General features: G+C 43.7%; 6 protein-coding genes across 9 annotated transcripts; 3 read left to right on the top strand and 3 right to left on the bottom strand.

Moving 5' to 3' along the window:
• Positions 1-68422: 68422 nt before the first annotated feature.
• Positions 68423-78605, bottom strand: LOC106564991 (uncharacterized). 2 transcript variants are annotated; one of them, XM_014131543.3, is made up of 9 exons: positions 78381-78605; positions 78215-78251; positions 76761-77873; positions 76542-76583; positions 76320-76420; positions 70248-70309; positions 69887-70053; positions 69392-69619; positions 68423-68884 (listed from the first exon to the last, which is right to left on the bottom strand). In XM_014131543.3, exons 1-9 carry the CDS (start codon positions 78465-78467, stop codon positions 68475-68477), a joined length of 2247 nt encoding a protein of 748 aa, XP_013987018.3. In that variant the 5' UTR covers positions 78468-78605; the 3' UTR covers positions 68423-68474. The 2 variants fall into 2 exon arrangements, with proteins under 2 accessions (XP_013987018.3, XP_013987019.3); XM_014131544.3 differs by having other exon boundaries at positions 68426-68884; positions 76803-77873; positions 78381-78604.
• Positions 78606-79028: 423 nt separating this feature from the next.
• On the bottom strand, positions 79029-95038 carry LOC106564859 (N-acetyllactosaminide beta-1,3-N-acetylglucosaminyltransferase 2). Of its 3 annotated transcripts, none has more exons than XM_014131326.3 (3): positions 94697-95038; positions 82213-82352; positions 79029-81348 (listed from the first exon to the last, which is right to left on the bottom strand). In XM_014131326.3, the coding sequence occupies exon 3, from the start codon at positions 81322-81324 to the stop codon at positions 80119-80121; it is 1206 nt and encodes a 401-aa protein (XP_013986801.1). In that variant the 5' UTR covers positions 81325-81348; positions 82213-82352; positions 94697-95038; the 3' UTR covers positions 79029-80118. The 3 variants fall into 3 exon arrangements, with proteins under 3 accessions (XP_013986801.1, XP_013986802.1, XP_013986803.1); XM_014131327.3 differs by lacking the exon at positions 94697-95038 and adding an exon at positions 82894-89253; XM_014131328.3 differs by lacking the exon at positions 94697-95038 and adding an exon at positions 82553-82882.
• A 3193-nt stretch (positions 95039-98231) lies between these two features.
• commd1 (copper metabolism (Murr1) domain containing 1) lies at positions 98232-118482 on the bottom strand. The gene is made up of 3 exons (NM_001140257.1): positions 118305-118482; positions 117464-117751; positions 98232-99715 (listed from the first exon to the last, which is right to left on the bottom strand). The coding sequence occupies exons 1-3, from the start codon at positions 118476-118478 to the stop codon at positions 99608-99610; spliced, it is 570 nt and encodes a 189-aa protein (NP_001133729.1). The 5' UTR covers positions 118479-118482; the 3' UTR covers positions 98232-99607.
• Positions 118483-118659: 177 nt separating this feature from the next.
• Positions 118660-121910, top strand: LOC106564862 (uncharacterized). Its single transcript, XM_014131330.3, has 2 exons — positions 118660-118870; positions 121108-121910. Exon 2 carries the CDS (start codon positions 121116-121118, stop codon positions 121908-121910), a length of 795 nt encoding a protein of 264 aa, XP_013986805.2. The 5' UTR covers positions 118660-118870; positions 121108-121115.
• A 3-nt stretch (positions 121911-121913) lies between these two features.
• tsep (TsetseEP) lies at positions 121914-123259 on the top strand. Its single transcript, NM_001141380.2, is given in 2 exon segments — positions 121914-122714; positions 122745-123259. Coding segments are annotated over 2 exon segments (621 nt in total). The 5' UTR covers positions 121914-122215; the 3' UTR covers positions 122867-123259.
• Positions 123260-126537: 3278 nt separating this feature from the next.
• Positions 126538-141992, top strand: LOC106564863 (protocadherin Fat 4). Its single transcript, XM_014131331.3, has 30 exons — positions 126538-126742; positions 128479-128544; positions 128849-129012; positions 129284-129328; positions 129461-129550; positions 129687-129776; positions 130266-130373; positions 130470-130583; positions 130692-130785; positions 131953-132065; positions 132276-132449; positions 132669-132797; positions 133063-133218; positions 133379-133559; positions 133853-133986; positions 134077-135024; positions 137157-137282; positions 137713-137958; positions 138234-138332; positions 138514-138686; positions 138888-139039; positions 139182-139489; positions 139639-139749; positions 139872-140063; positions 140161-140255; positions 140409-140570; positions 140901-141089; positions 141284-141361; positions 141536-141575; positions 141661-141992. The coding sequence occupies exons 1-30, from the start codon at positions 126664-126666 to the stop codon at positions 141736-141738; spliced, it is 4734 nt and encodes a 1577-aa protein (XP_013986806.1). The 5' UTR covers positions 126538-126663; the 3' UTR covers positions 141739-141992.
• The last annotated feature ends 2187 nt before the right edge of the window (positions 141993-144179 follow it).

The following is a 144179-nucleotide window of genomic DNA, read 5'->3' as shown; positions in this document are numbered from 1 at the left end:
ATGCAATAGCTCCACAAGTGCTTAGAGATCACATGACCAACAGGGTGAGTGAGTGTGATGTGTTGTGAGACTCTGCTGCTTGATACTGTGCCGTAATGTAAACACGTGGGATAGGGATGTACTGTACTGTTTCATACAGAGCTAGTTTCCCAGTCTGAAATATCACCTGGTGTTCTCCTCACAATGGAGGCACGAGCATCATGTAGTCCTAGGCACGCCAGCCTTCAACAGGGCACTGGGAGGTCAGATGGGTTGACAGGTAGCTAGCCTACTCACTGTCCATGCAAATAACTGCTAGCCTACAACCAAAGGTAATAGTAGCCTAGTATATGCATTCCAAAATGGTGATCATTTGGCTTCAAACTGACAAGTAAAAGAATAATCCCATGAAAATAATTGGTGAGATGTAGAGGTTTGTAAGGCAGTTGCTGTACAGTTTTCCCATACTGTATGGTTGATTAAAAAAAGGAACGGTTCTCCTGTAATGTAATCTGAATAACACAGCCAGAAGGATAGCAATTTTGAGGACCATGCACTTATCACACAAGGCCTGTCTACTGTCCTGGCACTCAGTTTCTCTTTGTCCCACACTGGCACTTAATGGGGGAGTCAAGGGTAGTCACTTAGCCAGGGTGCCCAGCACTTTCTGCATTCAACAACACTGTATCATTACCTAGCCTAACCGAAAGGAGAATGACCAAAACTCAACAGCCTGGGACTCAGCTGCCATAGACTAAAACACGAGACAGAGGCTCCATGCACCTAATCTTTTTTAAGAGATGGACAAATTTGATATTTTTGAGTGAAATGAATAATTTCTTAATTTTTGTCTGTACACAAATGGATAAATGGGCATGATGTCCCTGACATGAGACACAGGACTTACATTTAAATGTAAGTCTTGAAGACACCATTACTAAAGTTGGTGTTGGTGAAACCGTTAGTGCTTCAATAAAGAATTTGACAAGACCCAAGTATTGAGAGTGCAACGTGTCATACCTATTTTTAACATCTCTTAAAATGGACTTCATATATTGAACATCAAAGCATTACGCAATTTATCATCTTAAAAAATTGACATTCACTTTACTTTCATAGGCCCTCTTTGTGGTATTGGCATGAAGTCAATTTCCGAATTGACTGTCAAGTGAGTGCAAATATTAGGCTACATTGCAACTTACATTTTTTGACAGCTCACATGACTAAACAGGAACAAGAAAGGAAGTCATAATGTGTCATGAACAGAGCAGTGAAAAACAGACATACATGTACAATGAGAGAGGCAGAGGCAGAAAAGGAAGAGTGAAAGAGAGAGAGGGGGGAGCAGAGAGGGAGAGAGAGCAAAGAAAGATAGCAGAGATACAGAGAGAGAGAGAGAGAGAGAGAGAGAGAGAGAGAGAGAGAGAGAACAGAGCTAGCGAGAGGTAGAGAGCAGAGAGAGGGAGAGAGCAGAGGGGAGCATGTAGCTGTCTGTCACAGGATCGGGCCTCCCCGCCCCTCTCATTAGGAAGGTAAACAATGAGGAGAAATGATGAGAGACATGGCAGAACAAATGAGGAGCAGGAGGGAGAAATCAGACACCGGCTTAAAGATCCCACAGCCCACAGTCACCCAACCAACTCAAACCACCATACATACACCCCCATCGCAATTCCCCAAAAAACAGAGTGAGTGAGGGGGTGAGGGGGAGGGACCCTGAGCAAAGAGTAGGGCAACTTTCAATCCTTTTAGGATTAGTCTCTCTCTCTCTCTCTCCCTCTCTCTTTCCCCCCCTCCCTCCCTCTCTTTCTCTCCCTCACTCTGTTCCTCCTCTCTTTCACTCTACTGCCCCCGGGCAATCACGTTAAAACTTGCATGGCCAGTGCTCATTCAGATATCCCTAACAATGCGCACCAGTGGTAACCATGTGAGCGTTGGCAAGCCATACAAGAATGCACAGGTTCAGTTCCCCGTGACCCTCCCTATGCACAGAAAAAAAGAGGAGGAAAATATACTGAAGGCGACACTGCATTTCTCAGCAGCTTGAGGGAAGAGAGACTTAGGGTGCTTATTTACCAAACCTAAAATGACTAATTTTAAGCCAATCACAATGGTTTTTGGAATCAAACTTGTAATTCAGTGCTTTTACTTTTTGCCGGAGATAGCCTAAATAATTGGGGAAGCAAGATAATCAACTTATGACGCCACACTGGCAAGGGAGGAGTTTCCCATGGTAACAAATTACCTGTAGAATTCTATTATACCTTACCAGCCCAATCTATTTATATTATTTTCTGGTCAGTCAAATGCCATTAGGATGGCCTACTTTTTAGATGAGGTGGATTTGCCTCATCGATGTACAATGAGTTGCTGAAAAAGGATTCACTTTTAACCACAGGGTTACCTGGTTAACAAAGGACTGGCAAGATCAGAGAGAGAGAGAGAAAAAGTAATTGATTTTAGAAAATGTAAAGATGTTAATCAAAATTAATTTTAAAACCCAATTGAAAAATGGAATGTCAGTGTAACCTAGAGTTAAAGGCAGTTGTTATATTAGCATTTGACATTTGTGTATATTTGTGAGGGTTAAAGTGCCTTCACATTAGGCAAAGCAGAGATGAGCTATGCAACACAAGATTACTTCCAAATATTGAATATAGCTACAAAAGTGCAATTGGAGCACAGAAGCAACTTCCTACAACATATACTAACACAATTTTTTTCTCTACACAGAGTGCAGCAGGAGGGAAGGGAATTGCCATCCAGCCTTATCTCCAGTTCCAGTCAACTAGAGGCCCTGAAAGAGTTTGCACCATCATCAGAGCTGGCCATTTGATAGGATTCTGGCAGTGCACCTAATCAATCTATGGCATAGAGCTGCCAGAAGACCTGTAACAAAGCTCAAAGAGCCTCACAAATGGCCTAGTGCACGGGATAAGCCCCTGCACAGGATTACATATTGATTTTGAATGTATAAAAAATCAAACTTATCATATAAAACCCGAGACGCAATACAAAAGTAGGCAGTAGTCTGTGCATGAATCCCCCCTTTAAGAGCAGGAGCGTCAACTTTCAAATACGGAGACCCCGAGCATGAACCAAAACCTTTAAAAAATGGCGAGTGAAATCAAAGGCCAGGGGTGAGGTGTGGTAGCAGCGCATTGTTGAAGGGAATCCCGACAACTCCACCTTGCATTAAATCAAATAAAATACAATACAATTGTATTTGTCATATGCGCTGAATACAACAGGTGTAGACCTTACAGTGAAATGTTTACTTACAAGCCCTTAACCAACAATACAGTTTTAAGAAAATCCCCCCCCAAAAAGTAAGCGATAAGAAAACAAATGATTAAAGAGCAGCAGTAAATAATAGCTGGGCTATATACAGGGGGTCCTGGTACAGAGTCAATGTGCGGGGGCACCGGTGTCGAGGTAATTGAGGTAATATGTACAATATGTAGGTAGAGTTATTAAAGTGACTATGCATAGATAATAACAGAGAGTAGCAGCAGCATATAGGGGGGGGGGGGGGGGGGGGGGGCAATGCAAAAAGTCTGGGTAGCCATTTGATTAGCTGTTCAGGAGTCTTCTGGATTGGGGGTAGAAGCTGTTTAGAAGCTTCTTGGACCTAGACTTGGTGCTCCGGGACCGCTTGCCGTGCGGTAGCAGAGAACAGTCTTATGACTAGGGTGGCTGGAGTCTTTGACAATTTTTAGGGCCTTCCTCTGACACTGCCTGGTATAGAGGTCTTGGATGGCAGGAAGCTTGGCCCCAGTGATGTACTGGGCCGTACGCACTACCCTCTGTAGTGACTTGCGGTCGGAGGCTAAGCAGTTGCCATCCAAGGCAGTGATGCAACCCGTCAGGATGCTCTCAATGTTGCAGCTGTAGGTTTTGTTGTGCCATCTTCACGACTGTCTCGGTGTGCTTGGACCATGTTAGTTTGTTGGTGATGTGGACGCCAAGGAACTTGAAGCTCTCAATCTGCTCCACTACAGCCCCGTCGATGAGAATGGGGGCGTGCTCGGTCCTCCTTTTCCTGTAGTCCACAATCATCTCCTTTGTCTTGATCACGTTGAGGGAGAGGTTGTTGTCCTTGCACCACACTGTCAGGTCTCTGACCTCCTTCCTATCGGCTGTCTCATCGTTGTCGGTGATCAGGCCTACCACTGTTGTGTCATCAGCAAACGTAATGATGGTGTTGGAGTCATGCCAGGCTGTGCAGTCATGAGTGAACAGGGAGTACAGGAGGGGACTGAAAACGCACCCCTGAAGGACCCCAGTGTTGAGGATCAGCATGGCGGATGTGTTGTTACCTACCCTTACCACCTGGGGGTGGCCCGTCAGGAAGTCCAGGATCCAGTTGCAGAGGGAGGTGTTTAGTCCCAGGTCCTTAGCTTTGTGATGAGCTTTGAGGGAACTATGGTGTTGAATGCTGAGCTGTAGTCAATGAATAGCATTCTCACATAGGTGTTCCTTTTGTCCAGGTGGGAAAGGACAGAGCGGAGTGCAATAGAGATTGTATCATCTGTGAATCTGTTGGTGCGGTATGCAAATTGGAGTGGGTCTAGAGTTTCTGGGATAATGGTGTTGATGTGAGCCATGACCAGCCTTTCAAAGCATTTCATGGCTACAGATGTGAGTGCTACGGGTCGGTAGTCATTCAGGCAGGTTACCTTAGTGTTCTTGGGCACAAGGACTATGGTGGTCTGCTTGAAACATGTTGGTATTAAAGACTCAGACAGGAAGAAGTTGAAAATGTCAGTGAAGACACTTGCCAGTTAGTCAGCGCATGGTCCGAGTACACGTCCTGGTAATCCGTCTGGCCCAGCGGCCTTGTGAATGTAGACCTGTTTAAAGGTCTTACTCACATCGGCTGCGGCTCACACAGTCATCCGGAACAGCTGATGCTCTCATGCATGTTTCTGTGTTGCTTGCCTCAAAGCGAGCAGAGAAGTTATTTAGCTCATCTGGAAGGCTTGTGTCACTGGGCAGCTCTAGGCTGTGCTTCCCTTTGTAGTCTGTAATAGTTTGCAAGCCCTGCCACATCCGACGAGCGTCGGAGCAGGTGTAGTACAATTCGATCTTAGTCCTGTATTGATGCTTTGCCTGTTTGATGGTTTGTCAGAGGGCATAGCGGGATTTCTTATAAGCTTCCAGGTTAGAGTCCCGCTCCTTGAAAGCGGCAGCTCTACCCTTTAGCTCAGTGCGAATGTTACCTGTTGTCACATGTCAATTGTGTGGAGGTGAGGATGGAGTCAGGCGCAGGACACTGAACTGAGTAAAAATAACGTAATTTACTCTGAAAAATGAATATTCCAAAAATCCATGCAGGGATAACAACACTAACACAACCAACTAACACAAAACATGAAACAATCATGCACAAGACATAATGAGAACCAGAGGGTTAAATAGGGAAATAATCATAACATAATGGGAACCAGGTGTGAACAATCAAGACATAACAAATGGAAAAAGAAACGTGGATCGGTGGCAGCTAGAAAGCCGGTGACGACGACCGCCGAACGCCGCCCGAACAAGGAGAGGCACCAACTTCGGCAAAAGTCGTGACAGTACCCCCCCCCCAACGCGCGGCTCCAGCAGCGCGACGACACTGGCATCGGGGACAACCCGGAGGACGAGGCGCAGGGCGATCTGGGTGGAGATGGTGAAATTCCTGTAACAAGGAAGGGTCCAGTATGTCCTCCACCGGCACCCAGCATCTCTCTACCGGACCATACCCCTCCCACTCCACGAGGTACTGAAGGCCCCTCGCCCGACACCTTGAGTTCATGATGGCTCGCACAGTATACGCCGGGGCCCCCTCGATGTCCAGAGGGGGCGGAGGAACCTCCCGCACCTCAGATTGCTGGAGTGGACCAGCCACCACCGGCCTGAGGAGAGACACATGGAACGAGGGGTTAATACGATAATCAGGGAGAAGCTGTAACCTATAACATACCTCGTTCAGTCTCCTCAGGACTTTAAATGGCCCCACAAACTGCGGACCCAGCTTCCGACAGGGCAGGCGAAGGGGCGGGTCTCCCGGTGCATATACCGGGGCCTCACTACAGTGTCGGTCGGCGGTCGCCTTCTGTCGCCTGATGGCCCGTTGCAGGCGTACATGGGCAGCGTCCCAGGTTTCCTCCGAGCGCCGAAACCATTCCTCCACCGCAGGTGCCTCGATCTGGCTCTGATGCCACGGTGCCAGAACCGGCTGATAACCTAGTACACACTGAAACGGGGTCAGGTTAGTGGAGGAGTGGCTGAGGGAATTTTGGGCCATCTCTGCCCAGGGGATGAAAGCCGACCACTCCCCCGGCCGGTCCTGGCAATCAGACCGCAGAAACCTACCCACATCCTGGTTAACTCTTTCCACCTGCCCATTACTTTCGGGGTGAAACCTGACCGAGACCCCCAGATGTTCCATGAACGCCCTCCGGACCCTTGATGTGAACTGGGGACCCCGATCAGACACTATATCCTCAGGCACCCCGTAGTGCCGGAAGATGTGTGTAAACAGGGCCTCCACAGTCTGTAGGGCCGTAGGGAGACCGGGCAAAGGAATGAGACGGCAGGACTTAGAAAACCGATCCACAACAACCAGAATCGTGGTGTTTCCTTGTGAAGGAGGAAGATCCGTCACGAAATCCACGATAGATGTGACCACGGCCGTTGTGGAACGGTTAGGGGTTGTAATTTCCCTCTGGGCATGTGTCTAGGTGCCTTGCACTGGGCGCACACCGAGCAGGAGGAAACATACACCCTCACGTCCTTAGCTAAAGTGGACCACCAGTACTTCTCACTAAGACAGCGCACTGTCTGACCGATACCAGGATGACCAGAGGAAGGTGACGTATGAGCACAACAGATCAATCGATCACGAACATCAGACGGAACATACTTACGTCCAACTGGACACTGGGTGGAAGTAGGCTCCACACGTAACGCCCGCTCGATGTCCGCGTCAACCTCCCATACCACTGGTGCCACCAGGCAAGAAGCCGGAATTATGGGAGTGGGATCCGTGGACCGCTCCTCTGTGTCATACATTCGAGACAGTGCGTCTGCCTTAGCGTTCTGGGAACCTGGTCTGTAGGATAAAGTGAACACAAAACGAGTGAAAAACATGGCCCACCTTGCCTGGCGAGGATTCATTCTCCTAGCCACCCGGATGTACTTCAGATTGCGGTGGTTAGTCCAAATGAGAAAAGGGTGTTTAGCCCCCTCAAGCCAATGCCTCCACGCTTTCAGAGCCCCGACAACAGCCAACAACTCCCGGTCCCCCACATCATAGTTTCGCTCCGCCGGGTTGAGCTTCTTCGAAAAGAACGCACAGGGGCGGAGTTTAGGTGGCGTACCCGAGCGCTGAGACAGCACAGCGCCTATCCCAGCCTCGGACGCGTCCACCTCTACTATGAACGCCAAGGAGGGATCAGGATGAGCCTACACAGGAGCCGAGGTAAACAGCCTTCAGGTGATCAAAAGCCCTGTCCACCCCAGCTGACCACTGCACTCGCACCGGTCCCCCCTTCAGCAGTGAGGTAATGGGAGCCGCCACCTGACCAAGGCCCCGGATAAACCTCTGGTAGTAGTTGGCAAACCCTAAGGACCGCTGCACCTCCTTAACCGTGGTTGGAGTCGGCCAATTACGCACGGCTAAAATGCGGTCATTCTCCATCTCCACCCCTGACTCGGACAGGCGATACCCTAGGAAGGAGACGGACTGTTGGAAGAACAGACATTTCTCAGCCTTAACGTATAGGCTTTTTTTAAATAAAGAGCTGTGCCATGCATTGTTTTGCTGGCTTATAGTACTTTTTCAGCAGACCTTTTCATACGAATATATAAACAAAGGTTTATTATTTATTATAAATTATATGTTCTTTTTTTCTCTTACTATGGACATTTTGACATCGACATCTATAACAGTCGACCATGCACCTTGCGCACCAGAGACATGCTCGGCGCGTGTAGCGGAGTATATTAGAATGTCATCTATATACACCACTACACCCTGCCCGTGCAGGTCCCTGAAAATCTCATCTACAAAGGATTGGAAGACGGATGGAGCATTTATCAACCCGTACGGCATGACGAGGTACTCATAGTGCCCAGAGGTGGTACTAAATGCCGTCTTCCATTCATCCCCCTCCCAGATACGCACCAAGTTGTAAGCACTCCTGAGATCCAATTTGGTGAAGAAGCGCGCCCCATGCAATGACTCGGTCACACTGGCTATGAGAGGCAGAAGGTAACTATACTTCACTGTGATCTGATTTAAACCTCTATAGTCAATGCACGGGCGTAAACCTCCATCCTTCTTCTTCACAAAAAAGAAACTCGAGGAGGCAGGTGAAGTGGAAGGCCGAATGTATCCCTGTCCCAGAGATTCGGTGACATATGTTTCCATAGCCGCCGTCTCCTCCTGTGACAGAGGATACACGTGACTCCTGGGAAGTGCTGCGTCTACCAAGAGATTTATCGCACAATCCCCCCGTCGATGGGGTGGTAGTTGAGTCACCTTCTTTTTAAAGAAGGCGAGAGCCAAATCGGCATATTCAGAGAGGATGTGCATGGTGGAGACCTGGTTTGGACTCTCCACCGTAGTTGCACCTATGGAAACACCTATACACCTCCCTGAACTTCCCCATTCCACGTTGGCCCACTCAAGCGCCTTCCCAGACAGACAGGAGATGAGGGCGGACACGCTCTCGTATCACGAGGGAGCCGGGTGAACAGTTGCCAGGTAGAGCGCCATCTGCAGCAGGAACCCCTGGCACCCGGCAGCCATCCCATTGTCGTGTCTTTGGCTATGCCGGATTAAGTGATATGACATGTTAACCTATAAAATCCTTTCTCTGTAATTAATATTACCTGATTAAGCTAATCATGTAAATGTAATTAACTAGAAAGTCGGGGCACCCGGAAGAACGTTTATAGAGCCGTTATCTTCCGAATAAACTCTTAAAATACTTAGTAATATTTTACATCGATAGCAGTCAATATTAACCCTTATCTTATTTTCAGTCTCATAATGAAAGTTGGAAATTCTTGGCTATCTTCACGAACCCTGGCTAACAAGTTGAATCAGCAATACAAAATTGGGTTTAATTATTTATTTACTAAATACCTAAACTAATCACACAGAATTACAAATACACCGAATACAAATGATGTCATACATGATGGCTGGTTACACAAAGGAAAGGGGGTTGGGCTTGAATGAAAGAGCGGGAAGACTTAGGAATAAAGAAACAGCAGCTATGCTATCGTAAATACATTATCTAATGCATTCTAAATTACCACCCATTTGGAAAAGGAAAATGCAATACATATTTACTCTGAGCTGCGCTTCGGTAGATTGGTCGTAGATGCTGGCCGGGTTGGCCAACAGATCTTCCTGTCCTCGGACGAATGTCTCTGGTGGTAAATTGGATACGTGGTGGTATCTTCGTCTGTCTGTTAGACTGGATCCGTCGCCCGTCCTTTCCTAGCCCCCGTCTACAACGGCCGCTGCTAACTCAACGGCTAGGAAGTATCACTTCTGTAGTGAATAAGCTCAAAGTTCACGCCGAGGTTGGCTTAGTTCTGTACTTGACATGTGTGTCCTTCTAACGTAGAGGCTGCAGACCTCACGTACTGGAACAACGTGGTTATCTTTTCGTCAAAGGCTTATATAGTGGAGAGGGGGAAGGATGTGTTTCATCGTTTATAACCCCTGTCTCTTCACAGGGGTGGGCCACTGATCAAGCAGGGCACTTTCCTTATGAAAACCTAATTCTCTCATTTGGAAGCTAAAATTACATTTAATCTCCTAACAAACAATTTCAATATCAAACATTTCAATTGCATAACAATTCCATGTTACTCTGATAACTAGAGGGTGTATACTTTCTCAGGTACAGTTTATGTCGTCCTGTCATCAGTCATAATGTCTCAGATGACAACCGAACTGACATCCATTCTCATTACGTTCCCAAGCATTTTTCCAACTGGTTTTATTACCAAAATATGGTTCCTTTTCCCCATTTGTTTGATGTTCCCAGACTCTCTATATTTAACACAGGCTATTCAAGTCCTTCAGTAGGGTCAGAAAGAGAGGGGAAGGGAGAAAGGTATTTATGGGGGGGTCATAAACCTTACCCACAGGCCAACGTCATGACACCATCATAAGCCCTCGGGAGCGAGAGCCGAATCCCACTGGGTCCAGGTGATGGAGGGGTGGACAGCGGTGTGGGTTGTAGTGTTGGTTGGAGTGAGGTTGATGGAGTTTTGGGAAAACCCCCCTTTTCCCATCGCTCCATAGTGACCAGCACGCGATCCATGGCTGTGCCAAGATGTTGAAGCATCGTCGCGTGCTGCTGGACGCGTTCCTCCACTGGTACCGGAGGACTGGGTGCACCTGCTGACTCCATAAAAAATTGGTGCGTAATTCTGTCACATGTCAGTTGTGTGGAGGTGAGGATGGAGTCAGGCGCAGGACACTGAACTGAGTAAAAATAACGTAATTTACTCTGAAAAATGAATATTCCAAAAATCCACACAGGGATAACAACACTAACACAACCGACTAACACAAAACACGAAACAATCACGCACAAGACATAATGAGAACCAGAGGGTTAAATAGGGAAATAATCATAACATAATGGGAACCAGGTGTGAACAATCAAGACATAACAAATGGAAAAAGAAACGTGGATCGGTGGCAGCTAGAAAGCCGGTGACGACGACCGCCGAACACCGCCTGAACAAGGAGAGGCACCAACTTCGGCGGAAGTCGTGACACCTGTAATCCATGGCTTCTAGTTCGGGTATGTACGTACAGTCACTGTGGGGACGACGTCCTCGATGCACTTACTGATAAAACCAGTGACTGATGTGGTGTATTCCTCAACGCCATCGGAATAATTACTGAACATATTCCAGTCTCTGTTAGCAAAACAGCCCTGTAGTTTAGCATCTGCTTCATCTGACCACTTTTTTATAGACCGAGTCACTGATGCTTCCTGCTATAATTTTAGCTTGTAAGCAGGAATCAGGAGGATAGAGTTATGGTCAGATTTGCCAAATGGAGGGCGAGGGAGAGCTTTGTACGCATCTCTGCTTGTAGAGTAAAGGTGGTCTAGATTTTTTTTTACTCTCGTTGCACATTTAACATGCTGATAGAAATTAGGTAAAACTGATATAAGTTTCCCTGCATTAAAGTTCACGGCCACTAGGAGCACCGCCTCTGGATACACGTTTTCCTGTTTGCTTATGGCGGAATAAAGCTCATTGAGTGTGGTTTTAGTGCCAGCCTTGGTCTGTGGTGGTATGTAGACAGCTACAAAAATATAGATGAAAACTCTCTTGGTAGATAGTGTGGTCTACAGCTTATCATGAGATACTCTACCTCAGGCGATCAAAACCGTGCACCAGTTATTGTTTACAAATATGCATAGGACCCCGCCCCGTGTCTTACCAGAGGCTGCTGTTCTGTCTTGCCGATAGAGTGTATAACCCGCTAGTTGTATGTTCTTAATGTCGTCGTTCAGCCACGACTCGGTGAAACATAAGACATTACAGTTTTTCATGTCCTGTTGGTAGGATATACGTTCTTTCAGTTAGTCACATTTATTTGCCAGCGATTGAACATTAGCTAGCAGGATGGAAGGCAAGGGCAGATTAGCCACTCATCGCCTGATCCTCACAGGCACCCTGATCTCCTTCCGCGAAACCTCTGTTTCCTTTCCAGCGAATCACGGGGATCTGGGCCTGGTCGAGTGTCTGTAGTAGTATATCCCTCCCATCTGACTCATTGAAGAAGAACTCTTCATCCAATTTGAGGTGAATAATCCCAGTTCTGATGTCCAGAAGCTCTTTTCGGTCATAAGAGATGGTAGCAGCAACATTATGTACAAAACAAGTTACGAACGACGGCAAAAAACAAATAAAATAGCATGGTTGGTTAAGAGCCGATAAAACGGCAGCCCTCCCCTCCGGCGCCATTTTGAGGTCAATATGGTGGTTACACATATTACTCAAATGAAAACTTGCATACTTGCTACGTCTCAGCCGCTACATCCGAAGGTAGTGTACGACCCTTGACAGACAGTTGCCTACTTTGAAGCAAGGCAGTGTAAAACAGTATAGTCTTGTTGAGCATACAGTATGAATGGTATTAGCAGAGCAATGTTTTTGAAACGGCTGAAATGTGTAGACATTTTCATAATATTTTATACTTGTTTTGAGTTTTTACCTGAAATTGCAGTAATAGCCTATTACATTCTGAAATTGTTGCAGTAGCTGCTGTCGGCTGCACTGAGCCACTTAAAACTATGGAACCCCATCCTCACCACCAAAAACATGTAAAATGTACAAATAGGATTTGTTTTTTTTTCTTAATTTGTAACATTGTGAGATGATTTCAGAGGTGGCACCACAGGTCCCAGAGTGTTTGAGGGTGTTGGGGGGAAATGTTTTCCTGGGGTTCAGAGTTTTTCCAAATCTGGTAGTAGGCTAACCTAACCAACTCCGGACCCTAGCTGTAGCGTATGACATTGTAATAAATCAGCAGAAAAAATACAAATGTTTATTGGCTTTATATGGGCTATGGTGGGATCAGATAACTTTTCTAATCATATAGTTTAAAAAGAAAATTGTGGAAAACTCCTGGCCCTAGGAAGGATGAAAACATTAAAACCCTTCACACAGACAAAGAGAACAACTGCGAATAGGCCTTTGGATCTGTAATTAAAAAGATACTCATACATTATGTCATCACTATTGTGTTGATTGATAAATTCCAGTCAATCATTTTGGATTAAAAAGGCCAAGGCAGCCTAGCCACCTGAAGTGTGAATATAATATAAACCAAATTTGATCACATTCACATTTTCTCAGAACACAAATAAATGGGCCTATTTGAGGATCTAAGTACATAGCTTAAGCTATTAAAAACATGACGCTATGTTCCCCCTGGACCAGATAGGATCAGAGCGCACAGGCTTCTCTTGGCTACCTGCAGCTGTGGTTGTTATCAGTAGGCTACAGTTGATCAGACTGAAGCACAGACTAATTGTGCACGTTGACAAATCATAAGAGAAATTGTATTACATTTTTTGGGTGGCGGTTATGGGCTTTCATATAAAACAGCTTGTTGGGGTGAATTCACATATACCCGCGTTTTCAGTCACAATTTGCTTTCATCACATGTAATGATTTGCATGATATTGATAAAAATGAAGTCTGGTCTTTTATAACGTTTATATTTGTATTTGATAGTTCATCGTAAATTATTGTTATGCTAACGTTACTTGATGAAGACATGCTGCTATAGGAATTCTGTGCTTTAGTCTTGAAGCTAAAATGCAATGAGTGTAGCCTACAGACGTAGAAAATAAACCCTTTAATTGTTTGCACATACATGCTAGTGAATTGTTGCATTATTCAATAGTGTAATGTTTTAGAATAAAAGTTTCCGTCATTTTTGAATAGTTTGTGCTTACTGCCTAGTGGCTACTGTGATGTTTATGATCAATTTGAGCTGCGGACCAAGAATGTCGCTTTGCCAGCCACAACGAAAGGTAAGGATGTAATGTGAATTGAAGTCGAATACTCTTTTGCCACTCAGACTCTCCTTCATATCTCGTAGTGAGAATAGTAGCCTAAGTAGTATGTGAATGACTTTATTTGACAAACTTTCGACACCTCAGTGTTTGTTTGCTGTCACCTTGCCGAGTCAGTCTCACCTTCGCCTCCCTTCGACTACGCTAACGTTTGTCAGACTGACAGCTAGCCACCCGTCTCAACAGTCTCTCTCACACACACACACACACACACACACACACACACACACACACACACACACACACACACACACACACACACACACACACACACACACACACACACACACACACACACACACACACACACACACACACAATGTGGCTCTGACAGGAGCAGCACTGAGTAACCAAGCAAAGCTATTCAGAGGATAGATAGATCTAGAACCTTACGTCCTTGATAGGAGCGCAGAACAAAATACAGCTGTTCCCCCTTCCATCAATAATCCTCACTTAATAATCAGGGGATTAACTGATATCAGGTGTGCAGATGACTGTCGGCGGAATAATAAACAAGCACGCCGAAAGACTGCAGAAAGAGAAAAAAAGAGGAGAGCGCAGAGTCCCCTAAACCAAGCCCCCCCCCCCCCTTCCCTAAACTAATTACAATTGATTTCTTATGGATCGGGTACCTTATCAAGTGCGAGAGGGAATTACCATGGCGAGCCAAAGGGTTGTGGCGGGTCGCCGTCGAATGGCAAAATCAATCTGCGTTGAGTGACTGACTGTACCCGTCTCCCTATTGCAGGGAGGGAGGGCAGACACTGTCGCTGGTGTAAAATGTACACAAGAGACGTTGATTCAACATAACAGGGATATAACAAAAATCGCAGATGTTATAAAAAGATGGAGAAAAGCCTAAATTACTTTCTTACAAATAGATAAATATGTAGTCTAAGAGCTACACATTATCAACAAAGACTGGAGTCTAACCCAGATGCTATTGTTGTAATTATCATTAACTAAATTTACCACTGTATGATGTCATGATACAAAGTCATCAATAATGATATTACAGGCACAGCATTATTTAAGAAATCCCCCAGAAACATTGACTCTCCACCTCAGTGTTGAAACTGGCTTCAGTTCAGCATCTCCACTACAAGCTCTTTTCTCCCTGGGCAACATGGGAAAAGTTCATCAATATGTTAATTACTTAATCTTTAAACACTTAAAGAAACCATTAATAAACATTGATTTGAACACTTGCCACCACTGACTCACATTAATCCACTGCAAATAGCTGATACACAAACTGCAATGGAGGGCAATTTGGGTAGGGATTACCAATAGTAATAGACGAGAGGAGAAATTGATCACACTTTCTCTTAACAGGGAAGAGAACACAGCTAGTTTAACCACTTTGCGTGATGACTCTGCCTTTTTTGTTGTGGAACTGGAATGGACTTTGATTGATTTTGTGCCTTCAGAAAATATTCATGCTTCCTGACTTATTCCACATTTTGTTGTGTTAGAGCCTGAATTCAAAATTGATTGAATATATTTTCTTCCTCACCCATCTACACACAATAACCTATAATGACAAAGTGAAAACATGTTTTACATTTTTTTGCAAATTTATTGAAAATGAAATGCATAAATATCTAATTTACATAAGTATTCACACCCCTGGTCCCGTGTGGCTCAGTTGGTAGAGCATGGCGTTTGCAATGCCAGGGTTGTGGGTTCGATTCCCACGGGGGACCAGTATGGAGAAAGAAATGTATGCATTCACTACTGTAAGTCGCTCTGGATAAGAGCGTCTGCTAAATGACTAAAATGTAAATACTTTGCAGAAGCACATTTGGCGGTGATTACAGCTTTGAGTCGTCTGTATCAGCTTTGCACATCTGAATTTGGGGATTTTCTCCCATGCTTCCTTACAGATTTTCTCAAGCTCTGTTGCGTTAGATGGGGAGTGGCGGTGAACAAGAATCTTCAAGTTTTTCCATGGATTTTCAATGGGATTCAAGTCTGGGCTTTAGCTGGGCCACTCAATGACTTTCACATTCTTGTTCTGAAGTCATTCCAGCGTTTCTTTGGATGTATGCTTGGGGTCATTGTCCTGTTGGTAAGTAAATATTTTCCCCAGTCTAAGGTCATTTGCACTTTGAAGCAGGTTCACATCAAGGATTAGCCTGTATTTATCCCCATTCATTGTTCCCTCTATCCCTACCAGTCTCCCAGTCCCGGCTGCTGAAAAGCATCCCCATAGCATGATGCTGCCACCACCATGCTTCACGGTAGGGATGGTGTTAAATGGCTGATGTGCCTTGTTTTCTCCAGACATAGTGCTTTGCATTCTGGCTAAAGAGTTACATTTTTGTCTCATCAGACCACAAACTCTTTTGCCTTATGATCTCAGTCATTCACATGCCTTTTTGCAAACTCCATGCGTGCCGTCATGTTCTTTTTCCTCAGGAGTGGCTTCTGTCTGGCCACTCTCCCATAATGCCCAGATTGGTCAAGTGCTGTAGAGATGGTTATCCTTCTGGCAGCTTTTTCCTTCTCAGCCAAAGAACTCTGTAGTTATGTCAGAGTGGTCATTGGGTTCTTGATCACCTCTCTGATCAAGATCCTTGCCCTGTTGCTCAGTTTGGTTGGATGGCTAGCTTTAGGATGAGTCTGGGTAATTCCGTATCTTTTCAATTTCCCAATGGTGAAGACTGCCAGGTTCTTGGAAAATTTCAACACTCTAGACATTTTTTTAAACCCTTCCCCAGATATATGTCTCATGAAAATATCTAGGAGATCTAGGGACAGCTCCATGGACTTCATGGTATAGTTTCTGCACTGTCAACTGTGGGACCTTATATAGACAGGTGTCTTACTTTCATAATCATCCAAATAATTGAATTGGCCACAGGTGGACTCCAATCAAGTTGTAGTGACATCTCAAGGATGATTAAAGGAAATTAGTTGCACCTGTGCTCAATTTGGAGTGTCATAGCATGAATACTTTCTGAAAGCACTGTAGTTAATTACTCCAACTAGAGACAACACAGTATACGTTGGCAACAATCATAGTTGATAATTACAATATACAGTGCCTTCAGAAAGTATTCATACCCCTTGAAGTATTCCACATGTTGTGTTACAGCCTGAATTCAAAATTGATGAAATAATTTTTTTCTTACCCATTTACACACAACACCCCATATTGACAAAGTGAAAACATGTTTTTAGAAATGTTTGCAAATTTATTGAAAATGAAATACAGAAATATAACACCCAAGTCAATACTTTGTAGAAGCACCTTTGGCAGCTTTGAGTCTTTCTGGGTAAGCCTTTAAGAGTTTTTCACACCTGGATTGTGCAACATTTGCCCATTATTCTTTAAAAAATTCTAATTGGTTCTTCATCAATGCTAGACAACCCTTTTTAGGTCTTAAGTCAAAACTGTAACTCGGCCACTCGGTAACATTCACGGTCTTGCTAAGCAACTCCAGTGTAGATTTGGCCTTGTGTTTTAGGTCATTGTCCTGCTGAAAGATGAATTAATCTCCCAGTGTCTGGTGGAAAGCAGACTGAACCAGGATTTTCTCTAGGATTTGCCTGTGCTTAGCTCCATTCCGTTTCTTTTTTATCCTGAAAAACTCCCCAGTTCTTAACGATTACAATCATACCCATAACATGAAGCAGCCACCACTATGCTTGAAAATATGGAGAGTGGTACTCAGTAACGTGTTGTATTGGATTTGCCCCAAACATAATACTTTATATTCAGGACAAAAAGTGAAATTGCTTTGCCAATTTTTTTACAGTATTTTTTTAGTGCCTTGTTACAAACAGGATGCATATTTTGGAATATTTTTATTGCGTACAGGCTTCCTTTTCACTCTGTCAATTAGGTTAGCATTGTGGAGTAACTACATTGTTGTTGATCCATCATTAGTTTTCTCCTAACACAGCCATTAAAGTCTGTAACTGTTTTAAAGTCACCATTGGCCTCATGGTGAAATCCCTGAGCGGTTTCCTTCCTCTCCAGCAACTGAGTTAGGAAGGACGCCTGTATCTTTGTAGTGACTGGGTGTATTGATACACCATCCAAACTTTATAACAAAGATGTTGCCATAACAAAGGGGTTGAATACTTATTGACTCAAGACATTTCAGCTTTATATTTTCATTCATTTGTACACATTTCTAAAAACATAATTCCACTTTGACATTATGGGGTATTGTGTTTAGGCCAGTGACAAAACAATCTAAATTTAATCCATTTTAAATTCAGGCTGTAACACAACAAAATGTGGAAAATATCAAGGGTGTGAATACTTTGAGGCACTGTAGCAAACAAACCCAATGCAATTTTAATAGCACTAGTACAGACTCGTAAACAGGCAGGTGCACACACATACCTACACACACACCCAAACACATACCCTGATAAAGAGGACTTTTATTTGTGATCCAGAGGACTTTGTTTGAACACCTGTGATTGACAGCTCACCACAGGACGTGTGCTAAATGTGTATTAAATAGACAAACATGAGACACTTAGGACGATGCCCATGTCAATAGACAAACTGGTATTTCTTTGTTGGGCAAATAGCTTAGATTACTGCACTTGCAAGAGCAGGTGTGTGACTTTGCTAGGCACAAGTGTGTAGTAGCATCACCAGAGAATGCATTTGCACACACACACACACACACACACACACACACACACACACACACACACACACACACACACACACACACACACACACACACACACACACACACACACACACACAAGTAAGCACATACACATACAACATGCTCAGATAGATAGCGGAACTCAAATACCATTAGATGTCATTGTATTATACAGTATGAAGGTGGGTGAGTGGGAGGGTGGTATGACGTTTCTGCTTCCTGGGAAGAGGCTGCAGAGGCAGCCATATACGTGTAATAGAACAGAGCGGCATTTTCCTATTCAGGTGTGAACTGTATGAAAAAACGATGTAAAGGCAGAAATATGTGTCAGGCGGTGGGTGTAGCTGGTGCATGAAGTCAGGCGCTGGAGAGCAGAGATGAGTGAACAACGCACTTTACTAGAGAAAATAGCACAAAGTAACAAAACCAATGTGCAAACAATAATGGTTGCCATACAACACGGGTGAACACAGCACCCGGAACAAGCCAGCCGGAAACGTACCGACCCTAACAATAAACAAACACACACAAAGACATGGGGGAAACAGAGGGTTAAATACATGACCTGTAATTGGGAAATGAAAACCAGGTGTGTGGGAAACATAGACAAAACCAATGGAAAATGACTAGAAGACCGGCGACGTCGACCGCCGAGCGCCGCCCGAACAAGGAGAGGAACTGACTTCGGCGGAAGTCGTGACAATATGAAAGAGTTAAAACAATGCATTGGATAGGTAGAGCAAATGGAATCATACACAACAGCTCTGAAGACAAGCAAGAGGACTGCGGAGAACTGGAGTGGGACAAGAGGAAACGTCCTGAAGGCCGCCTAAGGAGGGAGTTCTCAGTGGGGTTGTGTCTGTTGTATCTTGCGGCAAGACAAAACCCCACTGAATACAACCCCACTAAATATAACCCCACTGAGGCCTCCCTCCTTAGGTGGCCTTCAGGACGTTTCCTCTTGTCCCACTCCAGAGTCTTGGCAAAAACCCTCACTGTTTGAACAATGTCATGTGAAATGTTATATAAAAATAAAACCCTTTAAAATGTAATTGTTGTACTAGTTTTTGTGCTAGTGAGAAGGTAATGAAATGGAGTTGTATTCTAATTAGCCTTCCCTGAATGGAAATAAAAGGTCATCACAGCTAAATGGTTGGTCCTAGATGATGAGTTTAGGGTATTCATAAAGCATCTCTGAGTAAGAGTGCTGATCTAGGATCAGGTCCACCCACCCTGTCAATGTAATCGTATCCATTACTATCTAAAAAGGTCAAATTGATCCTAGATCAGTACTCCTACTCTGAGCTGCTTTCTGAATACTCAATACTGGTCTGGAAACAGCTTGGACTGACATACGTGACATAAGATTCAGGGACGGCGGTAGACCTCGGCGGTCTGGTTCTCCAGAGATCTTTGAGGAGGGTGGTCTACTACTCCCAGGCAGTCCCCCTGCTCCTCAGCTCAACCCCTTGAGCCCCTTGAACTACGACCTTGTGGAATAGGTTGAGCTGCTGTGGCAGGGATTGAGGCAGCAATTGGTGGTTTGTGGGGCCCGGGCTTATGGGGACTGGGCTATGTCCCCAAAGGCCTTCGAAAACCAAACAGGGAGACCCGAGCAGAGCCTCAATAACCAAATAAGATTAAGATTACCATCTTAGCCACTGCTACATTAAAAATATGAATCTAATGAGAGTGGCCCAGTGTCTCAATTCTATTACTTTGGATCTTCGGCTGATTAAAAATGAGGGCCTTTTGTGAATACGGTCATAGAATTAGGCTTGATTCTGCTTTGTTGTTTCTGGTTTATTGTTCCTTTTTCAATGTTTCAATATGTTCAGTATTATATGGCTCAAGTTCTTTTTTAATGGATGTGTGTGTGTTTGGGAAATTATATTATATCTTTTCATTGATTCATTGAGACATGAGGTGCACAATTTCAACATTTTAAGGATGGACTATCAAGGCTTTACATTGTACAAATATGTACACACACATCCAAAATATCCTGCTAGGGTTCGTTTTCCTTGTTCAAATAAATAGATCACCTTCCTCTAAACCTCAAATCTCACAAAAGACCCACAGAAATGGACTTAAAGCTCTTGTCGGGTTGTTATAGTACAATTTTTCCTGTTTGCTTTCGATAACAAATCTTCAGTTGACCCGGAGGGTTAAGGAAGCATTACAAATTAATCCCGGGTTTTAATAAGTCTGTCTTAAACCAAGGGGTCTTTACTCCAAAAGAAAAGAAATAAAAGGGGGAGGGAGAAGAAAGGGATCGGAGGAAAATAAATATATTAAACCCTGTGATCACAGCCAGCTTTTCTTGTTTGTTATCCCTCCGTTTTCCGTTTAATCCAATACTCACTAATCCAATTTGTCTATCGGGCTTCGACCCTAACTTCTCCTCATCTACGTTTTTTCCCCCTACATGGCCGTTTGAAGTGACCACTCCTCGTTTTGCAGTCTAACGACTCACTGAAACAAACTGCAGACTAAGAGGTAGATGGATAGATTTCCAAAAAGAAAAGGAGAAGAAAAATTGGCAAACATGATCAGCTCATGACACAAACATAAAAGTAAGAGTTCGTTATGGACGAAGTCGAGCGGATTTCACCCTGAATATGCATGAAGAGCCATAATCAGATGTGGGGCAGTCACCCACTGAAGGAGAATATTGGAGAAGCACAAAGGGATTGATTTAATTACTTGAAGTGGGCCTGTGTTTGGAGGATTCTTGTTAAGAAGTGAGTGAAAAGGCTGGCAGTATCCATGCGCTATTTCTGTGAAGGGGTTGGAGTTGGGGGCAGATGGTGGGGTATACCGAGGTAGTCTAGCTCCTTAAGTCACCAAAACTAATCTCGAGGTATAAAGCACTTGTGATTGAAAGGGTCTTCATTGCAAAATGGACATAGAGTGTTCATTGTTTAACGTCAACCTGGATAACCGTTATCCAAGTTCTGCTCAATTATTTTCCCTTTATCCAGATCATTGTGTAATCTCTTAAAAATGAGAAAAAGCTACATATGGCATTTTGACAGATGTTCGAGAATTTACAGTGCCTTCAGAAAGTATTCACACCCCTTGACTTTTCCCACATTTTGTTGTGTTACAGCCTTAATTTAAAATGTATTAAATTGAGATTTTGTGTCACTGGCCTACACACAACACCCTATAATGTCAAAGTGGAATCATGTGTTTAGACATTTTTACAAGTTAATTACAAATGAAAAGCTGAAAGGTTTAGAGTCAATAAGTATTCAACATCTTTGTTATGGCAAGCCTAAATAAGTTATTGAGTAAATATTTACTTAAAATTGTCACATAATAAGTTGCATGGACTCACTCTGTGTGCAATAATAGTGTTTAACATTAATGATGCCTCATCTCTGTACCCCACACATACAATTATCTGTAAGGTTATCTGTAAGGTCCCTCACTGAATTTCAAACACAGATTCAACGACAAAGACCAGAGAGGTTTTCAAATGTCTCGCAAAGAAGGGCACATATTGGTAGATGGGTCAAAAAAAACAGACACTTAATATCCTTTTGAGCATGGTGAAGTTATTAATTACACTTTGGGTGGTGTATCAATACACCCAGTCACTACAAAGATACAGGCGTCCTTCCGAACTGAGTTGCCAGAGAGGAAGGAAACTGCTCAGGGATTTCACCATGAGGCCAATGGTGACTTTAAAACAGTTACAGACTTTAATGGCTGTGATAGGAGAAAACTGAGGATGGATCAACAACATTGTTGTAACTCCACAATACTAAACTAAATTACAGAGTGAAAAGAAGGAAGGAATTATTCCATAACATGCATCCTGTTTGCAATATAGCACTAAAGTAAAACTGCAAAAAACTTGGCAAAGAAATTATCTTTATGTCCTGAATACAAAGTGTTATGTTTGGGGCAAATTCAACACAACACATAACTGAGTACCACTCCTCATATTTTTAAGCATGGTGGTGGCTGCATCATGTTATGGGTATGCTTGTCATCGGCAATGTCACGTCCTGACCAGTTTAGGGGTTATTTGTTATTTTAGTTTGGTCAGGACGTGGCAGGGGGTGTTTGTTTCATGTGGTTTGGGCTATGTATTTAGGTAGAGGGGTGTTTGGTTTATGTGGTTCGGGGTTTGTTAGTCTATGTTCTATGTTAGTGTATTTCTATATTCTGTCTAGTCTATTGTAGTTCTATGTTTAGTTAATTGGTGTTGGGGCCTTCAGTTGGAGGCAGCTTTCTATCGTTGCCTCTGATTGAAGGTCCTATAATTAGGGGTGTGTTTGTCATGGGATTTTGTGGGAGATTGTGCTGTGTATAGCTTTGTGCCTTACCGGCCTGTTATTCGTCATTGTGTTTTGTATACGTGTTTGTTTTGGGTTTTTCCTTCTTTTTCCTAAATAAAGAAGATGAGTGTACATATACCCGCTGCGTTTTGGTCCTCTCCTTACGACTACCGTGACAGGCAAGGACTAGGGAGCTTTCCAGGATAAAAATAAATGGAATAAAGCTAATCACAGGCAAGATCCTTGAAAACCTGGTTCAGTCTGCTTTTCCAACAGACACTGGGAGACAAATTCACCATCCAGCAGGACAATAACCTAAAACACAAGGCCACATTTACACTGGAGTTGCTTACCACAACAACATTGAATGTTGAGTGACATAGTTACAGTTTTGACTTAAATCATCTTGAAAATCTATGCAAGACTAGAAAATGGCTGTCTAGAAATGATAAACAACCAACATGACAGAGCTTGAAGAAATATTTTACAATACAAAATAGGGATGCACGATATATCGGTGAGCATATCGGAATCGGCCGATATTAGCTAAAAATGGCAACATCAGTATCGGCCTGATGTCTAGTTTAACGCCGATGTGAAAAACCGATGTCAAAGCTGACGTGCATACTTATATAACGTAGGTACATGACATAAGATGCCACGTAAAATGTTGCGCTACACGTGCAACACAGCATTCCTAACCTAGCCCACAATGTCTGCTGTATGGAGTGAGCAGGCAACAAGTCGAGTAGTCATTTGAAAGAGTAAGAACATTTCAGCGAGACAACTCAAAGGCGAAATCCATTAACGCCAAGATAATGGAATTCATTGCCCTTGACAATCAACCGTTCTCTGTCGTGGTTGATGTTGGCTTTCGCAACTGGTTGAGCACCAGTACACACTAACGTTACCAAGTGCGATATTATTCAGATGTTGCCCTACCGGAGTTACACAAAATAGCGTCATTGCTATTAGCTTCACGACATACTATGGAACGTCGTTTGGATCTTTGCGTGTCAAAAAAGATACATATTAAATAACACTATTTGACAATAACACTATTTGACGCATTAAATAAACTTTTAATTTGACACGTCAAATAACACAGTTCTATTATAGAATGTTGTGTGTTCTGAATTTGCACGTGCAAGCCAAGTGCCACCACTACTATCAGTAGCGCTGTCAAATATGTACAAAAAAGTCTGCAAACAAGCAAACACCGGCCATGAATGATGTGTTTACAATACCGCGCTGGTAATAGAGCATTATTTGTTCGACCGCAACTTCTGAGGTAGCTAGCTAGCTTTAGCTTGGTACCTATAAAGCATCAATACAACCAGCCTGAAAACAATGACCAGTAGAAACTGCAGTCATTTTCACTATTCTTAGTAATGATTTAGGAATCCTTGTGAGTAAGCATTAGCTAAGTAGCCACTTGTTGTTTGCCTATTGAAATGTAACTTCAGTTCATGAAAATAAATAGCTAGCCAGCTACTTAACCCTGTTGCCCAAAGCTAACGTTATAAGCAGCCAGCTAGCTTCATCTGGCTAGTGAGGCTCGACCCGACCGGGTTAAGTGTTGTGAAGCTAGCCACAATAAAGATTAGGCACAATAGTGGCGTTTGCGGTTTGCCTTCAAAATAAAATTACCTCTTTGAAAGTGATGCAGAAGGTTACAATTGGTGGAATCATGCCATATTTAGACTTGATAAAGTTAAACAAGGTTGGAATGTGAAGCAATGAAATGGGGTATCAGTCTACTCGGTGACACCCACAGAACACAACTGTGAAGAGTTTACGCAAATATTAGTGTTGTAGCTCTTATCACAGGACTGTGACTGTGTGAAATCACCTCCCAGTCAGCCTATTGTGTGTATTGAGATTCATATTGCACTGTGCAAATTTACCTAAGGATTGGGGATCAATGAAATGTGGTAACAGTTTACTCAATACCCAATATATTTTTCCCAAAGTCCTACTCAGAGTTATCAGACTCCAAAACATCCTTTGTTTTCCCTCTGGAATAGTGTTCAATACACATAGTTTGACAATAAATGTGGCTCAATTCACAGTTGTTCAAGAGTCCCACAATAAGAGCTACGATGCTAATGCTCTCTGGGTGTCACTGAGTAGACTGATACTTCATGTCAATGATCCACAATCCATAGATTTGGCATGGGTCCCCAGATCCTCAAAAGGTTCTACAGCTGCACCATCGAGAGCATCCTGACCGGTTGCATCACCGCCTGGTATGGCAACTGCTCGGCATCTGACCATAAGGCACTACAGAGGGTAGTGCGAACGGCCCAGTACATCACTGGGGCCAAGCTTTCTGCCATCCAGGACCTATATAATAGGCTTGTCAGAGGAAAGCCCATAAAATCATCAGAGACTCCAGTCACCCAAGTCTTAGACTGTTCTCTCTGCTACCACACGGCAAGCGGTACCAGAGCGCCAAGTCTAGGACCAAAAGGCTCCTCAACAGCTTCTACCCCAAAGCCATAAGACCGCTGAACAATTCATAAAATCGCCACCGGACAATTTACATTGACACCCCTCCCTTTTGCACACTGCTGCTACTCACGGTTTATTATCTATGCATAGTCACTTCACCCCCACCTACGTACATGTACAAATTACCTCAACTAACCTGTACCCCCGCACACTGACTCGGTACTGGCGCCCCCTGTATATAGCCTCGTTATTGTTATTCTTATTGTGTTACTTTTTATTATTGCTTTTTATTTTAGTCTACTTGGTAAATATTTTCTTAACTCTCATTGAACTGCACTGTTGGTTAAGGGCTTGTAAGTAAGCATTTCACAGTAAAGTCTACACCTGTTGTATTCGGCGCACGTGACAAATAAAGTTTGATTTGATTTGATAGGTAAGGCTGTACAGTGAAATAAGTATGCCCCCAATGCAATTCTAAACTATAATACATCAGTGTGATTTCAACAGATTTTTATCAAATTAATTGATTTTATATAACAACATTCCAACCTCATTTAGCATGATCTATTAAATTATGGCATAATTCTATTATTTGTATTCATTTGCATCACTGTCAATGACATCATTTTATTTTGAAGGCTAACCACAAAGTCCACTATTGTGGCTAGCTCCACATAAATGGGTCCGACCACCATTAATCAAATAAGATCTGTCTTATAAATTAGGGTTATTTAAGATGATGAAACCTAGCTATGTTTTTGGGGAAGAACATTGTTTGTATCCATGAGCTAGCTAGCTTTTTTTAATGACCAGCACTGTAGGTGCGCGAGACAACTTTACCAGTATCATAGCATACATATTGATGAATCGTCCTGACATATGAAATACGAGTGATAGTGTAATCAATGTGTAATAACTATGTAAAACATTTATGAACGCGTTCAATTATTATGTGACAGTCATATTCAGATCCTGATTGGTCAACAAGCTTATTTAACACGTCAAACAGTGTTATTTGACATGCATCTTTTTTGATACACAAAGACCCAAACAGCGTTCCATAGAAATCCTGGTTGAGAATGAAATGACTGAACAAATGAACAACGAAACAGCACAGCAAGTAAGTGAAAGAAATAGGTTTTGATTATGTTTTACTGGTAATGGGGACATATGTAAATGCCAACAAAATACTTTTTTGGTCAGTGTGGTGTGTGTGTGTGTAACCTTTATTTAACTAGGCAAGTCAGTTAAGAACAAATTATTATTTACAATGACGGCCTACCCCGGCCAAACCCGGACGACACTGGGCCAATTGTGCGCCGCCCTATGGGACTCCCAATGGATGTGATACAGCCTGGTTTCGAACCCGGGACTGTAGTGATGCCACTTGCATGGAGATTCAGTGCCTTAGACTGCTGCATCTGTGTGTTAACTATTTAACTGTACTAGAATGCTTAAAAGGATGCTACATTTTGTTATATCGGTTATCGTATCGGTATTGGGTTTTTTGGAAAGGAAAATATCGGATATCGGTATCGGGCAAAAATGTAATATCGGTGCATCACTAATACAAAATGTTTATCTTTAATTTACAATATGTAGAAACTATGAGAATAGAAAGTATCCAAACGTTTGTGAAGCATCACAGCACAGTTGAAAATATATTGCAAATAGAAACTGGATGGACATCAGAAATACATGGGAGAGGTTGAGGGTAGAGGAAGGACATGACTAAAAACAAACAAAATATAACTATTGTAAAATAGATTATGTCCGTAAAAGGTATATAGTGTGTATAAGCTGGAAGTAAAAGCCTAAGTGTTATTGTTCATTAGTTTACTCCAATTAGGGGAGGGGTGGTAGGGGTAGTGGAAAATAATAAAGGAAATATATTTTTTAAAGTTATGTATATATACAGTGCATTCAGAAAGTATTTAGACCCCTTGACTTTTTTCACATTTTGTTACGTTACAGCCTTATTCTAAAATGTATTACATTGTTTTTTCCCCCTCTTCAATCTACACAAAATACCCCATAATGACAAAGCAAACTGCACACCTGTATTTGGCGAGTTTCACCCATTCCTCTCTGCAGATCCTCTCAAGCTCTGTCAGGTTTGATGGGGAGCATCACTGCACAGCTATTTTCAGGTCTCTCCAGAGATCTTCGATCAGGTTCAAGTCCGGGCTATGGCTGGGCCACTCAAGGACATTGAGAGACTTGCCCCAAAGCATTTTTACATTTACATTTTAGTCATTTAGCAGACGCTCTTATCCAGAGCGACTTACAGTAGTGAATGCATACATTTCATACATTTTTTCTCCGTACTGGTCCCCCGTGGGAATCAAACCCACAACCCTGGCGTTGCAAACACCATGCTCTACCAACTGAGCCACTCCTGCGTTGTCTTGGCTGTGTGCTTAGGGTTGTTGTCTTGTTGGAAGGTGAACCTTCGCCCCAGTCTGAGGTCCTGAGTGCTCTGGAGCAGGTTTTCATCAAGCATCTCTCTGGACTTTGTTCCGTTCATCTTTCCTTTGATCCTGGCTAGTCTCCCAGTCCCTGCCGCTGAAAAACATCCCCACAGCATGATGCTTCACTGTAGGGATGGTGCCAGGTTTCCTCCAGACGTGACGCTTGACATTCAGGCCAAAGAGTTCAATCTTGGTTTCATCAGACCAGAGAATCTTGTTTCTCATGGTCTGAGAGTCTTTAGGTGCCTTTTGGCCAACTCCAAGCGGGCTGTCATGTGCCTTTTAATGAGGAGTGGCTTCCGTCTGGCCACTCTACCATAAAGGCCTGATTGGTTGAGTGCTGCAGAGATGGTTGTCCTTCTGCAAGGTTCTCCCATCGCCACATAGGAACTCTGGAGCTTTGTCAGAGTGACCTTCGGGTTCTTGGTCACCTCCCTAACCAAGGCACTTCTCCCCCGATTGCTCAGTTTGGCTGGGCGGCCAGCTCTAGGAAGAGTCTTGGTGGTTCCAAACATCTTCCATTTAAGAATGATGGAGGCCACTGTGTTCTTGGGGACCTTCAATGCTGCTGTGCCTCACCACAATCCTGTCTCAGAGCTCGACTGACAATTCCTTCGACTTCATTGTTTGGTTTTTGCTCTGACATGCACTGTCAACTGTGTGACCTTATATAGACAGGTGTGTGCCTTTCCAAATCATGCCCAATCAATTGAATTTACCACAGGTGGGCTCCAATGAAGTTGTAGAAACATCTCAAGGATGATCACTGGAAACAGGATGCACCTGAGCTCAATTTCGAGTCTCATAACAAAGTGTCTGAATACTTATGTAAATAAGTTAATTCAGTTTTTTATTTGTAATACATTTATTTGTAATAAAACATTTCTAAAAACATGTTTTGGCCAAGAAACGCAAGCAATGGACATTAGACCGGTGGAAATCTGTCCTTTGGTCTGATGAGTCCAAATTTGGGATTTTTGGTGTCCAAATTAGAAATTTTTGGTTCCAACCATCATATCTTTGTGAGACACAGAGTAGGTGAACGGATGATCTCCGCATGTGTGGTTCCCATCGTGAAGCATGGAGGAGGAGGTGTGATGGTGTGGGGGTGCTTTGCTGGTGACACTGTCAGTGATTTATTTAGAATTATTTATTTTGATTTATTTAGAATTCAAGGCACACTTAACCAGCGTGGCTATCACAGAATTCTGTAGCGATATGCCATCCCATCTGGTTTGCGCTTAGTGGGACTATCATTTGTTTTTCAACAGGACAATGACCGAACAAACCTCCAAGCTGTGCAAGGGCTATTTGACCAAGAAGGAGAGTGATGGAGTGCTGCATCAGATGACCTGGCCTCCACAATCACCCGACCTCAACCCAACTGAAATGGTTTGGGATGAGTTGGAAAAGCAGCCAGCAAGTGCTCAGCATATGTGGGAACATCTTCAAGACTGTTGGAAAAGCATTCCTCATGAAGCTAGTTGAGAGAATGCCAAGAGTGTGCAAAGCTGTCATCAAGGCAAAGGGTGGCTACTTTGAAGAATCTAAAATATAAAATATATTTTGATTTGTTTAACACTTTTTTGATTAATGCACGATTCCATATGTGTTATTTCATAGTTTTGATGTCTTCACTATTATTCTACAATGTAGAAAATAGTAAAAATAAAGAAAAACACTTGAATGTGTATGTGTGTGTACAAACTTTTGACTAGTACTGTATAAATATATATATTTACAAACATATATATGGGGGATTGGAAATAATGCAGATAATTACATTGATGGAAGTTACAATCTATCTGCAATATTAAAGCTGATCTACCCTCTAAAAAAATATATTCTAATAACATTGTACAATGCAGGTGTGCAAACCTCTTGGAGACTTACCCAGAAAGACTCACAGCTGTAATCATCCGTAAATCTCACAACATGAATTGTTTTGTTGGGTGGGTGAATTGAGTCTTGCAGAAGAACACAGATACATACATTTAGGCATACTAACACACACCACACACACAAGGGAAGGGATTGTCCTCTTTACTAAAAGCTTTCACTGTTTCAAATGATGTACTACAATGTAAAGCTGTTAGACCAGATTCAATTTAGTTCAACATTCTATACCTCTCTCCTTCAGTTTGTATAGCCCTACTATACTACATAGGGAAAGAGGGTAAATTAATTAATTAATTCAAACATATTTCATTTTTCTACGACCGAGAGAGAACGCTTTATTCATTTCCCTTTTTCCTCCTGCCTCTACCTACCTTCTGTAGCTTTTGGCTTTGTCAAAGATGATGACAGATTCAAGGGTCTTTAGTGGGAAACAGAGCACTTGAGATTTTCCTGAGGGTGTAGTAGACGGGAGACCCCTGAGCAGAGCTCACCTGATAGAGCCCTGAGAGGTGTCTCATCAAAAGACCCCTTTTACCACATAAACCAGACAATGAGCGCAGGGAGACGATTCTAGGGGCTTGTGCTCAACAGGCACCAGTGACAACAGAACCCTTAATAATCTCATGACAAAAGCCAAAAGGCATCATCCTATTAACCAGTGTGCCTGGGTGCTAATATGAGCTACTGCCCAGGAGCCTTTCATAGGGCTCAGTGCTATTAAAGGGGGTCTAAAACAGCCAGCGGGAACCTAGGGCCCATTCACCTTTCATCTGCCAGGCTGTTGTTTGGCCCACTATAGCGGAGGCCGACTCAAGATGTTAGTGATCTCATTATGGTGCTTGTGAGAAACACCCGCCAAAATTTGACCATCTTCTCCCTTTATTTTCTTTCTTTCTTTCTTTCCGATTTCAAATCTCAGGATAATTTCTTCTTTCTTCATCAGTGGCTTCAGTGCCTTGTGCACCCATAAATCGATTATCGGCAAATATGTCCATTTTTCGTAGAAGTTTAGTCATCCTTACCCCCTGTTGCACCTCTTTCTTATCTTTTCTTTTCACGGAGGGAATATTCAATGAGCAGTCCGAGCCTGAAAAGCAAGCCGCCACCGAGAGTCCCGGCTCCACAAAAAAATGTTCAGATTTCTCATTTAGTTGTCTTTATGCTGCTAGCACCATGTGGTCCTTGAAGGTGTTGAAAACATGGGAAGCGCCGGAGGGATCAGAGCGGCCTCATTAGCATCGGCTCAGAATTGGAGTGGCCGGGGCTGTATGGCGAGGCCTACTCCTCTGCTGGGTCTGAGACAGCCGCCAGTGGTGCGCCTTGCCTTCGTCCCTCATTGTGCTTTTGTGTCCTTTCAAGTTCTTTTTTTGTCATGTCGTCTGGGTTGTTTTCCTAAGACCCAAGGTTGCCAAAAGGATCATGGGAAAAAAACAATAACATCATCGCCTTCCTGTACTTTGACCGCGTTCTTAATGAGAAATTCCTTGGGTTTTGTTTCTAAATGATTAAAGAAGTCCCTTTCAGTGAATGCTTGTGGCTCCTCTTCACGCCATTTTGCGATATATGGGCCTATAGCCTTATGTGTATCATAAAGAGAAGTCAAGATTAGTCAAAATTGCCAACGGTGCAAGATGGACAAGCATGGTCGAAGGTCTATTCCAAAGGGTCCAATATTAGACAAAATATGAGGCAGGTTTGCAGGCAAAGCAAGATAAATGTGAGAAGCCGTGTTAACATAGGCCTACACGTGCAAATATACAAACTTACCTTCGAATAGCTTGACAGAACTCTTATTTATTTAACGCAGACAGCATATTGACGTCAATATTTGTGAGGGAGATAGGACTATAGAGGTGTACATTGCCAAGCATCATTTTGTTAACCTTTTCAAGTTGTGGTGAAATGTGAAATGGATAAAAGGTCTCAGTGGAAGGGTTTATCTACTAAATCCTGATGGTTGGCCCAGCTATCTTGGACAATGACCCCAAAGAATGTCAACAGCTCATTTCCACAAGAGCTGGAGGGAGTTATAATCTGCTGCTGCTGCTCAAAAGCCCATATCTCAAACGCTCTGGTATCGTTATGCAGGCCATCTCCTCTCTCCTTGACAATCTGCATTTGATTGAGCAGCATTAGCTCCAGGTGAAAATAAAAAAAAGGCTTTAAAGTCACCAGACATGACATGCATCAATACAGGGTTCATTCCCTTTTCTATCTTTATCTGTAATACACAATCTATGTTCTCAGAAGTTACCGATTTTTTTGGCCTTTAAAGGCTAAAATGTATGAATGATTATTACAATAATGTTTCATCAATGTTTACAGCAAATCAAATAAATAGCGTTCCCAGCATTAGAGCTGCTGTCCCCTGAACACCATTACAAAACGCATGCCACCACCGCCATCAGAGAGAAAGTGCATGGAGGACGGAGGGATGAGGCAAATCCAAAAACACTTAAAATTGTCATTAGTGTCGAGCAACATCCTTTCATTAGCGAGTTTATCAGAGCAACCAGCCATAGGAGGGAGGTTCATGCACCCTTGAGCACAAAGACTCAAGTTGTTCTACATTTACAGAATCATTTAACTTATTTTAATTATTCTTTAAATTACAATTGCAAATAAAGTCGCGGCCTGTGGTTATGCATGGCCTGGAAAAAGAGCAACATTTTTAATGATTACTTTCCTCGTTCCTAACTAATCTCCGAGGGGGAAAGAAATGAATGAAAAAGGGGCGATTTCTCTGTCTGCTACTTTAGTGGAGAGGCCATCAGTCGTCAGCTACACGGACTGCTCAGGACCAGATGTCGCAGAACTGACCAACAATTGGGCCTAAAATAGAGGGAGGGTGGGGGGGAAGGGCGGAGGCTCGAATAAATTAATTGCTAATTTCTCCGTCTTTGATGGAATTAGGCTCACTCCTTTCCCCCATGTGCTGTGTGAATGTCCATGCGTTAAACGTTTTTTCTTCTTCTTTCTTTCTCCCTCTCTCCCCCTCTGCTTTCTTGACGGTTAAGGGCCACCCAGAGGAGAGCGAGTGATGCAAAACCGAGGAGTAATCCCTCTGTTTATCTCGGCTTCGAGGCTCGGCCCCAACCCTGCTTCTATTATCCCACGGATTTAAGGCAAACTTTCATTTATTGGCTGGCCTCAGTTTTCTATCTAACTCTGTTGCCTGAGCTCGGGATCCCCCCCCCCCCAGCCCCCTGTTCCAATGTGAATGGATTTGCATAGAGCAACAATGCATGTTGCCGGGGCACTGATTAGTCAGCGGTGGGACGACGCTCCTCGTATGCTTGGTTTGCCCAGGCACACATGGCTATGGAAGAATGTTGGGCTCCGGGGGGGGAAGAAGCAGCACCTGCGTGACATATCTAGGCCCAGCCAGCCACCAGATCAGGCCTCCCTCTGCCTCAGCCAACAGGATGCAGCAGGAGTTTGGAAACGTTGGCTAGATTGACACCAATAGTGATTAAGTATACGTAATGCAACACTGTCTATAAGCCTCTGATCACAACTGGCTAATGACTATAGACTACTTTTGTCAATATCTAGCAAACAAATACCTATTCAAAGCAATTCTACTACTACAACACACATATTCCTCAGAAAGGTGGTTCCACTGATGCTCATCTGGCCGTTGATTGTGAGAGGGTCCATGGGAGAGTGTATTGGTGACGGTGGCCATATGTTGTGTAGGGCCCTTGGTGTGAGACTGCAGACTATTAATTCAACAGTGCTCCAGATGAGTGCTGACAGAACGGCAGGGAACACAATGTAAAGATAGGCCTGCAGAGACCTGAATGAAAAGCCTTTTCACCTGCAGGTAAATAAGACTCAGACCACCCATCCCCACACCCAAACAAACAGACCTTATCGCTCTACCGGCACAGGCCATACACTTCCCATCGCACTACAGATGCACAGACAGAGAAAAAGAGTGGGGAAAAGAGAAAGATGGAAACGAGTGGAGGAGAAAGAGAGAAGTGAACGAGAGGAGGGAGAAGAAGACATGAAGAGGAGCGAAAACAGAGGTGAAAAGACATTAAGGGAAAGAGCAATAGAGCGAGAAAGAGTGGGAACGCAAGCAGAGAGGTGGAAAGAAGAGATAGCTAGTCAGTCAGTTCTACTACAGTCTGTTGACAGTACCAATGTGATTAGCATAATTGGCTCCGCCTCCCCCATTAGCACCAGTCTGTTTGGCTCCCCAGGGCATGTGTTAGAACAAATTTGAGCAGTGTCATATTGCACGCGTTTCAGCAGGGCCGACAGGGTTAGCCTCACATTAGCTTAATGAATGAATCTGCCGGGCTAATGGCTGCGCTAACACCATTAGTCTACGGCAAAGCATCTGGAGGAAGAATTCCAACAGGGAGTTTTTTTCCATTTCCATCTCCTTGAATTGTTTAAAGATAGCTAGGGGAAGGCAAAAGCTCTTCCCAAAATACAAGAGGGTAATTTCCTTTCCTATTACCTTATCTCTTATGTAATGTGCTGGTTTAACTGGTATTAGCTGCTTGTTGTTGCACCACCATGGGCCTGGCTTGAAAGGCAAGAAGCTGGTGCTATACCATCAAATGGGGGGGGGGGGGGGGGGACACCTAAAATAAATAACTTGACTGTTAAATTGAAGTAATAAATATAGTTTAACATTAGGCCTCTCACCAATAATAGATTGTTTAACATTAGATCTGCTCACCAGGAATAGCCTTGCAAAACAAAAATGTGAATATGTTTACAAGAAAACGATACATTGCATTTCCTATTCATTCCATTTTTTGCTCGTCAATTGCATTACAATTCCTGGAGTCTGGATGTCTATCAGCCAAAATACACTCTAGGCTAAAGGAAATAACAACTACTTAAGGAATGGAATGGCTAGTTTAGCAAGTCAATGAAGGGGCATCATTAGCAGGCTCCCAGTCATTGACCATTAACTGATAGGAGCGTCTTGATCAGTTTACATGTCAATGGATCCCTTGATGGACCACATAAATCAAATTCAATTACACTGTCAGGACATCATTTGTAAACTAAATGATGATCAATTAGGCAAAGTTTCCCTGTCCTCACCTAATAATAAACTATGATTTGGCTTCTTCTAGTTTAGATGTGGCAGAATGTGTAATCCTTCCCCCCAAAAACATTGAGGAAACAAACGTGGATTAAATTAATGGACTATCAAGATTAGGAAAACAGTATCACCTTTCAATTGATTAAAATTAGGGTGCTAATGGGTTCGTCAATACACATGGATTGTTCATCAAGCACATCAATGCTATGGGGGGGAAATGTTAGCCTACTTTTTATATAAAAAGAAATTGGAGAGACTTGAACAAAATGCTCTGGATTGTTGTTAACAGCGATGCTTTGCCAAACAGATTTGATAGACATTGAAAATCATAGTATGAAATTCCTATCTATGGCAATATGGTCAATTCTGAAGAAGATGCTGCAAGATTAAAAGATGAAGAATCCTGTCACAATATTTCCATTAAGATGATACAATGAGCTCCAATCACTGTCCTATTTTTGGCAATGTGCTGTTGCCATGCCAAATTTTACCAGCTTATTGCTAACATCAATATTCAGCAGCTGAAGAAAGCGTCACATGCAATGCAAGGTCCTTATGATAAGGGTTGGTTGGCTTGCTATATCAAAATATCAATATCATTTTTCTCAGTTGGCTCTATCGCTTCTAAGCACCCCCAAAATACCCACCCCCACCACCACCTGCCTCCGTACGCTACGAATCCCTCCCAGTCCCACCCCCTCCAGCTCCCCTCCCATTCCACCAAACCAATGCTTTTTATCTGCAGATTTTCAGACAATGCCTGGAGGATCCCGTTGCCTAATCTTCTCTATCCCCCATCCCTTTATCCCACTGTTAAAGAATGTTTGAAAAGGGTGACATCGAAACTAAAAAAAAAGAAGAGAGAAAAAAAAAATCACAGCAACATCTGTGGTAAAATGGGGTGGGGAGGATGGGTGGGTGGGGAGGGGTGGAGAATTTGCAAATAAACAAATAAAATGGCTTTCGTTCTAGATTATATAATTTGCGTATTGCATTCCGTGCGAAATGGTGGCGTTTTTGGAGTTTGTGTGTTAGCCAAACAATGCTGAAGTAATACCAAAAATAACAAACCCTGTTAATCTCACTAAATGTCATTCCAGTGAATATAAAACATACTTCTTCAAACTTCTACAGTTCTATTAACACGTCTATATGTTCATCTCTTATGTTGTCTGTCTGTATCATTTTTTCCTTCTAATTTGAAGAAATTCACAATTAGATATTGGTATCCCCTTCTAACAAAACATGATAAAATCATTAGACAAAATGAGCATCTATAAACATTCTGTAATTTCATCTCCAACTTTGCCTATTGAGGAGTTTTTAATCATCGAAAAAAAATAATTCCAAAAAAGCTCCCCAAAAATGTCAGCATTATTTTAAAAAATGGTGACAGAGAAATTAATACAAAACAAATCAACTGAAAATCCCAGGCAGGCAAAAATATGTCAAATATCTAGTTAATGCCCAAATAAACAAGTAGCTATGTCAGCCCTGCACTTCACAGACCTTCTCCCACTCACAACTTGGAAGGGTATTATGTTTAAAACACTTTATTCCTCCCTTACTTCGGATAGATTATACTAGTTATCCCATTAAAGTTTAGTAAAAATGCCATTCTTGTGTCTTTAAGCTCTTGCATAGGAGGTCAATAAGACTAGCCTCCGCTTACAAGACTGGCCTGGGTGTAATCTGTGCCGAACTTACATTAATTAAATGGTAAGCTTCTTTAGCAATACGTTCCTAAAGGAACTTGGCTGATAATATACTTAAAGCTGGGTGCGGGCTGTTTGTTTCAGAGCCAGTAGACATTTAGCCATGCGTCTCACGTACGGCGGCTTAAACCTTTGGCTAAAACCAGGGACTTGACAATGAGCATGCCGGCTGGCACAAGAAGTGCATTTTCAACTTATCAAAGCAAAACATATTTGTGCTCAATATATGTATTTTTGTCTCATGTAGTTGTTATTTTACATAATATTCACAGTTGAAATTGTGAGAACGAATGCAAAAAAAACACAATTTAAATAAAGAAGGATAGACAGTAAAAACCTGAGAGTCATCTAGGAAACTTTTAAGTTGAGGGCCTGTGTAAAATAAAGAATATAAGTGTTTTTATTTTAATGCATATAGAGGTTAGGACATGTCCGTCTACCATGAAAGGTTAGCTGTGTGTGTGTGTGTGTGTGTGTGTGTGTGTGTGTGTGTGTGTGTGTGTGTGTGTGTGTGTGTGTGTGTGTGTGTGTGGTGTGTGTGTGTGTGTGTGTGTGTGTGTGTGTGTGTGTGTGTGTGGGGGGGCAGTAGTAAAAAATACAACCCCCCCAAATCTGGCATTTAGCAAATTCAACTATTGTTTTGTTATCACAATTATAGTATTATTTCCCAGAGTTATTTTCCTGTAACCCCTGATGAAAGACTAACAAGTTAATTAAATATGCTGGCTGCTCTGAGCTCTCTGGTGAGCATCGTTAAGGCACTACTGTAATTAACGGTAGTTAGAGAGGGAATTCCCCAACCAACGATTAGGAAATGGAACTATTACCAATGACTATTTAATATGAGGGACAACAAAAGCAGTCACAATAACTTTAAAGGGCAATTGTGCAAAAACCTACTTAATTATGTAAAGTAGGATGTTAAATCACTCAACTTAGCCCTGAATCAAAAACCTCATACCGTCATCTTTTTTATATCATATTCATGCAGGCAGAGAAATAGGTTTAGCTATGATACACAAGTTTGTTTCAGCCTAACTACACCTCAACTGTCGTGGATGGAGGAAAGACCGAAATAAAAGTCTGACTTTCTTCTATGAGGAGTCTCTGTTCTGAGCCCACTCCCCATGGCAGCACCCCCTTGCCTGCTCTCGCTCCAAAGAGCCTCCACTCCCCATGGCAGCACCCCCTGCCTGCTCTCGCTCCAAAGAGCCTCCACTCCCCTGCGGTCTATCAAATATCACCCCTCACAAATCAATTTTACACATGATCGCCCCCTCCCTCACTCCTCCTGCTGCCCCGCCCGCCGGCCCCTCCCCACTAATTAAGTGGCGAAATTAGCATATATATGATATCAATGGTAAACATCACTCGGCTGGTAATTCACAAACGCTCCTGGATAATGGGAGGGTTGAACACCTATTAACCCTGTGCCAACAGCACTGGGGCAGGTAGGGAAATTCCCTAACCTTGCTGTACCTCCCCGAGGAGATACTAAGGATGGCTCCTAGGATCTGGCATAGCATTGGCTGTAATGATTTCAATGATGTATCTTGACGAAATTGAACACTGTCATGTAAATTCGGTAGATGAAACTGAATCAATTCCAATTGTTCTACTATGTTTTTTCCCAACACAATAAACCACATTAAAGCAGCTGAAATTGTTTCGTTTTAAGGATGAACATTAATAACTCTCACACAGACACAGAGACACACACGCACCAATGTGTTTTGATAGTAAATCACGTTGGGGCTAGGGTGCGTGACTAATGAGGCGAGCTGCAGTGTGACACAGGCAGTTATCAGGCCCTATGCAACCTACAACATAACAACAGCAGTGGCCCTTAGCATAGGAACAATCACCAATGGAGGGCGGAGGGGGGGGGGTTCTCCCCAAGCCCCATTCTCTTGCCTCCAGGGGCATGGGGATACCCATTCCTCCTGGGGACAGGGAAGCTGTTTATCCTCCTCCTTTAGCCCTAAAACACCACAAAGAAACATTCAAGGCCCTAAGACTTTTGCATAGAATCGGGCTGTGTATCTCGGGGGAGAGGGAACTACAGTACATCTAAATAAAACACCATCAACATGGTGACAAAAAAACAGCAACAAAAACAGCTTTGTCCTTATTTAGAGCACAAAGAGAGAGAGACAGGGAGAGCGAGAGGGAGACTTCGATCTTGAGCCTGCTGGGATTTGACAGCAAAAAAAACGATTCTACATTTAAAATCAATTAACTGGCGGCCTGTCCTGACTCTGTACCCCCACGCACAATCCTGGGGGCATCTTCAACCAAATCGTCCCGTTCCAAAAAGGTCACGGTCAACACGCCTGCTCCGTGAGCTGCACCGAGGAGTGGGATTAGGCCTTGTTCCTGAGCTTTGCTGCTCTTTAATCTAAAACCATAATATACACTGCAACCTTCCCCGGCAGTCAGTCGCTCATCGGCATAGGAGATAAACCTCTGGCTCAAGCGCTCGGGTGTCAGAGGCCACTCAAACAAATGGTATTTGTTTAAATTCCCCCAAGCCCTGTGGAGGCCTAACGATGCAAACACCACAGAGTAGTGCAGCAATCTGAGGGGGTTACGAACGTCCAGTGTCTACACAGGAACAGGCGGGAATCATATCACTCAGGGGTTCCTCTTGTAATGAAATGCGCAGTCTTCAATTGGAGGTATTGAATATCATTCAGAGGGGATCACGAAGACCATGCATATGATACTGATATGATCCTCTGTTGATTGGGTGGAAAATGGGTTGACTGGTCACAAGGGTGGGTCCAGGATTCGTGGATGATGGGAGGGAGAGTTAAAGACATCATCAGCTGGGTCTGCTGGATCCGCAGGAAGTGATGCAAAGGCTCCAGAACAATCAATAGAATAATCCAGGTGGCTAGTAGGTGATAATAACTGGAAAGCCGTGTCCCAATTGGTCCAATCCAAGACACTTAAAAGGACAGTAAAACTAAAATAAAGTTCTACCTTTTTTTTTTTTGACTTACCTTGGTGTTGTCCAGACAGTCAGCAATCCGGAAAATACTTTTGGTATCTATGGTAACGGCATATGTCATCCAGTTCCATAGGATTGTAGTAGTTGGTGGTCCAAAACTGGTCCAATTCAAGAGTATAAACTGGTCCAAAACTGGTCCAATTCAAGAGTATAAACTTGTCCAAAACTGGCCCAATCAAAGAGTAAAAACTGGTAATAAAAACTGGCCCAAAGAGCAGACTGCGCTAACAAAAAGAGCAGAGTGTGGATGCCGGCTGTGTAGTGGCAGGCAGCTTGGCAGAGCAGTGTGCTAACGGTGACTGACGAGCGGTTAATGATGAGCATCCACCGTGTTGGAGTCTGAGGTAGAATGGTCAGGGGTTACCAAGGTCACTGGTAAGGGCTCCCCAGTCAAAGAGCTTGTTCAGGACAACCAATAACGACTAATTAACAAGCTGATACTGTCAGTCAATGCGTCTCTATTTCAATGGGAAGGAGGCCAGAGACAACGTCAAAAATAGAGCTAGTGAGAAATCATTTTCTCTACTCTCTCTCATTACAGCCACATTTTTGTGATGTACTGAGGGAATATTATCCCGGATAGTGACAGTCAAACCAACACTAAACAAGAGCGAGATGGTTAAAAATAAAACATGATTGGGGAAACGGGCCAAGTCTCCAAGCTGAATGTTAAACAGGGCTGGTCATGGTTATGAAGATTGGTCATTCTTCTATACCAGCGGTCTGGTTTGGTCATGGGCGAAGTGTCATTAATCCCTTTCTGTGTGAGTCGAGGGATTCCCACTTCGCCTTAATGATGTAAACAAAGATGGCAGACAAGAAATTCAATAAACATGCCCAGGGTGCGTTTGGGAGGAAGGAGGTCATTCATTCCACAAACCAAAAGGTTGTTCATTCAGCACAAGGTCTGCTGTTGAGAAAGGCCCTCTTGACTTACCGTACTCTTATAAAGGTCTTCCATAAAATAGCAACTGCTGACAGAAAGTTATCTTCGTCAAACATCCCAAGAACTTCACATGAACAAAGACGATGACAAACACAATTGTATAAAGCACAGACCAATGAATGCACACTAAAAACAAAACTTTAGGAACAGAATACACAGGAGCATTATACTATACAGGTAAGACAGTCCTTGTATTAATCTTGCCAGTAGGACCTAACATTTAGATGTGATGTGATTAATAGCCATGTAAATATGTATAAGAAATATGTTCACATATATAACACATAAAGCTGCAATATGTAACTTTTTGGGCGACCCAAGCAAATTCACATAGAAATGTGTTTTATAGATCTGTCATTTGCATTGATAGCAAGTCTAAGAAGTGGTATATCTGTTCTATATGCAGTATTTATAGGCTTCCCGTTCTTCATTTTTATTTTTGCTTACTTTCGATTTTGTACACCAGTTTCAAACAGCTGAAAATACAATATTTTGGGTTATGAAAAATAGATTTCACTGCGGTTTAGATGGTCCCAATGATTCTCTGCACTATACTTTCTTGTTTAGTCACATGAACTGAAATTAGGCAAACTATTAGAATTTTTGCAACCAGGAAATGGACTATGCAGAAATTGCTCTTTAAATGTACTTAATTTTCCTTTTATGACATCTTGCTACATTGTCCTTACAATAGTCATAGACCAGTGTAGATTGACACTCACCATTCTCTTTCCCGGTGACTTCCCAGAAACCACAGCGGAGGAGGGGAGGCTTTGGAACCTCGTTGAAATCCAAAGCAATTTAGCTCTATCTTTTTAGAGCTTAACAATACAAGCACAGAAAACTAATTAGGTACATTTCGCCCATTTCCATGTTAATGTTTTGTTTGTTGCCATTGTTTGGCCACACAATGGGCCCAGATGCTAATGAGGGAGTCCCAATAACAGGGGCCTAATGGGCTGGCCGCTCATGGCCATTAGCCCAGAGGCACTGGTGGTGCAACCCTCCCCTCGGGGAGCAATGGATGCATTTTAAGGCCTAGCTGGGGCTTAACGAAGAGCAGGTTACAACGCATAAAGAGAGAGAAACCCAACCGTCAACAAACCCCTCTGTCTTGTGGGGGCCTGAATGACACTAGTTCATCTTTCGCTAATCAGATAGGAGTGATTGTGCATTTGTGTTGGTGCATGAGTGTGTGTGTGTGTGTGAGCGAGATAGAGGGTGTGTGTGTGTGTGTGTGTGTGTGTGTGTGTGTGTGTGTGTGTGTGTGTGTGTGTGTGTGTGTGTGTGTGTGTGTGACAAATAGTGTGGGGAGTGTGCTTGTGCATTAATTCTCACTTATTACCACTTCCTTTCAACGCAAACATACACGTCACCTGTTCTCACCGGGTCTAAGACGAATGGCAAACAAGAGCAAAGCTTATTGCAAACAAGCGCTTTATGGACAGTAGGCCTGAAATGACACTTACCCAAGCAGTCTTCGTGTCGCTGTGTGTGACCGTGCCATCGACAATCCTGCAACAACGAAAATAAGTGCAAACGGTTATATCGCTCTGAGATCAACATCTAAAGCATTTAGAATTTGAATTGCTAATACATGTTTTGCCTGCGTTTAAGAACGGGTAGAATGACAATAGTTGCTAAAGGTTTGTGTCCGTATTGAAGTGTCACTCTATGTAAATATAAGGCACATCTTTAAAGAGAAAAAAAAAACAGGCTATGAAAAACAGCCAACCACTCATCCCTCTGAGCCTTTTGAAGCGTGTATTGTCATGGAGTCGAGCCGGTGTGCATGTTTCCCCATTGGTAACGTAGCCCCGGCGCGGCTGTCGAGGTGTCAGCTTTAAAAAATGCGAAGCCTCCTGTGAAGCTAATAAGGTGCTAATCCCGGGCCTCCGCTCCCCCCTCCGGCCCGCGGAGGCGCGGTGAACACCGAGGGTGAGGCGCGGGGAGCGGGAGACGAGCCACCGCTTATCGCTGCTCTCCAGACAGTGGCCCCAGATCAATGCAGGCGCGGCGCGATCAATGCATCTGATAAGGAATTAAGACGGGAAAATAAACTGTACATGTTATCGGGGAACTCGGTACATGGCCTAATTATGATGCGGCGTGTGTGTGTGCCGATGATACGGCGGCGGGGGTGGTGATGGTGGGGTGGGATGAGGCTGGAAGGGTTACAGGGGGGCTGGGGGTAGACAACATGGAGGCAAATGGTGGGGGTGGTTGTGCATTCATGATGCACTCTCTTCACGAGGAACAGAACAAACATTTTACAGAGGGAATGTAATTTGTAATGTCACACGAGGGAAGACTGAGTCCCTCAATATAGAGATCTGAGAAACATGATTACGAAAATGAACAGTGCTCTCTGCAGTAGAGCGAATTCAGTCAACAATGTACCAAATGAGCTTTGGCAACAACCCCCAAAATAACGCAAAGAGGTGCAACGTGGGGTGAAGAAAAAGAAAAACGGACGTCATCACGCTTCAGCAGACGTCAACACACAAGGAGAGGTCAAAGTGAAAAACAAAAAATGTTCCCATGTTCGTCCCCGTAGTTTCCGCAGTGGTGCTCCCTGCCAGGACTGAGGGAAACGGAAGGCACATGTGACGGCTTGATCAGCAGAGCCCGCGGTTCGGTCGAGGAAGCAGTCTCTCTCTCTCTGACAGCAGGCTCTCCATTCGGAGGGACCCTTTGATCTCCCTTCAAACCAATTCAAGAACATCAACTGACGGGGCGGCACGAAACACTCTGATGCCCAGGCCCCGATGAGTCGCCCGCACCAACTATGTGCTTTCATTTAGGCCAGATTCCTCAACAGAGGGAGGGGTGGAGGAAGAGCACAAAGCCGAAACCTGCCTCTAGGACGCTGAGAAAAACAAGAGTGGGTGAGAGTGACAGAATATTAGATAGTACAGCTTCTTAAAATGCACTACTTAAGGAGAGACATTGCTTGACTGCCTTTGAGAGGGAAGGAGGATAATAGGGTCCTTGGTGTGTTTGTTTGTGCCGAGGACCGACCGGCGTGTGATGACCGGGGAGGTCTGTCGGCCCTAATTGGCCTGTTTAAATGTGAATTTCCAGCAAGCATGACACACCGATGGAAATTAGTTGGGATTCTTTCTCCCTCTTCTTTTTATCATAACCTTATGACAACCAACCGTCCCAATTAGGACTATTGAAGGGCTGGCGATAATCCAACAAAGCAGACACCTCAGGATGAACACATCATTGGAAGAGAGTTAAAAGTTCACGTAAAGTCTTGACGACCTGGGGAAAAGTTCAGGTAACCACACCATGTCTAATCACGTCCTCAAGAAGAGAATGCGATAATCCCATTGATGTCATCTGCAGCAGGTGACATTAGCGAAATACCTCATGGTCACAGAGGAGCAGAGGAGAAGACCCAAAGGCCAGGTGTCAATTTGTTTTCAAACGTTTCTTCCAGAAAAAGACAAGAAAATGCTGTGCTCAAAAGTAGGCAGGCCAAAAGGAGTGGGTGCCACACTTCAAAGGGTTTCTCACTACCCCCTCTCCCCATTCCCCTCTCTCTGACATCGAGGTCACTGTCAACTTTGACAAGTCACCATTCTGCCATTAAGTTAGGGGGTGGAGTTGGGTGCGTTTGTCTGTGTGAGTGCGTCTGAGTGTGTGTGGGGGGAGGGTTGTCGTCGGTGAAAATCAAACGGAGCCCCAATTAAACTAATTCTAACATGCCAGTGATCACGAGGAGGAGGCTCACCTGGACTCTCCCCTCCCTCCCCTTGCTTGCACATGCCTTTGCCTCCCTGACTCCCAGGCCTAATTGCCCAGGCCTAAAGCCTTGGGAATCTGCCGCTCCGATGTGCTAACAGCTCTTCAGCACCGAGGGCAAATTCCCACTCGGGCCAAGTCTCCACGGTGATTCCAGTCTCATCTTTAATGAGACAATTTACGAAATCAAAGGCGCTACTGGGACCAGCGGCGTGCGGAAACAGTTCCTACTTTGTTTTCCAGCTGCGACGACCGCCGACAAGACGCGAGACGTCCAATACCTTCAAAAAAAGTGACGGGAATCGAGATAGGGTCCCCATCCGTCACTTTAAACAACGTTCCACTAATTACCTATTTTCTCAGAGCAGGGGGTCCTGACATTGCATGGGGGTCTAGGCTTTGGTGTCCGTATAGATTATTGAGCCCACCTACGAGGGCCGGCTGCAGAAAAGTACAAAACAATTAACGCTATTGCGCCACTATCAAAGGCTGCTCGGAGAAACACTAGGGCCATACATGGATGGAGAGAGGGATGGGGGGGAGAGAAAAAGGAGAAATTAGTGTATTCACATCAAAAGGGAAAGGCAGGAGTCCGGTTGAGGACAATGGGCCACAATTACCATGGCACATGACAAGCACATGGCAGGGGAGACCCCCTCACTGCTAGATACACAGAGGGCCCAGGGCCTGCTCTGGAGAGAGGGGCTGACAGATGTTCTTTGTGCTGGCTGTCTCAACATCATGGACCATAACGAACATACAGTACTCTTTTTATGGAGTAACGTTGTAGTTTGACCACAGGATAGTAGACTACATGCCTACTATGCCTACCAGCAATGATTGCCCAAAAAATTGATTGAATTGAATACTGTCCTGTATGTGCTCTATTGCAGTTTGTTCAGAGTCAATGTAGAGAGCACTTTTTCTATGGTCATTTTGAATACTGCAGAAACCTGGGTTAACGTCACCGCAATGTGTTATTTCTGATTAAGGCCCTGACATTTTAACTCCTTGAAAACACCATCACATTCATTTTACAGTAACAAACACTGAGTATCGCCCTGCAGGCGTGCTTAGTCTAAAGAGCTAACACTTCAATGGAATAATGTGGCGTATGAGAACATATGGGTCCTCATAATGAGGGGGTCATATGTTCAAACCGGCGTATTTCCACGGATAATGTCAAACACGCTATTAATGGCATGTTGCTTTGAAGCCTTATCAAGGCTTGGATTAGAGGATGGTTGTATCTGAGATCAGCGCGTCTAAGCCTGGTGAAAGAGAGACAGACGCCGAGAGAAAAAGGCTGAGGGTGACGTGACGCTCTTTCCCTGGGAGCTAGGATTCTGCAGTGTAATCTTGTTATGCCATACAAACGTCTACTATGCCCTGGCTTCCTAACGCGGAAACGTGTAGCAGCGCACATGCACGTAAAAATGCACACACACACACACACACACACACACACACGCACACACACACGCACACACACACACACACACACACAAAACACCGATCTCAGCAATAAGATACTAGTGCACATTAATAATAGGATGGGGAGGAGAGAGGTAATTGACCAAAATGTAATCTTGATCATAAATAGCAGCGAATGCTGCTCATCTCCCTCTGTCACTGATATGAGAAGCTTACATCAACAGCTTAGGGATATCAAAGCATCCATTTTAAAGCTGCTGGCTAATGCCCCCTGTTGGTCACCCAAAGTCATTATGTTAGAGGTGACAAAATGTCAAGAGAGAATGAATGGAGGCGGTCCAGCTATCGTCCTGTCCAGTGACGACTCATCATTTACTGAGATGGGGCAGCGAGGGAAAGTGACTTGGGGGCTAGGGAGACAAATGAGAGAATGGTCCAATAGAATAAGTATCGTATGGGGTCAGTTTCCCAGAGCCAGATTGAGCCTACTCCTGGATTATCTAGACATTATCCTCAACGTCTGTCTTCTATCTAAATACAAGGTCCTGATATGGAGCATACAGTGGCTAAGTGGACAGGACGCCCTTGAGAAAATGAAACCACCAAAGAGGATGTTAAATTGTAGTTAATTAGTCAATAGACCTGATACAGTAAATCTGTCATATTGGACCATACGGGAATCAAACTCAATAGCAATGCTGAAGGAAGGCAGATGAGGAACCCTAAACTCCCCAGTTTAGGGGGTGCAGGAGTTTCAAGAGAAAATGGTATGACAGATATTACTGTTCCTCTTCCTTTGGATCCCACCCCTTTTACTATGTGCATGGGAGGGGTTTGAAAGTCGACCCCTGAAGGTTACATCCTTGACAGAAAACATATGAACTAAAGTCAAGTCACCTTAATGCTTTGGTGGGTAAGATTTACATATTGGACAGAATACTTTTTAATTAAGCTACAGATATTTAGGATTATTCTCTTAAAATTGTACACAACACATTGATTACAATGCTTGCCATCTCCTATCATTGCCCGTAAATAACGTATATCGTTCATTATTGAAACCATATTTGAATTGTAAATGTATTCCACTATTATTTCATTGCTGTATTTAATTAGTTAATACTCTCCACACGTAAGCCGGAAAAGATGACCTCATCATCGTAGTGTTTATGGATCACTGGGAACGTTGGCCTTTATATCTGCTATTGAATTATGGGAAATTCATTATTTTTATTGAAGGAGCGGCTTCCAAATCCAATAAGAGCGTCAGCACTCCTCGGCCACACTTTGATGCATGTTATAGGCCTACATTTTCCAAACGGACACAGTGTGCATAGCAGCAACGTCATCCAAGTTTGATGCACACATGATATCTTAAATGAAACAATTAGTGCTGAAATAGTTACAGCTGTGACCAATTTACCACATACAGCAAATTAAGTATCAAAAGCTCAAAGACAATGCCTGGTATAATGTAATGGACAAACACAGGAAAAGACGTTTCTTTAAGGAGCCTTACGTAAAGAGGGCAAAAGTCATCACCCACTGCAATGTCATGAAGTAGAAGCTTAAAGGAAAGGTATAGGCCTGAAACCAAACCACTATGGAGGATACAACCTAACCCGTATAGCTGCCTTCTCCATTCACTCACAAGACAAAAACTGATTCAAGCAAGTTTAAGTTCGGTCTGGGTCTTCTTTACTAGAGAGAGAAAGAGATATCGAGAAAGAGCACTGGCTGTAATTTAATTAAAATGTGATAGTGAGCACTTCAATCTATGAGGAGGATAAAGCGTCTTGGGTTAAAGGTGCGGTGTGTATGTTCCTCTGGATGTCTCTGGCCTGAGGAGCTGGATTGATCTTTGGTGGTGGGTTGCAGAAGAAGGCCTGCCTCCCCTGGGCTTAAGGGCCACACACCTGTGTGTGCGTCGGGGCCAGATAAGCCCAGATTAAGCTAAAGTTACCCGCTCTCTCTCCGCAATGTCATTCAAAACCTCAACGGCAACCATGCCGGGGACAAAGCGCCTTTTGGGCCGTCCTAATAAACGCCATTAGCTTTGAGACATCAAACATGAAGGATTATGGGATTTTCAGGAAGGGGGGAAAAAAAGATGGAGGGTCCATGGGACTCCCTCACTCAAGCGTCCTTTTCTCTCGAGAGATTACAATACAATTTGTTTTCCTTTTTCCGCCATTTTGTACATCCCTCCTCTTTTGCAGATTCAAAAAAAAAAAGCCGTACAGTAATAGCCTGCAGATGAAACTAAGGACCCACCAAAAAGGAAGATTACACAAGGCTTTGTAAAGCGTTCCTATACCGATGTGCGTGGGTATTTGGATGATTTTTAAGCACTTAACACAGGAACTGTGTAAGCAAGCACACACACACACAGACACTGACACACACAGAACAGAAAACTGCCTTTCTTCTGTATCTACTTCTTCCACTACTTCTGTTTACGGAAAACAGACGTTTAGAAATATGAAGACCGCAGAAATAAAACCCACGGACACTGAAGTCAAGAAGTGGATTCGGAAGGGGGATTAAGCCGAAAACTTGTGTTGAATGACAAGAAGTGCCACGTCAATCTGACATGCCCTGCTTCTCTCCATTTGCACAAGGAGACAAAACCCACTGTGTTGAAGGGCTCTTTCATTCCCTAAGCCTGGGAATTTCTCTTTGTAGAGTAGCAGGTGGTTTAGCTGGTATAGGTCGAGGAAAAAGGAGGATTTATCTATATATTTCTCATTCTTTCTTCCCACTCCTTCGTCCAAGTGGTTTGTGGAACATCATTTTCTTATCAGTCTGAGTCCAGAGAGGTGGTTTAGAGGTGAAAAGATGTCGATATCCACCAAACTGAAAAACCCACAATTCTGTAGCCTATAGCAGTGGAAACCACAACACAAAGAACTAAGAAACCACAACCACAATTCTGTAGTAGCAGTGGAAGAATTCCTTTCCCACGATTAATGCTACCTCTGTGGACCAGGGGCATCCCTCAAAATCTTCCAAGATCACTTACCACAAAGACAAAAGGGAAGAAGAAAACTGTTAACAGTCAAGCTTCAACCCTGAGGATTACTCTCCTAATGTTGCACAGATTAGCAGCAGCCCAACCTTTGACTCCACTGGGGAGGCCTGCGCTTCTGACTCGGTTTAAGGCAACGAGGACTCAAATGAATACAACAGAACAGGCGCCCACTTTATCTACTGCCATAGTGGACCCCAAAAGGTTTCTGTTGCGATTGAGATCCAGGACTGATCCAAAACCAGTTTTGACAAAGCTTTTAGGTATACTGCATCACACACAGTACAAAGCGATGTGTGGCCAACAACACAAAGCAACCCTATGAGAGCAGGTGGTGATTTGAGGACAATGGAGGGGAAGAATCAACATTTAATGGGATCAGTTATCATTCGTTTGTCTGATATATCAAAGATCAATATCCGCCAAATGCATTAATGCTAATGAAGAAATAAGATTCCGTTCAGATTGATCAAAGGCAGGGGTGTCAATGCACAGCTCTAGTTCAGCTGTGAATAAAGGTAGGCTAAGCACAATTGCTATAATCCTGAGAGTGTGATGGGCAGATCTTTTACTTAACGCAATACACCCCGTGTTCGTACATCTTGTAACCTATGGATTAGATAGGAGTGGCAAATAAATCAGATAAGGATATTAGGTTGCGATGCTATTGCCTCAAATTGAACGGATTAATGATTGGGGCAATAATTCAATGTATATCTTCAATAAGATATTAGCAGGATTTTTGAAAATATACTTTTTTGGCAACTCAAGAAGACATGTTCTCTGACTGTTTTCTTTTCTCCTATCGTTCCACTTAGAGCCAGGTCTGTCTTTTTTTTGCACAACATTTAAATACACACACACACTCAGCCCTAGTAAGCGTTGCCTTCAGGCGGCGGAGGCATCAACACTCTAGCCACGTTCACAGGAGGTTGCATCTGCCGCTCCCCTCGCCCGACGTTGGGAAGGCTTCTTCTGCCTTAATCCTCTTTGACTTTATTCATGGAAAGGTCATCTCTGATTCTCCAAATGGAGGAGGTGATGGCTGCAGCCGCTCTCCAGACATGCCAGAGAAACCATGGTAGCGCCTGGGAGAGAGAGCAGGATGACAGGGGGACACCGCTGGTTGTGCTTTTTGGATGGGTTTGTGGTTTAAGGTTGTGCCATAAAGTGGCCAGGAATTCAAAGGGGCCAATTTTGGAATGAAACAGTGTGGTATCATTAGCGATTCAGAAAGGGCCATCTTGCTGGAATGGCATTGTCAAAATGGCTGACTATACAGTATGGTATAGGGGCAAAGCCACGCATAACCAAGGAGAGAGAGACAGAAACAGAGTAAAAGCACAAAAGAGGAGGGTGAAAAAGAAAAGGTCACTTCTAACCAGAGACAAAGTACTAATTAAGAGGAACCAGTCCAGTGCGTTCACATGGAGACCATTAAAAAGCCCTCATCTGTCATAAGGGAGCTTGTGTCAGGACTTCAGAAGCGCAGTCAATTGTATGGAAACACCACCATCATTCCACTTGAACAGTTTCGACCAAGTTCTCTACTGTAGGACGTAGAGAGAGAGAGATTAGCTTCAAGGCCAATAAGACACAAGTGCCAAAAGAATCCTGACTGTTTCAGATGACGCAAGAATATTTGTTTTGCTGAAATGTGACAGGTCTTTAAAGCAATGGTGAACGAAAACAGGTTCAGGATTGTTGGTGTATTGTCTTTTGGTGCAGCTACAGCAAGATAACACTCACAGACAGAGGCGTCCATTTCCTACAATGATATCCAATGACATCTCTTTGTCAAAGAAACGGTTCCCATTTCCAACAAAACACATTTTTCCTTCTCTTTTTTCTTCAAAGCACGCCGCTCTGTTAATCGGCAGTTGGTGTAATTTGTCCTCGCCAAGATCTTTCCATAAACACGTGGTGTTCCCTGTTTGCCCGTTTTATTTGCTTGCATTGTTGTGTTTTTGTTCTCTCCAACTCCTCGTCCCTGCCTGCTTGATTGTTTGCGGTTTAATCGCAGCTTATTCCTGGGCCTTGTTTCCTTTCCTTGTGTTTTCATTTCATCCTCCCCGTCTCTGAGGGCTTGTTTTCTGTTCGTGCCATGGCTCTTTTCATGTGTCCCTCGCCGGCAGAAATCAGCGCTTAGATATACAGCAGGGAAGAACAATACAAATAGACAAACACAGCCACAGAACAGATGCAAAGTGACTCTGAAAATGTCTTCCGTCTCTGATATGACATTGGAACGAACCAGAGGGAGAAGCGAGCCGATGGTACGGTTGTGTCTCATGAATATGGTACAGTACAAAGAGTACGATTCTGAATGACAGTCTACGTTGCGTATACATGCATACTGTACATGTATAGGTACATAGACAGATGGTAGGCTCACTCGTAGGGTTGCAGTAGTATGTCTTCATAGTAGTATACCTCCATTACTCTATTCTATCAGTTACCAGGTTACCACCTGAACTAAACAATGTTACTGTGGCCGTTCCAGGCCCCAATGCGCAGAAGAGACTCCTGAGGGGCTGCACTGCCTGACGTGGACACAGACAGACCCGTGGTGGTGCGCATGCCAGACTGTGCCATGTACCTCGCCGCGCTGAACGCCAAAGCGTAGATAACGGACGGAGTCTCGCTGTGGAATTAGGAAAGCCATCCTGATTATAAATCAGAGGAGGCGTGAGAGAGGGGGAGGGGAGGCCAGGTGTGTCAGAGGGAGCTGGTGTTATCACATATTACAGAGTCCAGGCCTAGTGAGGAATTGTGATGGTGGTGGTGGTGATAAAAAAAGGTATTCCGGTATTCGGCCGTTGTGAAAGCACTTGACATTTCCGTTGACATTTGAGCCCCTTTGAGTCTGCTTGAAATTGCGGTGTTTGATCCCGGCGTAATGTTACACTTTAGAGAACCCATCTTATCTCTGAGATTATACAGCGGTATTATGCAGCGCTAATAGCGCATGTAGATACTTCACAAATGATACAAAAAAATGCATCACATCACATATAAGGAGGATTTGGCCCGCCACTAAAGGAATACTTCCTAATATGCAAATACCCCTTGGAAGAATAAGGGCTTAACAGATTTGACTCACTCAAACAATGACATGCACCTCTTTCCCAGGATGCAACTGTCCGTCAGAGAGCGAGATTAGGGCTCTGGGCTGTGACAATGTGTTAAATGAAAGAGGACAACGAGACACCTCTTTCATTACCTGGATATGACTATAAATGTTTCTCCTATTGTTGTATCCAAAGAATGATTAAAGCCCTGCACTGGGAGAAGAGAGAAGAGGGTGTAGTAGGAAAAGGCTGTGCACTGCCCCCTATAGACTATTCTAACTTGCTGCAGCATCACACATACAGTACTGGTAGGTCTACAGTATGTCATTGGTTCAATCTGGCAAGGAGTCTAAAAGCTGGTCCTCAAGTACCCCTGAGAACTGATTAGGCTATGTTGTTGTTTTTTGGTCTAATTTATCTCCTCATTAATTTCAAGGGAAACTGACCTCAAACAAACTACTGTATCAAGAGATATCAAGTCATAGCTTGAAAATGGTTCTGCAATATTTTGGAAATGGAATCGAAGATCTAGCCAATTCAGTGACAGGGGTTGGGAATAAGATTCAATTTCCACGTATCACTATGAGCCCCACAGAGTTACAGTAGTTACTGAGAACACTATGCCTGTATTTCTACATTTACAGGGTATGTTCAGTAGCAGGAGAGCCATGGGGCACAAAGGCTGGAACACCAACAGATGTCCCTGTATTGATCCACAGCTGGTCCAAGTGCCAGGGAGGAGGGGGGGGGGGGCATCACTGTTAAAGGGGATAGAGTTAGTGGTGGTGAGGGGTGCACTGGTTAGAGACCCCCCCCCCCCCCCCCCCCCCCCTCCAAAACTCTTCTGTCACATCCTTCTCGTCAATGCCCTGGAGCCATTTTATGAAATGTTACCAGTAAATATCCAGCCTGGATTAGTGAAGACACAAAATACCACAGCCATCTGCCCTACTTACAGTAATTCAAAAGCTTTTGATGGCCGCAGTTGATCAGCTGTGTATACACAGCACATCACAGCTTAGGAAAAATGAAGACTGTTTTGTTGACGCCTTTCGAGCTCAGCCAAGGTAAGGTACTGTATGTTTATAGAGAGCTGGAACAGGAAGTCACCCCTAGTTGTGTATGTTGGAGCTTGTCTCTAGGGGGGGATGGGTGGTCAGACCAGTTCCTCATATCTAGATTCAATCACAGTTGTAAAAGCGGTCCATCTGTAGCCAGAGTCACTGTGCTGTGTAGAGTATTGGACTGACTCTAGCCTTATCAGCTCGGCCAGTCCACTCTCCACCGGCCTGACCAGTTACCACTGGCTCACAGCCCAATCACACTTCAGAGGACTTGGCTAATAGAAAAATAAATTGCAGAGGCCAATTCCAATACATTGTGCCATGAGTAGAAAGGGGGATAAAACTCCCTCCTGCCTCTGATATAATAGCAACACAACAGTCATATCAGGTTAATACAAATCTATGGGACTATCACTGGACTCATCCTGTTTAGGAGATGCAAGGTCAGCGGTTTTCTCCAACGGCGGCTCTTCCTCAGGACAAGCAATATGGCCGTTTCCCTATGAACATGCAGACGTACTCTGGAACACACACATAGCCCTCCTGTCATATTAGTCCCCGTCCAGCTCTGCCCCGCAACAGAAGGGAGTAAGGCCCTCTACTCAGCAGTATGCTCACTGTGGTCAGAGAGAGAAGGAAAGAGAGATGTATTACAATCAATAGGCCTACGTTGTAAATTAGACAGGCTATGGAGCAGCAGCAAAGGTGGGATCGATACTTGTGCTCAAAGTTAATACAACTGCCAAATCCCCAAATAACTGTTCCTGTGGGGCAGGTTCTGCTTTGGCAGGATGGCTGAACATTGCCTTACTATGGTACGTTTATGTTCAGTGATAATCCATGATGAAACAGCAATGTGGGCATTAGAGGGCAGACATGTTGACCACCCAAGCTGAGGCTTGCAGCTGCAGTGTAAGCAGAGGTTCATTAACTAGTCTCTTGACACACCGGACGGGTAAAGTCACTCCATCATTGTGGCGGTGCTCCCTTGTGGACCTAACGAAGCAGATCACTGGCTCCACCACAAACAGAGAGTTACAGAAGTCCACTGTCACTGTGGCCTAGAGCACAAGGACAGGCGTCAGACCCCCACGGAGACGGAGGGAGGCACGTTGTGTTCCATCTAACTGACTCACTGGGAGAGAGTCATCCAGACTGGAAAAGACAACATCACAGAGGACTACTGTATCTGACTCAACAGTAAAACAAAACCTTCACAGATTAATACTGTATCTGACTCAACAGTAAAACAAAGCCTTCACAGAGGAGTACTGTATCTGACTCAACAGTAAAACAAAGCCTTCACAGAGGAGTACTGTATCTGACTCAACAGTAAAACAAAACCTTCACAGAGGAGTACTGTATCTGACTCAACAGTAAAACAAAACCTTCACAGAGGAGTACTGTATCTGACTCAACAGTAAAACAAAACCTTCACAGAGGAGTACTGTATCTGACTCAACAGTAAAACAAAACCTTCACAGAGGAGTACTGTATCTGACTCAACAGTAAAACAAAACCTTCACAGAGGAGTACTGTATCTGACACAACAGTAAAACAAAACCTTCACAGAGGAGTACTGTATCTGACACAACAGTAAAACAAAACCTTCACAGAGGAGTACTGTATCTGACTCAACAGTAAAACAAAACCTTCACAGAGGAGTACTGTATCTGACTCAACAGTAAAACAAAACCTTCACAGAGGAGTACTGTATCTGACTCAACAGTAAAACAAAACCTTCACAGAGGAGTACTGTATCTGACTCAACAGTAAAACAAAACCTTCACAGAGGAGTACTGTATCTGACACAACAGTAAAACAAAACCTTCACAGAGGAGTACTGTATCTGACTCAACAGTAAAACAAAACCTTCACAGAGGAGTACTGTATCTGACTCAACAGTAAAACAAAGCCTTCCCTGAATGTATACAGGTAGGCTAACTGGCCCCCCAAAAGGTTCCAAAAACACATCATCAGTCTCTGTCTGGATTCCTGAACACTACTGTGTGTAAACCAGGCTCATTGACTTAATAAATAACACGGGAAATGCAGTGATGTGATATGGTGAGACACCATTTGGTGATAAGTAAAAACGATCCCTGTCCACTTGGGAAAAGCAATGGAATCAGTGGAATCAAGGAAATTGGGAGGGAGGGGGGTTTTGCCTGTGTCACGCCCTGACCTGAGAGAGCCTTTTTATGTCTCTATTTAGGTTTGGTTAGGGTGTGATTTGGGTGGGCATTCTATGTCTGTATTTCTATGTTGGGGATTGCTTTGTTTCGGCCGGGTATGGCTCCCAATCAGGAACAGCTGTACATCGTTGTTGCTGATTGGGAGTCATACTTAGGCAGCATGTTTTTCCTTTGGGTTTTGTGGGTAGATAATTTCTGTTTAGTGTTTTGCACCTGACAGAACTGTTTGGCTGTCGGTTTCTTGTTTTTTGTGTTTATAGTGTTCTATCTTCAATAAATTCATGATGAGCACTAACCACGCTGCACCTTGGTTCACTCTCTCCAAAGACAGCCGTTACAGATCTACCCACCAAAAACGGACCAAGCAGCGTGGAGGGGAGCAGCACCAGGAGTGGAGGAAGCAGCGTGCTCACTGCCTGGTGAGTCCTGTGCCTGCGCCCAGAACCAGGCCTCCTGCATGTCTTCCCAGCCTGGTGAGTCCTGTGCCTGCGCCCAGAGCCAGGCCTCCTGCATGTCTTCCCAGCCTGGTGAGTCCTGTGCCTGCGCCCAGAACCAGGCCTCCTGCATGTCTTCCCAGCCTGGTGAGGCCTGTGCCTGTGCCCAGAGCCAGGCCTCCTGCATGTCTCCCCAGCCTGGTGAGTCCTGTGCCTGCACCCAGAACCAGGCCTCCTGCATGTCTTCCCAGCCTGGTGAGTCCTGTGCCTGCGCCCAGAGCCAGGCCTCCTGCACGTCTCCCCAGCCTGGTGAGTCCTGTGCCTGCGCCCAGAGCCAGGCCTCCTGCATGTCTCCCCAGCCTGGTGAATGCTGTGCCTGCGCCCAGAGCCAGTCCGGAGCCGCCAGAGCCGCCCGCCAGTCCGGAGCCGCCAGAGCCGCCCGCCTGTCCGGAGCCGCCAGAGCCGCCCGCCTGTCCGGAGCAGCCAGAGCCGCCCGCCTGTCCGGAGCAACCAGAGTCGCCCGCCAGCCGGGCGCAGCCAGAGAGTCGCCCTCCAGTCCGGGGCCCGCTGCGAGGGTCCCCAGTCCGTGGTCGGCGGCAGGAGATCACGCTCTAGGGGAGCCAGTGAAGTGGAGTGAGCCAGTGGTGGAGCAGGGTCTGCATCCCGCTCCAGAGCCTCCACTGCGGAGAGATGCCCACCCAGACCCTCCCCTATAGGTTCAGGTTTTGCGGCCAGAGTCCGCACCTTTGGGGGGGGGGTACTGTTACGCCCTGACCTGAGAGAGCCTTTTTATGTCTCTATTTAGGATTGGTCAGGGTGTGATTTGGGTGGGCATTCTATGTCTGTATTTCTATGTTGGGGATTGCTTTGTTTCGGCCGGGTATGGCTCCCAATCAGGAACAGCTGTACATCGTTGTTGCTGATTGGGAGTCATACTTAGGCAGCATGTTTTTCCTTTGGGCTTTGTGGGTAGATAATTTCTGTTTAGTGTTTTGCACCTGACCGAACTGTTTGGCTGTCGGTTTCTTGTTTTTTGTGTTTATAGTGTTCTATCTTCAATAAATTCATGATGAGCACTAACCACGCTGAACCTTGGTTCACTCTCTCCAAAGACAGCCGTTACAGCCTGGCCACTGTAACCAGGTTAATGAGGCACCATTGTCGACAAAAGGCCCCCCAAAAAGTAAATTAATCCATACAGCTGGATAATAATTAATAATTAGATCAATCATTTATTTCCATACATAATATGCATACATTTCATAACAGTATTAATATAATACATATTTTTCTCATAATAGTAGAAACAAGAATCATTAATCACCCACGGACTGGTTCAAAATAATGGACAATTCCACCGTGGCAGAGTTCCCGTTCATTGTTTCAAGCGAAACGACTGCAAACATGAATTTCATTGATATTAAGCTGCAGCAATGAGGCGCTTGTCAGAGTGGGGCAGAGAAAAGGAAAAGAAGGAAAGTAGATTTAATTTCCACAGAAAAATTTTAAGTTAACACATTTCTTTAGTAAAAACACAGGTGCTGCTGATAATACTGCTATCGTTATCGAGAGTACATGTATGTGTAGCCCATGTATCCGATGCTGTCTGGACAAAAAGAGTATTGCCTGTCATACTCATTTTGGCCAGACAGTATCAGATATATGCTTCAGATATATGGGCTACATATAGTAAGACAGAGAGGTGCTGTTTCACTCGCTCAGATACTTTGTCCAGCGAGACAGTTTCAGCCACTTGCGATTTGAAGGAAAGTTGTCAGGTGCACTGTTCGGATGCTGGAACTATTTTGGACGAATGTGCGAAGGTAACCTCCTTTTGAAGTGATTTGTTTGACAATAAGATGAAAACATTATGACTGGTTGTGTTCATGGCACATTCAGACTGGCCCCTGCCTGGGGCCTCCAAATCACTAAGACCACACCTGAATGGAATATCACTAGTTAGGAGGTATAATACCAAGTCTTCAACTTAAAATGGAAAGTTTAGTCTAATTATAAAGATGCATAAATCCCACTTTATTTCTTTATAAATTGAATACAAATACAGATGTGAAACAATATCAAGGATGCAAACTGGTGAGGGGCAAAAAAGGTAAGAACAATTTTGACCCGAAAACTCACATACTGTGTAGCGGCATAGACAAAAATGTGCTTTAAAAATATGAAAAAATAAATAACTACTATGCCAACTGTATGCTCTGTCTGGCTGTTAAGGATTCATATTCTGCATTAGACCAGTGTCATTAGCCTAGGCCTACAGATCCCTGCATTATATTGCTGCATCTGTTGACCAGAATCTTATTCCCATTCAATCTGTATAGTAGTAGGCCTATATGGTAATAAAACATCTGAATATGTAATGCCAATGACAAAACACTACACTACCACACCAAAAATACTATTACAGTTTGTCTCAATTACTAACACAATGCAAATGCTAGGCACATTTTTGCAGATCAAACACAACTCTCTACAAAAGATGCAAAAGCCAGTTGAAAAAGTCAAATCATGTCAAACTAAATTTGAACATTTGGTCACAGCTGATAAAAATGACTCCCATGAATGTGAACCTCTTCTGCACGTGTTAAATCAGTCCTTATGCATAAAATAAATGCTGTTTATTGTTGTTTGCAATAATGGACCAAATAAGAGGCCGAGGGCAAGGACAATGGAGAGGTAGAGGGGCCAACAGAGGAAGATACACTACATGGACACCTGCTCGTCGAACACCTCATTGTCATGTATACTCCCTCTCCGGCCTCTAGGTAATCAGGCTGCTGATTATCCCGCACACCTGTCACCATCGTCTCTCACACCTGCACCTCATGACACTCACCTGGACTCCATCACCTCCTTGATTATCTTCCCTATATCTGTCAATCCCCTTGGTTCTTTCTTCAGGTGTTATTGACTCTGTTTTCATGTTGTTTGTGTTTCGTGTTCATTGTTTGTTTTTTTAATTAAAACTCTCACTGCCTGAACTTGCTTCCTGACTCTCAGCCCACTCGTTACATTCATTACAAAATCATGGGCATTAATATGGAGTCCGGATGCTGGAGTGAGTAGTCGTGCTGTTCTTCGCTCCACGGGTAATATTACATTTCCTTACATTCCTTACATTACAACGGAACGATTTGATTAGTGTAATGTTAGCTAGTTAGCTACATAGTTGTCTTTGCATCAAGGATAAAGGTGTAGCTAAAGGTGTAGGTGTAGCTTTGAGAAACTAACTTTGAGAAACTAACAAGGTTAGCTAGCCAGCTGTATTCGTTCGTTCGCTCCGTTTTCCAAACGGCGTCAACATCACAACACCACAGCCACTGCTAGCTAGCCAACTTTACCAACTAGCGGTACTGTAGAAACTAAATACATTACAACGGAACGATTTGATTAGTGCAACGTTAGCTAGCTACATAGTTGTCTTTGTATCAAAGATAAAGGTAAACGCAGCCACTGCTAGCTAGCCAACTCTACCAGCTAGCAGTACTGTATCATTTTTAGTCAATAAGATTTTTGCAACATAAGCTTTCGAGTTGTGTAGTCCACTTGTGTAGCTAGCAGGACTGACTTTGTGTTAGCTAGCCAACGTTTAAATTACTTCTGTGTTATGAAAGGAACTAGACACGGACACGAATGATCCATTGGTAGTTTGTTGTAACCAAGTATTGGTGCTAAACGTGTGATATTGGATGCTAGCATGCTAGTTAGCACGGCGTCATAAGACACGGTGCACTGGGTGGGTTTCACGGAAGAATACTGTACCAAGTTATCTAGCTGAATAAACTAAGTTTGAGCCTATTCCCGGAAACATTGAACCACTGTAGTTTACATCAATTATAATTTCTAAGTGGAAGTTGGAATAGTTATATTTGAGTGTTTCAGCGAATGGTTAGTGAGGAAGGCCCTGCTCTCTCGCTTTCCCAGTTGTTTAGTTAATTATCTTTCCAATCTCCTTTGCATTAGCGTAGCCTCTCCTGTAGCCTGTCAACTATGTGTCTGTCTATCCCTATTCTCTCCTCTCTGCACAGGCCACACAAACGCTTCACACCGCATGGCCGCTGCCACTCTAACCTGGTGGTCCCAGCGCGCACGACCCACGTGGAGTTCCAGGTCTCCGGCAGCCTCTGGAACTGCCGGTCTGCGGCCAAAGAAGGCAGAGTTCATCTCAGCCTATGCTACCCTCCAGTCCCTCGACTTCTTGGCGCTGACGGAAACATGGATTACCACAGAAAACACTGCTACTCCTGCTGCTCTCTCCTCGTCTGACCACGAGTTCTCGCATACCCCGAGAGCATCTGGTCAGCGGGGTGGCGGGACTGGAATCCTCATCTCTCCCAAGTGGACATTCTTTCTTTCTCCCCTGACCCATCTGTCTATCTCCTCCTTTGAATTCCATGCTGTCACAATCACTAGCCCATTCAAGGTTCCCTTGGAGAGTTCATCAATGAGCTTGACGCCTTGATAAGTTCCTTTCCTGAGGATGGCTCACCCCTCACAATTCTGGGTGACTTTAACCTCCCTACGTCTACCTTTGACTCATTTCTCTCTGCCTCCTTCTTTCCACTCCTCTCCTCTTTTGGCCTCACCCTCTCACCGTCCCCCCCTACTCACAAGGCAGGCAATAAGCTTGACCTCATCTTTACTAGATGCTGTTCTTCTACCAATCTCACTGCAACTCCCCTCCAAGTCTCTGACCACTACCTTGTATCCTTTTCCCTCTCGCTCTCCTCCAACACTACTCACTCTGCCCCTACTCAGATGGTATTGCGCCGTCGCAACCTTCGCTCTCTCTCTCCTGCTACTCTCTCCTCTTCCATCCTATCATCTCTTCCCTCTGCTCAACCGATCTCCAACCACTCTCCTGATTCTGTCTCCTCAACCCTCCTCTCCTCCCTTTCTGCATCCTTTGACTCTCTATGTCCCCTATCCTCCCGGCCGGCTCGGTCCTCCCCTCCTGCTCCGTGGCTTGACGACTCATTGCGAGCTCACAGAACAGGGCTCCGGGCAGCCGAGCGGAAATGGAGGAAAACTAGCCTCCCTGCGGACCTGGCATCTTTTCACTCCCTCCTCTCCACATTTTCTTCCTCTGTTTCTGCTGCTAAAGCCACTTTCTACCACTCTAAATTCCAAGCATCTGCCTCTAACCCTAGGAAGCTCTTTAACACCTTCTCCTCCCTCCTGAATCCTCCTGCCCCCCTCCTCCCTCTCTGCGGACGACTGTCAACCATTTTGAAAAGAAGGTTGACGACATCCGATCCTCGTTTGTTAAGTCAAACGACACCGCTGGTCCTGCTCACATTGCCCTACCCTATGCTTTGACCTCTTTCTCCCCTCTCTCTCCAGATGAAATCTTGCGACTTTTGACGGCCAGCCGCCCAACAACCTGCCCGCTTGACCCTATCCCCTCCTCTCTTCTCCAGACCATTTCTGGAGACCTTCTCCCTTACCTCACCTCGCTCATCAACTCATCCTTGACCGCTGGCTACGTCCCTTCCGTCTTCAAGAGAGCGATAGTTGCACCCCGTCTCAAATACCTACACTTGATCCCTCCGATGTCAACAACTACAGACCAGTATCCCTTCTTTCTTTCCTCTCCAAAACTCTTGAGCGTGCCGTCCTTGGCCAGCTCTCTTGCTATCTCTCACAGAATGACCTTCTTGATCCAAATCAGTCAGGTTTCAAGACTGGTCATTCAACTGAGACTGCTCTTCTCTGTGTCACGGAGGCTCTCCGCACTGCTAAAGCTAACTCTCTCTCCTCTGCACCCATCCTTCTAGACCTATCTGCTGCCTTTGATACTGTGAACCATCAGATCCTCCTCTCCACCCTCTCCGAGTTGGGCATCTCCGGCGCTGCTCACTCTTGGATTGCGTCCTACCTGACAGGTCGCTCCTACCAGGTGGCATGGCGAGAATCCGTCTCCACACCACGTGCTCTCACCACTGGTGTCCCCCAGGGCTCAGTTCTAGGCCCTCTCCTATTCTTGCTATACACCAAGTCATTTGGCTCTGTCATATCCTCACATGGTCTCTCCTATCATTGTTACGCAGACGACACACAATTAATCTTCTCCTTTCCCCCTTCTGATAACCAGGTGGCGAATCGCATCTCTGCATGTCTGGCAGACATATCAGTGTGGATGACGGATCACCACCTCAAGCTGAACCTCGGCAAGACGGAGCTGCTCTTCCTCCCGGGGAAGGACTGCCCGTTCCATGATCTCGCCATCACAGTTGACAACTCCATTGTGTCCTCCTCCCAGAGTGCTAAGAGCCTTGGCGTGACCCTGGACAACACCCTGTCGTTCTCCGCTAACATCAAGGCGGTGACCCGTTCCTGTAGTTTCATGCTCTACAACATTCGCAGAGTACGACCCTGCCTCACACAGGAAGCGGCGCAGGTCCTAATCCAGGCACTTGTCATCTCCCGTCTGGATTACTGCAACTCACTGTTGGCGGGGCTCCCCGCCTGTGCCATCAAAACCCTACAACTCATCCAGAACGCTGCAGCCCGTCTGGTGTTCAACCTTCCCAAGTTCTTTCACGTCACCCCGCTCCTCCGCACACTCCACTGGCTTCCAGTTGAAGCTGGCATCTGCTACAAGACCATGGTGCTTGCCTACGGAGCTGTGAGGGGAACGGCACCTCCGTACCTTCAGGCTCTGATCAGTCCCTACACCCAAAGAAGGGCACTGCGTTCATCCACCTCTGGCCTGCTCGCCTCCCTACCTCTGCAGAAGCACAGTTCCCGCTCAGCCCAGTCAAAACTGTTCGCTGCTCTGGCACCCCAATGGTGGAACAAGCTCCCTCACGACGCCAGGACAGCGGAGTCAATCACCACCTTCCGGAGACACCTGAAACCCCACCTCTTTAAGGAATACCTTGGATAGGATTAAGTAATCCTTCTAACCCCCCCTTCCCCCAAAAAAAAGATATAGATATACTATTGTAAAGTGGTTGTTCCACTGGATATCATAAGGTGAATGCACCAATTTGTAAGTCGCTCTGGATAAGAGAGTCTGCTAAATGACGTAAATGTAAATGTCCCCCCCCCCCCCCTTTGCTACTATAACAGCCTCCAATCTTTTGGGAAGGCTTTCCACTAGATGTTGAAACATTGCTGCGGGGACTTGCTTCCAATCAGCCACAATAGCATTAGTGAGGTCAGGCACTGATGTTGGGCGATTAGGCCTGGCTCGCAGTCGGCATTCCAATTCATCCCAAAGGTGTTCTATGGGTTTGAGGTCAGGGCTCTGTGCAGGCCAGTCTAGTTCTTCCACACAGATCTTGACAAACTATTTCTGTATGGACCTCACTTTGTGCACAGGGGCATTGTCATGCTGAAACAGGAAAGGGCCTTCCCCAAACTGTTGCCACAAAGTTGGAAGCACAGAATCGTCTAGAATGTGGAAGCACACCCCCATTCTCATCGACGGGGCTGCAGTGGAGCAGGTTGAGAGCTTCAAGTTCCTTGGTGTCCACATCACCAACAAACTAACTTGGTCCAAGCACACCTAGACAGTTGTGAAGAGGGCTTGACAAAATCTATTCCCCCTCAGGAAACTGAAAAGATTTGGCATGGGTCCTCAGATCCTCAAAAGGTTCTACAGCTGCACCATCCAGAGCATCCTGACTGGTTGCATCACTGCCTGGTATGGCAACTGTTCGGCCTCTGACCGCAAGGCACTACAGAGGGTAGTGCGAACGGCCCAGTACATCACTGGGGCCAAGCTTCCTGTCATCCAGGACCTCTATACCAGGCGGTGTAAGAGGAAGGCTCTAAAAATTGTCAGAGACTCCAACCACCAGACCATTATACCTCCTCCACCAGATGGTGAAGCATAATTCATCACTCCAGAGAAAACATTTCCACTGCTCCAGAGTCCAATGGCAACGAGCTTCACACCACTCCAGCCGATGCTTGGCATTGCACATGGTGATCTTAGGCTTGTGTGCGGCTGCTCGTCCATGGAAACCCATTTCATGAAGCTGCTTCCAGAGGCAGATTGGAACTCCGTAGTGAGTGTTGCAACTGAGAACAGACGAGTTTTACGCGCCATGTGCTTCAGCTCTCTGCGGTCCAGTTCTGTGAGCTTGTGAGGCCTACCACTTTGCGGCTGAGCCTTTGTTGCTCCTAGACTTTTCCACTTCACAATAACAGCACTTACAGTTGACCGGGGCAGCTCTAGTGGGGCAGCTCTAGCAGGGCAAAAATTAGACGAACTGACTTGTTGGCAAGGTGGCATCCTATGATGGTGCCACGTTGAAAGTCACTGAGCTCTTCAGTACGGGCCATTCTACTGCCAATGTTTGTCTATGGAGGTTGAATGGCTGTGTGCTTGATTTTATACAACTGTCAGCAACAGGTGTGGCTGAAATAGTCAAATCCACTAATTTGAAGGGTTGTCCACATACCTTTAGCCATGTAGTATAGTTCAGCTCTCAGTTAAAATGGAAAAAGGTTAAATAAAGCCTTTGGTTTCTGGATACTCATGCTCTTGAGTGACATTTTCCTGCATTGGTCATCTTTGGTAAAATCATTTTAGGAAAAAATAATATAGCCCATGCAGTGATATGTTTACTTGCCTTTTATGGTGCATACTATAATTCTAGTATCAACAAATGGCACAGACATATAAAAGAGGTATAACCATGTTAGGATATATTGATAATTAGTAATTGATTGAAATAACTTTTCATTAGATAACAAGTTGTATGTTTTAATGGAGGTAATTGATTTTGTGTCACGTATTTAATGTTTTGAGAGTCTTAGTGCACTTAGCAAATTAAATGTGTCATTTTGGCCTATAGTTTGGGGCTGCGTGTTAATTGTTTCGAAAAAAGTGAATTCTGTTTGGACAAATGTGCTCAAGTAATCGAGAAAAACTGTAAATACCACACAACAAGGTAACAGCACATAGAGACGCTCGTGGCATAAGCTAGCAGAGCTAGCCAGAGCTATCAGCCAGAGCTGGTGGCATTGGCAACTGCCATTAGGTCATCCTTTATGCTCGTAAGCATTAGCTTTAGTGTGTTGGGGGCAGTGCCACTGTATTGCAAGAGGCTTGGATGCAACCCACACATGAACTCAGCAAAAAAAGAAACGTCCTCTCACTGTCAACTGTGTGTATTTTCAGCAAACTTAACATGTGTAAATGTGTATATGAAAATAACAAGATTCAACAAGTGAGACATAAACTGAACAAGTTCCACAGACGTGACTAACAGAAATGGAATAATGTCTCCCTGAACAAAGGGGGGGGGGGGGGTCAAAATCAAAAGTAACCGTCAGTATCTGGTGTGGCCACCAGCTGCATTAAGTACTGCAGTGCATCTCCTCCTCATGGACTGCACCAGATTTGCCAGTTCTTGCTGTGAGATGTTACCCCAGTCTTCCACCAAGGCACCTGCAAGTTCCCGGACATTTCTGGGGGGAATGGCCCTAGCCCTATCCAACAGGTCCCAGACATGCTCAATGGGATTGAGATCCAGGCTCTTCGCTGGCCATGGCAGAACACTGACATTCCTGTCTTGCAGGAAATCATGCACAAAATGAGCAGTATGGCTGGTGGCATTGTCATGCTGGAGGGTCATGTCAGGATGAGCCTGCAGGAAGCGTACCACATGAGGGAGGAGGATGTCTTCCCTGTAGCGCACAGCGTTGAGATTGCCTGCAATGACAACAAGCTCAGTCCGATGATGCTGTGACACACCGCCCCAGACCATGACGGACCCTCCACCTCCAAATCGATCTCGCTCCAGAGTACAGGCCTCGGTGTAACGCTCATTCCTTCAACGATAAACGCGAATCTGACCATCGCCCCTAGTGAGACAAAACCGCGACTCGTCAGTGAAGAGCACTTTTTGCCAGTCCTGTCTGGTCCAGCGACGGTGGGTTTGTGCCATAGGCGACGTTGTTGCTGGTGATGTCTGGTGAGGACCTGCCTTACAACATGCCTACAATCCCTCAGCCCATCCTCCCTCAGCCTATTGCGGACAGTCTGAGCACTGATGGAGGGATTGTGCGTTCCTGGTGTAACTCAGGCAGTTGTTGTTGCCATCCTGTACCTGTCCCGCAGGTGTGATGTTCGGATTTACCAATCCTGTGCAGGTGTTGTTACATGTGGTCTGCCACTGCAAGGACGATCAGTTGTCCGTCCTGTCTCCCTGTAGCGCTGTCTTAGGCATCTCATATTAAGGACATTGCAATTTATTGCCTTGGCCACATCTGCAGTCCTCATGCCTCCTTGCAACATGCCTAAGGCAATTTCATGCAGATGAGCAGGGACTCTGGGCATCTTTCTTTTGTTGTTTTTCAGAGTCAGTAGAAAGGCCTCTTTAGTGTCCTAAGTTTTCATAACTGTGACCTTAATTGCCTACCGTCTGTAAGCTGTTAGTGTCTTAACGACCATTCCACAGGTGCATGTTCATTAATTGTTTATGGTTCATTGAACAAGCATGGGAAACAGTGTTTAAACCCTTTGCAATGAAGATCTGTGAAGTTACTTTGATTTTTACAAATTATCTTTGAAAGACAGGGTCCTGAAAAAGGGACGTTTCTTTTTTTGCTGAGTTTAGGTAGTTACATGGCTCCCAGTTCGGGTCTACCCATGGCTACCCTTAAGAGTAATGGCCCTGACATTCAGCTGTACAGATACCAGTGAGCATCGGACAGAAACATAGCACTGTAACGTCGGCCCAAATCGTAACGAGTACAATATACAGGCGCTTGCATGTAGCATATACCCCTACTATATACCGTAGTCGAGGCCTGTAAAACATACCACTGCAGATGTCATCACTGTCATCATCATACAAACCCTTCTGCTTGTGCCCCCTTAGGGTCAAGCTCGTGGGTGAATAGGTGTAATATCTGAGACCTCTTAATGTCATTTTGTGGAACGCCTCAGAGCAGCCAGAACCACCTAAAGCCAAGCAACAGAAAATACATACCTGAGCATAACCACCACACAGAGACGAGATGGCCACTCCCCCATTCTTAACAGAACAGTCTCACACCCACTGTTACAATGCATCTGAGCAGAGGAAGGTGGGGGGATGGAGAGGATTATGGCCAGATGACGCTGCCTGGCAGGCAGGTGAGCTCAGCGAGATTCAGTGGACGGCAGGGGGGGACCAGGCCGGGCCAACCACAGGGAAGGGTGCCCTCCTCGACCCCCAGCTCCGCCAGAGGGCCCACTGTGAGCGACTGGAGGCGTCACCTCTTCCCACTGCCCTGTGGATCGCTGCCCAGAGCCCACTGTCCTTGCCAATTCTACCAAGCAGACATGAGAGGCATTCAGAGCAGCAACAAAGAAGTCCCAGGTTCAGGGGCCCTGGCATCTGATTCACGGGGGGGGGGGGGGGGGACCAGCGTGGGGTGAGGGAGGGAGGCAGCAGTGGAAGAGCAGATGCTGAGAGCACATCTGGAGGAGTGATCCGTCTGTCCCCCAGCTACCAGACCACCACAGACAACATTAAAACACACACACACACAATATGGTGGATCAAAGCCTCAGATGAGGCCCCCATATCCATTATCAAGCTTGAAATCCATTCCAGCCAAAATGTTATCATATATAGCCTATTAGTTTACATTTAGTCTAGCTGTACATAACTGTCAATGTGTCATAGGCCTAAAGAAAGAGACAGAGATTCTGATAGAACGGCTCGAGTCAGTTTGTTCAAATTGTACTGCCTCAGGGCTGGAGGACTACTGTGGCGGTAAGTCTAGTCTACACATCACAGTGACAGTCTCATTTCATGTCCAGCCCTTGAACACAGACATGAAGGAAAGGGACCGTGAATTTTATAAAGGGACATTTACTCCTGAAAAGAACACAGGGTTTGAGCGGGTTTGAGCACAAAAGGGCTGAAGAGCAAGTGCCCTGCAATAAAATAAAGTAAGGTCAGCAGACTTCCCATGTGACAGCACACTGCCTTGGATTAGGTGGTGTAAGCCTATTAATGTGGTTTGGACTAGGTGGACCACCCTGTCTCCCCACCCTGCCTGGCCAGCCAAAGATTAGCCTGTTAAATGCACTTCCCGCCTGCATAAAATGCAAACTCTGCTCATCCAATAGCAACAATTCAGATAGGGACCTGTCTGCCCACCCTTAATTTGAGTTAGCTTCTCTACCATTCAAATGCAGGTGGGATTTGTTTCCCTTCAAAATAGAAGTTTTCACTTATCAGCCATATTGTATTCAATTGTTTATCTTTATTAGGGCAATGCCGTGAGTAAAGGAGAATGTCAAACTTCTCAGCCAGGCATGTGGCAATGTTTTACACTAGAATTAGAATCAAAGCACTTTTGAGAGAAAGGTGGACATGTTTTATTGTGGACATTGGTGAATCATGCAATGAATTTTAGTAGGCCTAGCTACACAATTTGAAATATTCCTGTCATTTCTGAAATATTAATAATTTGGCTTGGATAACTGGTTAGGCCGCTGAGCAGAGCAGGTAGCCTAATGAAATTCAGTCAGCGACCTTTATCATTAGGCAATTTCCTTGCATAGCATTCTGGCAGTGGAACAAATGAAAGGGTACGGTTTGACACCGTGCCATTTCAACGACAAAACACAATCTACCACTAAGTTTTTTTCTACAGAGACTGGGGATTAACATTTCTGAGCTCGGGCCACAGATTAGGTGCGTGGGGGTCTAGAATTTCATCATCTTTCAGAGGCACAATGGCTCATTCTTACCGTTTCCTCATCTATTCCTCCGACGGTGGGGGTCATTGGTGCGTGCCTTTGCTCCTGTATTTGTTTTACGTTCAGTACACTCATTTTTTTCCCCCTTCACATATTTAAGAACCACAGAGGAAAACAAAACTTTATATTTACCCAGTCGAAAACGGAGCTTTTTCAGAGACACTTCCTAGCACGCGCTGCCACCTTGTGGGAAAAGCACAACATCGCGTAATAGCGCTGTGACATTGGTATTTTTATTTAAGGTCCGCTTCTGTGGCCTTTTCCCCTCAAGTAAATACATTTTATTTTGAGCCATACTGCCAAACAGCAGCTAGGCCTGCATATAAAACAAAGAAGCCTACTTTGTTACAGAAATTGTACTTTCCCATTTCAATATATAAAAAAAAAATCATTTTAATATATATTCAATGTAGAGTCAAGTTAACATTTATTTAATTGAAGTTAATCTGTTAAATATACAATGATCCAAAGAATATATCAAGTAGCACATCCAAACTACACACAAAGACAATGTAATACAAAAGGTAATAACAGTCAAGAAATTTCATCAATATTGAAAAGGCAAAGAAAAATAATGAACTCAGGAAACAGTGAAGTCAACCTGCCCAGAACGGGGTCTCAATGCACATTGAGGACAACCACAGAGCAATCTTCTCTTCAAAGCTTGACACCCTCCCCTGGCTCCATGTACCCATCAAGAGGCTGCAGGGGGCTGAAGCGCAGCAGGGGCAGGTCCACCGAAGGGCAGCAGTCCTTGGGGTGAGCCCAGCCTTCTTTAGGGCGAGCCCAGCCCTCCTTAGGGCGCCGTATGGGTGGGAGCGGAGGGGGCAGCTCCGAGTTGGTGCGGCTGGAACTGTTGTCATTGCCGTCGTTTTTGTAGTCAGGAGGGGGGATGGGGGGGACGCTCCCGAGGCTGTTGCTCCGACAGCGGACCAGAAACTCCCCCCGGTGGTGGCGGTGGTACAGCACGCCCACGGTACCGAGGAGCAGCAGGATGAGGAAGCTGAGCAGGAAGCACGCCACGTAGATGCCTTTGATCATCCCGCTGGACCACGTCAAAGTGCAGCCTAAGGTCAAAGGTTAGGCAAGGATTAGATGTACACAATTTACCTAGTGCAGTCACCTTCATAACCATGCACCTTTATGTCTAACATCCTGTTGGGGTTACCTAACAAACCCATTTTCAGGGGTTTAAAAACATTTTTTTATTTTTTTATTATATATATATATATATATATATATATATATATATAAAATAAAATTCGGGAATATTAGGGTGGTGGTCTATTACATTTACATTAGTCATTTAGCAGACGCTCTTATCCAGAGCGACTTACAGTAGTGAATGCATACATTATTTCATTTTTTTTGTACTGGCCCCCCGTGGGAATCGAACCCACAACCCTGGCGTTGCACACACCATGCTGGCATTGCAAACACCATGCTCTACCAACTGAGCCACAGGGAAGACTCTTGTTAACTTCTGTGCCACTGATTTTTCACTAACCAATGTCATACTGTATGTTTTCCTTGTACTTCAGAGAACAATAATTCTGACAAAATCTATGGAGTACCAGTGTTGCGGTGCTGCTGCTCAGGACTATGCTGATCCACCGTAATCGTCGACTTATTGTGCCGGTCCGTATCAGCGGCCTTGGTGTCCACGCAAATGGTTCCACCGGAGCCCAGCCTAGACATGTCCTCAAACCCGGAGTGGCATCGGCAAGCGTAGGAACCAAAGCGGTTCACACACTCAGCGTTGATGTCACACAGCACCAGCTGAGTCACACACTCATTCACATCTGAGATAGACACACACACAGGGTGCAAAAGTAAGGTTGATTAATGGAGTTATTAAATATGAGAACAAATAACTTCAAATCAATTATTTAAAGTCAAACAAATACATTTTTCACCTCACTGAGCCCCAAGACACCTAGTTGCAAGCTATACAACACAATATCTTATTAAACCTCTGCAGTAACCTTTAGTGCCAGTTGTAAAGATCAGAGTACAGTGCAAAATAAGCTACAGATTTATATTTGTTTGGAGGAAACTTTAAGACCCACCAGCGGTGGATACAGAGACGATGACACCCTGCGTTGAGCTGCCCCTGGGGCTAACCACCATCTCTAACAGCTCCTGCAGGGCTGGGTGCAGGGTCCTGTGAACCTTCACCCCTTCTGGCCCACCCCCAATATGCAACCAGAGGATGTAAAGCACTCCTGCACTCAACCTGGTGATACAACAAAAAAAAACAGTTAAAGGCATTCAATCCATCAGTTGTAGCATAACTCAGCAAAAGTTGACTTTGTATTTTTATTAACTACAGTGCCAACAAACCCTTTTTATGCAGTAAAAATAAGTATTTGTTTGCAGTCAAGAAAGATGACATTTGGAGCTCTTGGTTACATAATGTAGTAAACCAACCTTTTTATTCTTTTGGAGGATAGGGTTTTGGCTATGTGGACAAATTCCAACTGCTCATTAATCTGAAAAACATAATAATTGCAGTTCCAAATCACAAATGCACCAGTCCAGTCACAGTAAATAATGACCAAAAGCCATAGTGTTTACACATTTTGATTTGTTAAAGCCTTAGCTTAAAATGTATTCAATTGATAATTTTTTGGTCACTGGCCTACACACAATAACCCATAATGTCAAAGTGGAATGGGTTTGTTTTCACAAAGAACAGCACCTAAAAAGAAAAAAGTAATATCCCTTTGAGCATGGAGAAGTTATTAAATTACACACTTTGGATGGTGTATCAATAGTCACTACAAAGACACAGGAGTCCTTCCTAACTCAGTTGCCGGAGAGGAAGGAAACCACTCAGGGATTTCACCATGAGGCCAATGTGACGTTAAAACAGTTAGACTTTAATGGCTGTAATAGGAGACAACTGAGGATGGATCAACATTGTACACTGAACAAAAATATAAAAATGCAACATGCAACAATTTCAAAGAATTTACTGAGTTACATTTCATACGGAAATCAGTCAATTGAAATAAATTCATTAGGGCCTACTATATGGATTTCCCATGACTGGGAATACAGATATGCATCTGTTGGTCACAGATACCTTAAAAAGAAAAAGGTGGGGGAGTGGATCAGAAAACCAGTCAGTATCTGGTGTGACCATCATTTGCCTCGTGCAGTGAGACATCTCATTAGCGTAGAGTTGATCAGGCTGTTGATTGTGGCCTGTAGAATGTGTCCCGCTCTTCAAATGGCTGTGCAAAGTCGCTAGGGGAACTGGAACACACTTGTACATGTTGATCCAGAGCATCCCAAACATGCACAATGGGCGACATGTCTGGTGAGTATGCAGGCCATGGAAGAACTGTGCAATTTTCAGCTTCCAGGAATTCTGTACAGATACTTGTGACATGGGGCTGTGCATTATGCTGAAACGTGATGGCAGCGGATGAATGGCACAACGGGCATCAAGATCTCGTCACGGTATCTCTGTGCATTCAAATTGCCATCGATAAAAAGCAGTTGCGTTTGTTGTCCGTAGCTTATGACTGACAATACCATAACCCCACCATGGGGCACTGTGTTCACGACATTGACATCAGCAAACCACTCCCTGACACTACCCCATACACTGTGTGCCATCTGTCCGGCACAGTTGAAACTGGGATTCACCCGTGAAGAGCAGACTTCTTCAGCATGTCAGTGGACATTGAAGGTGAGCATTTACCTACTGAAGCCGCTTATGACGCCAAACTGCAGTCAGGTCAAGACTCTGGTGAGGAAACGAGCACGCAGCTGATCTTCCCCCACAACAAATTTTGGTTGTGCAAACCCAGTTTCATCCACTGTCCAGATGGCTGGTCTCAGACAATCCCGCAGATGAAGAAGCCAGATGTGGAGGTCCTGGATTGGCGTGGTTACACCTGGTCTGCAGTTGAGGCCTGTTGGGGTTACTGTCAAATTCTCTAAAACGACATTGGAGGCGACTTATGGTAAAATAAATTAACATTCCATTCTCAGGCAACAGCTCTGGTGGACATTCCTGCAGTCAGTATGCCAATTGCACTCTCCTTCAAAACTTGAGACCTCTGTGGTATTGTGTTGTGTGACAACTGCACATTTTAGAGTGGCCTTTTGTGTCCAGCACAAGCTGCACCTGTGTAATGATCATGCTGTTTAATCAGCTTCTTGATACACCACACCTGTCAGGTGGATGGATTGTCTTGGCAAAGGAAAAATGCTCACTAACAGGGATGTAAACAAATCTGTGCACATTTGAGAAAAGCTTTTTGTGCTTATGGAACATTTCTGGGATCTTTTATTTCAGCTCATGAAACCAACACTTTACATGATGCGTTTATATTTTTGTTCAGTATAGTTACTACACAATACTAACCTAACCGACAGAGTGAACAGGAAGCCTGCACAGAATAAAAAAATACTCCAAAACATACATCCTATTTGCAACAATGCACTAAAGTAATATTGCAAAAAAGCATTTAACATTTTGTCCTGAATTCAAAGTTGTGTGTTTGGGGAAAATTCAATACAACACAGTACCACTCCGTATTTTCAAGTATAGTGGTGGCTGCATAATGTTATAGGAATTATTGTGATCATTAAGGGGAGTTTATCCAGGATAAAAAGGCAAAATCCTAGTTCAGTCTTTCCCACCAGACACTAGGAGAGGAATTCACCTTCCAGCAGGACAATAATCTAAAAAGGGCAAATGTACATGAGTTTACCAAAAAGACAGTGAACGTTCCTGAGTGGCCGAGTTAGTTGACTAAAACTTTAACTTTTCTACTTGAAAATCTATGGCAAGACCTGAAAATGTTTGTTGTTTTTTTAAATGGTGTGGAAAGCTCTTAAAGACTTACCCAGAAAGACTCATCTGTAATTGCGGCCAAAGGTGCTTCTACAAAGTCTTCAGTCAGGTGTGGGAATACTTATGTACAGTTGAAATCGAAAGTCTACATACACTTAGGTTGGAGTCATTCAAACTAGTTTTTCAACCACTCCACTAATTTCTTGTTAACAAACTAAAGTTTTGGCAAGTCGGTTAGGACATTATTTTTCCAACAACTGTTCACAGACAGATTATTTCACTATCACAATTCCAGTGGGTCAGAAGTGTACATACACTAAGTTGACTGTGCCTTTAAAAACATTCCAGAAAATGATGTCATGGCTTTAGAAGCTTCTGATAGGCTAATTGACATCATTTGAGTCAATTGGAGGTGTATCTGTGGATGTATTTCAAGGCCTACCTTCAAACTCAGTGCCTCTTTGCTTGACATCAAGGGAAAAATGTAAAGAAAACGCAAGTATAAACACCACGGGACCATGCAGCCGTCATACCGCTCAGGAAGGAGACGTGTTCTGTCTCCTAGAGATGAACGTACTTTGGTGCGAAAAGTGAAAAATCAATCCCAGAACAGCAAAGGACCTAGTGAAGATGCTGGAGGAAACAGGTACAAAAGTATCTATAGCCACAGTAAAACGAGTCCTACATCAACATAACCTGAAAGGCCTCTCAGCAAGGAAGAATCCACTGCTATAAAACCACCATAAAAATGCCAGACTACGGTTTGCAACTGTACATGGGGACAAAGATCGTACTTTTGAGAAATATCCTCTGGTCTGATGAAACAAAAATAATACTGTTTGGCCATAATGACCATCGTTATGTTTGGAGGAAAAAGGGGGAGGCTTGCAAACTGAAGAACACCATCCCAACCTTGAAGCACGGGGTGGCAGCATCATGTTGTGGGGGTGCTTTGCTGCAGGAGGGACTGGTGCACTTCACAAAAGAGATGGCTTCATGAGGAAGGGAAATTATGTGGATATATTGAAGCAACATCAAGACATCAGTCAGGAAGTTAAAGCTTGGTTGCAAATGGGCTTTCCAAATCGACAATGACCACAAGCATACTTCCAAAGTCAAGATATTTAAGAGGCCATCAAAGCCCTGACCTCAACCCTATAGAAAATTTGTGGGCAGAATTGAAAAAGCGTGTGTGAACAAGGAGGCCTAGAAACCTGACTTGGTAACACCAGCTCTGTCAGGAGGAATGGGCCAAAATTCAGAAGCTTGTGGAAGACTACCCAAAACGTTTAACCCAAGTTAAATGATTTAAAGGCATGTAAACTTCTGACCCACTGGGAACGTGATGAAAAAAATACCCTATTATTCTGACTTTTCAGATTCTTAAAATAAAGTGGTGATCCTAACTGACCTAAGACATGGAATTTTTACTAGGATTAAAATGTCAGGAATTGTGAAAAACTGAGTTTAAATGTATTTGGCTAAGGTGTATGTAAACTTCTGACTTCAACTGTAAATTAGATATTTTCACTTTGTCATTATGGGGTATTGTGTGTAGATGGGTGAGGGAAAAAAAATGTATATTTCATCCATTTTGAATTCAGGCTGTAACAACAAAATGGTGAGTAAGTCAAGGGGTATGAATACTTTCTGAAGGCACTGTAAGATGACATTCATTTATGAAGAAAGTTAGAGTACCACAGCCTGTCATAAATCCCATAAATCCTAGCGGTCAAACAGGGAAATGTTCCCAATCGTTTCCCCACCATTCATTTCCCCCACAAGGGCCTTTAGGCTTACCCTGGCGTGGCGTTTTGATAACCGTGTAAATCTCTCTAGGACAAGGTGACTTAGGACAGTGCCTTCAGAAAGTATTCAGACCCCTTGACATTTTCCACATTTTGTTACAATACAGCCTCATTCTAAAATTGAATAAATAAAATCCTCAGCAATCTACACACAATAACAAAGCAAAAACAGATTTATGAACATTTGCAAATTTATAAAAAATAACAGAAATACCTTATTTACATAAGTATTCACACCCTTTGCTATGAGACTCGAAATTAAGCATAGGTACATCCTGTTTTACATTGATCATCCTTGAGTTGTTTTTACAACTTGTTTTGGAGTCCACCTGTGGTAAATTCAATTGATTGGACATGATTTGGAAAGGCACACACACCTGACTATACAAGGTCCCACAGTTGACAGTGCATGTCAGAGCAAAAACCAACACATGAGGTCTAAGGAATTCTCCGTAGAGCTCTGAGACAGGATTGGAGGCACAGATCTGGGGAAGGGTACCAAAACATGTCTGCAGCATTGAAGGTCCCCAAGAACACAGTGGACTCCATTATTCTAAATGGAAGAAGTTTGGAACCACCAAGACCCTTCCTAGAGCTAACCGCCCGGCCAAACTGAGCAATCGGGGGGGGGGGGGGGGGCCTTGGTCAGGGAGGTGACCAAGAACCTGATCGTCACTCAGAGAGCTCCTCTGTGGCAATGGAAAAACCATCCAGAAGGACAACCATAATCTGCAGCCCTCCACCAAGCAGGCCTATGTGGTAGAGTGGCCAGACAGAAGCCACTCCTCAGTAAAGGCAAGGATGAACGGAGAAAAGTACAGAGAGATCCTTGATGAAAACCTGCTCCAGAGCGCTCAGGACTTGACCGGGGCGAAGGTTCACCTTCCAACAGGACATCGACCCTAAGCACATAGCCAAGGCAACGCAGGAGAGGCTTCGGGATAAGTCTCCATGTCCTTGAGTGGCCCAGCCAGAGCCTGGACTTGAACCAGATCAATCATCTCTGGAGAGACCTGGAAATAGCTGAGCAGCAACACTCCCCATCCAACCTGACAAAGCTTGAGCATGGGAGAAACTCCCCAAATACAGGCGTGCCAAGCTTTTAGCGTCATACCCAAGAAGACACAAGGCTGTAATTGCTGCCAAAGGTGCTTCAACAAAGTACTGAGTAAAGGGTCTGGTAAATGTGATGTTTAACAAACTACAAAAAAGCAAACATTTCTAAAAGCCTGTTTTTGCTTTGTCATTATGGGGTAGTGTGTAGATTGATGAGAATTTTAGAATATGGCTTTAACCTAACATGTTGAAAAAGTCAAGGGGTCTGAACACTTTCCGAAGGCACCGTATTCGCCTGTATTTACCCCCAAAAAATGAAATGCTAATTAGCTACTAATGTGGCCATCATAAAGAACAACAAATGCCATGATCTGGATTAGACTGTCGAATCAAGGCAAAGGTAAGAATCTCTGGATTACCTCATGTTGGCTACATTTCTTTAAAATAGACAGTTTTGGGAACCGTCTTGTGCAAGTTTTAAATTGATACAATACCTGGTGTCAGCTAGAGATGACGTGCAGGAGCTTATAGGGATTTGTAGTTTTGCATGATGTCTACTTTGATGCTTATTAGAATTTTTGAATCCGAGTGTAAATAGAGCCGAATATATCCATCTATATCTCACCTTGTCTGAGATTTACATGGATATCAAAACGTCATGCCAGGGTAAGACAAAACACAGCCCTTATTTTAAGTGTTCCTAAAATCCCCTATGGAAAACATTCATTGTGGAAAAACGATTGGAACCATTTCCTTGTTTGACTGCTAGGTTTTACAGGTATTATGACAGCACTGTGGGGCTCTATTGTACATGAGATAACTCACCAGAGACTTCACTGAGATCAACAGTGATCTCACAAGATGGTCCCAATTCTCCTCTGGCGCCACAAGGAAGTTGACTTCAACAGCCACTTCAAATAGGTAGTCTGAGAAATACAAAAAGTAGGCATCTACTTTAATACTCGTACAAAGGCTACTGACTTAACTTTCGTTATAGCCTTTGAATTGTATTAAAAATACCTTTCTGAAAAGAAAATAATAAATCACCTTCTGGTAAGTGTGGTACTTCGGTGTGATTTCTGGCTTTCTCTGCAAAGTAAACATGCAAGACAGTTTTCATAAACCAGACAAAGTATGCAAATTAAATTGCTGACTACCTACCATAATGTCTGCTGTCAAAAAACAGTTCAACCATGTTTGGGTGATGGTTGAAGGGATCCTGGGTATCAGTGGGTGTATGAGTGTCACTGGATGCTGTAGACTCACCCAGAGTCATTTTCAGCAATTCCTTATTGCCAGACTCCTCACCTTGGTCATCCACCTCTGTTGTGTGCGACCCGATGTTAGACTCTGTAGGAGGGATGGTATCTGTAGTTTGAGCATCCACGTTCCTTCGCATAGCAGACGGGGTGCGCGGCGAGGATTTGGGATTCAGAACAGGGGACTGGTGTGTGGAGGGGTCACTTCCAAGGTGTGCTGTGTGGGTCTCAGTGGCATCCCTCCCTGACGTCCCCTGACGAGTGACCACCATGGGGGGAGTGGGAGTCAAGGGCAGATGGGACTCAAGGTCCACCACATCTCCACTCAAGTTACCCACTTTCCAGTCTTCCCTTGTCAGGTGGCTCTCGTCTGCTTCAGTCCCCTCTGAGATTCCTCTGTTCCAATCTTCCTCCTCTCTCTGAACAGGAGAAAACTTGAATGGCCCCTCTCCGACCATTTGCTCCTCTGCTTCCCATGGTGGAAGCTCATTGGACACAGAGGAGGAAGTGAGTTGGTCAAAATAGTCAAACACCACCTCCGGGTTGGTCTGAGCTGGCGGGGTGGGGCGCTCCAGTAAAATGGCCTCCGTAGGTTCACCCCCCTTCATGGGAAGAAACTTGGTGAAACTTCCCAGAGAGGGAAAAGGTTCCAGTTCTATCAGTTTTGGTTCAGTCATCAGCTTCCTTTCTTCTTCGGTGGTATCACCATAAGCATTGTACATGACTGGCGGTACGAACGCCTCGTATCGCCCATAGAAGCCCCTGTGGGGCGGACTGGGTTTGCCTCTGATCAGCTGAACTACGTGGAGGATGTTGGAGAGGGACGTGTACTTGGCCTCACCCCAACACTTCTCCAGGATCCTGTGACCCCCCGCGACCCCCAGGGGCTCATCCAGGTGGATCTGGTCCAGCTTCCCGCTGCATGCATCTGACTGGGTGAAGTCCTCTAGGTGGAGGAGCACACGTTTACCAGGGTCTACCTGGATGGTCCAGTTGCACCAGAGAGATGGGTTGGAGCACAGGTAGTCTGGGGAGAAGAACTCGCCACTCTTGCCGCGCATCACCTGGTGGCAGCTTCGCAGCGCGAAGAAGGCATTGCCCTCATTACCATGACGGTCATCTGAGAAGTTGTGGACAGAGTGTAAAGGACAATCCAATAATGTCCAAATGTCAGTCATAGGACTAACCCCCCCAACACGCGCGCGCGCGCGCACACACACACACACACACACACACACACACACACACACACACACACACACACACACACACACACACACACACACACACACACACACACACACACACACACACACACACACACACACACACACACACACACACACACACACACACACACACACACACACACACACACACACACACACACACACACTTCAAAGAATTAAACAAAGACCACAGTACAGGGCCCAAAGGCTACATAATAAATATTTGTCTTACCGGGAGGGTTGTAAGCGTCATCCCTAAAGTTATTTATCTAAGGACGTAATAAAAACGTTGAGGTAACATTAAACCAAGAATGTTAGTCAACAACTTGAAATCTACCTACAACCTCCAGCGAAATGTAGGGAAAATGCTTATAGAAGGAAGTCAGTCATCAACTTACCCAGGACAGGTCGCAGTTTGCGGTAAATAAACCATTGGCAAGTAGTAGTGAACGTACAAATGTTAACTTTGAATGATTTCGTGACATTTTAGTGTCACGTTGTGTTTACTTTTTCCACTATTTAGCAAGCAGGTCGGCTTCCTACACTGTCCCAGCTATTGTCAATTCTTTCCAGCGATGTTTCTTTCCGTTTCCGCTAAAAGTGGACGTAAACAGGTGAAATATATTGCCAATTAGCTAATTAGCACGCCTTGATATTCGTATTCCTCTGGTCTATATGGGTTGTATCCACTAGGTGTCACTGCTACACTGTTGTAGGTAAGATAACTTGACTTCTGCAGCTGTACTTCTCAGAAGCAACACGTATTATGTTGTACTTTTATCTTACCAAGTACTTTATAAATACAAATATACTTTACAAGAACGACAATGCCATGAATTATTAATGATCCAATGGTAAAGATGTTTATTCTAAACGTTTGATGTTTTGTATACAGTAGTGAACAGATACTTATTTTGGGGCACTTTAAGTAGCCTAATGCTACTGATGATAAAAGTAGAGCAATAGTTTAGCAAAGCTTATCAAGGTATGGCATCTTTAGTGAGTGCTTTATGATTCAGATCAACTTTGAAGCACGAGAGTGATACCAAGGTTTGAATCGTTTTTTTATTCACTGTCCATAAAAAATTAAAATACTCCAGGTATCCATCACATAAGACACTTTCTGAAAACATAAAAACAAAACAAACATAGGGCAGAAAATGGAACGTCACGCCAGGATAAGACACACCTTGCTGTCCTATCGCGTGTGTATTGATGTTCAATGATGTTCAATATGAAGGCGAAAAAACAGAGTTTGTTGTTTTAAGCAACAAATATGTTGTTGTAATATCGCAGAAACGGACATGGTAGTTTCACCACTACGGATTCCAGCTTTAAGTTATAATAAACCAGCAAACTTTCAAATAACATAAATAGTTTGTTTCTAGAATCAAGTGCAAAGAAACGTAAGATCCATTGAGAGAGTTTACAGCAATATACCACCCTGTGTATTGGCGTAACAGTCTGGAAAAACAGGTTGAGGACATTCACACACCATTTGCCATTTTGCACAAGTAGAGAACTGTCTTGTTACTATTAAAAGTGATATGGATTTCCCCCCCCAAATCGTAGGTGATTTTCACATGACTGTTATTGAGACAAATTATATTTCTTGCAAATGAAGGACCTCGCATGCAATAGTGCCTGTATAGTACATACAGTAGTAGTACATTTATATTAATGATACTACATTTGCCGAACGCTGTCTTGGAAAGTGTACATGAATGGTTGTTCATGTAAATAATACTTTGAACTGCCTGGGATATATCCGCTGATTCTATTGAAGCTGGAACACACTGACTTGTGACGTGCTTGTCGGAATCAGGAAACTCAAAAATGTTCAACTTGTTAACTGGTTGAACGCGGCACGTGTATAACTACAACTAGTTAGCAAGTCAGACTAGCACGTGAAGGCAACATTGCTACCGAACCTCGAGGATTTCACGAATTCCACAAAAACCAATGAAAGCACTTAGAACACATCAAACACATTTCTCAAAGACCCATTGGATACATGCCAAATGGCACCCCTATTCCCTATATAGTACACTACTTGTGACCAGGGTGCATAGGTCTCTGGTCAAAAATAGTTCCCTGTGTAGGGAATAGGGTGTAATATGGGATGATGTAGATGTCTCACTGACAGTTCAATTCCGGATCGCTGAGCCAGGCCCAGATTTTGATCATCTCTTGCGGTGTCCTGCTGTGTACGAGCATTAAGCTCTTATACGCGCACGGGTTGCCCCTGTATTTCTCGTCAATGTCAAACGTCCTGAAGCCCTTGTGCTTCTCCGGGACCAAGCCCAGCTTCTGGAGACACATCCCTGTGTAGACATCATCAATAGGATACAGCGCCACCTGCTGGGAGATGTTGTGCAACTGCAGTGCCAGTTCCCCAGAGTACAGGAACCCTCCTCCCCCAGCGTAAGGCGGGTATGGCCCTATAAATACACTCTCTGGGATGAAGTACTTGAGCTTCTTGTCCCGGTGCGGGCCGGCGTTGGTGATTACGTCCCCTATGAACAGATCCCTGGCCCTGATCTCTGGAAGATTGTGGAGGAAGTCTAAGATCCTCCAGGTGTTGACGAAGACGTCGTCATCCCCCTTGAAGACAAAGCGAGCGTCGGAGCAACGCTGGCTGAACCAGTCCAGGAATAGCACCTCTTTGAGGGTGAGGTTGAAGAAGGAGTCTCGGTAATCCCACTGGAGGAGGTCCCCGTAAAGTCTGGCCTCATGACTGAGCATCCCAAACAGGTTGGGGAAGTGGTCGACTGGCAAGGCATTGCCAAGGAGGAAGACCGTGGCTACAGTCCGATTGGCCAGAACCCCCACCCGCCCCCACGACTCCCGGATGGCCTGCCGCCGGTCAAAGTGAGGTGCCAGTGACTTGACAGCCAACAGGAGGTAGGGTTTGCTCTCGCACACGCGTGGCTGGTCCATGATCATCGGATACGAGCGGCAGCGCATGTGCAGCAGGAAGTCCTGGAAGCGGGGTGGCAGGGAGTTGTAGTCCTTCACCTGGGTGGTGACGCTGAAGTCCGGTTGGCAGGGGTCCGGGGACCTGGTGTCGTTGAGCCAATCAGGTAACTCCAGGAGGGAGTCATTGGTCAAACCCGACATGAGGATGGGGTTGTAGATGTAGTCCAGCCTCTGCTGCTCCTTATTCCAAAAGATCTCGCTGGTCATCTGCTTCCTCCAGAACCTCTTGGAGGGAATGCGCAGCTTCTGCTGGTCCCCCTTGTCCTGGCCCAGGTTCCGAGACACGCCCACGAGGATGAAGACGAAGATGTTGAGCATCATCATCACACACAGCACCCTAGTTTTCTTCCGGCAGCCGTGCATCTTGGCTCGCTGCAGTCTCCGGACCTGGACAGGAAGTGATAGAGACAAACAGGAAGTAAGAGACCAAACCCAGAAGTTACAGACTTACAACGTACAGAGTATGAAGCGACCATAACGAGATCGGCAGACTTACAACAAACCTAGAAGGCACGGGCCCATTCAGAAACATTGTGAAAGGTAGTTGTGGGCCACAGTTGGTGGCCTACGGTTTTGAGGTAGTATACTTAATGAGAAATGTTTTAAAGTAAAGCAGGTTAGAAGGCCTTCTTGTTCAGTGTGTTGTTTGTGTCCGAGCAGGACCCAGCAGCAGCCGCATACCAGCCCGCTTTTCATCCCCTAATCCTCGAGGAATGAGTTGTGCACACTTTTCTTTATCCCTTCTTTATTTCCTTCTCTTCCTCCCTCTCTTTCTACAATGCCCAGACTAGCATCATCACGCGGTCCCAATTCGAGGAACTCTCCTCATGACACCACTTACAGGTGGCAGTGTGTCAGTGTAATCTCAGGCTAAACTGGCCTCCCCACACAAAAGAGCCACACATTTCCATGTGCATTATTCATTTCACTGAGAGCTTTCTTGAGCCTCGGGGCACTGGCATGTAAGGAATCTCTATGGTTGTGCAATGTGAACCGAGTGTAAAATTAGCTACATGGGTCAAACTGTTCTAAGAAAACAAACAGAGCCTCGGATAGAACCAGCAAATGCTTTGATTAAATCATAAAAAGTACAACAATGGGAATTACTTTTATTTAACACATATCCTTATATATTTCAAATTTGAAAGTGAACATACAGCTTTGTGTTTCAAGCATCGTGATCCAAGCCACTGAGCCATTGTAACCACTGTTAGTTCCTCCCGCTGTATCAAATTATATCTAGCATATTACCTGTGAGTAGCAGGAAATGACTGGTCAGGCTGTTCTTGTGGTTCCCGACCCAGACCTTCTTAGCCCATGTGGGTCTCCTGCATGGGAGAAGGGCCCAGAAAGGGGAACTGGAACAGGACTGGTGTTCCTGCAGCAGCCACCTGGAAACAAACAACAAAAAAACACAAACACAAGCCCACAACATGTCAACAACACTGCTATTTTTCTTCAGGAAAGGCAGGCTTTTTCTCAAGGGGTTATTATAGGGCATGCGCAAACCACAGTGCAATTAGACATGCTTATACACTCCCTACATAAGCTAAGCCCTACACACAAATAACTACAAATCCCAACAAAGTACCTGGTTACAACCGAGGTGGTGTTGTAGTTCCTAGAGGTATTGTTGTAGTCAACGACTATCTGGGTGTTACTATTTCTGTTTGCTGTAGATTGTCTACTCGAACCGTCACTGTGGATCATCTACTGAAAGCAATGGAATCCTGTACCTTTGACCTCAGAGTTTCTTACTTGTGAAAGTAGACGGAAGAATCTTAGCCTTTTAGGAAATGACGGTTGCTGATTGGCATTGCACCTCTTTAACAAAACTAGACAGAGAGCTAGGCTACAGTAATTCAAAAATATTGCTCTGCTGTGTGAGTGCGTGTTCAGCAGCAGCATGATACACAAGCTGTCAAATCTAACCTGAAAAGTCGATCCTTGAATGCCGAGCCACGAACATGACTCCTCCACTCACTTGCAGTAGCAGACTAGTGTACGTCCCAAATGGCAGCCTATTACATATATAAATGTACTACTTTGACCAGAGCTCTATGGGGCCTGATCAAAAGTTGTGGACCATATAGGGAACAGAGTGCCATTTGGAATACAGCCTAGCAGTACAGAGTGCAGCAAGTTACACTTTTCCTCTGCGCAATCTAACTACGCAAACACTCACATCGGTAGTATATGCAAGCCATGGATAGAGTTTGTCACTGTTGAACACTGTTGGTGAGAGTAGTAGGCCTATACTGTAGATGTGGGAACACTGACATTTCATTCACTGACTGACTGCAGCCATTTTATATATATATATATATATATATATATATATATATATATATATATATATATACACACACACATATATATACACACACACACACAGTGAGGGGAAAAAAGTATTTGATCCCCTGCTGATTTTGTATGTTTGCCCACAGACAAAGAAATGATCAGTCTATAATTTTAATGGTATGTTTATTTGAACAGTGAGAGACAGAATAACAACAAAAAAATCCAGAAAAACGTATGTCAAAAATGTTATAAAATGATTTGCATTCAGACGGCGTATAAAGTTCTGTATTTTTTTTAATTTATTTAACCAGGTAGGCTAGTTGAGAACAAGTTCTCATTTGCAACTGCGACCTGGCCAAGATAAAGCATAGCAATTCGACACATACAACATCACAGAGTTACACATGGAATAAACAAAAACATACAGTCAATAATACAGTAGAATGAAAGAAAAAAAGTCTATATACAGTGAGTGCCAATGAGGTAAGTTAAGGCAACAAATAGGCCATGGTGGCGAAGTAATTACAATATAGCAATTAAACACTGGAATGGTAGATGTGCAGAAGATGAATGTGCAAGTAGAGATACTGGGGTGCAAAGGAGCAAAATAAATAAATAAATACAGTATGTGGATGAGGTAGGTAGATAGATGGGCTGTTTACAGATGGGCTATGTACAGGTGCAGTGATCTGTGAGCTGCTCTGACAGCTAGTGCTTAAAGCTAGTGAGGGAGATATGAGTCTCTAGCTTCAGAGATTTTTGCAGTTCGTTCCAGTCATTGGCAGCAGAGAACTGGAAGGAAAGATCCAGACGACCAAAGGAGGAATTGGCTTTGGGGGTGACCAGTGAGATATACCTGCTGGAGCGCATGCTACAAGTGGGTGCTGCTATGGTGACCAGTGAGCTGAGATAAGGCGGGGCTTTACCTAGCAGAGACTTGTCGATAACCTGTAGCCAGTGGGTTTGGCGACGAGTATGAAGCGAGGGCCAACCAACAAGAGCATTCAGGTCGCAATGATGGGTAGTGTATGGGGCTTTGGTGACAAAACGGATGGCACTGTGATAGACTGCATCCGATTTGTTGAGTAGAGTGCTGGAGGCTATTTTATAGATGACATCACCGAAGTCGAGGATCGGTAGGATGGTCAGTTTTACGAGGGTATGTTTGGCAGCATGAGTGAAGGATGCTTTGTTGCGATATAGGAAGCCGATTCTAGATTTAATTGTGGATTGGAGATGCTTAATGTGAGTCTGGAAGGAGAGTTTACAATCTAACCAGACACCTAGGTATTTGTAGTTGTCCACATATTCTAAGTCTAAGAGTAGTGATGCTGGACGGGCGAGCAGGTGCGGGCAGGGATCGATTGAATAGCATGCATTTAGTTTTACTTGCGTTTAAGAGCAGTTGGAGGCCATGGAAGGAGAGTTGTATGGCATTGAAGCTCGTCTGGAGGTTAGTTAACACAGTGTCCAAAGAGGGGCCAGAAGTATACAGAATGGTGTCGTCTGCGTAGAGGTGGATCAGAGAATCACCAGCAGCAAGAGCAACATCATTGATGTATACAAAGAAGAGAGTCGGCCCGAGAATTGAACCCTGTGGCACACCCATAGAGACTGCCAGAGGTCCAGACAACAGGCCCTCCGATTTGATACACTGAACTCTCTCAGAGAAGTAGTTGGTAAACCAGGCGAGGCAATCATTTGAGAAACCACGGCTGTCGAGTCTGCCAATAAGAATGTGGTGATTGACAGAGTCGAAAGCCTTGGCCAGGTCGATGAGTACGGCTGCACAGTAATGTCTCTTATCGATGCCGGTTATGATGTCGTTTAGGACCTTGAGTGTGGCTGAGGTGCACCCATGACCAGCTCTGAAACCAGATTGCATAGCAGAGAAGGTACGGTGGGATTCGAAATGGTCGCTAATCTGTTTGTTAACTTGGCTTTCGAAGACCTTAGAAAGACAGGGTAGGATAGATATTGGTCTGTAGCAGTTTGGGTCTAGAGTGTCACCCCCTTTGAAGAGGGGGATGACCACAGCAGCTTTCCAATCTTTGGGAATCTCAGACGATACGAAAGAGACGTTGAACAGGCTAGTAATAGGGGTTGCAACAATTTCAGCAGATCATTTTAGAAAGAGAGGGTCCAGATTGTCTAGCTCGGCTGATTTGTATGGGTCCAGATTTTGCAGCTCTTTCAGAACATCAGCTATCTGGATTTGGGTGAAGGAGAAATGGTGGGGGCTTTGGCGGGTTGATGTGGAGGGTGCCGGGCAGTTGACCGGGGTAGGGGTAGCCAGGTCGAAAGCATGGCCAGCCGTAGAGAAATGCTTATTGAAATTCTCAATTATAGTGGATTTATCGGTGGTAGCAGTGTTTCCTAGCCTCAGAGCAGTGGGCAGCTGGGAGGAGGTGCTCTTATTCTCCATGGACTTTACAGTGTCCCAGAACCTTTTTGAGTTAGTACTACAGGATGCAAATTTCTGTTTGAAAAAGCTAGCCTTAGCTTTTCTAACTGCCTGTGTATATTTGTTCCTAACTTCCCTGAAAAGTTGCATATCACAGGGGCTATTCGATGCTAATGCAGAACGCCACAGGATGTTTTTGTGCTGGTCAAGGGCAGACAGGTCTGGAGTGAACCAAGGACTATATATATTCCTAGTTCTACATTTTTTGAGTTGGGCATGCTTATTTAATATAGTGAGTAAGGCACTTTTAAAGAATAGCCAGGCATCATCTACTGACGGGATGAGGTCAATGTCATTCCAGGTCAATTAGAAAGGCCTGTTCGCAGAACTGTTTTGGGGAGCGTTTGACCGTGATGAGGGGTGGTCGTTTGGTCGCAGACCCATTACGGATGCAGGCAATGAGGCAGTGATCGCTGAGATCTTGATTGAAAACAGCAGAGGTGTATTTGGAGAGCGAGTTAGTTAGGATGACATCTATGAGGGTGCCCGTGTTTACGGATTTGGGGTTGTACCTGGTAGGTTCATTGATAATTTGTGTGAGATTGAGGGCATCAAGCTAAGATTGTAGGATGGCCGGGGTGTTAAGCATGTCCCAGTTTAGGTCACCTAGTAGCACGAGCTCAGAAGATAGATGGGGGGCAATCAATTCACATATGGTATTTGAGTGGGGGCCCATAATTAAACATCCGACAAACGTGTTCACTGAAGCACAGGTGACTCAACAGTGTGGTATCAATAGGACTTAAGAGGCCAGCCACTGATAAGAAAGTGAGAAGTGCTAACTTGAAGGACATTAGGGTAGAAATACATATACTCCCCTAAGTATTTATTTGGACAGTGAAGTAAAACATTTTATTTGGATCTATACTGTAGCATTTTGGAATTGAGATCAAATATTTTAAATGAGGCAACATTACAGGATGTCACCTTTTGTTTGAGGATATATTTTATACATATATTATACCGTTTAGAAATTAATGCACTTTGTGTCTAGTCCGCACATTTTAAGGTGTCAAGTATTTGGACAAATTCACTTATAGTGTATAACATTTAGTCAAAAGGTTAGTATTTTGGACCAATATTCCTAAGAGTTGAGGAAAGACTGACTACGTCACTTCTTGTTTTTATAAGAAACATGAATGTGTTGGAAATTGGAAATGACACACACACTTACTCCACCACACATGCCACCAGGGGTCTTTTCACAGTCCCTAGGTCCAGTACAAATTCAACGAAACGTACAGTATTTTACAGAGCCAGAGTGCAAGGAACTCCCTTCCATCTTATATTGGCACAAGTGAACAGCAAACCTGGTTTCAAAAAACAAATAAAGCAACACCTCACGGCACAACGACTCTCCACCATGTGACCTACTTGTTGTGTGTTTGTACTGACATGTATGTGTAACTGATAGATGCACACACACACTACATATTAATGTTTTTAAATGTATGTAAATTGTAAAGTCTTTTGTCTGTAATGTCTTTTGTGTTATATGTTGGACCCCACAAGACTAGCTGTAGCCATTGGCGTCGGCTAGTGGGCATCCTAATAAATCAGATCAAAATCCTAGCACACTACATCAAGCTTGTGACTCTACAAACTTGTTGGGTGTATTTTCCAGGTTTTTTGTGTATTTCAAATGATGTTGTGACCAATAGAAATAAATGGTAAATAATGTATTGTGTCATTTGAGTCACTTTTATTGAATATATGAATAGAATGTTTCTGAACACTTCTACATTAATGTAGATGCTACCATGATTACAGATTATCGTGAATCGTGAATAATGATGAGAGAGAAAGTTACAGATGCACAAAGGTCATGCCCCCAAAACATACTAACCTCTTACCATCAACAGGTTTGTAGAGTCACATGCTTCATGTAGTTATTTCCTGCTATGAATAGGGGACCAAATACTAAACTTTTGACTAAATCCAATATACTATAAGTGAATTTGTCCAAATACTTCTGATACATTCAAATGGGGGGACTAGATACATAAAGTGCTTTAATTTCTAAACCGTAAAACAGATATGAAAATAACCTCAAGTAAAAGGTGATGTTCTGTACTGTTGCCTCATTTAGAACATTTGATTTCAAATCCAAAATGCTGGAGTATAGAGCCACATTTTAAGTTCAGCACTTTAAGTTTAGCTTCACTGTCCAAATAAATATGTTGGGGAGTTTACATGTGAATTATATACATTTCAAAGGTTACTATGGACCTCTAATGATGTAAGCCAATGATGTAAAAATTACAACAAGTGAATGAGGAAAGGAAAGGGAAAGGGGCATGCTAACTGTTAACTCGAAGGACATTAGGCATGACGGGAGAAATAAACATATTTTCATGGTTATTATGGAGCGCTAGTCTGGTTGAAGACGCCCACAAGGAGTCTCTTCTGTGGGCTCTGGGGTGTTATAAATGGAGATAATGGAGAATAGAGTGCCTCTAAATGTTCCCTCAGTGAATACAAAGGAAAACATTGATTTACTAATAGGCTAGTCTATTTTCATAATCTGTGAAAAGAGACTAGTCATAGGCCTACATATGGAGCAACAAAGTAACAGGTTTGAGATGGACGGAGTGCACAGTTGGAGTGTACAGTGTGTGTGCGGCCTCCTCAGCACATGTCCACGCGTCTCCCTCTGAACCATTACTTACCCTGTCAGTGAAGAATACGCAATAGACAAAGGATTTTGACAGTATCCCTTCGTAACCATTTGGTTGCTATGGTGAATTTCCCCTTGGGATTCATTAGGCCCCAAAACCTGTTTCAGTCAATGGTTCTGCCTAGTGTTCCATATCTCCAGAAATTACTTCCTGTCTCTCCCCCTCCCCCTAATGCTATTAGATGAGCAACTGCTAGGAATCAGGTACTCAATGAAAACACAGACTGAGCCCGTATTATGTGGACTATACTGGTCACACACTGAGTGTACAAAACATTAGGAACACCTTCCTAATATTGATTTGCATCCCCTTTTGCCCTCAGAACAGCTCTACAAGGTGTTGAAAGCATTCCACAGGGACGCTTGCCCCACAGGGACGTTGACTCCAATGCTTCCCACAGTTGTGTCAAGTGGGCTAGATGTCCTTAGGTGGTGGACCATTCTTGATACACACAGGAAACTGTTGAGCGTGAAAACCCCAGGAGTGTTGCAGTTCTTGACACAAACGGGTGCGCCTGACACCCACTACCATACCCTCTTCAAAGACACTTAAATCTTTTGTCTTGCCCATTCACCCTCTGAATGGTACACATACACAATCCATGTTTCAATTGTCTCAAGGCTTAAAAATCATTCTTTAACCGTTTTTTCCCCTTCATCTACAGTGCATTCGGATAGTATTCAGACCCCTTGACTTTTTCCACATGTGATACGTTACAGCCTTATTCTAAAATTGATTACATTTTGTTTTAGATCTACACACAATACCCCATAATGACAAAGCAAAAACAGGTTTTTATACGTTTTTGCAAATTCATTCAAAATAAAAAACGGAAATAACACATTTACGTACAGTATCTCACAAGTGAGTACACCCCTCACATTTTTGTAAATATTTCAGTATATCTTTTCATGTGACAACACTGAAAAAATGACACTTTGCTACAATGTAAAGTAGTGAGTGTACAGCTTGTATAACAGTGTAAATTTGCTGTCCCCTCAAAATAACAACACACAGCCATTAGTGTCTAAACCGCTGGCAACAAAAGTGAGTACACCCCTTAGTGAAAATATCCAAATTGGGCCCAAAGTGTCAATATTTTGTGTGGCCACCATTTTCCAGCACTGCCTTAACCCTCTTGGGCATGGAGTTCACCAGAGCTTCACAGGTTGCCCCTGGAGTCCTCTTCCACTCCTCCATGACGGCATCACAGAGCTGGTGGATGTTAGAGACCTTGCACTCCTCCACCTTCCGTTTGAGGATGCCCCACAGATGCTGAATAGGGTTTAGGTCTGGAGACATGCTTGGCCAGTCCATCACCTTTACCCTCAGCTTCTTTAGCAAGGCAGTGGTCGTCATGGAGGTGTGTTTGGGGTCGTTATCATGTTGGAATACTGCCCTGCGGCCCAGTCTCCGAAGGGAGGGGATCATGCTCTGCTTCAGTATGTCACAGTATATGTTGGCATTCATGGTTCCCTCAATGAACTGTAGCTCCCCAGTGCCGGCAGCACTCATGCAGCCCCAGACCATGACACTCCCACCACCATGCTTGACTGTAGGCAAGACACACTTGTCTTTGTACTCCTCACCTGGTTCCGCCACACACGCTTGACACCATCTGAACCAAATACATTTATCTTGGTCTCATCAGACCACAGGACATGGTTCCAGTAATCCATGTCCTTAGTCTGCTTGTCTTCAGCAAACTGTTTGCGGGCTTTCTTGTGCATCATCTTTAGAAGAGGCTTCCTTCTGGGATGACAGCCATGCAGACCAATTTGATGCAGTGTGTGGCGTATGGTCTGAGCACTGACAGGCTGACTCCCCACCCCTTCAACCTCTGCAGCAATGCTGGCAGCACTCATACGTCTATTTCCCAAAGAGAACCTCTGGATATGACGCTGAGCACGTGCACTCAACTTCTTTGGTCGACCATGGCGAGGCCTGTTCTGAGTGGAACCTGTCCTGTTAAACCGCTGTATGGTCTTGGCCACTGTGCTGCAGCTCAGTTTCAGGGTCTTGGCAATCTTCTTATAGGCCAGGCCATCTTTATGTAGAGTAACTTTGCCATGTTGATCTTCCAGTGACCAGTCAGTATGAGGGAGTGTGAGAGCGATGACACCAAATTTAACATACCTGCTCCCCATTCACACCTGAGACCTTGTAGCACTAACGAGTCACATGACACCGGGGAGGGAAAATGGCTAATTGGGCCCAATTTGGACATTTTCACTTAGGGGTGTACTCACCTTTGTTGCCAGCGGTTTAGACATTAATGGCTGTGTGTTGAGTTATTTTGAGGGGACAGCAAATTTACACTGTTATACAAGCTGTACACTCACTACTTTACATTGTAGCAAAGTGTCATTTCTTCAGTGTCGTTACATGAAAAGATATACTCATATTTACAAAAATGTGAGGGGTGTACTCACTTTTGTGAGATACTGTAAGTATTCAGACCCCTTTACTCAGTACTTTGTTGAAGCACCTTTGGCAGCAATAACAGCCTTGAGTCTTCTTGGGTATGACGCTACAAGCTGGGCGCACCTGTATTTGGGGAGTTTCTCCCATTCTTCTCTGCATATCCTCTTAAGCTGTCAGGTTGAATGGGGAGCGTTGCTGCACAGCTATTTTCAGATCTCTCCAGAGATATTTTATCGGGTTCAAGTCTGGGCTCTGGCTGGGCCACTCAAGGACATTGAGACTTGTCCTGAAGCCATTGCTGCATTGTCTTGGCTGTGTGCTTAGGGTCGTTGTCCTGTTAGAAGGTGAAATTCGCCCCAGTCTTAAGTCCTGAGCGCTCTGGAGCAGGTTTTCATCTAGGATCTCTCTGTACTTTGCTCCATTCAGCTTTCCCTCGATCCCGACTAGTCTCCCAGTCCCTGCCGCTGAAAAACATCCCCACAGCATGATCCTGCCACCACCATGCTTCAACGTAGGGATGGTGCCAGGTTTCCTCCGGACGTGACGCTTGGTATTCAGGCCAAAGAGTTCAATCTTGGTTTCATCACACCAGATAATCTTGTTTCTCATGGTCTCAGTCTTTAGGTGCCTTTTGGCAAACTCCAAGCGGGTTGTTTTGTGCCTTTTACTTAGGAGTGGCTCCCGTCTGGCCACTCTACCATAAAGGCCTGATTGGTGGAGTGCTGCAGAGAAGGTTCTCCCATCTCCACAGAGGAACTTTGGAGCTATGTCAGAGTGACCAGTCACCTCCCTGACCAAGGCCCTTCTCCCCCGATTGCTCAGTTTGGCCGGGCGGCCAGCACCTTCAATGCTGCAGAAATTTTTCGGTACCCCTCCCCAGATCTGTGCCTCGACACAATCCTGTCTCGGAGCTCTACGGACAATTCCTTCAACCTCATGGCTTGGTTTCTGCTCTGCACTGTCAACTGTGGGACGTTATATACACAGGTATGTGCCTTTCCAAATCATGTCCAATCAATTGAATTTACCACAGGTGGACTCCAATCAAGTTGTATGCACCTGAGCTCAATTTCGAGTCTCATAGCAAAGGGTCTGAATACATATGTAAATAAGTTATTTCTGTTTTTTATTTTCACTTTGTCATTATGGGGTATTGTTTACAGTTTCAATGCATATAGTGTATGTAGTTAGATTAGGGTTGTTCCACCACAAAAAGGAAGAGGATTTCGACACCATCCAAAGGAATAGTCAAAAGCCACCCTCGAACCCCCACACCAATCCCACCACCACAACGACTATATAGTATCTGTTCTATGTGTCTGACAATTATTATGGTGATGTTTCTTTCCCTGTACTGTGGCAACACTTGCAAACCATTACAGACTACAAAGGGAAGCACAGCCGAGAGCTTCCCAGTGACACGAGCCTACCAGACGAGCTAAACTACTTCTATGCTCGCCCAAGAACACTAAGGTAACCTGCCTAAATGACTACCGACCCGTATCACTCACGTCTATAGCCATGAAGTGCTTTGAAAGGCTGGTCATGGCTCACATCAACACCATTATCCCAGAAACCCTAGACCTACTCCAATTTGCATACCGCCCCAACAGATCCACAGATGATGCAATCTCTACTGTACTCCACACTGCCCTTTCCCACCTGGACAAAGGAACACCTATGTGAGAATGCTATTCATTGACTACAGCTCAACACCATAGTGCCCTCAAAGCTCATCAATCTAAGGACCGTGGGACTAAACACCTCCCACTGCAACTGGATCCTGGACTTCCTGACGGGCCACCCCCAGGTGGTAAGGGTAGGTAACAACACATCCGCCACACTGATCCTTAACACAGGGGCCCCTCGGGTGTGTGCTCAGTCCTCTCCTGTACTCCCTGTTCACTCATGACTGCACGTCCAGGCACGAATCCAACACCATCATTAAGTATGCCGATGACACAACAGTGGTAGGCCTGATCACCGACAATAACGTGACATAGGGGCGGCAGGTAGCCTAGTGGTTAGAGTGTTGGGCCAGTAACTGAAAGGTTGCTGGATCGAATCCCCGAGCTGACAAGGTTAAAAATCTGTCGTTCTGCCCCTGAACAAGGTAGTTAACACCTACTGTTCCTAGGCCGTCATTGTAAATAAGAATTTGTTCTTAACTGACTTGCCTAGTTAAATTAAGGTTAAATAAAATAAAAAATAGTGAGGAGGTCAGAGACCTGGCTGTGTGGTGCCAGGACAACAACCTCTCCCTCAACGTGATCAAGACAATGGAGATGATTCTGGACTACAGGAAAAAGAGGACCGAGCACACCCCCATTCCCATCGACAGGGCTGCAGTGGAGCAGGTTGAGAGCTTCAAGTTCCTTGGTGTCCACATCACCAACAAATTAACATGGGCCAAGCACACCAAGACAGTCGTAAAGAGGGCACGACAAAACCTATTCCCCCTCAGGAGACTGAAAAGATTTGGCATGGGTCCTCAGATCCTCAAAATGTTCTACAGCTGCACCATTGAGAGCATCCTGACTGGTTGCATCACTGCCTGGTATGGCAACTGCTCGGCCTCCGACCGCGAGGCACTACAGAGGGTAGTGCGAATGGCCCAGTACATCCCTGGGGCCAAGCTTCCTGCCATTCAGGACCTCTATACCACGCGGTGTCAGAGGAAGGCCCTAAAAATTGTCAAAGACTCCAGCCACCCTAGTACGCAGTACACATCCTGTTCTCTCTGCTACCACACGGCAAGCGGTACCGGAGCGCCAAGTCTAGGTCCAAGAGGCTTCTAAACAGCTTCTACCCCCAAGCCATAAGTCCTGAACACCTAATGAAATGGCTACCCAGACTATTTGCATTGGCCCCCCTCTTTTACACCGCTGCTACTCTCTGTTGTTATCATCTATGCATAGTCACTTTAATAACTCTACCTACATGTACATATTACCTCAACTAACCGGTGCCCCCGCACATTGACTCTGTACCGGTACTCCCCTGTATATAGTCTCGCTATTGTTTATTTTACTGCTGCTCTTTAATTACTTGTTACTTTTATTTCTTATTCTTATCCATATTTTTTTTTATTGCATTGTTGGTTAGGGGCTCGTAAGTAAGCATTTCACTGTAAGGTCTACCTACACCTGTTGTATTCGGCGCATGTGACTAATAAAATTTGGTTTGGAATTCACCCAATTTATAAAAGGACATTGATTTTCTTACCCAGTAAACAGTCTGTTGACAAGGTATGACAGCAACCAATGCTTTTTCTTTTTACCACTGTTTCAAATACTGTTTTCAAATGTAAGCTACTATAATTTCGAATATTATATGAATCCTATGAATTAAAAGGGCCCATTTGGGTTCAATTAATTAGATTAATTTCTCAGAGATCAAACTATATTTCAAGAAAATAATGTTGCAGGAATCTTATCCGTTTCTAACTACAGAAATAATTTGAGATAGTGCATGTCATGGCTTGATGAAATTACACGAAACGACCCATTATGATGTCATTATCAACAGTTACTATGTTCATTACAGGTGATTAACTAAGTCACTGTCATCTTTTCCTCTAGAAACAGTGTTTGATTCATGGTTAAAGTAATGATTATTCATTATTATATAATATAACATTGATCAAATACTAGTATTTATAGGAGCAAAAGTGATGGAAGCAAAATTAATAACATTCATATGTTTTTCTATCTGGCATACGTAGCTATGGTGGCGTTGCAAAATTATAATAGAATATAATTTCTGCTATAGCCGCAGGACTCAAACGCATGAATGGACTTCTAAGTCATTTTGCTAACCAAAATGGTTAAACAGCATGTATTCTCTAAACCTGGTTGCTATACTTTACCTGAATAGCAAAGTTTCCAATCAAAGGAGTCCACCACATCTTGGCGCAAAGCCTATACTGTAGCCTACAAAACGAGTCTATATGAATATGATCCTTTTTCCGCAAATAGTTACAAGAAGCGTAACTTTAGAGTGAGGCGCCTATGCTCACTATAAGCAATCCATGTTAGTTTAATAATATTTCATAGATCATAGTAGAAGTCCTGTGTAAAGTGAAAGTCAATGCCTTTCCAAAAAGAGAGAGAAAGAATACGCCTTAGTAACGCTCTGTCTGTGTTCCTCTCTGATCTTGACTTCTACTCACACCTTCCGCATTTTAGGAAGAGGAAAATTCCAGCCTGCGTTCAGATCATTGGGAGAAAAAATTCAATTCGTGTTTTTTTCCTGGGTAACGTTTGAGGGAAATGACTCCTCCTTGAATTATGTGGTGTAGGCCTTTGATATTAACTAGGGGAACCGGGTGTCCTTTGTTTGTATACTTTAATGAATATTTTGGGAGACCATGTGATTAGACATCTCATATTATAAAACCAAGGTAGAGAACTTCCATTTTCCGCCCTATACAAGTGTACAGAGACAGAATTAAAATGAGCGAATTCAGCTGAATGCATAGGATACCTGGCTTCAAATATGTTTTCAGTTAATGTTGTTTGTTATTGAGGATTATTGACAATGACATCTTCGTCACCCTCCCCCAGTCAACTCAGTTATTACAGTGTTTCTGTCGAAGGTTGGCATTTATTGTCACGAATCTTGCCCTGGAGACAGCTCTGCAGAGTGGTCACTATAGCCGTCACAGCCACAAAATCATAAAATCGGATTTTTAACCCAACCTTAACCATACCGATAACCCTAATGCAGTGGTATTCAAACTTTTTCAGCGACCATTTTTTTCAACCAGAATTTCTGGGGATTACATTTCTTGTGACCCCACCCCAATTTTCACGTCAACAAATAACCTTCAATTCATTACATTTTCAACACTTACCAAAATGAAAAGAAACCAATGAATACATTTCCTCAACATTTTATTTTCCTAATTATCTTTCTCAAAAACGTGTGTATATTGTCCCATACAATAATCTGTACTTGATTTTTTTTCTCCATAAAAAAAAAAAAAAAGATATTGCAAAAAATAATAATTGGCTTATCCAATTTGTACTTTGCAGCTGGCAGAATTCGTTCAGTTCCGCCTCCAGGGCAAGATTCATGACAATAAACGTAAGCCTTCGTTTCTGTCTTGCCATTACAGAACCAAAAGCTCCACTGTGATTACCATCTATTTTATGAGCTTGCGGTCCCAAGTTCATATGTGGACTACATAATTATATGTGTTGTTTGTATCTTGAGTGTACAAGTGTACAAAACATTAAGAACACATTAAGAAGGTATCGAAAGTGTTCCACAGGGATGCTGGCCCATGTTGACTCCAATTCTTCCCACAGTTGTGTCAAGCTGGGTGGATGTCCTTTGGGTGTTGGATCATTCTTGATACACATAGAAAACTGTTGAGCATGAAAAACCCAGCAGCATTGCAGTTCTTGACACACTCAAACCGGTGTGTCTGGTACCTACGACCATAACCTGTTCAAAGGCACTTAAATATTTAGTTTTGACCGGTCACCCTCTGAGTGGCTCACATACACAATCCATGTCTCAAGGCTTAAACATCCTTCTTTAATCTGTCTCCTCCCCTTCATCTAGACTGATTGAACTGACATCAATAAAGGATCAGAGCTTTCACCTGGTCAGTCGGTCATGGAAAGAGCAGGTGTTCCTAATGTTTTGTATACTGTAAGCGATAGGCTTTCATATACACAATTCAATTCAAGGCAGTTTTCAAATGAATGACTAAACAAAACTGGCTGCAGACTTCAATGAAATATAGTAGGATGTAATGTTGGATGAAATGTTTTAGAAAGTAAATCCTCTATCGTATAGGTTTTGGCCGGTGATTCAGGACTACAGGTGTTTCCGGTATACTATCTCTGCCTCACACTCCTGATCTTTGTCTTTACAGTAATCTTATAGTAAGTCCTCTTAACATAACTTTCTCAGCAGTGTCCCTCAGGCAGTTTCATCCATCAGGGAAGAGGGAAATTGAGGTGGTGTGAGCTTTTTCTTTACTTGAGAATAGCAAAAGCCCTGTGTTCTCCAATAAACCAAACACCATTTAGACTCTAAAAGGAAGTGACACCGCAATTAAATTCATTTCAAGCCTCTTACAGTTCCTAATTTCCCAGTTCAATAGTCAACTCCGGTTTCTGCACACACACAGTCTTGCTCATTTACATATTAACTAGATTAAACTTTGGGTGTCACCGCCCCACCTGTATTTGGCAGGACTGTAGTACAGTTGTCTAAATACACGGCAGACTCAAAACACAAAAGAATGACTACAGGCTGGTATAATTGGGTTAGCTGGAATGTCAATTTCTTTATCGCCTATCGTAAACATGGGACGATGCCATAATTACTAGAACTCAGTCTGACTTTTTTATAATTGCTAATTGAATGTCTATCTCCCTGGTTGAATCCTAAATGGCTTAAATCCCTGGTTACCTCCCAAATGACACCCTATTCCTTACACAGTGCACTACTTTCAACCAGAGCCCTATGGGCCTAGTCAAATGTAGTGCACTATATAGGAAATAGGATGTCATTTGGGAGGCATCCAGGGATTTAAGCGGGGAGTCTGCAGTCATGCTTTCGTCAGCGAGCACTTGCAAGCCTAAACCATCACACGCCCCTGCGCTAGTCCTTAATCAAAGCCCACTCCTTATTAAAGTGTTACAAAAGAAATCCATCTTGAACTCTGGTGAACGTCCAAATAAAACCAACTTTGAGTTCTAGATGTTACAGTATGACCTGTAGCTGTCTGTTGTCTAATCCACATCCTGTTTAATGCAATTGTGAAATGGGCCTCCAGACTGAGGCGTTTGGCTAGGGTGCTGGGTTTCTCTTCGGGTTACGGAGTTGACGAGGACTGGATTTCAAACCCGACTTTGGTTACTTAGTTGACGGCGAGAGGGTGTGAATGTACACCAGACGACTAGTGGGTTATAGGGACTACAGGTCAGCTCAGCTCATGGCAGATGAGTAAACCACAAAATCTTCCCGACCCGTCGGTCTCATCACCGCCCCTTGTGACCACAATCATCATGTCAACACAACCGTATTAAAGTTGCCCCAAGACGTCCTCCTATCACTTTACAAGGAGGGTGTGTCCTTATGTACGTGGGTGTATCTGTCCTCTCAGACCCAGTCAGCTCCCTGCCAATGGTGGTGTCACGCAAAGGGTGTGTATGAATCAACTTCCCCCACGTCATCAAAGCCTCGAGTGTCATTCTCTCCCGTCAGGAAGCCAGCCACCCCTCCTCACTTCAGAAGCAACAGTGCCAGTCCGTGCATGTCGGCTTGGTTGTCAAACAGTAACGCTATAGCTACCGTCCAGACTTTGAACAGGAAGAATCGAGGAGGAAAAGATACCGAGGAGACCTATGGTTCTTGGAATGCGGACGACAGAAAGTGTGGGGGTCCTTTAACTTTGTTTTATTCATTACAAAGACAACATGAAAAGCAGGCTTTGATACATTTTGTTACAGTTTAATAAAACATTTTAACACCTGGTCCAAAGTGTTGGTTGATATCCCATTTTGCAAATGGGGGTAATAAGATGACATGGACCTTTCATTAGAGCTGGGCGATATGGACAAATCAACTGAATTATCACGATAACGACAAACTGAACAATAAATTGATAACATGAATGTGCACCAGTTACTTCAGTTACAATGTTGTAGCAATCAATTATCCAGTTAGAAATAGCATATATTAGCAGACTTAATGAATTTTTTAAACTACGCATTCCTCGATATCAGTAAAATGTTCCAGCTAATTGGTCGGTTCGGTCAGTATCAATCATTTTTGGTTTATCGTCCCAGTTCTAACCTTTATTGTACAAATTCATCTTTATGACATCACTATGGATGAATAAATGTTCCTTTTTTCTCTTTTATGATCACTGACAGTTCAAAGAACCTGATACATTTCCATCATTTTGCTTTTCCACAATCAAGTCTTTCCAATCAATACAAAATAAGTGAGACACGAAAATAAGGATATTTAAGACATTGGGCCAATTGGGACAGCATGTGGGCCTGTCCAGGAGGGTGTCCAGGAGGGTGTCCAGGAGGGTGCAACCATACATGTTCAGATCCTTATTTTGCATGTACAACAGATAGGCTTGTCTGTCATGTAGAATAGCAAATCTTGTCAGTTCTATTTCTACTTGCAATGTTGTGAATGTCTCACCTCAATGAACAGCCTACACCCCTGGTCTGTGCCCAGTACGGAAAGTTCAGGCCAGGTCAGGCAGCCGGAATGTTGAGGGGCTAGAAATAGTGTTGAAAGAAGCAGCTCCTATTGGGAACAACGATATTGTACAAGTTGTCTGCCCAACATTAAGCAAGGGGATGTTAGGTTTACTAGGCTTAAACTGAAAAAAATCAATGTGTCACTGTCTGGAATGGCAACGGGCATGTACAAAATGGATATTGCACTAATTGTAAATCAAGCATAAGAGTACTACATGTTCTGTACGTGAAAAGAAGTCTTCCTTCCTGGCCACAAAACAAAACACACAGCAGGTTCTCTAGCAGTGATTGAACAATATCCCCTTTGTTAGACTCAGATAGGACTTACTGGAAGAAATTAGCTAGCCAGTGTGTACAGTAAATAAGGTATAAAGATACATCTATAATGCATAGTTTTCCCGTCTGCTGCATGGCAGGCTAATGTTTTCTGTCCAAGTCATAGAACGAAGAGAAATGACAGGAAAAGACAGGAAACCCACTTATTGTTTTTACAGAACGGGGACGTTTCTCTCCTATTTCACACAGAAATGTAGACCCTAGCTGCGGTGTACGATGGTGTCGATGCTCTCCTGGATCTCCGCCATCTTCTTCAACACCTGGTTCACCTTCGCCTCGTCAAACTCCAGACACACAAAGTCTGAGTCCTGGAAGGAAAACGAGAACGGAGAAGAGGGAAAGGGTGGGGGAAAGGAAGGAAGGAAGGAAAGAAGGCAAAGGGAAAATAGGGACAGTATTTTAAGACCAAGACAACAGGCAGTAGAGTCTACTTCATGGATGATGGGTTGAGGGATGTAGCTCAACTGACGTGACATCAGAAACATTGTGATAACAGGAACCTTTACTCACATCAAGTCCTATTTTAAGGTCCAAGCTCTCAGCCACATAAAGCGGGAGCAAAGGTCAGATTAGGAAACTCCTATAAAACATCCACTGTATGACATCAGAGCTGTAAGAACTAGACTTTGTTACATTTACATTTACATTTAAGTCATTTAGCAGAATGTTGTTATGCAGTGGTGCTAAAGATGGGACCTGAGATCTAAGCCAGTTTGACATCCGTTGAGCCTTTTAAAAGCATTTCAACACTGTGCTACAGGAAGAGGTGTGTTTGAAAATGGGGTCAGAAAGTTAACAGAAAGAGGAGCCTAGAACCAGGATGTGGTCCAGACACGTTCAGTTAAGACCAAACACTTGTTCTTTCTCTTTCCAACGGACAACAAACTAAAAAGGACTACTGTAAATAAACAAACACTTAGTTTTTTCCCCCTAAAGGTTTATAAAGGATGCTTATTCAAGAAAGTTATTTTTAATGTGTTACCAAGAAACGAATACAGTGGACAACGATTTCATTAGACTGTTGTAAGTGCTGCGTGTGGTAGATGACCTAAAGGTACAGCTAGCGTTACTTACTGACACAAATAAAAGGCAACAGTTGGCCTAAATATAGCCACACTTTTCCTGTAGCACAGTCATTTGAGTTTTCCCCATTTATAGCAGGGTCCCTAGAAACTCACTTTCATTCTCTCATGCCTCTGAGGCATTTCAAAAATAGCCTCCAATATCACTAGTGAGAATGTGACCTTTAACCAGCGTGCCATCAAAAGAGAGATGACGACAGGAACAGGGGATGAAGGACAAATGAGGGAAAAAGAGGAGGGAAAAGGAGAAGACCTCAAAAAACAAAAACAGCTGACTGTCCAAGGACATCCATACCCCTTGAAGAGCTACTTTTGAGTCTTAACATGATGTTTGGTGGCATCATGTTTAACTCATAATGGTCACAGATATGAATGACTAGAATATGGAAGCTGATCCCAGAACAGTGAAGTAACGCCAGGAGAGCAACTATAGCACCTGCCTTTAAAGGAAAAATCCACCCCAAAAACTACATTTTCGTATGTTTCACTAGCCCATGGTTGATATAGTCCCAAAATGGGATGTATGTCAGCAATCAAGTTTTCAAAATTATAACTTGCATCATATCGGCTGTATTTCAGTATTTTGAAAGTTTAACATCTTGAAAAGTTGATTGCTGGCATGCAAAACATTTTGGGATACTTGAGTCAGAGTATATTTTCAAATGAGTCGCAGCGTACACAGACCCCGTGCAGATCGTGTGATTGGCCGATCTATTCATCAATTTCTATGATATGTAGCGTCTTCATTACATGCCACTGAAAAATGTATGAATGTCCCTGGGTGGCCACAATAGGACACAAGACCTTCCATCGGTCCATGTCTTTGTTAGTCCGTTTGTTCCCGAGAGTGGACATCACTACACAAGGGCCCCATCACCTCTCTTAAAGAACGGTTGCCTGGTTACTGGCTACCGCTGCCTTATTTCTTTCCACAGTCATGTGTTTGTTTGAAGCACAGGGTTTGAAGCGTGTCTGTTGCCCGGGACGATTCAGTGTTAATTTCGGTTGGCGAGAGAGAGGACCCTCTTGAAGCTGTCCGTCCACCTCGTATAACTCAGCTTAATGGAATGCCACGCGCATTGTTCAACTGTCACTCAACTCTATAAAACAAAAACATTGTGGCTTAGTAAGCAGGACTTGATAGATCAAGTTAAGATGCAGTTACTCTGTGTAATCTCCTTGCATAGACTGAAAGGACAAAGCCCTGAACACCTATAATCATTTACTTTTATTAGGCTGCAAAACAGTTACTGTATAAGTGCTCCTCATTAGCCTTAATACAGGCGAGTGTTGCAGTGGTCTAATGCACTGCATCTCAGTGCAAGAGGCGTCACTACAGTCCCTGGTTTGAATCCAGGCTGAATCACATCCGGCCATGATTGGGAGTCCCATGGGGTGGCGCACAATTGGCCCAGCATCGTCCGGGTTTGGCCGGGTTAGGCCGTCATTATAAATAAGAATTTGTTCTTAACTGACTTGCCTAGTTAAATAAAATAAATACACATTTAAAAAAAAAAGACCATTAATTTACTGTTTAGCCTACTAAATTGTCAACTAAGTACCATGAGGCACACCTCGATCCTAATCTACCTCTACTGACACCGAGGGGCAGTGTTTTACAGCTAATGCCGGTTTGCCTGAGGCTGATGCCGTGCAGGTGTTTGTACACACGCATACACACACACACACACACACACACACACACACACACAAGAACACATACACAAGAACACATACACATGCATGTAATAGTGCCAGACATGCACACAAACATATACAGTTGGCATTGCTGTTATGATTTTAGTTGTCCTTGATGTCCTTTGTTTTTTGTTGTTTTTATTTTGCATTGTTTTCTTCTGTCTTTCTTTTTTCTCTATAGTTCATTATCTTGGTTGGTGGTGCATTGGGGGTTCTCGAAAGGTTCAGGGACAGATGTTGGGGAACTATGGGGGAGATCTTGGAGGAGGGTTGAGGGACAGCTATTGGGGAACTATGGGGGGGATCTTGGAGGGTTGAGGGACAGCTATTGGGGAACTGTGGGGGGGGGGATCTTGGAGGGTTTGGGTTCATGTTTTTTGGCCTGGAGGAGATCTGTCAACGTGCCCTTGAGCAGGGCATTGACCCTGGATGTGTGTGTCACTCTGAATGGGAGTCTGGTGGATGACTGGTGTGGTGTAGTTGTTGAGCGGCTTCACTGCAAGTGTATCGTATGTTTCGGATATTCAATAAAAAAATAAAAACCTTCCTCTACTCTCAGGTGAAAAAAGGTAGTAAATTCACCATAGTGACAGCAACTTAATTTATGAATAACTCCTCTCATACAACAGAACTGTAGAGACTTCAACTAAGTGGTGTCTTGTCTTCAAGGGCGTGCTGCTCTGCTGGCCTCATTCTCAGTACCAGGGGAGCGGCAGACAAGAGATCTGAGGGAAATGGGAGCCCCAGCAGCAGGGGCGCCGTATGGGGGGGGGGGGGATGGGGGGGGAATAGTGGCGCCTGTGACTGAAAATTAGCACATTAGGTTAATCATTTTTTAAAACCTAGCATTAATATATATATATATATATATATATATATATATATATATATATATATTATATTTTTTTACAATGTACTAATAAAACGGTTTCTTTTTCTTTTCTTGTTTGTGGCAAAAAGTAAACATCCAGAGAGCCTCCGTATTGCACAGCTTCCTAAAGAAAAATCAGGCTTCCAAAAACGAAAGGAAAGAAAAAAGACAGGAGAGAGAAAAGGACAGTATGTCACCCAATTTTTCACAAAGGAAAGTGGGTGTAGTCCGCGAGTAGTGGGAATTAACCTGTTAGCTTAGTCCATAGCCCACTTTTTGCTCCCCTAACATTAGTTACTTAATATCTTCACAGAAAATTCAGTGTTTACATTTCGCTCCTCTTTCAGCCAACATTTAATCAATGCAGGCAAACTTTTAGCAAGCTATTCATACTAAATCAGTTGTCCCAGCCCCTGCCTGGTGCCAGGCCCAACAGATGCAGCTTCAGGTTCAGCAGCCCCGTCTCCCCATCCCCCCGAACCAGCCCCGTCTCCCCATCCCCATCCCCCCGAACCAGCCCCGTCTCCCCATCCCCCCGAACCAGCCCCGTCTCCCCATCCCCCCGAACCAGCCCCGTCTCCCCATCCCCCCGAACCAGCCCCGTCTCCCCATACTCCCGAACCAGCCCCGTCTCCCCATACTCCCGAACCAGCCCCGTCTCCCCATACTCCCGAACCAGCCCCGTCTCCCCATACTCCCGAACCAGCCCCGTCTCCCCATACTCCCGAACCAGCCCCGTCTCCCCATACCCCTGAACCAGCCCCGTCTCCCCATCCCCATACCCCTGAACCAGCCCCGTCTCCCCATCCCCATACCCCTGAACCAGCCCCGTCTCCCCATCCCCATACCCCTGAACCAGCCCCGTCTCCCCATCCCCATACCCCTGAACCAGCCCTACTCCCAACTGAAGGAGGAGGTGAGCAGCATTGTGTTGAGTGACATGTCAGTTGGCATAATTGCAGGTACTGCTAGGCATTGAGGACAGGAATGTGATTCTCCAGTCAGGAAAAATCTCACTTGACACAGAGGCAGCCAAAATCAGAGCCTTAAAAGGAAGAGATCCAGGCTCTTATATATGTTTTATTTTTATTTTATTTAACCTTTATTTAACTAGGCAAGTCAGTTAAAGAACAAATTCTTATTTGCAAGTCAGTAAAGAACAAATTCTTATTTGCAAGTCAGTAAAGAACAAATTCTTATTTGCAAGTCAGTAAAGAACAAATTCTTATTTACAATGAGGACAGAACGAGCTTGTCAGCTCTGGGATTCGATCTAGCAACCTTTCAGTTACTGGCCCAACGCTCTAACCACTAGGCTACCTGCCAACCCTAAAGATGATGCGAGTCTCTCCTGTCTGAGGCAACACTGATTGCTACGCGAATGAATGTTGCACCTCAATTTAGCAAGAAACACAGCCGCCAGAGGAAAAGGAAGAGATTCCATGATGAGACCTCTCAAGAGGAGACAGCTCAGACAGTGCAGCAATTCAGAACACTTTTTTTTACTGCCATGGACATCATCATAAGTAACTTGGACACTAGGTTCCACACCACTGCAAAAATTGTAGAATAATTTGATGCTGTTCTGAAAGTTGGGCAGATTAGTGAGGATAAAGTCCCTTCTGTGTGCCAATCACTGATCATGAAGTATTCCAGAGATCTTACACCTGAGTTTCAAAATGAAGTAAGACACCTGAACACTGCATGTGCTGCCACTTTCCCCCTAACTTGTCCCGTCTTGGTCTCCTGAATGCAATCTGTAAGATGCAGCTGCAAAGCATTTTTGGAGCATTGCTTTATGTATATTTTGCACACTGCCTGTGACAAGAGAGCTTTCAGTAAGCTAAAACTGATAAAAATAAAAATTAAAAAAAACTATGGAGGTCCACTATGTTCCAGGACAGGCTTTGCAGTCCTGCCATGCTGTCCATTGAAAGTAGGTTAGCTAGAAAGCTGGACTTCAAAGACTTGATCAGTGACTTTGCTAGCAAGAAGGCTCAGCGCTGGGCTCTTGGTGAGTAAGGCTAAGCAAGGGCCAGTGATAACTGTTAAATGGCATCGCTATTGGATCACTACACACATAATGCCCACAGGCTGAGAACAAGATATCTCAAAGTAATGGCTGGATTGCCATAAAATGTGTCGTACACAATCAAGACCCCAAGTGGAAGAAACCTATTGATTTGGTGACCTCTTGACCTTTCCTCTAGCACCACCGTCAGGCTTTTTCATTTCCATTTTGTTTTCCATTTCCACTTTTCCAGCTGCTTATTTTCTAGTTGGTATGTATACTTAGTTCAAAAATCTGCTGCTGATTTCATTATTTTGTTTGTTATATCATTCTATAGATAATGTTAATTTAATTATAGAGGTTAATGTATATTTAAGTTATATTTATTTTAAGTCATTCATTAATGTTAAAATAATTTTTCATTCAATAATTTTACCATTAAAAATTACATTTAGACTGTAAAAGATGGCCTTCAGCACATTTCTTAGAGGGTATCAGTCTTGCATCAAATAGTGAATTCCACTGTATGCAGAATGTTGCATGCATGTTTGCACAGTGTTATATTTTCACAGCTCACAGCTTGTAAATATTGGACTACAAGAGAGTTGCAAGGCTGCAAAGGTAGAGTTATTTAAAGCTTTGAACGGGTTGATTGGGTTCTGGAGGTGTGTGGTTACAGCAATTGCGCAGGGTTGGTGTGGCCTGTGGTGGTGGGGCCCAATGTGATATCTTTTCATGGGGCCCAAAATCCCTCCCAGCAGTGCCATTGGCAATGAAGCAGGCCAGCCCCAACTGCCTCAGACACCGGAGCGACTGCCGACACCAGTTGCACCGGCAACTGATCACCTGTACACCGGCAACTGATCACCTGTACACCTTCTCAATGGGCTTGACCCCACAGTGACCCACATCCACACAGTGCCACATGCCCGTTCGGGCTGGACATGACAAAACACAGGTAACCAAGGGTGTATATTCATTAGTGCACAATGTAGCAAACGTTTTGCAACAAAAACAAGCATTTTCTTTATTGGAGAAATTCAGGTAGGTCCTGTTTGGTTACTAGTGAAGACATTACTGATACTGTATGTTGAATGATAAGTGTTTATCCTGTTTGGTTAAGTAAACTACCGTTCAAAAGTTTGGGGTCACTTAGAAATTTCCTTGTTTATGAAAGAAAAGCTCATTTTTTTGTCCATTAAAATAACATCAAATTGATCAGAAATACAGTGTAGACATGTATTGTTGTAAATGACTATTGTAGCTGGAAATGGCAGATTTTTATGGAATATCTACATAGGCGTACAGAGGCCCATTATCAGCAACCATCACTCCTGTGTTCCAATGGCACGTTGTTAGCTAATCCAAGTTTATCATTTTTAAAGGCTAATTGATCATTAGAAAAACATTTTGCAATTATGTTAGCACAGCTGGAAATTGTTGTGCTGATTAAAGAAACAATAAAACTGGCCTTCTTTAGACTAGTTGAGTATCTGGAGCATCAGCATTTGTGGGTTCGATTACAGGCTCAAAATGGCTAGAAACAAGAACTTTCTTCTGAAACTTGTCAGTCTATTCTTGTTCTGAGAAGACTATTTCATGCGAGAAATTGCCAAGAAACTGAAGGTTTCATAAAACGCTGTGCACTACTCTTCACAGAACAGCGCAAACTGGCTCTTACCAGAATAAAAAGAGTGGGAAGCCCCGGTGCACAACTGAGCAAGAGGACAAGTACATTAGTGTCTAGTTTGAGAAACAGACACCTCACAAGTCCTCAACTGGCAGATTCATTAAATAGTACCCGCAAAACACCAGTCTCAACGTCAACAGTGAAGAGGCAACTCCGGGATGCTGGCCTTCTAGGTAGGAACTCTCTGTCCAGTGTCTGTTCTTTTGCCCATCTTAATCTTTTATTTTTATTGGCCAGTCAGATATGTCTTTTTCTTTGCAACTTAATCCAGCCACCGTGTCAGATTTCAAAAAGGCTTTACGGCAAAAGCAAACCATATGATTATCTGAGGACAGCGCCCAGCACACAAATGCACAAATCATTTTCAACCAGGGAGTTGCGACAAGAAAGTCAGAAATAGCGATATAATATATGCCTTACCTTTGAAGATCTTCTTCTGTTGGCACTCCAAAAGGTCCGAGTTACATTACAAATGGTCCTTTTGTTCGATAAAGTCCTTCTTTATATCCATAAAAACTCAGTTTAGCTGGCGCGCTTCAGTCAATAATCCACTTGGTTTCCCTCCTTCAAAACGCATACAAACTGAATCCCAAACGTTACCAATAAACTTATCCAAACAAGTCAATCAACGTTTATAATCAAACCTCAGGTACCCTAATATGCAAATAAACGATCAAATTTAAGACGGAGAATCGTTATTGTCTTTACCGGAGAAAAATACCAAACAACGCGCTCTCATTCACGTGCTTGGAAACACTAACAGCCAAAATGGGAACCACCTAGAAAGACTACAATTTCTGGCTCATTTTTCCAAAAACCAGTCTGAAACTCTTTCTAAAGACTTGACATCTAGTGGAAGCCCTAGGAACTGCAATTGGGCACGATTTCGCCCTATTATAAAAGTGCCAGCCATTGAAATCAGTGGTTGCTGCAGGGGGTTGTGAGCTGTTGGCCGGGGTAGAGGTAGCCAGGTGGAAAGCATGGCCAGCCGTAGAAAAATGCTTATTGAAATTATCATCGATTTGTCAGTGGTGACAGTGTTTCCTAGTCTCAGTGCAGTGGGCAGCTGGGAGGAGGTGCTCTTATTCTCCATGGACTTTATGGCGTCCCAAACCTTTTTGGAATTAGTGCTACAGGATGCAAATTTCTGTTTGAATAAGCTAGCCTTAGCTTTCCTAACTGACTGAGTATATTGGTTCCTAACTTCCCTGAAAAGTTGCATATCGCAGGGGCTATTCAATGCTAATGGAGAACGCCACAGAATGTTTTTGTGCTGGTCAAGTGCAGTCAAGTCTGGAGTGAACCAAGGGCTATATCTGTTCTTAGTTCTACATTTTTTGAATGGGGCATGCTTATTTAAGATGGCGTGGAAAGCACTTTTAAAGAGCATCCAGGCATCCTCTACTGACGGGATGAGGTCAATATCCTTCCAGGATACCCGGGCCAGGTCAATTAGAAAGGCCTGCTACTGAAGTGTTTTAGGGAGCATTTGACAGTGATGAGGGGTGGTCGTTTGACTGCGGACCCATTACAGACGCAGGCAATGATCTCGGAGATCCTGGTTGAAGACAGCAGAGGTGCATTTAGAGGGCAAGTTAGTCAGGATGATGTCTAAGAGGGTGCCCATGGTTACAGATTTAGTGTTGTACCTGGTAGGTTCCTTAATAATTTGTGTGAGATTGAGGGCATCTAGCTTAGATCCCAGTTTAGGTCACCTAACAGTACGAACTCTGAAGATATGTGAATTGATTGCCCCCCCCCCCCCATCTATGGTGTCCAGGGCACAGCTGGGGGCTGAAGGGGGTCTATAAAAAGCGGCAACGGTGAGAGACTTGTTTCTGGAAAGGTGGATTTTTAAAAGTAGAAGCTCGAATTGTTTTGGCACAGACCTAGATAGTATGACAGAACTCTGCAGGCTAACTCCACCTCCTTTGGCTGTTAGGGATGGAAATGTCAGGATCTTTGTTGGCCTTCCTAAGCCATGATTCAGACACGGCTATGACATCAGGGTTGGCGGAGCGTGCTAAAGCAGTGAATAAAACGACCTTAGGGAAGAGGCTTCTAATGTTAACATGCATGAAACCAAGGCTTTTACAGTTACAGAAGTCAACAAATGAGAGTGCCTGGGGAATGGGAGTGGTGCTGGGGGCTGCAGGGCCTGGGTTAACCTCTACATCACCAGAGGAACAGAGGAGTAGGATGAGGGTACAGCTAAAGGCTATAAGAACTGGTTGTCTAGTGTGTTCGGAACAGAGAGTAAAAGGAGCAGATTTCTGGGCGCGGAAGAATAGATTCAAGGCATAATGTACAGACAAGGGTATGGTAGGATGTGAGTACAGTGGAGGTAAACCTAGGCATTGAGTAATGATGAGAGGTTTTGTCTCTAGAGGCACCAGTTAAGCCTGGTGAGGTCACTGCATGTGTGGGGGGGTGGAACAAAAGGGCCATCTAAGGCTAGGGGCTCTACAGTGAAATAAGACAATCACTAACCAAAACAGCAATAGACAAGGCATATTGACATTAGGGAGAGGCATGTGTAGCCAAGTGATCATAGGGTCCAATGAGTAGCACTAGATGAGTCAGGGAGCCAATTCCGTAGTCGCTGCTACGCTAGGCGAGCTGGAGATACGGCGATTCAGACAGCTAACGGGCCGGGGATAGCAGGCGGGCTTCCGGCGAAGTCGCAACGGAAGAGCCTGTTGAAACGACCTCGGACGGTTAGGTCGGCAGACCAGCCGTGATGGATCGGCGGGGCTCCGTGTCGGCAGTAAAGGGTCCAGACCAATTGGCAAAAGCGGTATTGTAGCCCAAGAATTGGCTGGTGGACCTCTTTGGCTAGCAAGGAGATGGGCCTAGCTCGAGGCTAGCTCCAGGCTAACTGGTGCTTGCTTCGGGACAGAGACGTTAGCCAGGAGTAGCCAGTCATTTACAACATGAACAATGTCTACACTGTATTTCTGATCAATTTGATGTTATTTCAATGGACAAAAAAAGTGCTCATCTTGCAAAAACAAGGACATTTCTAAGTGACCCCAAACTTTTGAACGGTAGTGTATGTGCTGTTATGCTAGCCATGTGCGGAGGGAAAATGCATTGAGAATTAACTACGTTGCAGACCAGATGCACTCAGTGTTTAAGTTCTCTTTGAGGGAGCATTAACAGTATGCATGCGTTTATGTTTTTCCCACACACTTAACAGCACAAACTGAATGATATGCTTTATAGGCCTACACAGTATACCTGGCACAATTAACCGAGACAATGGTTTGCTAAACACTTTGACAGGCAACTGTAAAATTTGTAATACAAAAGGACTCAGAAGACACTGAATACAAACTGTCATTTCAGACACACTACAGGTCAACCGAGAGACAACGGTAGTCCTATCCAATCTATCTACAGTGGGGGGGAAAGTATTTGATCCCCTGCTGATTTTGTACGTTTGCCCACTGACAAAGAAATGATCAGTCTATAATTTTAATGGTAGGTTTATTTGAACAGTGAGAGACAGAATAACAACAACAAAAAAATCCAGAAAAACGCATGTCAAAAATGTTATAAAATGATTTGCATTTTAATGAGGGAAATAAGTATTTAACCCCTCTGCAAAACATGACTTAGTACTTGGTGGCAAAACCCTTGTTGGCAATCACAGAGGTCAGACGTTTCTTCTAGTTGGCCACCAGGTTTGCACACATCTCAGGAGGGATTTTGTCCCACTCCTCTTTGCAAATCTTCTCCAAATCATTAAGGTTTCGAGGTTGACGTTTGGCAACTCGAACCTTCAGCTCCCTCCACAGAATTTCTATGGGATTAAGGTCTAGAGACTGGCTAGGCCACTCCAGGACCTTAATGTGCTTCTTCTTGAGCCACTCCTTTGTTGCCTTGAATGTGTGTTTTGGGTCATTGTCATGCTGGAATACCCATCCACGACCCATTTTCAATGCCCTGGCTGAGGGAAGGATGTTCTCACCCAAGATTTGACGGTACATGGCCCCGTCCATCGTCCCTTTAATGCGGTGAAGTTGTCCTGTCCCCTTAGCAGAAAAACACCCCCAAAGCATAATGTTTCCACCTCCATGTTTGACGGTGGGGATGGTGTTCTTGGGGTCATAGGCAGCATTCCTCCTCCTCCAAACACAGCGAGTTGAGTTGATGCCAAAGAGCTCCATTTTGATCTCATCTGACCACAACACTTTCACCCAATTGTCCTCTGAATCATTCAGATGTTCATTGGCAAACTTCAGACGGGCATGTATATGTGCTTTCATGAGCAGGGGGACCTTGCGGGCGCTGCAGGATTTCAGTCCTTCACGGCGTAGTGTGTTACCAATTGTTTTCTTGGTGACTATGGTCCCAGCTGCCTTGAGATCATTGACAAGATCCTCCCGTGTAGTTCTCGGCTGATTCATCACCGTTCCCATGATCATTGCAACTCCACGAGGTGAGATCTTGCATGGAGCCCCAGGCCGAGGGATATTGACAGTTCTTTTGTGTTTCTTCCATTTGCGAATAATCGCACCAAATGTTGTCACCTTCTCACCAAGCTGCTTGGCGATGGTCTTGTAGCCCATTCCAGCCTTGTGTAGGTCTACAATCTTGTCCCCGACATCCTTGGAGAGCTCTTTGGTCTTGGCCATGGTGGAGAGTTTGGAATCTGATTGATTGCTTCTGTGGACAGGTGTCTTTTTTACAGGTAACAAGCTGCGGTTAGGAGCACTCCCTTTAAGAGTGTGCTCCTAATCTAGCTCGTTAGCTGTATAAAAAAGACTCCTGGGAGCCAGAAATCTTTCTGATTGAGAGGGGGTCAAATACTTATTTCCCTCATTAAAATGCAAATCAATTTATAACATTTTTGACATGCGTTTTTCTGGATATTTTTGTTGTTATTCTGTCTCTCACTGTTCAAATAAACCTACCATTAAAATTATAGACTGATAATTTCTTTGTCAGTGGGCAAACGTACAAAATCAGCAGGGAATCAAATACTTTTTTCCCCCACTGTACCATCCCCATTGTGTGCATAACTAATAACCACCAACCACTCCTTAGGTCTGAATACAGTAGTTTCACAAGTTGGGCTGCGTCTCAAGGTCATGGCAATCTATTCCCTATATAGTGCACTATTTGTGAGGGCCATAGGCTCTGATCAAAAGTAGTGCACTATATAGGGAATACAGGGCCATTTGGGATGCACACCGAGTTAGAATGCTGACTCACTGTTGCTACAACAATTCCTCTCTTCAATATTGGAGACACCTATGAGTCTACCAGATCTGTCATCATATATTAGAGAACTCATTTAATACTCTCAAAGGGCCACGCTCAGGATCGTGCGGCACGCTAATGCATTTATTTACTGGAAAAACAATAAGATATAAGATAATGAGAGCGCTAGCCAAAACAGAGCCGGGGCCTATCGTGAGATATGATACCCCAACCTGGTCTCAGAGCATTTCTTATTATTCTGTATGGAAATCTGAGACACTCCATTTGGTATGATATGTTACGTTTCATATGGTACGTATTCATTTGTGGGTGTCCATCATCCATTTCGTATTGTTACGAATTTGCTAAACTTACAATATGTAACAAATTTGCAAAATGCATGACATGTTATGAATTCTAGAAAAGTGGCTAACATTAGCTAGCTGGCTCACGTTAGCTAGGCTAGGGGTTAGGGTTAAAGGGTAAGGTAAAGGTTAATGTTAGGGTTAGAGGAAGGGTTAGCTAACATGCTAAGTAGTTGCAAAGTAGCTAAAAAGTAGCAAGTAGTTGAAAAGTTGCTAATTAGCTAAAATTGTCCATGATGAGATTCGAACTCAAAACCTTTGATTTGCTAGACGTTCACGTTCTACGCCCATCCTACTTTAGTTTTTGCCTTCAGGAACCATCGGTCTTATGTAACCATACCAAACGTAACATATCATACTCATTTGAGTGGGCCGGATATACATTTACTATGTTACGTCTAGTCTATGAGATCAGGCTGGATACCCTGGGAATACAAGTGTGCTCCCGTTACTGTTATCGAGAGACAACAAAACGGAAGAATGATGGGAGAGAAAACAAGCGGAATTTTTTGTATTTAAGATTTCACTGTGCAGTCCTCTGAGAAGTCACCTGTGTGGAGAGAATAATTGGTCATGCCTTCAATGTTTGCCGATGATTGACATGTAGGTAAACACATTGACATGTAAGAACAGTTATAAGACAGCATCCTGAGAAAATAGAACAGGGAGACAATGTGTAATAAGCAATCATCCTCCTCTACTTTCCATGTCTTGACTCTCCACCTTCCAATTAAAAAGACACCTAATGTTACATGCCAGCTCTCATCTATAGTCAGGAATTGGAATGCCTCATACCTATCATATTTCTTCACTTTCCTAACTCTTGAATTGGCACACACACACACACAGAACAAACCTTCCCTTTTGCCAAAAACAACTTGGTCATAGGGATTCAGTCAACGTTCTTTCTGCCTGATATTGTTGGTGCATTATGTCTTTGACTTCACAAGGTAATGGAGGTTGGGTTCGTTCGCTGCTGGTAAAAGCTTGTCTTGTAAATCAAACAACTGGGAGCTCCTCTCTTGATTCCACGGATCACTGGTGCAAAACACTGTCTGTCAAATGTACTGCACTTACAGTAGGAGAACTAAGGATTAGGCTGTCATCCGGATGAAAAGTCAAGACCAACACCTGGATGGGTTTAGTTAATGGTGTTCAGTAGGACAAAACATTTTACAACGGGAAAAACAAATGTGTCTTCTTATTGGACAAGATCCTGTAGCACCTCCATTTTGAAATGTTTCATAACGTTTCCTGCCAACAGAACAGGAACATGTGCTATATGAAATGTAAAAATGTGGAAACTACACCCTCATACAGCACAAAGAGATGGTTTACTACTGGAGCTCTGAGAATTCAATAGAATGTACAGCATGTACTGTGGTCATCCTCAAAGGGGAGAGCACAGCCAGCAGTGGTGCTATTTACTTAGCTTCCCCCAGCTAAGTAAATATATCCATTGAACAACGACTTCAGCGGATCCCCCCCCCAAAACCAACAGAATTAGTTTACTATTTCACAGCACCTGATAAAATGGTCAGTTGCAGAGAATAGTATGTGTAGGTAGGATAGAGAATGTTTTAACCACAATCACTGGGCAAATGATAAAGGGAAAGGGGAATACCTAGTCAGTTGTACAACTGAATGCGTCTTTTCACATTTAACCCAACCCCTCTGAATCAGAGATGTCCGGAGGGCCGCCTATCGACATCCACGTCTTCGGCGCCCGGGGAACAGTGGGTTGACTGCTTTGCTCGAGGGCAGAACGACAGATTTTTACCATGTCAGCTCAGGGATTCGATCCAGCAATCTTTTGGTTACTGACCCAATTACAAACTGTTACAGAACCAAATTGGCCTCCTTATCAGAAAACCTATACTGCATAATTCAGACTCGTGCTACTGTTTGTTTTATAGATGAGGGGCGACTAACCTGTAGAAAAATTGCATGTGACCTTGTTAATGTTACTCTACACAGACTACCAATGGTCTGTCGGCCTCTAGTTTGCATGCTGTAAATGTTACAACTGTGCTACTAGGTTACAAAGTGAAGTTATTGATTTATCACGTTATTGTAAGAAGTACACGCACTGGAATTCTTGGTTCAAGTTCTCGAGAATGAAAAAGAGTCTCTCCCACTGAAAAAGAGTCTCTCCCAAAATGTCAACAGACGACTTCTATTCACCCTAGTAAAAATTATGTTTTCATAAATCGGCTTTGAATCTGCTTTAGTATGCATGAAAAGGCTCAATGGCTGTGGTTACAGCAAGGAAGTGATTGGGTCAGATTAGAACATATTTTTGATCCCAGATAAAAGCTGAAGCTCCATTGGGAACGTAGCAGACTCCACCCAGCCCATTATTAGGCTATTCCAAGTTTTTTTAAATAAGTGGGAGCGGATGCCATGCTCCATTTTAGCTCAAGTCTACAGGGAGCTACCGATTCAGAGTAAATAGGCCTGTGTGTTGAATGAAAGTGGGCCACGCCGGTCCATTAGAAGATGAGACATGCAAAAGAAACAGGAAGACATGTGAAATGTTGTCTTGATTGTATTCTGTATGGTTCATACACATTTTCCTGTTAAATTAGGTCATTTCTGTGCAATATTTCTGGGGGACCCCTCTTGGCTCTAGAGCACCCTCAGAAGCAAAAGTTCTGTATAGCCTTTTCAAGCAGTTGACTCTAAAGCAGAGGTGGGCAATTGCAGTCCTCGAGGGCCTGATTAGTGACACCGTTTTGCCCCAGCTAACACACCTGACTCCAATAATCACCTAATCATGATCTTCAGTTTAGAATGCAATTTGATTCATCAGCTGTGTTTGCTAGGGATGGAGAAAAAGTAACACCAATCAGGCCCTGAGGACTGGAGTTGCCCACCCTGCTCTAGAGAATCAAGGCTATAGAAGCATTAGCGGGACAAACTAGCCCACCAACCAACCAACCATAGAATGGATGTAGCTCAGTCATGCAGATAAGATGTCGTCCTATTGCTGGAATAGACTCTGTTTGGTGCTTTGGCCGTTGGTGATTAAGATGAGGAAAGGGGTGGGGCAAGCTGATCCCAGACCTGTAACCTCCGTGGTGGTTGCTTTAGCTGGGGTCTGTCTGTTGACTTGGCGTGCGTCCCAAATGGCACCCCATTCCCTTTGGTCAAAAGTAATGCCCTATAGGGAAAAGGATGCCATTTGGGCCGCACACCTCAAAATACTTTCCCCCTCTCAGACGCTCTACGGAATATCCACGTGGACATCTGAGCCGCGGCGTCCATAGCGACTTTACAAACCAAACAAGGGAAAATATTTTTCCATCTGATCTATGACCAAATCAAAGCCAATCAACATTTGGCATCATTCTATATATAGCTTATAGATACATAGGTTATAGATGGGATAATGAAATAGGCCTAAGTCATTTAAACCCTTCAAGTTGTAGAGATGAAATTAAATGAAAGCCCACAGAATCCTAACCTAAAGCATTTAGAATGATCTTGATATGGGAGTATGAGCCTATTGGCCAGTTATATTTACTGGCTATAAAAGGACGTTTATTGGTAGGGACAAAGAAAATATATGGATTCATTGGCATGGATGATGTAGATGATTATACTTGTTATAATGCACTGTGTTGTAATCAATCATGGATATTAAAATAATCAACTAAATATAGCTAGTGTGGTGGTTGGAAAACAAATCTGTAGTAGGAGCAGAAAAAGCTGAATGTACTTTTCTTTTACGAATTGATACAGTAATCATATTCCCTGGGACTGATGTGCCGACACTGCAATGTAGTCTCACTATAGTACTAGGCCCCCTTGTTTTCACATTCTAACAGTGTTTACCTTACATTGGGGCAATTCCACAGTAACGGAGTGATGCTGAGACTCATTTTTCACACACAAACCGTCATTCTTTATGGTTTGTTTAACTTTGCAATCATTGGTTTTTGTTTGACATAGATTTTAAAGTGAAAAATCAGATTCTCAGCATCACTGTTCCCAGGGAATTGCACATTGTCTTCTGGCAGGTGACGTCACTCCTACGCAACACTCGTCTGTCAACCGAACAGCAGGCAATATTGTTGCCTTGTCTATCTGGCGTAAGACAATGCTTTTGGCACCTATAATTGTGAAACGTTTTGTTTCCTGGAACTCTCCCTGCTACTAATACCAAGAGGAGAAGATACTAGTGTCCTCAGCTAATTCCAGGCTAAAAGGATTGAAGCTAGAGCCAAGTCGCCATCTCAGCAGAGCCACAGAGATGCCAACTCTCCACAACAATGCTGGCCAATAACATGATAGAGGCTGGGGAAAAACTTTTTAAAAAGGCACACACACTTTTGGGATGACCAAAATGAACACCACTTTTGCAACAAAAAAAAATATATCGTGCCATTAAAAAGTCATACCAGCATTCTTAGATGTATTGTGAGATATGGGGTTACAGTGATACTATCGAAATTCCAGTATAGTCCCAACCCTCAACTATGGATGCGTCCCAAATGGCACTCCACTTCCTATATGGTGCACTACTTTTGACCAGGGCTCATAGGGTCAAAAGTAGTGCTCTAAATTGGGAAAAGGGTGTCATTTGGGACAAAACAATATGTTAGGTTGAGGACTAACAGGTGAGAGGCAGACTAGTACTGTATATGTAGTGCTGGTATATCAGACACAAACATTTGGAACTATGACAATGTAATAAATATACCGCTAAAGCAGGAAAGAGGAAGGCGAGTAAAAAGTCACTGTGTTCTGAATGACGTGCTCTTCAGCTTCCTCAGTTTGCATAGTCCTACATTATATTGACATTACATTTCCTAGATGTTCAACTATGCATGACCCGGTGGCCCGGGCGGGTGGCAATTTCACTTTAAGACTAATTAGATGATGGTTTGAAATCAAAATGTGCAAACTCCGCCCACCTGGGGCACATTATGGAACAAATCCAGAGGAGAAAGCCTGTTGATTTCCATAATGTACTATGTCTGAAAGCACAACTTGGGAATCAAAACATAACATTGGTCTAATTGTATGCAGCCATGTAATGTGCTTGTACAGTCAGTGTGACTTATTTTAAAGCGTGGGCTTCTTCCGCACCCCTCCCTTCCTCTTCCCACTCCCCTTTCCCCTCTCACCTCTCCAGCCCTGCCCAGTTCCAGCTCCACCAGGGCCACGGGAATGTTAACGGCCCCTCCTCTGCTGGCTGAGGTCTGGAGGTCCACCCTCCAGGTGAGGCCCTTCAGGCCGGGCTCCCAGCGGCTCTGGCCCAGCAGGCTCTCCCTCACCCGGGCCCGGTGGCTCTTCCAGAACCGGGAGAGGGCGGCCGCCTGCTCGGCGCTCACACCCCCCGTGCCCTGCTTCCTGGTCTGGGCAGTCAGGAAGGCTTCCAGCTGGGCCTGATCCATGTTAGCAGTGGCGATAGACTGAGAGGGGGAGGAGAAAATAAGCAAAGATTCGTTAGTCTAACAAAGAGGTTGACGTTTTTGTAGTTGTATTATCTTGGCCTGGACAAGATAGAAATGTAGACAACGTCATCTTCACATCAAGGTCATTGAAGGGAAACTTGACGTGTTTACACAGGTATTCTAGTGCTGCCACCTAGTGACGGGTAAATCTCAGTCTGTAGGGCAGACAAACGGATCTATCATTGAAAACCACTTGTCAACATGATTGAATCTACAATCCCTATCCTAGCAATTTATTTACAAGGCCATTTGTACAGTATAGTACAAATTAAATTAACTGATTGAGCTGAAAGCTCTGTTTTGGTAAGATTGTACAGACAGCTAAAGAAAGACAATAGAGAAACAGGTTTCAAGCATATGGGCTGCAGGACAAGGTTGAGCATTTGAAACATGTTACTATTTGCTACCTATAGCCTATCCCTATAATAATGTAGCTTGTTACATTTCTCAAGTCAATCAACACGAGAGGAATCAGGTGAGAATGGTCTCAAAATGCAGAAGTTGGCAGTACCTTTATAAGACCTTTCATCTTTTCATGCATCGCGCGAAACTCCTCCTGCGTTAAGTCTGGATAAAGTTCATTTTTCAAAAGTTCCTCTGTTATTTCAGCATTATTATAATACACTATTTGTGCTATTCCATTCAGCAAACCGTTCAAAGATTTCGATGTTTCAACATCCGCCATGTTGCAGCCCCACAGGTCACGTGACTCCTGTCAGGTGTATGCCCGCTCATTGGTTGTTTTTCTCTTGGCCTACATATCCAAGAAAACCCATACACACCAATCATCGTTGAAAGCTACGTGAGGTTGATAAAATGTAGTCTTACATAATGAATATTCAAAATATAGTATAGCCTTTGTAAACCTTTGACAAACTAAATAGAACATGAAAAGTATTTTTGTACAGTTTCAAAATCAGTCTTTAATGTTGACATGCAAAAAATGTGGTACTTTCGGTTTCATTTCCTAAATTCCAGCCTCCCAGCCCTACCAGGATAATACCCGTAAAACACTCACTAGGACACAGCATACGCACAGCAAGAAAGCAGAAAGAACAGATCTACTTCATAAATAAGGTACAGGGCAAGAATGTATGAGTGTGTGTGTGTGTGTGTGTGTGTGTGTGTGTGTGTGTGTGTGTGTCAGGGGCGAAAATCTGATATCAACTTTGGAGGGGACAATTACATGAAATTTTCTCAAGAGCAATTCCTGAGGGGGACACCAAAAGTAGTGCTGTAACACATAGCCTACATTGTAATATGGTAAATGTATATTGAGGAACCAAAGAAATAAGGTGTTTGCCGTACTCCTGTAGGTTATTTACAGTAGGAGATGGGCTTCTATCATCTTATCTTTTATCATTCTATTTGGGCTTCGATCTAAAAGGTAGCTAGCAAATGTGAAACGGATTAAAATGACAAGAGTTGACAGCTGTATGAGTTCACCATTTACACAACATATGCTGCAACCTTTTGTAATTTTAATAGTTTGTTTCATATTGGCTGGCTTCCAACAATAGCTGAATTTGCAAAGCTAGCGAGCACCAATTCCGTTTCAGTGGTGTTTGCTATAATCTTTGCTACCCGGGTTAAGTAAAGGTGAAATTAAATAAATAAATAAATGAATAAAAGTTCCCTTGCGTCAATTTAGCTTTTGTACCGAGACCATTAAATATATTTAAGACAATGGTAGAAGAGAGTGTAGTTCTGTTCAGTTTGGACTTCAGTTTATCGCTAACCTTATCACAGGGACTTTGAAGCACTAATTTACATCATCTGCATGCTGATCTTGGAATAAATTTACGATAGCAAAGATTCCATCTTTGACGAGGCCACATAAATGGAATAGGTACTAGCTAGCTTAATAGTTAATATTTGCGCGCTAGCTCTGCATATTCAGCTAGTGTGTGTGCGCGATTGACTGGATTAACCTCACGTCAGTTACGTTCATTGACTGCCTTTCAGACAGTAGACACGACCCCTCTGTTACCTTGCCAACTAAGGAACTGGAGGCAAGGGTGGGGGGGTCGCAATCTTTTGAAACTTAAAAACGCGCTATTAAGTGTCTATAATCAGCACAATTGCTTTCATTGCGTATTATTCATATTATTTAAATTACATAGTTATGTTTCAGTGATATATTGGGGGGGACAAATCATATTTTTCCCAGGATGGGGGGGGTCGTGTCCCCCCCGTCCCCCCCGGGATTTCCGCCCCTGGTGTGTGTGTGTGTGTGTGTGTGTGTGTGTGTGTGTGTGTGTGAGAGAGAGAGAGAGCGCACGGTGCGTGCTCGCTCGCGCGTGTGTGTGTGTGTTCATGGCAACATAGTAACGGCTACTAAAGGTTGTTTTCTCCATTTGGCATCGTATCTGTAACATCAAACATCTATTATTGTATAGTTTGTGAATTACAGTATCAGCCAGTACTAATAATAATCAAAACAATTGACAAAATATTTTTGAGTGTTTGAATATTGACAAGGTTCACAAGTTACTGACCTCAACTTCTTCAACTCAGATCATATAGTATGAAGTTTGAGAGCAGCATTACATGCAGAATGAGGTTAGAATATATTGAGCTTTGTGGCTCAGAGAATGAGGATGGTAGAGTGGTTAGGTTGTTATAGGTTGTGGCAGGATCAGGAAACAAAGGTATTTGGCTTCAGTCCACTCTACCCAGTAGGGCACAACGTTGTGGAACTCTCACATAGAAATACATACAAAAGTATAGGACACCCCTTCAAATTAGTCGATTCGCCTATTTCAGCCAAACCCGTTGCTGACAAGTGTATAAAATCGAGCACACCGCCATGCATTCTCCATAGACAAACATTGGCAGTAGAATGGCCTTACTGAAGAGCTCAGTGACGTCCAACGTGGCACCGTCATATGATGCCACCTTTCCAATAAGTCAGTTCGTCAACTTTCTGCCCTGCTAGAGCTGCCCCGGTCAACTGTAAGTGCAGTTATTGTGAAGTGGAAACTTCTAGGACCAAAAACAGCTCAGCTGAGAAGTGGTAGGCCACACAAGCTCACAGAACGGGACCGCCGAGTGCTGAAGCGCGTAAAAATCATCTGTCCTTGGTTGCAACACTCACTACCGAGTTCCAAACTGCATCTGGAAATAACATCAGCACAATAAGGGTGGGACCTATTCCATATCTAATACTCATGAAATTGGAATGACATGTTCGACGAGCAGGTGTCCACATACTTTTTGTCATGTAGTGTAGCTATATTGTGTATGACAGGCATGTCATGTAGTTGTAGGGTAAACATTTTGTTTTCCTCTCTCCTCTCCTCCAATCTCTTCAGGTGTAACGATGGCTAACATTAAAACGTTAAATGAAATTGGACACCTCAACTCGTCTGGCTTTGGTAGGCCTTGGCCCAGGCATGGGCTTTACCTGCTCTACTGGTTCTCCCATAACTACGTCATATTCGACAACAATGGTGACCTGCTGGCGCTGTTCAACCCCAAAAGGAAGGAGTTCGGCTTCCATCACTTCGATAACCGACTCGAGTGTGACGGTAACTGTTATCAACTGCTCCCCAACCAGAACTTTCCGTATTATGAGGTGGGCAACCTGAATACCCTAGGGGCAGGTGACCTGCCACCATACGTTAGGCACAACTACAAAAGACACCATGATGACAGCAATATGGACCGTATCATCATCAGTCTTCACCCTGGCATGGTGTTGGATAAAGTCTATGTGACCCAACACGAGGATGTGAGGACCTTTGATCGCCAGAACACCTATCGAATCAGTAGGGGTTTGGTCAGGCTCATCCGTAATCTGGAACTGGAAGAGCTGCTAAGGCAAGCTGGGTACACCAGATCCATTATGTTAGTCAAAGCAGTCAAGTGGCAAGAGACTCCAGCTCGAAGCCACACCAACGTTTGTCAACCAGCTGTCAGCCAACATGACTGGGTCAACATCAAGAGGGCCTCTGTTGTGAGTCCCAGGCCAACACCGTCAAGGGAGTCTGTGATTGACATGCCACGTGACTCAATGCCTCATGAGAGCAAAATACATCATGTGTCTGTCAGTATGCCCGAGGGCAGAGACTCCCATAAGCCTCAGCGGGAGAGGCGATGCTGTGTCATTCTGTAGACTGGGCCAAAGAGAGTCAAAAGGGTTCATCTTACAGGACGAATGGGGAAATAACTGTGGACATCATTTATTACAGTGCTCCTGTAAGTAGGTCTACAGTGCAACACTATTGTAATTACTCATTATTGTTACACTGTACCTACAGCAGTGACCATAACCCTAAGTCACTTTTTAAACAATTATTTAGAATAAAGTTATTTTTTTATTACAAATTATTTAACATACAATCACTTCTTAATATGTGTAGATTTCTTATAGATTATAATCAACCTCTATACTTCTAGAGAAAACTACAATACAGCCCAATGGCAGCCCAGTTACCAGGTTTGGAACAGAATACAGAACCTTTTCCAGGTTTGGAACAGAATACAGAACCTGTTCCAGGTTTGGAACAGAATACAGAAGCTGTTCCTGGTTTGGAACAGAATACAGAACCTGTTCCAGGTTTGGAACAGAATACAGAAGCTGTTCCTGGTTTGGAACAGAATACAGAACCTGTTCCAAGTTTGGAACAGAACACAGAACCTGTTCCTGGTTTGGAACAGAATACAGAACCTGTTCCAAGTATGGAACAGAACACAGAACCTGTTCCAGGTTTGGAACAGAATACAGAACCTGTTCCAGGTTTGGAACAGAATACAGAACCTGTTCCTGGTTTGGAACAGAATACAGAACCTGTTCCTGATTTGGAGCAGAATACAGAACCTGTTCCAAGTATGGAACAGAACACAGAACCTGTTCCTGGTTTGGAACAGAATACAGAACCTGTTCCAGGTTTGGAACAGAATACAGAACCTGTTCCAGGTTTGGAACAGAACACAGAACCTGTTCCTGGTTTGGAACAGAATACAGAACCTGTTCCTGGTTTGGAACAGAATACAGAACCTGTTCCTGGTTTGGAACAGAATACAGAACCTGTTCCTGGTTTGGAACAGAATAAGCTACATCGGATGTAAATGGAGCTATGCTTGCAAAGACTGACAGCCCAGGAGATTGGCATGATTGTCACATCCTGACCAGTGAAAGAGGTCATTTGCCATAGTAGTATGGTCAGGGCGTGGCAGGGGGGTTTGTTTTGTATATATTTTGGGTTTTCTGTTCCTATGTGGGTTTTTCTAGTATTCTATTTCAATGTTTTGTTTTCCATGTTTTGGCCGGGTATGGTTTCCAATCAGAGGCAGGTGTCTTTCGTTGTCTCTGATTGGAAGCCATACTTAGGCAGCCTGTTTTCGTTTGGGGTTTGTGGGTAGTTGTTTTCCGTTTTGTCTGAGTACCTTACAGAACTGTTGGCTGTCGTTTTGTGATTTTGTTTAAGTGTTCTCATAAAATAAAGTAAGAATGAGCACTCTACACGCTGCGCCTTGGTCCCCTTTCATCGACCGCTGTGACAATGATAGTGTGTTCCAACCAGGACTCCAGAAAATAAAGGAAAGCCGCACACTCTAAGAGCTCAGATGCAAAAATGTAATAACCAACGTTTCGACAGCGAAGCTGTCTTCATCAGGGACTCCAACCCGGGTCCGTAGACTGTCGGTCAAACACTCAAACAGTTGTGCTACGCCAATAGGTCCAAACCTCTTCTCGAAATCACTGTGATATAAAGGTATACATAGTTTGTTTACAAAGACTCAAATGACATCAAAAATATAAGTATGGTGTAATACAGCCTTACATTTTAGATTAAGCTTTTCGATAGGTGTATCCAAGTCAAATGATATACTCTTGTAAACGATTTGTTAATAGTTCAGTGAAATGTCCGCACAAACTTTTTTGTCACTTTGGGTTATCCTTGCATACATCATTTTTTCAAAGGCCTTAGTATGCCTATTAAAATATTATTTTATTTATGATTTATCTAAATCCTAAGGGGCCTGCCTTGTCGCCAATAAGAGTAGTGTCTATGAATTTCAGGGTGGTTACATTTCTTCAGCCCTATCCCTCAGAGTTTTACCAAAACAGTGGTGGGGTACCCACTTTGTTATTATTTGAACAGCAGATTGCCCTTTAATAATCGTAATTCTCTTTCACTAATGCAACTGTGCATAATTGATTTTCTGTAAAACCAAGGCCAATAGTTTATAATTTCCCACAGTGTTGTAAGAGCTCTGTTCTAATTGGTTAAACAGCTTCTTGTTTAGATTCAACTAAGGGCTCTATTCAATTCGTATTGCGGATGTTCAGCGTTACAGCGTGATAGAAATGTTAAGGCAAATTTCATTGGCGACTGCGCAGTCACGGTAAACGCTGCATATGTCGTCTCAATGGGAAATTACCTTTACATTTCTTTCTCGCAATCTGTAACGCTTTAGCGACACAGATTGAATAGAGCCCTACAGTAAATTGTTTCCGCTAAAAAGCAGAAAAAAGTACGACCATCTTTAACCACAAACCGATACCACACCTTATAGTTAAAACGTTTGTGAAAGTAGAAAGAGATGAGTAAAGTGGTTTTACAAGCGGGTAACTGGTATAAACTGTCAAAGTAGACTCATTATGAAGCATTCATTCAGAATGCGAATTTGTTATAAATCATAAGCCAACTGTTGATAAAAGGGAATAAGTCACCATTTATGCATTAGCGAACAAAGAAAGCATACATTAAATCAGCCCATCTATTTCCCACTCTTTATTCTCTATTCACTGTAAGATTGCACTGAGATTGACCAATCAGAATATCCTGTAGTTCATTGATTATGCCTGTGTTATAGTTCCCAGGTGTGGGATGCTATAGGCAGATATGTACATCTAGAACAGGATTCATGAAGAGAAAGACAGAATTAGCTTCTTTAACTTGGTTTCTGTTCCAATGCATTTATTAAAGTTTCTCATATTCAAAATGTATGTTTTATTCAAAATCATCTCATTACAATATTGTAGAAAATGACCTGTTTACATTCATTTAAATAGATTCACACATTTATTCTCATATCAAGTGAAATCCATTTTTCTCAAGCAGTAGTTTATAACTACTGTGTATCTTTGTGTGTGTCACACCAGCTGTGATTTAGGTCAAAGTTCACTGATTACAGTCAAAGATGGTCTATTTATAGACGGTTTACAGTATACACTTTGTTACAGTGTCATAAGGTGGTCAGTCTCGATTTCTCAAATCACATTGTTTCAAAATAACCTCATCTCTCACTCAGTTTTTATTGAATATATAGTTTAATGTCACCACAAACAGGACTAGAAACTTGTACAGTAACAGCCAACTGGCTATTTAATCTGAGGTGAGAGTATTAAAGCATAATTTCCCTGCAGCATACATATGTTTTAATTGAATTGAAATGCACTAGATATTTTCCGAGACAGACATACAGCTCAACCTCAACTCAAATCCTAGGTATGGGTCTGACCATTATCTCAATATCGGTAAACTTAGTGATAAGGCTGAGGTGTGTTTGACAGGCAGTGTACCAGTTACAGGAAGTTTTTATTGGAACACCATGTTACCATGGAGCTGCCAAGCTTAGGAGTCCATTTTGGATAAACTTTTATCCATATCAATTTATATGATTTTTGGCATTGATATGTTGGTGGCGGGAAGGCTGAAAGCACACTCACTGAACCTCTTTAGGATCCGCCCCTTTCTTTCAATTTTCGCCTAAATTGACATACCCAAATCTAACTGCCTGTAGCTCAGGTCCTGAAGCAAAGACATGCATATTCTTGGTACCATTTGAAAGGAAACACTTTGACATTTGTGGAAATGTGAAAGGAATGTAGGAGAATAACACAATAGATCTGGTAAAAGATAACACATAGGAAAAAAAACAACCGTTCTTTTGTATTTTATTTGTACCATCATCTTTGAAATGCGAGAGAAAGGCCATAATGTATTATTCCAGCCCAGGTGCAATTTAGATTTTGGCCACTAGATGGCAGCAGTGTATGTGAAAAGGTTTAGACTGATCCAATGAACCATTGCATTTCTGTTCAACATTTTGTATCAAGACTGCCCAAATGTGCCTAATTTGTTTATTAATTTATGTTCAAAATTGTGCACTCTCCTCAAACAATAGCATGGTATTCTCTCACTCTAATAGCTAAGCTTTCTGCCAATATCAGATGTGTCTATGTCCTGGGAAATGTTATTGTTACTTACAACCTCATGCTAATCGCATTAGCCTACATTAGCTCAACCGTCCTGTGGACGGGACACCGATCCCGAAGAAGTTTAAAACTATAAAGCACTCCCTTTCCTCTTACAAGGAAATGAAACAGACTTCATACTACAACGTAGCGCCCTACCGATGTAGGATCTTAATTTGATCACTCTTTTGTTGCTGATAATTATCCTGCACAGCAGGGAATGCAAACTTGAAGTGTATTTGGCTTCTAAAGTTTGTAATTTGGACATTGATTTCAGAATTTATTTGCCCTGACGAAAAATGTATCAACCCCTAAAAGAAATCCCTTAATTATAATCCACATCATAATTCAACTTTCCTGTTGCTGTAGGATTATTTTCCTGCCATAGCAAATTGGCTCAAATTAAGATCCTACATCTGTATGTGGCTGTTACAATGAATGCGCAACACATTTCATGGTGTTGTCAGTGCCCCTTGGACCTGTTTATATCCCTGTAGTCAGGCAGTAACACTTAATGGCAAGTCATAAATATATTGTAGGGCAAATAAAGTGTGGCCATTTCAATATTCCCTTTATTGAGGAAATCAGTCGGTCAAGCAGGTGCTGTGGACGGTACTTACTGTAGCAGGGGGTAGAAAAGTAGGGACAATCACCATCCAATATGGGGGCTATACGTTTTATGTGGATGTTACTCCTCTCAGGCTCTCTATGTGTTCATGTTGTCACGGGCATCCCCATCAGTGAGTAAAGTTTGTTTGTGGCTATATTTTGAAGATTGGTATGATATCAATACGGTACATGGTTTGGGGAATACTGTATACAGTAGATTAATAGAAAACGGTTAAGATCAATTAGAAATGTTAAATCGGTAATTGATTTGCCTTTGTATTTTGCTAAATGTATGTTCTTATATTATTTTACACATATAAGCTATTTATTATTTTATTATTATGTATTTTTGACACTTCATTTAGACGTTAGTAAACAGGAGGGGGAGACAGGCAAGTTGGAGTAACAGTAGGAAGGGTAAATGCGGGGAATGAACCGGTAGGGAGAGGCATATATGTGGCTGGATCCGAGAGCGATGCCATTAGACCATGACGCATAGATTTTTGTTGCCTAATTACAGTGGCAATTTTAGCATGTCAATCTTGGTAGGGCAGACCCCCCCCCAAAAAAATTGGGGGGGAGATGCATGCCAGCAAAGCCACTACACAACACTAAACAATTTTGTCCTCAAACTTTGTCATCAAAGTCTGGCATTCTCTGGATTTATGGTGCTTTCAAGACAACTGGGAACTCGGAAAAAAACAAGGTTGAATCATGACGTCAGTGATCTTCAGGTTGGATCTTTACAAAGAGGCCTGAGTTCCCGACATGGAATTCCGAATTGAATGACCGTTAAAAACGTATTTTTCCCAGTAGGAGCTCATTTTTTCCCAAGGTCCCAGTTGTCTTGAACTCACTGAAGTCTGAGATTTCCGAGTTTACAGTTGTTTTGAACATGGCAGAGGTCATGCTGGATTAACAGCATAGACAATGTTTTCAACCTTTTATGGCCCATGGTGTTGAATGTTTATCCTTTTAAGCTTGGAAAAGAGACCCTTAAACCCAGACTTGGACCACACACCCACCACTGAATAGCAGGCTAGTGATTGCTTTACAACGCTTGCAGTTCGCTACTGATTCCTTCCAAACCACTCATTGTTGAATTTGCGATTTCCAACTTGTTGTGTAATGTTTATGTCCAATGGCCAATGAGCACCAATACGTTTTATCTATAATTTCTCTCCATTATTTATCTTCATATGACAAGGGTTGAAAAGGATTTGCCAGTAGATTGTCAACGTGATTCATGATGATGACTGCTTGTCTAGTTTGCTAGCTAAGATTTTGAAAGTATGATGTTGACATGATCAGTCCCAACAAATCTACGGTAGATATAATGATTTTATCTGTGGCCAATGACCTTGAGACTTCTTGGATGGGCACTTCTAATGTAACTTTATGGCAGCACCCAAGGGGCTTGAATTTTTGAGTTCTCCCCGTAGATTTTGCAGGGATATAGTGTCCCCATGAGTGACAGAACACTGAGCCAATCACGGTGTAACTAGAGAACATTACCAACCCCTATGCTCCGTATTTTCTGCTGGCTGCCCCACCACCACAGAAAGCACTGAGCTAGGCTGAAACACCTGCATTAAGGAGCTGCCTTATTCAAAAAAAAGCAAAAAAGAGACCATGTTTGTATGCGGCTTTATTAACTCAATGATTTTTTTAAATATTTGTTTACATTGTTTGCAAACTGATGTGACACATTAATGTCAAAATAACATGCAAAACAGGCAATACAGGAGATATTGACACAACTCAAAAATAATTCACCAGAATTCTGATTAGAGATTGTAATTTGCCATTTCATGATGCTAAAGATCCACATAAACAATACCATGTTTGCCCTAATGTTTATTTCTAGGTACATCAGTGAACTGTGCTGAAGGGTCAGACCTAACACTGGGAACTGTGGATGAGGAATATGAGGGTAATCAATGCAGTCATTCATTGCAGTCATCCATGCCATATCCATTCAAGTATTATATTTGTTCATGAGTCACCAAACCAATTTGTCTTACTGGTATTTCTCTTAATAAACGATTACACAGGAAAAGAGAGATGCCTGGATGAGGGGAGAAAATTAGATTTATAGAACGGATTGTCTTTTTTGTAACAACCTTTGTTACAATATATTGACTGTAATGGGGGAAACATTCAACAACATTCAAAACAAATTGCTGGTACTATACATCACCAAAATGAATATTTGCCTCCCCCTGATGCTACAACAGGGGAAGTGGAAGTCCTCAACGAGATCCCCGTGGGTAATACCGTGAGGCTTGCGGCGGATGCCTTTCCAGAACACATCCATTTTCTTGAGTTAGTTTACACCCCTGGGAGTACAAATGCAACAGTCCGTACGAAGATGGCGCTGGACGCAGATCTGTTACCACAGGTGAGATGGTTCTGGTTGCTCTACAATGTCTAGCTCTGGTCCAGGGTGTTGGTGCGCGTGCCTCTGCTAAACTCCTACAGTAGAGGAATGCGCAGTAGCGCTCTGGATCAGAGCTATACAACGTCATTCATGGTCTAGTATGGTTCACTTTAGGTCTTAGCTTTTTTTATTGACAAAATGGGTGAAGGCTAATTCCTGATGATCATGCTGCAAAGGGCTTTGAACTTTACAATTATCCCCCCCCTATCCCCCCCCCCTCTCTCTCTTGTAGGTTGGCGGGCAACTTTGGTATTCTGTTGTGTGTGTGAATGGCGGGGTAAGTAAAATTGAAAGATTATAAACTACAATGGTTAGTATGTATGCTGTAACGGTATATGATGGATTGTAACAATATATTGTATTGTATGAGAAGTGCATTTTGTTGCCATAACAACTGTTATCACTTCAGCTAGAAAATAAACGAAAACTTATCCTCACCGACCTAAATGACAACGCTCCAATATTTGAGCAAAAGGTGTACATGAAAACGATATCTGAGGTAAGAGTACATCAGTCAACAGAAGACGAGTTGGCAAAAACATAATACTCCTGTCTTACACCTTGCAATACAATGGAGAGCATGAGCCCCTACGGGTTGTTTACGTGTTTAACCACCATGTGTTTTATCTCTCCAGATTCAGGCAGTGAATACTGAGGTGATCAGAGTGAAAGCAGTGGATGCCGATATCAGCATAAACAACAACAGAATTACATACCGCATATTGGTGAGTTACACATGGGCCTGTATTCACCAAGAGTCTCAGAGCAGAAGTGCTGATATAGGATCAGTTTAGTCTTTTAGATAATAATAAATAAGAAGGGAGACCTGATCCTAGATCAGCAGTCCTACTCTGAGACGCCTGATACACTTATAAAAAAGTATAGACCAGGACCTGAATGTAACAGCAGTGGTTCTATGACCACACTTGAGCTACATTACCTCCCTTAGCTTAGAGGGATGGACAGGAGATCCAGGTTCGAATCTTTTTGGTCACATAAGTTAGTCACAGCGACGTGATCAATATGTCACATTCACCAAAGTAAACAGCTAGTCTAAACTGTCCATAGAACTGTCTTACAAAAATATATACAGCTATGTAAGTCTATAATCTATAGCAGGTATTGGATAACCCAATGGAAATTATGACAATAGATTCATCTGATTCTTCCTCTGATACTGTTCCACAATGACTTGGTCTTCCACCTTATTTAAGGACCCAGCACCCGCTGAATTTGCGGTCCGCAACGATGGGGCTGTACTGCTGAAGAGACCTCTGAACTACAACATCGCCCAAAACTACAAATTCACAGTTGAGGCGCAGGTAGGTGATCTCACCATATCACACCCTACCCCATTGGTCCATAAATGGATATCCATGTTTATCTATTAATATTGCTTCTGGGATCCTTCTTTTTAGGATAATGGTGATCTCTTCGACACAGCAGACGTTCTTCTTGACATTACGGACTTTGATAATCTGAATCCCTATTTCAATCACAGCCTTTACCAGGCTACCATACAGGAAGACCAAGTGAGTGTCATCATACCCATCAGACTACAAAATGTCATATGTCTCCTTAATAAAGCTACTGTGTTGCTATGGCTGTGATGTCTATTTAATACATCATCTCCTCTTTAGACAGGGCCTTTCCTCACCATCCAGCCAGAGGGCATAAAAGCACAAGATGGAGACACTGGCATTAATGTTACTATAGTCTACAGCATCAGTTCAGGTAATCTACTTAGGCTTGGACTACAACTCCCATCAGTCTTAAGAAAACAAATTGATATGAAACAAGTACACTATATATACAAAAGTATGTGGACACCCCTTCAAATTAGTCGAATCGCCTATTTCAGCCATACCCGTCGCTGAGAGGTGTATAAACTCAAGCACACCACCATGCAATCTCCATAGACAAACATTGCCAGTAGAATGGCCTTACTGAAGAGCTCAGTGACTTACAACATGGCACCCTCATAGGATGCCACCTTTCCAACAAGACAGTTTGTCCAGTTTCTGCCCTGCTACTGTAGAGCTGCCCCGGTCAACTGTAAGTGCTGTTATTGTGAAGTGGAAACATCTAGGAGCAACAACGGCTCAGGCGCAAAGTGGTAGGCCACACAAGCTCACAGAACGGGATTGCCGAGTAATTCATTCTCTGGAATGAATTACACTTCACCATTGGGCAGTCCGGCGGACAAATCTGGGTTTGGCGGATGCCAGGACAACGCTACCTGCCTCAATGCATAGTGCCAACTGTAAAGTTTGGTGGAGAAGAAATAATGGTCTGAGGCGGTCTTTCATGGTTTGGGCTAGGCCCGTTAGTTCCAGTGAAGGGAAATCTTAACGCTACAGCATACAATTACATTTTAGACGATTCTGTGCTTCCAACTTTGTGGCAACAATTTGGGGAAGGCCCTTTCCTGTTTCAGCATGACAATGCTCCCGTGCACAAAGTGAGGTCCATACATAAATGGTTTGTCGATATCGATGTGGAAGAACTTGACTGGTCTGCACAGAGCCCTGACTTCAACTCCATTGAACACTTTTGGGTTGAATTGAAAACGCAGACTGCGAGCCAGGCCCAACCTCACTAATGCTCTTGTGGCTGAATGGAAGCATGTCCCCGCAGCAATGTTCCAACATCTAGTGGAAAGCCTTCCCAGAAGAGTGGAGGAGGTTATAGCAGCAAAGGGGGGACCAACTCCATATTAATGCCCATGATTTTGTAGTGAGATGTTCGACGAGCAAGTGTCCACATACATTTGGTCACAGAGTGTATCTTTGCATATGGAAAGCATCAGAATATCATATTTGCATGAAAATGCATGTATGAGGAAATTTTTTGGGTTCTGTTCACATTGTGGTGGAATGTTGTTGTGTGACTTTACCTCAGTATCGCCAAGCAAGTATCTCAGTAACTTCAACATCGACACAAACAGTGGAGTCATCTCTGTGGTGACTGGGCTGGACAGAGAGGAGATACCCACAGTCACTGTCAATATCAAGGTATTGGGAATTGTAGCTATAGCATTCTAGCGTTTTACGACTACTCTAAGTAAAACCGTACTTCTCTCAGTTCATCGTCACTGTAGATTTATTCACAATCATAAGTGCATTAAGACAGTTAACATGGTATGGGCATTAGGAGGGCTGGTGACCATTGTATACATCCCAAGTTGCAGATGTCAAATATCAACATCTATCACTTCCTTCCAGGCATCTCAGCAGGATGACAGCCTAAAGACCGCTGACGCTTTGGTGTCTGTTACAATCGAGGACGTTAATGACAACGCTCCAGAGTTTGACAAAGCCAGCTACTCTGTCGCAATATTGGAGAACTCTCAAAAAGACACAGTTGTTTTCAGAGTCACAATCACTGACCTGGACAAGGTAGGTACAGTGGCTTAGAGGTTCATTACACATAAAAAAAATGGGTGATGGATTTACAAAAAAAGAGATGCGATGTCAATAAGTGCATATATCAAAACAGTTTACACGTTTGTATCTTGAGTTGTGTCTGTTTCTACATGAGCCAAATCATTTGTCACGCTAAAACTTCATTTTTTTCCCCTCCCAATTGGACATGAAACCATTTTGTCTTTGTCTCAGGGTGGATTTGTGGGAACGTTACAGATCCTTCCGGAGTCTGTACCTTTCTCTATACTCTTGGATGGAACTGTCATAGTGAAGAGTTCAGCTGACCTGGACAGGGAGACTGTTGGAAACTTCATCTTTCAGGTCAGACCCTCTGAAACATAACAGTACTCAGACCTACAACTTTTATCCATTTAGCAGCAGACAATCACACTAACTAATAAATCAGCAACGAACCTGTAAATATGTCTAAAAAGGTGCAAACTCCAGGTCTAATGGCACTTGGCAGTGTCCTGTACCATCTAATAAAACATGTCTTATCAAGAAGTCTGTCACAATGGGGAGTGCAGACGTCAGTTGATATGCTGTTTAACACCTTCCCATATCTTCCCTTACATCCAATATGAAGATTGAAGCACGGGAAAATGACCCACCTAACCACGTTGTGTTGGCTGATGTGAACGTCACCCTCCTGGATGAGAATGACAACAGTCCTCAATTTAAGAGCTCCATGTACGAGGGCAAGGTCTTCAAGAACCAAACAGTGGGGATGTTGGTTACCCAGGTGAGATGGTTTCTAACCTTGAACCTCAATTCGTCACTGTGTTTGTTAAAGAGTTTTGTCAGAGCCATTTACAATGTGGGAAACATATGATAGCCATAGTAACACGATTGTAAAAAGAAAACAATGGTATTGCTTTGTCACCACACCATGCGATTGGTAGGTTGAAGCAGCAGACCTGGATGCTGGTGCTAATGGACAGGTGAAGTACTCAATAGAGTTTGGGAACCTGGAAGGATATTTCTCCATCGATGAAAATACAGGCGAGATAAAGCTGGAAAAAAACATTCCTCTGGAGGAGAACAAGGTCCTTCAGTTCCCTCTCTATGTGGCAGCAAGAGACGGTGAGTCTAGGTACACTCTCTGTATAGAGAACTTGAAGGTAGTGTCATGTAAACAATTTTGTGGAGCGCATTGTAGTGCGGAATTAATCTGAACGTAAAGTTAAGATATGTGAAAGAACTCAAGCAATCATACCATAGTCTAGTAACCATAGTATATATACACTGTAGACTAAAATAATATGAGAGGAATAGTGTATATCTACAGGAGGCTAGTCAGTCAACAGCTGGAGGTTTGGTTATGGGTTCCCAAAGAAATTGTAACCCAAAGTGACTGTTCTCCTCCTGTCCTGTAGGTGGCATAATATCTCGTTCCTCCTCGGTGCTAGTGAAGATCCAGGCACCTGGAGATTCCAAACCCCAGTTCCTCTTGAACACTTACCATGGGAGGATAGAGGAAGAGATGGATCCAGGGACGATGATTGTCAAGGTGAACTTCCCCAGAACCGCTAAATTCTACTTCATCTGAAAAAAAAACAACCAGATTGATCCTATAACATTTTTGTCACCCCATATACAGGTGACATTCATAGCAGTAACAACAGTAGCTCCCGTGACACTTCAGGTCCTGACAGACGCCAACCAGTTCGCCATTGACTCCAAAGGCGTTTTCACCTCTAAGGTCAAACTGGACTATGAGACCCAAAAGAACTACTCAGTCCAGATCTCAATCTCGGATGGCACCAGTAGCGATGAGGCAACCGTTGTGGTGGAAGTGATAGACATCAATGACAACAGCCCTGTGTTTGGCGCCAGCTCTGTGACACAACTGGTCCCGGAGGATACGGAGGTAGGGGCCAACCTCACTGCCATTACAGCCACGGACGCGGACGACGGCTTCAACAGGGAGCTCCGCTACGCCCTCCGTGGAGGTGAGGGGAAGTTCGCTATCGATCCCAAAATAGGGATGGTGTCCCTGGCTGGGGTGCTGGACAGAGAGACCAAAGCAGAGTTCAGCCTGGAGGTGGTGGCTCAGGACCAAGGTCGTCCAGCTCTCTCCGCAACCGCCACCCTGCTCATTCAAGTATCTGATATCAACGACAATGTTCCAAGTTTCTCCAAGACGGAATATGAGGTTGAGGTCTTAGAAACAGAGTCTGTGGGAACGACACTGGTCACCCTAGAAGCAGTGGATCTTGACGAAGGCACAAATGGTACAGTGACCTATAGTATATTTCAGCAAGACCCTCCCTCGACCGTGGCGTTCTTCCAGTTGGACTCTTCCACTGGGGAACTGCGGCTGGCTCAGGCCTTGGACTATGGAGCAGTGAAGGTGTACAACCTAATGGTACAGGCTGCAGATGGGGGGACCCCGTCCCTCGTTGGGAATGGATCAGTGGTGGTGTGGGTGAAAGATGTGAACAACAACCCGCCTCAGTTCAGTGCAGAGCGCTACGATGTCGCCGTCTCTGAGAACCTGGCCAGTGGAGCGGCTATCGTGACCCTGGAGGTCACCGACGAGGATGAGGTCAGAGAAATGAGACTGTCATTATCATCATGAGATCGATTATATTTTGTTATGATATAAACAATATCTATAACATTACCATCTACATTGAGATCAGTGATATATCTACACGATATGAAAAATATTGACTACTGTATATCGATTACGGTATAACAATGACGATATATCAACTACTATATATATATATATATATCAAAGCAAATATATACAGTACCAGTCAACATTTTGGACACCTTCTCATTCAAGGGTTTTTCTTTATTTTTACTATTTTCTGCATTGCATAATAATAGTGAAGACATCAAAACAATGAAATGACATGTATGGAATCATGTAGGAACAAAAAAGTGTTAATCAGATCAAAATATATTTTATATTTCAGATTCTTTAAAGTAGCCACCCTTTGCCTTGATGACAGCTTTGCACATTCTTGGCATTCTCTCAACCAGCTTCATCTGGAATGCTTTTCCAACAGTCTTGAAGGAGTTCCCACATGTGCTGAGCACTTGTTGGCTGCTTTTCCTTCAATCTGCGGTCCAACTCATCCCAAGCCATCTCATGAAGCAGGCAGGTAGCCTAGTGGTTAGAGCGTTGGACTAGTAACCACAAGGTTGCAAGATCAAATCCCCGAGCTGACAAGGTAAAAGTCTGTCGTTCTGCCCCTGAACAAGGCAGTTAACCCACTGTTCCTAGGCCGTCATTGTAAACAATAATTTTTTCTTAACTGACTTGCCTAGTTAAATAAAGGTTACATTTTAAAAAATTGGGTTGAGGTCAGGTGATTGTGGAGGCCAGGTTATCTGATGAGGCACTCCATCATTCTCCTTCTTGGTCAAATAGCCCTTATACAGCCTGGAGGTGTGTTGGGTCATTGTCCTGTTGAAAAACAAATAATCCCACTAAGCACAAACCAGATGGGATGGCGTATCGCTACAGAATGCTGTAGCAATATGCTGGTTAAGTGTGTCTTGAATTCTAAATAAATCACAGACACTGTCAGCAGGAACCACCCCCACACCATCACACCTCCTCCTCCATGCTCCACAGTGAGATCCACACATGCAGAGCTCATCCGTTCGCCTCCGCTGCATCTCACAAAGACACGGTGGTTGGAACCAAAAATCTCAAATTTGGACTCATCAGATCAAATGACAGATTTCCACCGGTCTAATGTCCATTGCTCGTGTTTCTTGGACCATTGGTGTCCTTTAGTAGTGGTTTCTTTGCAGCAATTCGACCATGAAGGCCTGATACACGCAGTCTCCTCTGAGCAGTTGATGTTGAGATGTGTCTGTTACTTGAACTCTGTGAAGCATTTATTTGGGCTGCAATCTGAGGTGCAGCTAACTCTAATGAATTTATCCTCTGCAGCGGAGGTAACTCTGGGTCTTCCTTTCCTGTGGCAGTCCTCATGAGAGCCAGTTTCATCATAGCGCTTGATGGTTTTTGAGACTGCACTTGAAGAAACTTTCAAAGTTATTGAAATTTTCCAGATTGACTGACCATGTCTTAAAGTGACTATTTTTTTAAGTAATGATGGACTGTTGTTTCTCTTTGCTTAATTGAGCTGTTCTTGCCATAATATGGACCTGGTCTTATACCAAATATGGCCATCTTCTGTATACCACCCCTACATTGTCACAACACAACTGATTGTCTCAAACGCATTAGGAAGGAAATAAATTCCACAAATTAACAAGGCACACCTGTTAATTGAAATGCATTCCAGGTGGCTACGTCATGAAGCTGGTTGACAGAATGCCAAGAGTGTGCAAAGCTGGCCTCAAGGCAAAGGGTGGCTACTTTGAAGAATCTCAAATATATTTAGATTTGTTTAAAAATGTTTTGCTTACTACATGATTCCATGTGTTATTTCATAGTTTTGATGTCTACATTATTAATCTACAATGTAGAAAATAGTAAAAAATACCCCAAAACCCTGGAATGAGTAGGTGTGTCCAAACTTTTGACTGGTACTGTATATCGATGACAATACATAATGGCGAGATATAATGGTGTATTTCATGACGATATCAACAATCTGAAGATATGTCAATACATCCATCCCACTAATACATTTATGACTAATGTTGGAATGATAAACTGACACCATGATCTCTGTGTTTTCCTTTTAGGGTGGATTCTCGAATGGTCACTTCATATTTACCAGTGATACCTTCAACATAAACAAACAAGGTGTTGTGTCCCTGAAGAATGACATCACCTTGGACAGAGAGACAGAAGATAACTATGTTTTACAGGTATACTACGTCATGTCAATCTACATGTGCTGCATTTCTCAGAAGGTCTACACCCAAATATAAGCCCCAATAACAGTTAGGTATACTTCCATAAATGTAATCTATGTAGAGGGGGGAAACTTTTCCATATCTTAACGATGGGCAAGGACGCAACTGGAGGACAATCTATCTCTTCCTATCACCCGGACCTCAACCCCACCCAGACACCAAAGTGAACATTGTGTTTGCTCATGTTGTTAAGTCATATCGGTGATAAAAATGTACGACGTGGATAGGCAAATGCAGGCTGATAATTTGACTTAAGATGCTCAGCGAGTCCATGACGGTCAACAATGTTACACGTTGGGAGTCAACAGTTTCAAGGAAGTTACATGTTAAGGGCTGTCAACTACGTCACCTGTTAAGATCTTAACCCTCTCACTGTGTTCAGGTGGTGGCGGTGGACAAAGGTGGCCTGAACGCCACAGCCCAGCTCAACATCACCGTTTTGGACTACAATGACAACACACCCCAGTTCCCTACTCTTCCAGACCCCATCCCTTTCCCTGAGGGGGAGTACTCTGACAAGTCTCCAGGAGAGGTGTACCATATCCTGGCCACAGACTCAGATCTCGGCTCCAACGGAGAAGTCACCATCACCATCTCCTCATCTGCCACGCTATTTCGCTTCAGAGAGGTGAGTCCAAACAAATAATGAAGCTTCCGGTGAACCTTCTTTACATAATGCATTTTGTTAGATGAGAATTTGGATCAAGTACCAGGTTCGTTTACTGAGGTGTCAATAATTTTGATTAAGAAATGACCAAACACTACAAACAAAAAAAGCAGACGCTTTTGATGACCTCATCATTGGCAAACCATGTTTCTTCTCAGGACATTTCATCTCAGTATACACGCTTAATCATGAGCAATGTTGTTAGGGTAACACTGTGTATTTACACTGTGCTGAAGGATGGGATGCTACTGGTTGTGGGTCCTCTGGATCGGGAGACCAAGGACATCTATGAGCTGGTCATTGTGGCCACGGACAAGGGGACACCACAGAGACAGGTACTATATACAAAACACAGTGGCCTAATTTATAGGGACCCTTCACCCTGAAATCAGTACGACATTACCATAGCAGTACCATATCATAACACTATAAACCACAACACACAATATCAAAGTTCTGTGCAGCCTACCTTCTTACACAAAGTTGGTTTCAACGATTCCAACCCCGCTTCACCAGAACATGACCAGCATCAGAGTGAGCGTGACAGATGTTAATGACAACACGCCGGTGTTCAGTGCCAGTACGTACACTAAGAGCATCCTGGTGAAGGACGCCAAGGTGGGGGACGCGCTGTTGACCCTCTTTGCCACAGACAAGGACATGGGCCTGAACGCTCTCGTCACCTACAGGTTAGCCGTGCACTGCTGTCCAACTCACACACACCTCTTTTGAACTTTCTACTCCCAGTCGTAGAGCCGATACTGTAGAGATGAGTTTCAAGTCCAAATTAAGGAATAAAATAGGCCTAAATGGATCCTTAACGATATTGAAGAAATGTGTCTGTATTTACACCGAGTTATGCGCCAAATGCTCCTCCTCTGGCTATCTAGTTTCTCCTCAGGCGCCTCCCCTCGCTTGGCCCTGAATGGTAGCACAGGAGAGGTGACCGTGGCCTCTGACCTTTCTGATGTCACGGAGGACACACTGCTTGAACTCACTGCAATGGCAAAGGACAGCGGGCTGCCTCCTCTGAACTCCACAGGTCAGGGATCGAGCATAGCAAGTGGACTTGTGTTTGTCTCTGTGTTTTTGTAACGTTGAGTTAGAGTGTATTATTTCGTATGTTAGTCTGAATAATGATGGATACTAAATCTGTGTGTGTTTTCTGTCTTTTCCCCTCACAGCCAATGTCCAGGTCTTCCTGATGACTGTCAGCCTTGGAGTGGACGTGGCCTTTGAGAGCTCCTCCTACAACTTCAGCGTTCCGGAGAACGAACCAAAGGGGAGACCCGTGGGGACAGTGAAGGCATCCCCAGGGAGCCCCGTGTTTGTGGTCACTTACCTCCTGACCACGCACACAGACCTGTTCTCCGTCGATGCCCTGGGAGCCCTCACCACCAAAGAGCCACTGGACAAAGAGACTGAGGAGTGGTACATCCTGGAGGTGGAGGCAGTAGACTCCAGGACTCCCCCTACTTCTGCCGTCGCAATGGTATGACCCATCCTGGTACCTGGCGACCAGAATTAGAGGAAGTTCTAGAGGTGTTGCTTAGCTGAAAAGATCTCATCATATGGGGGAACAGATTTCGAATCACAAGTAGTCTTTCGTCCCTCACTCTCTTCCCTCACTCTTCCTCTCAGGTCAGGGTGCAGGTGGAAGATGTGAACGAGGCCCCAGAGTTCAAGGAAAAGACTTATGAAGCCAAGATCTTCAGCATTGCCCCATACAAATACCCTGTGGTCCAAGTTCTGGTAAGGGATGCAAAAGTGAACAGCGGGAAACCCCTACATCCCTGGTGCCATGTCAAAGTTGACATACGTTTTCTCATCCAGCTCCTCCATCCTACCCCCCCACTCTTTGCCCCTCTCCCCAGGCCACAGACCCAGACAGTGGTGACAGCGGTCGTCTGGACTACAGTCTGACGGAGTCCAGCTCGTCTTTCGACGTGGACCGTTCCACGGGCCAGGTGTACGTGGTGTCAGCGGTGGGATTAGAAGGAAAGACAACCGCCGTCCTGGTGAAGGCCACAGATCCTAAAGGACTCCATGCTACAACCAGGGTGGAGGTGAGTGGTGACAACAGTGTACAGTACATATGGTAACACACATGACTTAACTCACTTGCAACAGTAGTTACAGTATGCCGCTCTATTCTGCCCCCAGGTGGACGTGCAGGGAAGTGCCAGTAATGATGTCGTAGTCATCTCCCTCAACCAGGCCACCAATGTTGTGGAGAAGAAGGTCCCTGAGATGGAAGAGTAAGATATTAGAACTGATCATATTTTTGTACCACACAATATGGACCACACAAAAGTGTGGGGCTGTTAGACGGGGTCCTTTTGCCCACTTTCAATACTCTATTGCTCTTGCTCCGTCTTTCTCATATGTCTCTCGTTCTCTGTGTCTCTTAGGTCTTTAGGGCGAGTTCTGGGCTGGACCGTGAAGGTCATAGAGATTTCCAGCACCAACAGAGAAGCTGTTGCATCCCGGGAATCTGGGGGCGCCGCCAAGACGTACGTCAGCTTCATTGCCGTGGACGGCGGGGAAGTCATCCCTGCCGAAGACGTCAAAAAGTAAGACCAATGTGTTGTCGAAAATCACTTCATCCACAACAAAGCAGCCCATCCTATAATGAGAAAATCAAAGCCATTGTTGATTAAAGTTTAACTTTGAGGGTGGTGTGTCTGGGGTTGGTCTCATTAAGGGAATTTTTTTGAACATTCTTTAGTAGTTGACATAGACATACAGTGACTGGACGCAACATTGCCTCCACAATGTTCTATTCGGCACGATGAACATCCATGTCTGTTCTACACGATACAAATCTGTCTGAAAAATCTGTAATGTGACGTTGCATTCTCGAGAATAAGCCCCTAATGGCCGTTCTCTGATGCCGCCCACAGCAAGCTGCAGAGCGAGGCGGGCACGGTGAAGGCGGAGCTAGAGAAGGTGTTTGGGGCGGGGCTGGAGCATGTGGTGGAGGAGGAGTCAGCCGACCCCGCCTCTGACCAGGTCATAGTAATTGTCCTGGGGGTCCTGTTCGGCCTGAGCCTGCTGGGATTGGTGGCGATGGTGACGTTCACTGTTATCAAGTGAGTAGCTTATTCATGTTTGCTTAGTGTTTGTTATTAACATTAAGTTAAGATTAGCAAGAAATTACTTATGATAATTAATCTAGCCCTTGCCACTAGCCATATTTGCAATTATGACCCCCTTATCCCTAAAATGACTACGATACAAATTATTCTAGGCTAACCACCGTTTCAACATCTCCATTTCTTTTCAGGTTCAGAAGGATGAAAGAACCCATAGAGGACTCCTGTAGGGAAAGCTTTGACATTGATAGGCGAAATGAATCTTACACGTAAAGTACTGTTGTTTGAATATGCAATACATATGACGTCTTAACTTTAGATTCATTTGTGACTGATTAAATGATGGGATGCAATTGAACGAGTAATATTTCAAATCAAAACTTTCTCATTTTTAGACAGCTACTATGCGAGTTCTTTCTCATCCGCCTTTTCTTCTGCTTTAGAAATAAAGATATGAAGGCATCCGCAACAGGCTCAGAACAGGTAAGAAGCCAGGCCAAACACAGGCCGTTCAAATATGCAGTGCGATTGTTGGTTAAGGGCGATGATCCATGCTGTTGTTTTTTAGGGGCCAAGGCCATGGAGAAAGAGTAAGACTTCACAGGAGGCAGTCCCAGATGGTGACAGCGACAACTCCTCTCTTTAAGTCCCACTGACAACTAAACACAAACAAGCCCACACAATGAATGTGTACCAGAGCAGTGAGACAGATGGAGCAACACTGCAATCAAGGAATGATTAGTTTACTCTGACTTATTGGTTGGCTATTGCACTAATGCTTTGACCGTCAATTGCTGGCTACAGTCTATGCTGCGCCCATATTAGGAGCATTTCTCTGTAAAACAAACAAAGTCCTTTGGCCAATAAATGTAAGAAAAAAGGCACTGATATGAATATGAACATTTTAGCACTAAGAATAGCACTTACTATTAATTATTTTATATGCTAATATATTGTTTGAGTGCTAATGGCTGTATATATTTCCTCTGTCACCAAACATACCTGAACCAACTTTTCACTGCATTTAGGTTTAACTAATAAAAAAGACATACCCTGGATAGAAAGTGTCTTATTATTTTTACTAACATTTTTCTATGCTAATGCTTAGACTCAAACCTTTGAAAATGGCTCGACCTTGAGACAACAGACTCATGTTCATTATGCACCAAACGGAAGAAAACAGATTGAAACGGGACTACCTGGACTTGTCCAATAAGACTCATTTTAGTTTTTTGTTGGATGCTCTAATGAACACTACCCAGATGTCAGCAAAAGGATCAGGATGATTAATGGATCAATATATTATTTTGGAGCCCCCAAATCTGTGCTATTGTACCATTACTATTGTAGGATCTGATGGATGGTGGGGTGTTTCCAAATACTTGTCCTGAAGACAAGGGCGTAACTTTTTGTTGGATATTGGAGGGGGTCAGGGTCAACACCCATCTAGGGGCGGTCCGGGGGCACGCCCCCCCGAAGGATTGTTTTAAAAAATAGCTGTGAAATGATTGTTTCTGGTGAATATATAAGGGAAAATACATAAACAACTGCCCTGATAATTTGTTCAATATACCCCAATCACAACTGACACACCAATATTTTTCTATATTACTTTAAACTGCCTTCTTACTCTTAACCTCTAGGGTATGTGGGACGAAATCGTCCCACCTAGTCAACAGCCAGTGGAATCGAGTGGCGCGATATTCAAATACCTTAGAAATGCTATTACTTCAATTTCTCAAACATGACTATTTTACACCATTTTAAAGACAAGACTCTCGTTAATCTAACCACATTGTCCGATTTCAGGCTTTACAACGAAAGCAAAACATTAGATTATGTCAGGTGAGTACCCAGCCAGAAATAATCACACACCCATTTTTCAAGCTAGCATATAATGTCACAAAAACCAAAACCACAGCTAAATGCAGCACTAACCTTTGATGATCTTCATCAGATGACACTCCTAGGACATTATGTTATACAATACATGCATGTTTTGTTCAATCAAGTTCATATTTATATCAAAAAACAGCTTTTTACATTAGCATGTGACGTTCAGAACTAGCAAACATACCAAAAACTTCCGGTGAATTCACTAAATTACTCACGATAAACGTTCAAAAAAACATACATTATTTTAAGAATTATAGGTACAGAACTCCTTTATGCAATCGTGGTGTCAGATTTTAAAATAGCTTTTCGGCAAAAGCACATTTTGCAATATTCTGAGTAGATAGCTCGCCATCACGGGCTAGCTAATTTGACACCCACCAAGTTTGGCACTCACCAAACTCAGATTTACTATAAGAAAAATTGGATTACCTTTGCTGTTCTTCGTCAGAATGCACTCCCAGGACTTCTACTTCATCCACAAATGTTGTTTTGGTTCCAAATAATCCATAGTTATGTTCAAATATCCTCTGTTTTGTTCTTGCGTTCAAGACACTATCCGAACGGTGACACGCGGACACGTATCGTGACAAAAAAAATTAAAATATTCCATTACCGTACTTCGAAGCATGTTAAACGCTGTTTAAAATACATTTTTATGCGATTTTTCTCGTAAAATAGCGATAATATTCCGACCGGGAGACGTCCTTTTCGTTCAAAGACTGAAAATGTAAAATGGCCTCTTCACGTGCACGCGCACACCCGTCTCATTGTTCTCAGATCGACCACTATCCAAATGCGCTACTGTTTTTCAGGCAGGGGCTGCAGTCATCATTCAACGTTCTGGCGCCTTCTGAGAGCCTATGGGAGCCTTAGAAAGTGTCACGTTACAGCAGAGATCCTCTGTTTTCGATAAAGAGAGTATAGAAGGCCAAGAAATGGTCAGAGAGGGCACTTCCTGTACAGAATCTTCTCAGGTTTTGGCCTGCCATATGAGTTCTGTTATACTCACAGACACCATTCAAACAGTTTTAGAAACTTTAAGGTGTTTTCTATCCAAATCAAACAATTATATGCATATTGTAGTTTCTGGGCAGTAGTAATAACCAGATTAAATCGGGTACGTTTTTTATCCGGATGTGAAAATACTGCCCTCTACCCTAGAGAGGTTAACAGTAAGTCACCACCACACCA

The sequence above is a fragment of the Salmo salar genome, chromosome 12 (genome assembly GCF_965601325.2).
Source record: "Salmo salar chromosome 12, fSalSal1, whole genome shotgun sequence".
NCBI classification, from domain to species: domain Eukaryota; kingdom Metazoa; phylum Chordata; class Actinopteri; order Salmoniformes; family Salmonidae; genus Salmo; species Salmo salar.
This window is presented reverse-complemented; position numbering and strand designations above follow the sequence as displayed.

What these genes read in the sequence shown, in the direction of transcription:
- LOC106564991 (XM_014131543.3), bottom strand. Translation starts at nt 78,467, where the DNA reads ATGTCACGAAATCATTCAAAGTTAACATTTGTACGTTCACTACTACTT. An exon ending in ATTGCTGAAAATGACTCTGG is followed by an intron (nt 76,584 to 76,760) that starts GTGAGTCTACAG and finishes TTTACTTTGCAG; the next exon opens with AGAAAGCCAGAAATCACACC. An exon ending in GCAGCAGCACCGCAACACTG is followed by an intron (nt 68,885 to 69,391) that starts GTACTCCATAGA and finishes CTTTGACCTTAG; the next exon opens with GCTGCACTTTGACGTGGTCC.
- LOC106564859 (XM_014131326.3), bottom strand. Translation starts at nt 81,324, where the DNA reads ATGCACGGCTGCCGGAAGAAAACTAGGGTGCTGTGTGTGATGATGATG.
- commd1 (NM_001140257.1), bottom strand. Translation starts at nt 118,478, where the DNA reads ATGGCGGATGTTGAAACATCGAAATCTTTGAACGGTTTGCTGAATGGA. An exon ending in AGATGAAAGGTCTTATAAAG is followed by an intron (nt 117,752 to 118,304) that starts GTACTGCCAACT and finishes TCCCCCTCTCAG; the next exon opens with TCTATCGCCACTGCTAACAT. An exon ending in AACTGGGCAGGGCTGGAGAG is followed by an intron (nt 99,716 to 117,463) that starts GTGAGAGGGGAA and finishes TTTTCCTTCCAG; the next exon opens with GACTCAGACTTTGTGTGTCT.
- LOC106564862 (XM_014131330.3), top strand. Translation starts at nt 121,116, where the DNA reads ATGGCTAACATTAAAACGTTAAATGAAATTGGACACCTCAACTCGTCT.
- LOC106564863 (XM_014131331.3), top strand. Translation starts at nt 126,664, where the DNA reads ATGGGGGCTATACGTTTTATGTGGATGTTACTCCTCTCAGGCTCTCTA. An exon ending in ACATGAAAACGATATCTGAG is followed by an intron (nt 129,551 to 129,686) that starts GTAAGAGTACAT and finishes TTATCTCTCCAG; the next exon opens with ATTCAGGCAGTGAATACTGA. An exon ending in AGGGGACACCACAGAGACAG is followed by an intron (nt 138,333 to 138,513) that starts GTACTATATACA and finishes CCGCTTCACCAG; the next exon opens with AACATGACCAGCATCAGAGT.